This window comes from Coptis chinensis, chromosome 5 (assembly GCF_015680905.1).
Source record: "Coptis chinensis isolate HL-2020 chromosome 5, ASM1568090v1, whole genome shotgun sequence".
NCBI lineage: Eukaryota > Viridiplantae > Streptophyta > Magnoliopsida > Ranunculales > Ranunculaceae > Coptis > Coptis chinensis.
Window position 1 is genome coordinate 70,270,720 of NC_141460.1, and position 144,179 is coordinate 70,414,898.

At 37.8% G+C, this 144,179-nt stretch overlaps 7 protein-coding genes, 3 long non-coding RNA genes and 2 pseudogenes across 16 annotated transcripts; 7 read left to right on the plus strand and 5 right to left on the minus strand.

Moving 5' to 3' along the window:
* Positions 1-13,712: 13,712 nt before the first annotated feature.
* On the minus strand, positions 13,713-14,213 carry LOC147498636 (uncharacterized). Its single transcript, XM_086563297.1, has one exon. It carries the CDS (start codon positions 14,211-14,213, stop codon positions 13,713-13,715), a length of 501 nt encoding a protein of 166 aa, XP_086419423.1.
* A 929-nt stretch (positions 14,214-15,142) lies between these two features.
* Positions 15,143-16,662, plus strand: LOC147498637 (ADP/ATP translocase 1, mitochondrial pseudogene; annotated as a pseudogene).
* A 1,091-nt stretch (positions 16,663-17,753) lies between these two features.
* Positions 17,754-18,323, minus strand: LOC147498638 (uncharacterized). The gene has a single exon (XM_086563298.1). The coding sequence runs from the start codon at positions 18,321-18,323 to the stop codon at positions 17,754-17,756; it is 570 nt and encodes a 189-aa protein (XP_086419424.1).
* Positions 18,324-23,232: 4,909 nt separating this feature from the next.
* LOC147498639 (uncharacterized) lies at positions 23,233-49,452 on the plus strand. 3 transcript variants are annotated; one of them, XM_086560579.1, is made up of 4 exons: positions 23,233-24,369; positions 24,455-24,888; positions 24,993-25,379; positions 48,821-49,452. In XM_086560579.1, the coding sequence occupies exons 2-4, from the start codon at positions 24,498-24,500 to the stop codon at positions 49,180-49,182; spliced, it is 1,140 nt and encodes a 379-aa protein (XP_086416705.1). In that variant the 5' UTR covers positions 23,233-24,369; positions 24,455-24,497; the 3' UTR covers positions 49,183-49,452. The 3 variants fall into 3 exon arrangements, with proteins under 3 accessions (XP_086416705.1, XP_086416707.1, XP_086416706.1); XM_086560581.1 differs by having other exon boundaries at positions 24,458-24,888; XM_086560580.1 differs by having other exon boundaries at positions 24,471-24,888.
* Positions 49,453-49,527: 75 nt separating this feature from the next.
* LOC147498640 (GDSL esterase/lipase 7-like) lies at positions 49,528-56,297 on the minus strand. 2 transcript variants are annotated; one of them, XM_086560577.1, is made up of 9 exons: positions 55,914-56,297; positions 55,692-55,761; positions 54,641-54,720; positions 54,450-54,539; positions 51,521-51,695; positions 51,291-51,421; positions 50,525-50,773; positions 50,004-50,250; positions 49,528-49,904 (listed from the first exon to the last, which is right to left on the minus strand). In XM_086560577.1, the coding sequence occupies exons 1-9, from the start codon at positions 56,046-56,048 to the stop codon at positions 49,705-49,707; spliced, it is 1,377 nt and encodes a 458-aa protein (XP_086416703.1). In that variant the 5' UTR covers positions 56,049-56,297; the 3' UTR covers positions 49,528-49,704. The 2 variants fall into 2 exon arrangements, with proteins under 2 accessions (XP_086416703.1, XP_086416704.1); XM_086560578.1 differs by having other exon boundaries at positions 51,521-51,687; positions 55,914-56,060.
* A 1,627-nt stretch (positions 56,298-57,924) lies between these two features.
* Positions 57,925-59,121, plus strand: LOC147498641 (uncharacterized). Of its 2 annotated transcripts, XR_015194338.1 has the most exons (3): positions 57,925-58,197; positions 58,312-58,429; positions 58,631-59,121. It is a non-coding gene; the product is annotated as an uncharacterized LOC147498641 (long non-coding RNA). The 2 variants fall into 2 exon arrangements; XR_015194339.1 differs by lacking the exon at positions 58,631-59,121 and having other exon boundaries at positions 58,312-58,549.
* Positions 59,122-59,943: 822 nt separating this feature from the next.
* Positions 59,944-65,755, minus strand: LOC147498642 (GDSL esterase/lipase 7-like). 3 transcript variants are annotated; one of them, XR_015195533.1, is made up of 9 exons: positions 65,400-65,733; positions 65,214-65,283; positions 63,095-63,165; positions 62,917-63,005; positions 62,371-62,537; positions 62,150-62,280; positions 61,133-61,381; positions 60,323-60,596; positions 59,944-60,235 (listed from the first exon to the last, which is right to left on the minus strand). XR_015195533.1 is itself a non-coding variant. In XM_086560582.1 (9 exons), the coding sequence occupies exons 1-9, from the start codon at positions 65,526-65,528 to the stop codon at positions 60,036-60,038; spliced, it is 1,353 nt and encodes a 450-aa protein (XP_086416708.1). In that variant the 5' UTR covers positions 65,529-65,755; the 3' UTR covers positions 59,944-60,035. The 3 variants fall into 3 exon arrangements, 2 of the variants coding, with proteins under 2 accessions (XP_086416708.1, XP_086416709.1); XM_086560582.1 differs by having other exon boundaries at positions 60,323-60,569; positions 65,400-65,755; XM_086560583.1 differs by having other exon boundaries at positions 60,323-60,569; positions 62,371-62,495.
* Positions 65,756-68,741: 2,986 nt separating this feature from the next.
* Positions 68,742-82,628, plus strand: LOC147498643 (uncharacterized). Its single transcript, XR_015194346.1, has 3 exons — positions 68,742-68,777; positions 81,594-81,762; positions 82,466-82,628. It is a non-coding gene; the product is annotated as an uncharacterized LOC147498643 (long non-coding RNA).
* Positions 82,629-85,341: 2,713 nt separating this feature from the next.
* On the plus strand, positions 85,342-86,447 carry LOC147498644 (uncharacterized). The gene is made up of 3 exons (XR_015194340.1): positions 85,342-85,420; positions 85,725-85,863; positions 85,931-86,447. It is a non-coding gene; the product is annotated as an uncharacterized LOC147498644 (long non-coding RNA).
* Positions 86,448-96,135: 9,688 nt separating this feature from the next.
* Positions 96,136-97,612, minus strand: LOC147498645 (uncharacterized). The gene is made up of 3 exons (XM_086563299.1): positions 97,565-97,612; positions 97,356-97,479; positions 96,136-97,268 (listed from the first exon to the last, which is right to left on the minus strand). Exons 1-3 carry the CDS (start codon positions 97,610-97,612, stop codon positions 96,136-96,138), a joined length of 1,305 nt encoding a protein of 434 aa, XP_086419425.1.
* A 31,860-nt stretch (positions 97,613-129,472) lies between these two features.
* Positions 129,473-129,566, plus strand: LOC147498646 (small nucleolar RNA R71; annotated as a pseudogene).
* A 2,624-nt stretch (positions 129,567-132,190) lies between these two features.
* LOC147498647 (uncharacterized) lies at positions 132,191-135,513 on the plus strand. Its single transcript, XM_086563300.1, has 3 exons — positions 132,191-132,284; positions 133,693-133,840; positions 134,361-135,513. The coding sequence occupies exons 1-3, from the start codon at positions 132,191-132,193 to the stop codon at positions 135,511-135,513; spliced, it is 1,395 nt and encodes a 464-aa protein (XP_086419426.1).
* The last annotated feature ends 8,666 nt before the right edge of the window (positions 135,514-144,179 follow it).

Sequence of the window (144,179 nt, forward strand, 5' to 3'; positions counted from 1 at the left end):
AAATTTTATTGGTTTTTAATTATCCGCATATTTAAACTGTTTATGGGTTTTTGGGAGTTGAGAGTGCGTCTCACCTCGAAGATCGAAGAGTCGGGAACAAATATTGTTTTTCCGAATTCTGTCGAAATTCGGGGTGTGACAGTACTCTTGGTAGGCAGCGGTTTACTAGTGTTGGGAACGCGATTGCAGCGGAGTCTTGGATTCAAAGTTGTGAAAATGTATTTGAGCCGTATCGCAGCCTTTGAGGTTCGTAGCGAGTTGTTGGCCACCAACTTGATGACGCTGCTAGGTTTTGGTGGTGAGCTCTCATTTCTAGTCTGGACACTAGAACTTTGACTTGGGAAGACTTCAAGATTAGATTTGAGAGTAAGTTCATTCCTGGGGCAGTAAAAGAGTAGTTGGCTCAACAGTTCTCTGAGTTGACTCAAGGCAGGAAGTCTATGACGGGGTATGTGACCAAGTTTAATGAGTTATCGAGGTTTGCTCCCTATCTTGTGGATACTGACAAGAAGAAAAACCAAAAGTTCATACGTGGGTTAGAGAGTTACTTGTCCAGCAAGTTGATTCCTTTTGACGGGGACACCATTGATCGTGTGTTGGACTTGGCATTGAGATATGAGGAGCAGAATGCAACCCTAAGAAAGTCGAGGGGGAAGAGGAAGTTTGGTGAGATACCAGTTGTTGGCCCTAAGCCTTCTGAGAGCAGGCAGCCGAATAGGTTTAGGCCTTATGATATTGCTCAGAGGGGTCCGTTTCAGAGACCACCATCCCAGGGGTTTCAGGGAGGATTTCATCAGCAGGGTGTATTCCGACCCCAGGGAGGATTTGCACAGCAGGGTGGTTAAAGGCCAACGGGGCAGCATGGAGGCTATAGACCTTAGGGGAATCAGTGGCAGAGGCAGGGTCCCCAGTTTCAGGGTCGAGCTCCCGCTCTTCCGTATCGACCAGTAGCATTACTTTTACCTGCACCAGCACCCGCACCAGCACTTAGAGCCATAGTTCCTGTTGAAAGGGCTTGCTGGGAGTGTAAGCAGGTAGATCATTTATCTCGTTATTGCCCTACCAAGCAGGGTAATCAGCAGAACAGAGCACCAGCACTAGTTACTCGTGCGAGAGCCTATGCAGCTATGCCAGGACATGGGAATGTTGAAGGTACCTTTAGTTCATCTCAGTTTATATTCAGAATTTTGTTTGATTTGGGTGCTTCACATTCCTTTATATCTCGTCAGTATGTTGAGAAGGAACATTTTAAAACTACACTTTTATCTAAGCCTTTGTGTGTTGAGACACCACTAGGAGGTTCTGTTACCTTATATGACGAGTGCAAAGGTTTTAAGTTGTATTTCTTAGATCGTGTCTTTGTGGTAGACTTGATCGTTTTGGGGTTTGAGGGTTTCCATTTCATACTTGGTATGGACTGGTTGACACGTTATCATGTTACCTTGGATTGTGCGAGGAGGGAAGTTATAGTGAATACACCTGGCATGCCGAGGTTGATTCACACTTGTGTTAGTAAGGAGGACTCGGTGATGTCTAGTTTCTTGTGCTCTATAGAGATACCTACGAGGGATATCAGCGATGTGGAAGTAGTGAGAGACTTCGAAGATGTTTTTCAGGAGATTCCAGGGTTGCCACCCAAGAGGGAGGTGGAGTTTCGTATAGACTTGTTACCAGGGACTGCACCAGTTTCAAAGTCGGCTTACCGGTTGGCGCCTAAGCTTTTGGACAAAATGAAAGTGCAAGTCGAAGAATTACTCAAGAAGGGGTAAGAATTTAAGTTTTAGTGATTTTGTTTTTGTCTTAACCATATCTTTTGAGTATATGGGTTTGAATCTTTTAAGGTGTGTATGACCAGGTTCATACGACTGAGCAACTCACCATGGGGTGTGCCTGCTATTTTTGTTTCAAAGAAGGATGGTACTTTGAGGATGTGTATTGACTTCAGGGATTTGAACCAGGTGACTATAAAAAATAAGTATCCGCTTCCTAGGATTGGTGATTTGTTGGACCAGTTGAAAGGGGATAAGATTTTTTCAAAGTTTGATTTAAGGACTGGTTATTATCAGATGGGAGTTGAAGAGAAGAGTATTCCTTTGACGGCATTTAGAACTCGGTATGGTTTGTATGAGTTTTCTGTGATGCCTTTTGGGTTGATGAATGCACCTGCATTCTTTATGGACCTGATGAATCGTATTTTTAGGCCCTATTTGGATAAATTTGTGATTGTTTTCATTGATGACATTTTAGTGTATTCACAAAACACAGAAGAACATAAGATGCATTTGAAGATAGTGATGCAGACGTTTAGAGAACAGAAGTTGTATGCTAAGCTTAGCAAGTGCCATTTTTGGGAAGAAGAAATTCGTTTCTTGGGACATGTGGTATCTAGTGAGGGCATTGCTGTAGACCCTGAAAAGGTAGATGCAGTGAAAGAATGGAAACAACCAACCACTGTTACAGAGATTAGGAGTTTCCTAGGGTTAGCTGGATATTATCGGAGATTTATTGAAAAGTTCTCGCTTATTGCAGCTCCGCTCACGAAGTTAACTAGGAAGGATGTGAAGTTTATGTGGACTAATGATTGTGAGAAGGCTTTATTAGAATTGAAACAGAGGTTGACTACAGCTCCAATTCTAGTAATCCCGACTAGAGGCAGAAAACTAGTGGTTTTTACAAATGCTAGTGGAACTAGTTTGGGTTGTGTGTTAATGCAAGACCAGAAGGTGGTGCGTATGCTTCACGACAGTTGAAGATACACGAGAGACGTTATCCTACTCATAACCTGGAGTTAGCGGCAGTGGTTTTTGCTTTGAAGGTGTGGAGGCATTATTTATATGGTGAGAAGTTCGAGCTTTACACAGATCACAAGAGTTTGAAGTATCTTTATTCACAGAAAGAGTTGAACATGAGACAGTAGAGATGGATGGAATTCATAAGTAGTTATGACTTCGAGATTCAGTATCACCCAGGCAAGGGTAATGGTGACTTAGTCGATTGCCTGGTGTTTTGACCACTCTTATGGTGTAAGAGTGGAAGAGTTTAGAGACTATAGTAGCTTATGACGTCCGGACTATACCAGATACAGATGAGGGGTATATATGAAGTTTGGAGGTTAGGCCGATGATTTTCAGTAGAGTGATTGCCATGCAGCACAGAGACCGATTTCTTTTGAGTCGGTTAGATGATCTGGTCATTAATATTTTAGATGATTGTCCGTTTGATTTGGTAGTTGGTTCTGAGGGATGTTTGAGATTTCATGGGAGATTGTGTGTACCAGATGACGCAGAGTAAAAAATGAGATATTATATGAAGCTCATCGTTCTCGGTTTACAATTCATCCTGGAGGAACGAAGATGTACCAAGACTTGAAAAGGACCTTTTGGTGGGAAGGAATGAAAAGAGATGTCAGAGAATATATTTCTCAGTGTTTAACTTGTCAGCAGGTTAAGGCAGAACATCAGAGGCCTTCTGGATTGTTTCATCCATTAGAGATACCTATGTGGAAATGGGAGCACATTTCTATGGATTTTAATGATGGCTTGCCTAAGTCTCGGAGAGGTAATGGATCTATTTGGGTTATTGTTGATCGTTTAACGAAGTCTGCTCATTTAATTCCTATTGACGTGCGTAGAAATACATATAAGTTGGTTTCCTTGTACATTCGGGAAGTGGTCAGGTTACATGGGATTCCATTGAGTATTGTTTCAGATCGAGATCCTTTGTTCACTTCCGAGTTTTGGAAGAGTTTTCAGCGTGCAATGGGCACTAGTTTGGTAATGAGTACTGCTTATCATCCTCAGACAGATGGACAGACAGAGAGGGTGAATCAGATATTAGAAGATATGTTAGGGTCTTGTGTAATGGATTTTGGTGGAGGATGGGAGGAGCATTTGCCTTTGGTAGAGTTTGCATATAATAATAGTTTCCAGTCAAGCATCGGTATGGCACCCTTTGAGGCTTTGTATGGGCGTCCACGTCGATCACCTGCTTGTTGGGTAGACGTGGGAGATCGAGTATTACTTGGGCCTGAGATAGTGAGAGAGACATCTGAACAGATTAAAGTCATAAGAGAAAGGATTAAGACAGCACAAAGTAGGCAGAAAAGTTATGTAGATTTGAAGAGGAAACGGGTTGAGTTTTCTGTATGCGATTTTGTGTTTTTGAAGGTTTCCCCTATGAGAGGAGTTATGAGGTTTGGCATGAAAGGAAAATTTTAGTCCATGATATATTGGACCATATGAGATAGTAGCCTCCGTTGGTAGTTTGGCATACCGTCTTACTTTGCCGCCTAACTTAGCGATGATTCATGATGTCTTCCACGTGTCTATGCTACGGAAATGTGTGAAGGATCCTACCCAGGTTATTCAGCCAGCGGAGCTAGAGTTGAACGACGATGTAACTTTTACAATGAGGCCTATCACGATAGTAGATAGGGATGTGAAACACCTTAGGAGGAGGATTGTAAACTTGGTAAAAGTGCAATGGAGCGAAAGGGAAAATGACGTGACTAGGGAACTTGAAGATAAGATAAGGCAGATGCATCTTGAGCTTTTCTTTGACACTCTACCTTGAATCTCGGGATGACATTCTTTTAAGGTGTGTATATTATAACACCCCGTCTTTTTATTTTATTTTTCCTAGTATAATAATAATAATAATAATAATATGTAAAACAAAATATATGATAACTATTAGTTAAGGATAAAAGCCCCGTAGGTAAATAGATAACCTTTCATCCTTGTTTTTCGGTGGGGTTTTTAAAACTAAAAAGGAGATTCTCACGTAGAGTTTTTAGGGAAAAACACAGAGAGTTTTTATACAGAGAAAAAAAAAAGAGTTTTACTGACAGAAGAAAAGGAAGATTTTTCTGTTAGCTAGCTGATATTCAGAGCGCACTACAGGTAAGTAGATATTTTACTGTTTTTAGATTTCTCGTTTACTGTAGATTTTATGATACGAGGAAAAAGAAAATATATGATTTTTACTGTTCATACTGTTCACATGCTACTTTATTCAGTATTGTATGTCATTTAGTGCTAATTGAGTTTACATGTTGGATTTCGACTGAAGAACCAATCTGGTCTCCGGAAAGAAAAACTGGTCCAGATACCTTGATAAAAATCAAGTAATCAAGCGATTAAGAATTAATGTAAATTACTTTGTGTATCTAGGTATTAAATATGCATTTTCGCATTTTGGATTGATTGTGATTGTTGGATTATGGGTGATGTCGGGTTTTAGATTCGGTGGTTTACTGTTGGGTTGTATGGGTGAACTGTGGAGTTGGGTGGACTGTGTGTGGTGAATGTAGATGTGATTGTTTAAGAGTAGGAGTGCTGTGAAGCTTTGAACAGCCATTAATGGCATTCAAACAAGAACCAAACCGTCCTGATTTTTGTGTTGTTTGAATGATTGTTTTGTTTCACTTTTGTTGTGGGATTGTTGTTGGGTTGATGTTGATTGTTGGTGGTTGATTGGGTGCTGGAGAGGGGGCTATTGAAGCTTGAAAAAACGTTAATGGCCGTCAATATCGATATTTGGAAGAGTGGGAGAATCGCGATTTGTTGGTATAGTTATATAGGGGTTTTCGCAAGGAACCAAACTGCTGGAGTGAGGGTGGCGGACTAATGGAGGCTGGTGGTGGCTGATCGGTGGAAGTGGTAAGCTGGGGAGGAAGATGAACAGTGAGGTTTTGGGTTTTGTTGGGCTTGGGCCGAGCTTAGTATGTGGGCTTGTGGGTTTTTCTTTCTTTTTCATGTATGGGCTTAAGTTATGTTAGATTGGGCCTGGGAAAGACTAAACCCTTTGGGCCTTAGTCTTTGGGGTTTTGGCAGGTTGACTTTGACTGTTGACTAGAATTGACTTTGACTGTTGACCAGAGTTGACTGTGACTAGTTGACCAAGTTTGACTTTTAACTCGGATTATGATTTGGTCTATTAGGATAGGTTTAGGGCTACTAGTGTGCTTGACTTTAGGCTAAGACCTTTCTATATATACGTGTGTACGTGTATTAGCTACTATATGATATTTTAGCCTTTTATGATATACAACGCTATGACACTTAGACATTAATATAATTAATAACGCGTAAACAATAATACATGAAACAAGTTACTCCTCCGTTCTCTGAAATAACATATGCAATAAAGTTCAATAATGCGTAAACAAATTTACCGCACCCTTTTAGAACTCTCCATGCCTCAAGTTTTGGAAATGAGTTTTATGACCGATGATGTCATATGTTAGGTGGGTATTTATTGAATGTGCCATAAATGGCCTGTTAGCGTTATATATGGGTATTCATTGAATGTGTCATGAATGACCCGGGTATTCATTGAATGTGCCATGAATGACCAGATTGTTTGGACTGCCCTAGAGAGGAACTAAGGTATTCGCCTTGCAACTGGTTAGTTGTATTGCTTGACTGTACGGGAATGTAGGGTTGGGTATTCCTTGAATGTGGCGGGAATGACCCAGGGCATTCATTGAATGTGCCATGAATGGCTCGTTAATGATATGATAGGTATTCTTTGAATGTGGCGGGAATGACCTAAGGTATTCATTGAATGTGCCATGAATGACCTGAGTTTTTATGCCCTAAGAGGCTGTGAAATATGTGTATGAAAGCCCAGAGATGGCTATGATATTGTGGTATTCGGTGGGAGAGAGGCACACAGAAATGTGTGATTTGGCAAATGTGTGAAGTGCAAATCGTGGAGTAGGTACTAAAGGGTGAGTGTATAAGAAAAGAAATTGATTAATTGCTAAGAAAAATTAATTTGATTATGCGAGTATACTTAGGCTTACATTTGAATACTTATAGGATATCTACATATGTTATTTAGAATTTCTAACTTTCGTTGCAGGAGGGTAGGACTTAATAATATTTTGTGCAGGGACGCGGTCCGACCCTTATACAGAAGTGGATATCGGTAAGTTTTAATTCAATTACTTAGTTATTAAAACAAGTTATTATAATGAGTTAATAAAATGGAAGTCTTGCTTGGGAAGAAACTATGCCGGTTGAAATGGCGGAACTACCTGTCTTCCAAGCTAAGAATGATTAAGTTATGATATATTTAAAGTGTTAGTTTGATAAGTAAAGACTGGAAATGTTTATATGTGGTTAGTCTACTCATACCAACAAATTCCATTTTGCTAACTCATGTTTGATTTGTTTTGGCAACGTGGGTGTGTTCTTGGGAACATAGGTGGAAGGCAGTGGAACCGCGGCATGTGATTTGGATTCTTACCTGGAGCAGTCCGTTAGTTTCTTTTATTAGATCCGGTTCTTATTGGAAGTATGTAATAACGTAGTTTCATATTCATATGACATGAGAATAAGATATTAAAGACTTTTATTTTTAGAGTTTGTTTGATGTTTTGTTTGGACGGAAGATAGCTTAATAAAGTGATGGTGGAAAATTCTTGGGTTTATTATTTTATGATTTGGGTTTTAGGTTTTAGCATGTGTTGTATCCACCCCGTCATAGTTTGGGTTTTAGACAATTGAACATAGTAATGTTTAAGAAATTTATATTTCAAATATTGACTTTGTAATTGTTTAGAAATTTAGGCTGTGACACTATGAGGGGAAATTGAGAGTTTTCACATTTGTGGACCATAAAACATTTGCCCAATGCAAGAGTGATAATGACGGTGATTTGTAATTAAGTCACAACGAGGGTAGCAATTGCTACCGAGATTGTCAGTTGTGAGCTTTGGACGGAACTTTTTATTCCATCTCGTGTGTTTTTTTTATATTTTTTCGTTTTTTTTTTTTTCGGACTTCCGTCTCTCGATTTTTTCTTAACATTCTGTCCGAGATTTGAAGTCACCTATGCATTGGATAATCTTTTCTTGTTTTTCACGACAAAGATAGCAGAGAGGGGAAATAATCCTACGTGGATGTGAAAAAAAGTGACTTGCATGGGAATGTTCTTATGAGAATAATAAAACTTTTCTTTTTTATTTAATAATAGAAATTAGGAATTAAACATAAAATTAAATATGTGGTTGGATGCGTGTTTGGGTGCAACATGAACCAATAGGCATGTTGGTAGCTTCTACCAGCACTACGCTGGTGAAGAAATTCGGACTCATGGATGGCGCTCTTTCCTTAATTGACAAACTTTTGTATTTTCCTATTTACTCGATCATTTTATTTCTTATTAAAAATAACTCGTAAGGTAAAAGAAGGTCTTAATCTAGTTTCAATCTATTTGACATTTTATGCGAGAGCGCCTTTTTTTGGATCTACTGATTTGATTTCTTGGTTTGTGTGTTTTTTCTCTTATTGCTTAGCAATTTCGGGTACTTTCTTGGTTTGTGTGTTTTTTTCTCATTCTTTAGCAATTTCGGGTACTTTCTTGGTTTGTAAACTAGTTCTTGGTTTATTTCTATCATTTTGAAATGCAGTAGTCCTATGCCACCATTGTATAGCGTTTGGATTAATTCTTTCTCTCATTACTTCATTAGTGTGACGGTATGGACGAGTCACACATTTTTACGTGAAATTATTTTTGTTTTGGGAATCCACATAAAAAATGTCTCTCTGTTGGTAGAAGTGTAGAATTTATATTTTCTTCCGAGGAGTTGGACCTTCTTGTTGGATGCCACCCCCACGAGAAGTATGCAACTCAAAGGTTGTAGACTTGTATCCATTGGATTGCAATGCTAACTTTGGTGTGACATAAAAAAAAAACGTAGGCAGAAGTGAATTTACTTCCAATCAAGTGTATCGCTAACTGACACAAGTTACTCGTGGTAGTTATCTTATGTGTTGGCATTTCTATCTTAAGGAGAACTCCGAGTTTCCCTGTTTGGTTGCGGTGAATCTCTGTACATATGCCAACGACGCCAAGTCAATATGGATGTGACATAATGCAGAAAAGGGAAGTACACAAATGTACATTGCTATTTCTCAAACATACTGCGGGTAGGCAATTCAAAGTACTTTCCCTCGGCTCAAATTGGTATATTTCAGTTTAATCACTCCACATATAATATAACCAACAAGTTGTTGTATGCAGATAAAAGAAAACAATAGAAGACAAGGACAGAATAACAGGTAATAACCAAGGCGCGGATTAGGCTGTCCTTAAGGAAAGATTTTGCCCCTTCCAATGGTGCAGAAAGGCAACGGTGGCGTCTTCCTCACAGGATTCAATGGTTAACAGCAGTCTGACTTTGCACTAGAACGCACTACCCTCTAGAACAAAGAATATAACTCTCTCGGGCTGGCGGAAGAAGAGAAGAGAAGAAGATTGAAGCAATAAAAGACTTATCCGCTTCGTAGGGTGGAGAGAAGGGAGTATCCACGAAGTTCTCGTTTTTTGGTGTGGAGGCAAAGAAAGACGACTTCAACTTCTGTCTCTTACTCTCTGTAATCGGTTCTTACCTATAGACACACACTGCTGTGTTTATATAGAGGTTTCTGTAGGAATCCAAACATGAGAATGACTCCTCAATTCGGTCTCCCAAAACAGCTATGAGACAGAGTCCAACTCGCACTGCGACTCCAGCCAAAACTTGTTCAAAAAAGAAAAACAAGTTTAGGCAATTGGTAATCCACTACCCACTAGACAACCATCCCAAGTCCAAGCCCACGACACGACGCGACTCGACTCGGTTTGGTGCGGGGCGGGCGGGCGCGCGCGTGTGTGGCTTTGGGTGAGTCCTCCCTCCTAACACAAAAGCCTTTGTACCCTAAGGGCACGCCCTTATGTTAGAGGTTCACCTCATATACCTCACTACCTAGTGGTGGTTCACCAATGTGGGACTAAACAACACACAAGTATTTGAAATACACATGAAGATTCCAACACAAGTTTTGCACATGAACGAGCACAAGTGTATATCGCCCAGCTGGATAAGCACAGGCCAGAATCTCACATACCTTATACTGCGATTTGTAGTAGGCGCTGTCAGCATAGGAAACCAAGCAGTTTCACATCTTACGGGCACCACTTCGTCAGGCCATGCAAGTATATATGTGGGAGTTTATAGGTTATATGTCGTTGAAAGTTGTTAGGTTAATGGTAGAGACAAGGAGATAGGTTTTTCACTCTCAAAAGACTCTCTCGTATCTATTCACTCTCAAAATAGTCTCTTATATATTGGGTACAACTTACGAGTAGATATGACACTGTAACTGTCATACTTATACGTTATGTCACTTCTTATAACATACATCTGCAAACTACTCAAAACCTTCTGTTCAGAGACATAGAGCAGAGCAGTACTATTTCTGCATATGACAACTTAAGTTACATATCTCTAACACTAATATTACATTACTTAACATTCTCCCTCTTAATGGAATGTTAATGGACTCCTAAGAGTTCCCTTAGCTGCTGGAATTTATCCCTTGACAAAGCCTTTGTAAAGATGTCCGTAATTTGCTCTTCGGACTTGCAATACTCAAGATGGATTTTGCCTTTCTCCACGGCTTCCCTTATGAAGTAATACTTGATCGCTATATGCTTTGTCCTGCTGTGATAGACTGAGTTCTTTGCCATTGCTATGGCTGATTTGTTATCACAAAACAACTCCGTGCCTTCCTTTTGCTTCTCCTTGAGATCCTCCATTATTCTTCTCAACCAAGTGACTATAGAAGTCGTTATTGCTGCTGAAATGTACTCCGCTTCAGTTGATGATTGAGCCACTGTTTCTTGCTTCTTTGAACACTATGAAAATATACCCAAACCAAGAGAAAATGCATTACCGGAAGTACTCCTCATATCATCAATGCAACCTCCCTAATCACTATCACAATAGCCAATCAACTTGACATCTACATCTCTATCATATTTGATGCCAAAATTCAGACTTCCTTGTATGTATCGCAACACTCTCTTTGTTGCCCCAAGATGAAAGTGACTAGGAGAACTCATAAACCTTGACAACAAACTTGAAGCATATGCAATATTCGGCCTTGTCGCTACAAGGTACAACAAGTTTCCAACCAAACTTTTATAGAAAGTCTCATCTACCTTCTTCCCCCCGTCATCTTTCATGAGTTTCTCATTGATAACAAGTGGTGTTGGCTTGCAACTCGCCATACCAAACTTCTTCACAATATTTTCAGCATTCTTCTTTTGACAAATGAGCACACCATCATCTTCTTGGTATATCTCAATTCCAAGAAAGTGATGTAGCAAACTCATATCACTCATCTCATACTTCTTCATCATATCAATCTTAAATTCATCAATCATTCTAGCATCATTTCCAATAAAAATTAGGTCATCTACATACAATGCAACAACCAAAATAGACGTACCTTTGCATTTTACGTACAAGGTAAGCTCACTCTTGCTTTTCTTGAACCCCCTTTCAATGAAATAGCCATCAATTTGACTATACCATGTCCTTGGTGCTTGCTTCAGCCCATACAAAGATTTTTTCAACTTGTACACTTTGTCTTCTTCTCCTTTCACCATAAAGCCTTGAGGTTGTTCAACATACACATCTTCTTTCAATTCCCCATTTAAGAATGCTGATTTTACATCAAGTTAGTATAACAACCAACCTTTTTGTGTCGCCATAGCTATAATAGCTCTAATAGTGTCAAGATGTGAAATCAGAGCAAATGTTTCATCATAATCCACACTGGCCTCTTGAGAATAACCCTTGGCAACCAATCTTGCTTTGTTTCTTTACACAGTACCATTGGGATTATACTTCACCCTAAAAACCCATTTCACATAAATAATGTCTTTATGCATCGACCTTTCAACTAACACCCATGTCTTGTTCTTCTCAATAACTTAAACTTCTTCTTCCATAGTCTTTACCCATGCTTCATCTTTCACTGCTTCTTCAAAATTTTCTGGTTCCATGACACAAAAGTTACACCTCTCAATTCTCTTATTTACTTCTTTCAAACTTCCCATCTTTTTAGGAGTGGAGGGTGGAGATGACGATAATGAACTTGGAGAACTTGTGATGGTGTTGACGAACCTGACCTTGGTGAGGATTGAGGTGAGTCTTCATCACTTTCACCTTCATGTGCTGATTTTTCTGTTTCCTCCTCAACTAAGACAGATTTCCTTTCAACTTTGCCTTCATCCCAATTCCAACTAGCTTTCTCATCAAATATCACATCTCGGCTTGTAATCATCTTCTTGCTTTTGAGACTGTACAATCTATAGCCCTTTGATCGTGAGCTATAACCTATGAAGATGCACTTCTCACTATCTCATCTAGCTTGCTTCGTTTCTCCTTTGGAACTTGCGTATAACACACTTCCAAACACCTTAAGATGCATTACGGATGGTTTTCTACCACTCCAAGCTTCAACTGGAGTTTTTCCCCATACTGCCTTTGTAGGACATCTATTCAGCAAGTACACTATTGTATTTACAGCTTCGGCCCAAAAAACTTTAGCAAACCCTTCTCATATAGCATACTCCTTGCCATTTCCATCACAGTTTGCTTTTTTATTTCGGATACTCCATTTTGTTGCAGTGTATACCCAACTGTGAGCTGTCTTTCCATGCCTTCATCTTCACAAAACTTATCAAACTCATGAGAATTATACTCTTTCCCATTATCACTTCGCAACTTCTTGATTTAGCACCCACTTTGCTTCTCGACATAGCTTTTGAACTTCTTGAAAATAGAAAATACTTTGGATTTCTGCCTCATAAAATAAACCCATGTCATCCTTGTATAATTATCAATAAAGAGAATAAAATACCTATTGTTTGAGTGAGAAAGTGTCCTCATTGGACCACAAACATCGATATGAACAAAACCAAGCACTTCATTTGCTCGCCATGCTACACCTTTTGGAAAAGGTTTTCTGTGATGCTTTCCAAGTGCACACCCTTCATAAACTTCATTTTTTGTCTTCAATACTCTTCGACAATCCTTGTACCATGACTTTTTGACAAAGCAACTTGAGACCAACAAAATTCAAATGCCCAAATCTACGATGCCATAACCAAGACTCTTCAAAGCCACATTTCTTTCATACTTGAACACCAATGGAAAACTTATATTTTTCTCCATCTGGACATTCTTGATGAGTTACTGCTGCCCATGCTTTTTATCATAGATAACACACCCATCATTCTAGAAATGCACTCCATAACCATGTTCTACAAGCTGTCAAATACTTAGCAAATTCTTATCTAAGTCCGGAACAAGCAAAACATAATGAATACGCTTGGTGCCCTTATTGGTGTGAACACCAATTGTACCCTTGCCTTGCACAGTCACCAAAACACCATTTCCCATCTTCACTTGTGAATTGAAACTTGAATCCATGTCCAAAAATAGATTTTTGTCACCAGTCATATGGTTACTACAACCGCTATCAAGAAACCATACATCATTCTTATGCTCGGCAACACTTTGACAAACAAAAAACAAGTTACCTCCACCTTCTTTTTCTTCTGCAATACTTGCTTGTTGAGATTGACAATCTCTTTTCACATGCCTAAACTTCTTGCAATTGTAACATTGTGGTTGCCCCTTGAACCAACACTCTTTCTCAATATGGCCACTTCTATTGCAATGGTAATATTTCGGTAACGAAGAATCTTCACTTATGGGCCTTCTTTCATGATCAAATCTTCCTCGACCTCGACCTCGACTTCTTCCTCTCCCATGCCTACCACCACCGGCCTCTTGATGATTCTGGCTTGCTTTCACTTCTAAATGGTCTCTTTTCATCGTGTCTTGAACTGAAATTCAGCTTGGACTAAAATGCACTCTCAACTGATTTTTCGAAGTGTCTTATAAGTCTTTGTTCAAATAATTTCAAAGAGCCTAACAATTCTTGTAAACCTAACTCAGAAATGTCTTTTGTTTCCTCAATTACAGCTACAATAGGATCAAACTTTTGAGGTAAAGTCATCAAAATCTTTTGCACAATTTTTCTATCACTAACTTCTTCACCATAAGCTTTCATTTGGTTCACAAGTTCAGTGAATCTAGAGGAATACGCATGCAAGGATTCATTTTCTTTTACCTTTATATTTTCAAACTCTCTTCTTAAAGTTTGAAGTTTGATGGCTTTTACCTTGGTGTTTCCTTGAAACTCTTGTTGAAGAATACTCCATGCATCTTTGGATTTTGTTGCTCCCACGATCCTTGGAAAGGTGGTGTCTCCTACACCTTGTTGAATAAAGAGATGAGCTTTAGCATCCTTCTTCTTTACATCTTTCAATTGCTCCTTTTGAGTATTGGTTAACCCTTCCATTGTTGCTGGTTCTACATACCTATTTTCTACCAAATCTCAAATATCTTGAGAAATGAATAAAGTTATCATCTTTATACACCAAAAATCATAGTTATCACCTTCAAACAATGGAATAGAAGGTTGTTGGATGTTCAAACTTGAGGTACTTAAGCTCGCCATTAAGAATTTCTCACAAAGCTTTCACCTTTCTTCTTAAAATTTCCATATGTACTTTCTCCTTCCTGATTTTCAGAAATTTCAGCTTTCTCCTTTCTTTTCTTCACTAGCTCACTTTGATTTTTAATCTCTCTTTGATTTTAGCTCCCTTTGAGCTTAACTCTGATACCAATTGTTAGGTTAATGGTAGAGACAAGGAGATATGTTTTTCACTCTCAAAAGACTCTCTCTCGTATCTATTCACTCTCAAAATAGTCCCTTATATATTGGGTACAACTTACGAGTATATATGACACTATAACTGTCATACTTACATGTTATGTCACTTCTTATAACATACATCTACAGACTACTCAAAACCTTCTGTTTGGAGACATAGAGCCGAATAGTACCATTTCTGCATATGACAACTTAAGTTACATATCTCTAACACTAACATTACATTAGTTAACAAAAGTCAAAAGGTTGGAACATTAGACATAGAATTTCTATAAGCCGTGATCGAGCTATTTGATAATGCTTGTTTTCCGCAGATTAATTAGTTGATGCCTAGTACTAATCTTTTAAACTCTAACTTCAACTAGTATTGTTATTCAGCTGGTATTGATTGTATCACCACTTTTTGGAGTTCTGCTTTCTTCTATTTTAGTATAATCTAATTCTACTTTATGTTGCATTCATTCAATTATTATTGGAATTCCGCTTTCATCTCTTTCTGTATAATCTTACTCAGCTTTCGGTTGCATTTGCTTAGGTTCTTCATATAACAACTAATGGAACATCAGCCTCACTATATGTGTTTGATACAGAAACTAGGTGGTCAATTCAACCTTACTTTATGTTCCCAAGATGCGCAGGTTCGTAACAGCAGATGTCATAAGACTTATGTTCCTAAGGGGCATTCCAACTTTATGAATTATAGAAGTATAGCCCTCCAATATTTGTCATTGCAGTTACATCAGACGACTGACAGTATATGTAGGTTTAACTCAAGGTTACCTATCGTAGTCCAATCCCCTTCAGAAAAAGGTGGTGGCCATTTTATGGTTGATTTCCTTATGGGTGGAGTTTCAGCTGTTGTATCTAAAATCGTTGTTGCTCCCATTGAACGAGTAAAGCTCTTAATCAAGAATCAGGATGAGATGCTCAAGGTTGGAGCCTGGAAGGCTCTCAGAACCCTATATAGGAATTGGAGATTTCTTCGGTCGAACTATCAAGGATGAAGGATTTGTCGCATTATGGAGAGGGAGCACTGCAAATGTAATCCGTTACTTCCTTACACATGTCAGTCTTTATTCCTTTCTATCACATCAGATTCATAAGCTGGACTAGGATGTCGATTGATGTACCAAACTGAAATATTGCATGTATTCTGTAACAGGCTCTGAATTTTGCTTTTAAGGATTACTTTAAGCGTCTGTTTAGTATAAAAAAGGACAAAGATGGCTACTGGAAATGGTTTGCTGGAAACTTAGGATCTGGAGCTGCAGCTGGTGCTTCGTCTCTTCTATTTGTTTACTCTCTAGACTATGCTCGGACACATCTAGCCAATGATGCCAAGGCCGCAAAGAAAGGAGGAGAGAGACAATTTAATGGTTTGGTAGATGTATACAAAAAAGCTATGAAGACAGATGGTATTGCAGGATTGTACCATGGATTCAATATTTCTTGTGTTGGTATTATAGTCTACCAAGGTCTTTACTTTGGAATGTACAATTCTCTCAAGCTCGTAGTTTTAACTGGAAAAATCTAGGTTGGCATACTGTTTTAGTTCTTTCTGTCCAGTGAGTACTAGCGATATGACTATTAGCGAGAATTGTAGTTCTTGAGTTTCATGGTTAGTGAATGGACATAATGCATGTGTGTATGCAAAATAATTGAATGTAAAATCTATATTATGAGGAAGCGGATTTATTATTCTATATATATATAACATATTGCTGGTTCAGCAAAATGCTAACCTCTTATTCATTACTGTACTTTTCAATAATTCTAGGATAATTTCTTTGCAAGTTTTGCTAGCTGGGTTGGGTGATCACTAATGGAGCTGGTCTTGCCTCTTATCCAATTGACACTGTTCATAGAAGAATGATGATGACCTCGATCTGGTGAAGTTGTTAAGTACAAGAGCTCCAATGATGCATTTTTCCAAATCTTAAAGAATGAAGGAGCTAAATCTTTGTTCAAGGGGGCAAATATTCTTCGCACTGTTGCAGGTGCTGGTGTCCTTGCAGGGTACGACAAGCTACAGGTGATCATGTTTGGGAAGAAATATGGATCTGGTGGTGGTTAAATTGTTTTTTTCTGTCTTGGACACATTTCTCCAATTTTATAGAGATCGTTGAAGCTTTTCCATGTCTTCGATGATTTGAAGTAGCCCTCCTATTCGGAATAAGTTATCATAGTGAGATTCAAATTTTCTAAACATTGTCGTCAGATAATTTTCCTCTCTATTCCAATTTTTCTCAAAGTGAGTATTGCTTATTTATCCCCACATTACTCAAGTATTGAATTCTTAATAGTAATGGTTCTTTGCTTTTAACTTGAGTTTGTTTTCGCCTTCTACTTTACAATCAACTCTCTCATCTTTCATTCTTCAAATGAACGAGGATGATACCACCCTTCTAGTGTATCCTAAAATGTGAGTATCTAATGGTTATTGTAATGCTAAATTGAAACCATGTTAGGTGGGTGCAAAAGTGCTTGATTCAATCATAGGTTTTCCTCTGTGATGTGAAAATCTTAATTAATTGTTTGGAGTGATTTTTGTTTACTTTTATCTTTATGCCATAAGACTAGATTTTTAGGGATCAATATCACACAGAAACACTAGTGATGGCAGAATTGGTGCTTGAGTAGAAACACAGACGATAACGAAAAGTAACAAAGATTCCTATAATGCAGTACGAACCTGGTATTTTTTTTCTGCGCTATTGATGAGGCTCCCTAATGAACTGCTGATCTAGTCAGTGTAAACATTGCTACCTGCTATTCGCATTCCTACATATCCATTTATCCTTCATATATGAGTATCATTAGGTTCACCTTGACCTCCATTACTTGATCTAAACATGTAAACATTAAGCCCCAGACCTCTGGTATCATCACCCAAAGATTTTACCGACTTTGCTAGTCAGCACCTGTAATAATACTATTTCTCATCATTTCTTTAGGCATCAATTTTGAATTTGCAATAAGGGTCTTTTGCCCAATTCTATGATTTAGGGCACAGAGTTTAGGGAAAAGGATGATCAAAGGGCAAGGGGAGTAAGCGACAAATCTTAGTAGTTTTTTTTTGTTGGAAAAATGCTGGAATTTTTCAGATCCCCATATGTTTTTATTATCTTTCACGATCCTTAGTTACATCATCATGTACTATAGTACTCAAAGTCTTACATAAAGGATTTGAAAATACAAAAGGTTCCATATTATAGCACCTAAAGAGAGCTTTGCAAGGTAATATGCAGCTCTATTTTCTTCACGATAGACATGCAGGAAGGCAATCTTGTTTACACTAAGCATAAGTTTCTTGATTGATGCCACCAGATTCCAGCATGTCCATGGCGTTGTCTCAATTCCCCTAAGCATTTGGACTGCTTGTAAAGAGTCTAAAGAGACTATGATTCTCTTAAGCTCCAGAGATACACACAGTTTGATACCAACTTCAATTGCCTTTAGTTCCTGGAACAAGATAGAATGCACATAGCCACCACCAGTATAAGCAAAAATGACCTGCCCATGTTCATTTCGAGCAATACCACCATATCCAACATCTTCAGGATTCATAGACCCATCGCAGTTTAACTTTATGTAACCAGTAGGAGGTAGTAACCATATGACCTTTTTGAGTTCTGTCCTCCTATATTTAAACGATGGACCTATTCTATCAGCCAACACTCTCATTAGTACTGAGTCTTTGATCTCCTCAACCTGAACTTCCAGATAATGTTTCATATATCTAATAATCATGTTACTGAAGGTTCCTGGACTGTCCTGTTTTCCATTGAATCTTCTATTATTGCGTTCAGTCCATAGGTAGCACATATAGGAATGGTGGCACATATATAACTTCTGTTTATAACTTCTGCCCATAGGCATTTTCCACGACCCAAGTTTATAAGATTACACCACTCCTTGTTTGAGTCATGCACTTGATGTCCCAGCCCAATTACACTCTTTACAGCAGACCAAACTTCCTTAGAAAAGGAGCATTATATTCAAAGTACAAGTGCTTGGAATTTTCCTTACTGTTGTTGTAGAAACAACTAACATGAGGTAGTTTGTAAAACCTTTTCATACACTAGTAGATCTTGTGTTGGTAAGCTTCCAGAGAACAACTACCAAACATTAAAAGAGAATTTGGGGATGACCAGTCTACCCCAAACAAGATTAGTCCATTTCCTTTACTTATTTTCCTTCTTAATGCCAAGTACTCAGATTTGATAGAGAAAGCACCCCGAGGGTGTTTTAGTCTGGACAACTTGATCCTCTTCAACTTTAGAGCACACTTCAACCTTTAGGATGCTCTGTTTGATGTTTCCTTCAGGTAAGTCATGAATTATGGAACTCCACTTGCCATTTTCTATGATTACACTGACCTTTGCATCTTCTGGGAAATCAAAGTCTTGCTTCACTGTTGCAGATAAATGGTTGATTAAGGCACCAAATGTCATGCCAAAACAAAGTTTGAGTTCCTTTGGCAATGATGTATTTGGTATATAATTATTATGCATACTTCTTGCTTTTGAGAATCGATCTCCATGACCATGAGCAGTCACTAGGGATGCATATTTGCATAGTCCAAAAGAATTCATTTTTTATCTGTTCTTTCCAAACAGCTAGTCCATATATTCATTTCTTTCTTTTCAATCTTGAATACCAATCCACAAAGAGCACTTCTATTCCATATGATAGGGTCAGTGATGCCCAATCCTCCTTCTACTTGTTATACAAAAGGTTGTCTCGAGATGTTTGGTGCATCTTAGGCTCCATACCAGGTCCACTCCATAATAATTTAATACCTAGCTTTGAAATTGTAAGAAGAACATGTACCTTTAGGGAGCAGGAACGTTCTAGCCCAATATGATTGAAAGGATTGGATTGATTGAATCAATTGAAGACGACCGACATGGCTAAGATTGTTGCATTTCCAGTTAGTGATCCTGCAAGACACCTTTTCTAGAAAAGGGTGACAATCTCTAATGCTCACTAGTAGTTAGTAGAAAGCAGATGAATGTTTTCAACAAGCCTCTTTATGGGACCTAATTTAAATTTTCAACTGCAATTGTCATGTCCAACACTACTCTCCAGCTTTCCTGTGTTGTGGCTTGCTCATGTATTCTCCTTTCTAGTAAGAGATTCATTTATTATTCTGCGCACTTATTTGAGTCCAACTTAGAATATACAAAATAAGATGTCATCAACAAGATATCATATTGAAAGTAGCCAACATTTGCGTCTAACGCGGAAGCGATTAACAAAAAACTACCAACAAGACTATTCAACAACTCCCATGCAACACAATATCAACACAAGCATATAAAATAATTAGAGAAGATAAAAGTGTACTCACACAAGACCAAATTTTACGTGGTTCGGAAATTTGCCTACGTCCACACGACGAGCCTTTGATAGATTAGATGTACTAGATACAAGATTACAAAGAGGAGCACTCAACACTCACTTGGAATGATCACTCACACTCACAAAGAATGTTCACTATCTTTTCTTCTTGGTTTAGTTCTCTCACAATCTCTCTCACTTAGAAAAAGATTTCTCTCACAAAGAAAGGTTGAAGATTTATTCTTTTCACAAAAAAAAAAGATGAAGATTAGGTTAGGTCGTACGTGGGCCTTGGGTTTTTTCAGGCCCAAAACAGCATTCTCCACCTCGGTGAGGTTTTAACACATAAAACTGAGCCGAACACAAGATCCACCAAGAATCACAAGTCGTCAAACCATATCGTGAACTCGTCGTCAATTGTCCCAAAGAACCTTGCCCACAAAGAACCATACCCACAAAGAGTCTTGCCCACGAAGAGCCACCCACAAAGAGCTATCTTCATAGAGGGTCATGCTCACAAAGAGCAATCATGCCCACGAAGGGCCATGCCTACGAAAGGCATCAATCAACAATGCATGAGCCTCCACCATTTGTGGAGTACCTCCAACCAATGTTGGAACTCAACTCCATAGTGAACCTTCTACAACCCAAAGTCGTCTTGCCCTTAGGCAATGAAACAAATTCCCAAGTACAAAACTTGTCACGAGCCTCCACCATTTCGTGCATATCTTCGAAGTCGTTTGGCTCATCACCCTCGATATTCAGTGTGTAGGCAACCGAGTCTGGTCGACTATAATGCTTCACTAGCTTATCATGCCCATACCTCGTAACTTGTTTCACACATCTCTTTGGCTTTGATCTAGCCAAAGCTTGCTGCTCAGGTTGTTGTAGCTCTACTTCTTGTTGAATAGTTCTTTCATTAATAACCTCACTCTTTATAGCATCCTCTGACGCTTCCATCTCAATCACTGGAGATTCTATAGAATCACCACTATTTCCAGCCTTCTCCGGCCTGCTAAAATGTAGCACCGAAGTCTCATCAAAGGTAATCTCACTGCTGACCAGGAACTTGTGGTTCTCAAGACACCACAATCCGTATCCTTTTCCTCTATTTGCATAGCCCAAGAATATAGCTTTCTTAGCTTTAGAATCAAACTTACTATCCTTCATATGATAGTAAGCACTAGATCCAAACAAGCGCAAAGTATCATAATCAGCTGGTTTGCCTGTCCACACCTCATAAGGAGTCTTGCAATCTATTGTTGGAACTGGTGATATACTATACAAGTAACATGCCATGGCCACTGCATCTGCCCAGAACTCTTTGCCAAGATTGGCATTAGAGAGCAAACATCTCACTCTTTCAAGCAACGTTAATTCTATTCATCCGCTCTGCCATCCCATTCTGCTGCGGCGTGCCCCTCACTATCTAGTGTCTAGCAATACCTTGTTGCTCACAGAACTCCTTAAAAGGACCATAGGTATACTCAGTACCATTATTAGACTTCAAAGTCTTCACCTTTCTTTTTGTCTGTTTCTCAACCATTTCTTTCCACCTTTTAAATGTCTCGAAAACTTCATTCTTGAACTTCAAGATATATACCCACACATAGGGTGTATAATCATCGATGAAGGAGACATAATACCGGTTACCTCCCTTAGAAGTCACTCTAGAGGATCCCCACACATCCGAATGCACATAATCCAGGATATCTCTCGTCTTGTGCTTGCTTCTACCGAACTTGACTCTGCACTGCTTGCCATAGACACAATGCTCACAGAATTCCATACTTGGTTTCTCCAAGTCTGTTAGTAGCCCTCACTTGCACAACTAGACAATCCCTTTTGGCTCATATGCCCAAGGCGCATATGCCACAATTTTGTGCAGTTAGAATTATCACCACATGCACCCACTGCTACATCGCCTATCACTATACTACCCAACAAAGTATACAAGTTTCTATATCTTTAACCCTTCATAATGACTAAAGAGCCAGTAATGATCTTTAGGACTCCACCATTTCCCACAAACTTGTGGCCTTTGGAATCCAATGTACTAAGAGAAATGAGGTTCTTCTTTAATTTAGGAACATGCCTCACATTGGTTAAAGTCCTCACCACACAATCATGCATCTTAACCCGTATAGTTCCAATTCCTACCATCTTACAAGCAACGTCATTACCCATCAAAACGGAACCTCCACTCAAGTTCTCATAGGTAGCAAACCACTTCCTATTTGAACACATGTGGTAGGAACACCCGGAATCAAGAATCCACTTTTCAATCATGTGTTCATCTTGTGTAGACACCGAAAGACTTACATCATCCCCATCAAAGCCGGAAGCAAGGCTTGCTTCACTAACATCCTCATTCTCAAACTTACCACTCATCTTGTTACTCTTTTTCGGGCTAGGACAATCATATAGGTAATGCCTCTTTTCCTTGTAATTGTAGCACCGTACATGTTTTAAAGGCTTTTTAGAACTACCCTTCCACTTGCTTGTGGAAGTCATCTCATTCGACATCACCCTTGCCGTATTTTCTTGTGCATCTTTATCAAACTTCTCTTTTTCAAACTTTGCATTTGACATCTTAGGAGTCATTTCCACAAGTCACACAAAGTAACCCACAAGAAACTTCACTTGGGAATTTTATCAAACACCTTGCCTACACAAATTTTGAGTACTATGGTTTTTCACCAAAACTCAAAATCCTTTGTTGTATATCTCGCTCTGACACTAGTTGTTGCGTCTAACGCGGAAGCGATTAACAACAAACTACCAACAAAACTATTCAACAACTCTCAAGCAACACCCAATCAACACAATATCAACACAAACATATAAACTAAATAGAGAAGATAAAAGCATACTCACACAAGACCAAGTTTTACGTGGTTCGGCAATTTGCCTACGTCCACACGGCAAGCATTTGATAGATTAGATGTACTAGATACAAGATTACAAAGAGGAGCACTCAACACTCACTTGGAATGTATCACTCACACTCACAAAGAATGTTTACTGTCTTTTTTTCTTGGTTTAGTTCTCTCACAATCTTTTTCACTTAGAAAAAAATTTCTCTCACAAAGAAAGGTTAAAGATTTATTCTTTTCACACAAAAAAAAAAGATGAACATTAGGTTAGGTCGTATTTGGGCTTTGGGGGGAGACTTGGGCTTTGGGCTTTTTCAGGCCCAAAACAGCACCAACAGGGCAATCTCTTATCCAAATTTTAATTAAAGGATAACGTCGAAAACTTAATAAACTAACCAGAAATAAATGCTGAGAAGCAGCAACTCCTCAAACTTTCAGTTGATTTTTTAATTCCCAGGATAAAAATCTGGTCTATCAAGGGGTGGCATTTATGCAATTCTTTGTTGAATACTTTTTTTCGTTCATACAATCATACCACATTCCTATCTAGCTCGTATTCTGATTTTGCCAGTTGACTTTTTTATAATCCAACTATTCTATGAGCACACTTCATCTGAGTGCTTAAAATAAAGAGTGTGTACATCACTTATTTCTTTATTTGCACCTACTTGGCTACTTGTAATTCTCTTGCAGCATATAAGCACAGTTACATTTCGTTCAAATAATTCAGTCATTTTGTTGAAGAATTTTTAGTTGATTGTGAAATTATACTTTTATACAAGGAATATGTTTATGAACATATCTTACTCCAGGTCACCAGGAGTAGAAATTATTTAGATTCCCTTTGGTCTTTGTTAATAATCAGGCACATTTTGTATGTTACTCAGCTCGGATGTTAGATTTGCTGTCTTTTACGAGATATTGAGAATGAAGGTCCTAAGGCTGGAAGTTTTAGGGGGTCTTATTCCCAATTTTTCAGATAACGTACTGTGTAAATGAGCCAACGTGATTTTTACTTGCCACCGTTGGAGACGCTCTACATTACTATGTACGTGTAAGGATCGACCTGATCCGACATGGATATAACCCACTGGTTCAGTAACAAGCTACCAGTTTGGAGATGTATTTAAATTTTAAGAGCAGTTAACCAGGAGCATGTGTTTCGTACACAAGCGAGGCATGAAATCATATGGCTAACAAAATAATCTAAGGTGAAAGAGCAATTATCCAGTTGGTTATTATTGTTTTTAAGTTTTCAATGTTTCTATTCAAATTCTATATGAAACAAGTTGTACAAAAAATGAGATCCTAAAGGATATTACCTGGAAGTTTCGTGAACAAGACACTTCATCTAAAATATAATTGTGTCCATATATTTAGTTTGTGCTTTGTGGAATGAAGCAACATTTCCAAAAGATGTAAGCTTCAAATTTCTCCTCTATAGAAATCCTTTAATAAATGAGATTCAAAAGTTAGTATATCTTCTCTAGCAACAAGGATGCGAACAAAAAAGCAAATAAATACATTGTTTTGGTTCTGAAGTTTGAAACTGACATCCGAAGGTGAGCTGATCACATGCATCTACTAGTACACAACTGTGCTTTATCTACATTGTCCTTATTGCTCATCATACATATTTGATCTCAGAAGAATCCTTGTGCAGTCCAACCAGAAAAAACTGAAAAGAGATATGAGAAATCAACCCTCTCTCAGCCAAGAAGATGAAAATGAGTCTGTTTTCTGTTGGTGGAGATCAGCTGAGGAGTTCAGAGATGGTCATCTCGATGTCGACCTCTCTAAGCTTTCCAGCCTCACACCAAGACTCAAAGTCCTTAGAGAAATGGAAAGACTTGCATTGGTTGCTAATGAAGGCCTAGACGACCTTAGACATAAGCTTCTAAGCTACCGTTCTGGAGATTTCTGGTTACCCGTTGGAGGCTTTAAGAAGGAAGAGATGAACATTCCTCCTACTGTGACAATCCTCTTAGTGGGATTCTCTGGTTCTGGAAAAAGCTCACTTGTCAATCTCATGTATAGTGTTCTAGGCCGTTCTGGTCTCATTCCATTTGCTCAAACTTCAAGTAAGCTTAAAGTGATGAAGGGTGTTTTGAGCTCTGATATACGTTGAGCTTATTTTTATGATTTCTGATCATGGTCTTTGGGTCTGCTTTGGTTTTCTATGCAGGGAAGTCTTCGGGTTATACGACCATGTTTATGCAAGAGCATAACGTTTTGAGATCAATCAGGAGCGGGTTTTGCGTGTATGATTCAAGGGGTTTAGATTACAAAAATGTTGGTGAAAGTTTAGAAGAACTGACAAAATGGATGGTTGATGGAGTCTATCATCACCAACTCTGTTGTAGACCAGATGATGGAGAATTGATAAGAGAAGATTTCATGATACCTTCAATGGGATATCCATTATTGGCATCAAGGTTCAAGAGGAGAAGACTGAACTATGCATTGGTGGTTGCTAACTTCGCAGAAATCTACAAAGCACTAACACAAGGAGACTTGAAGGCATTGGAGTCAACCAAAGAGCTTTTTAACTGTCCTGCCATAAGGAAACGTAGTAAGTATCTTTTCATGCCTATGAGAATTTTGTCAAACTGTTAGCTTAACTTACATATTCTGTGTTAAAGGTTCTCTACTATCCAACTCAAATAAATCCAGTGACAAAGAACCATAGACAAGGCAATAATGGTTAGCAACCATCATCACTATAAAGGTTAATGTATCGGTACCGGTAGGTGGGTTAGGCACAGTTAGGGAAAAAAAAACTCTAGGAAAACTGAGGGGCGTATCTTGGTGTGTAGCTAAATATTGCAAAGCACACCTTGGCTTATTTTGTTGAGTTTTAAGTTTGGACTTTTGTGGGAGTTAGCATACAGTTGAAATACATGTTAGGAAAACGATGCCAATCGATCCTATCTAAGATAGTTTGTATTTGGACACTAAAGTCTAAACTCCACAACAAATCAACTTTCACTACCACCAAACAACTAACAACCCAATCTTCCAAGTATTCACCTTAGAGAAACAACAATCAATAACAAGTAATAATAATGAAGAAAGTAAAAACATAATACAATGAGCTGAGACACAAGATTTATCGTGGTTCGGCCAATGATGCTTATATCTACAAGAGCCAATTCTTTTATAAAAGTGGGAAGAAATATTACAATCACTCCTTTCAAGTATCTCCACACTTACTAGATCTCTTTTCACTAATCTCTCTCCTTACAAGTCTTTTCTCTTTGTAAGAGTTTTATCTCAATTTTGGTTGAATCTCAAAATTGGTTTCTCTCTCTTATTTTTTCAACCCTAAACAATATTCTATTTATAGTGCATATGTTTACATGGTTGAAATTTCGAGTGTGCTGAAATATCGGGGAAATTGGGTTTGTGTACAAAACCCATATTGCCTTCTAGTGAGACATCCAACTAACATCCAAGTTGTCTCACTGTATCATACTACCTTCTAGTGAGACACTCAACTCGTCTTACTACTTCCCAGACTTCTCATCTTCTTCTTCCTCACACTCTCATGGTGAGGGATATATAACTCCAACAATCTCCCCTTCCCAATCCATGAGGGGGTACTCCACACCATAGTACAAAATATCATGATATATCTATCGAGATTTCAGCAAGAGATGCATAAATATCACGATATGTTTATATATAAGACTATAAATATCGGTGATATTTCAACGATATTTACGATATTGGTGATATTTGGAGATATATGGTGATATTTGGGGATATTTTGTATAGGTAACAATTTTATTAAATATTTACCAATATATTTGAAATAAATATAAATGATATATCGTGATATATCAAAAAATATCTACGATATTTGTCGATATTTTGGATAACGATATTTATCGATATATCCACGATATTTGCATATGAAACAATGTAAAATATCCATAAAGCGAGGATATATCCACGATACATATCAAGAAATTGAGTATCGATGAATGCCCATATCCCAATATTTTATACTATGCTCCACACACTTCCATGTCAACAAGAGGAGTGTGCTACCAATACAGCGGTAGCACAACAAACATCAAATTTCTCCTTGGGCAAAACTTTGGTTATCATATCCGACCCATTCTTGTTGGTATGGATCTTCTCAATACACAATTGTTTTTCTTCGAGAACTTCTCTAATCCAATGATAACGCACATGTATGTGATTGGATCTAGAATGAAAACTCAGATTCTTGCTCAAATGGATGGCGCTCTGACTATCACAAAGAACCACAAACTATTTTCGCTTTAGTCCTAGTTCATTAAATAACCTCTTTATCCATAACATCTTTTTGCAATACTCAGTGGTTACAATATACTTGGCTTTTGTAGTTTAGAGGAAAACACATTTTTGCAATTTAGATTGCCAAGAAACTAAAATAGATAATCGGAAGTAAACTTCAATTCATCGAATCGACATCACCTGCCATGTCTGTATTTGTGTACTCTTCAAGCAAGGTCTTACTCCCACCAAAACACAAATACGCCTTGGAAGTGCCCTTGAGATATCTCAATATCCACTTAACACCTTCCTAATGCTCTTTACCCAATTTTAATAGAAATCGGCTTACAACACCCATGACGAAAGTAATATCTGGTCTTGTACTATACACACCATTCCATACATCAAACTATCAACTGCAGATACATAAAAAAACATTTTGCATTTCTTTCTTCTTATAGTCACCCTTTAGACACTTAGCTTTGGTCATGTGAAATTGACCACCAAGCGGACAACTCATTGGCTTTGCTTGATCAATGTTGAATCTCTTCAACATCTTCTCAATATAGCTTTTTTGAGAAAAGCAAAACTTCCCACTCTTTCTGTCACGAGTGATTCACATACCAAGTATTTGCTTTGTTTGACCCAAAACCTTCATCTATCTCAAAGAACTTACTCAAGTCTTTCTTCAACTTGGATATCTTGTTGATGTTTTGGCCAACAATCAACATGCCATCCACATACAACAAGAACACTATAAAATCTCTATATGGAAACTTCTAAACAAACACACAGTAATCAGAAGTAGACTTCTTATAGCAATGTTTCACCATAAAGGACTCAAACTTCATGTACCACTATCTTGGTGCCTGCTATAAACTATACAAACTTTTTCTCAGCTTGCATATAGCAAATTCTCCTTACCTTTAACCTCAAAACCCTCTAGTTGTTCCATGTAGACATGCATCTTCCTCAAGATCACAACTAGAAAAGCTATCTTGAAATCTAGTTGCTTAACCTCTAGATTCATACTTGTGGAAAAACCCAATACCACCTTGATAAAAGTCATCTTAACTACCGGAGAGAAAATTTCATCAAAGTTAATACCTTTTTTATGACCGAATCCTTTCACAACAAGGAGAGCTTTGAGCCTTGGATGTAGATTAATATCTTCAAGCTTAACTTTGAAAACCCACTTGTTCTTGATAACTTTTCTTCCTTTCGGTTTCTCAACTAAGTAGTAGGTGTGATTCTTATGCAAATAACCCATCTCATATTGCATGACTTTCAACCACTTCTCTTTGTCTATACCTTCAAGAGCCTCTTGATAGTCCATAGATTCTCCACCATTAGATAGCAATAAATACGTATGTGGTAGATACCTAGTTGAAACTTGTCTTTCTCTCTCGAATCTCCTCACATTAGCTTCTTGTTGCTCAAGAGAATGTACTTCTTCTTGTTCAGGTGGTAGTTCATGCACATCAACTGCATCTTCTATCTCAATAGGTCCAATCCCATCATAAATAATATGATCATCATCATGAGCCTCAGACCCATGTTTCCTTGCATTCTCAATGCCATCTGCCACTTGTTCCACTGTCAGAACTTTCAGTTCTAAATCAATAAGGTCATCAGCAAAAGCTTCTAGCTTTTCCCCATTCTCAAACTCCTCTACTATTTGGTCTTCCAAAAAGACCACATCTCGACTTCAGATTATCTTATTGTTAATTGGATCATAAAGCTTGTAACCAAACTTCTCATCCCCATAACCAAGAAACATACATTGCTTTGCTTTGTCATCAAGTTTGGACCTCTCATTCTTGGGAATATGAACAAATGCTCTACACCTAAATACCCTCAAATATCTATAATCAACATCTCTACCTGACCATACTCTTTTTGGATAATCACTATTCAAAGGTTTCGAATACGATAAGTTGATCATATGTACGGCTGTGCGCATTGCTTTTACCCAATAAGTCCTTGGTAACTTTGAATGAGACAATATGCATCTTATCATTTCTAAAATGGTACGGTTCATCCTCTCGGCTACACCATTATGTTTCGGTGTCTTTGACATCTGTTCATGACGAATCCTATGACTCTTGCAATACTCCTCAAACGACCTAATGAACTATCCCCCATTATCTGTACGAATATACTTCAAAGGCTTCCTGGTCTCTCTTTCCACCATACTATGCAAAATCTTAAACACAATAAGAACCTCATCATTGGTTTTCAAACCATATGCTCATACCTTTTTAGAAGCATCATTAATAAAAGTCAAGAAGTATAAAGCTCTCCCGTGGGACTTTACTTTTATGAGGACCACATAAATTCGAGTATACTAGTTCAAAGACATTCTTCTTTCGATAAGAGGGGGCTCTTTGGAAAGACACCCTATGTTGTTTTCTAACTAAACAATGAGTACATCTTTTTAAATGTGTATCTTTGATGTTTAGTAACACCTTTTGTTTGGCAAGAGCTTCCATGCCTTTCTCTCCCATATGACATAATCTTTTATGTAATAGTTCGGTAGAAATTTCTTCTTGTGCCGCATTTAACTCTGTTTTACACAAACTAGCTTGTGTCTTATAAAGTGAACACCACTTATTCCCTTTGGCTACCACAAAAGAACCTCTGCTTAGCTTCCATACCCCATTACCAAACGAGCACCGAAAACCATTAATATCTAACTTCCCAATGGAAATTAGGCTTAGTCGAAGATCATAAACATGTCTTACATCCTTGAGTGTCAAGGTGTAGCCGACACTAGTTTCCATATGAACATCACCAATCCCTGTAATACCCATCTTCACCTCACCAAAATCACCACATTTGTAAGTAGTGAAGAAACTCATGTGCAGTAAGTAGTGAAAAAACTCATGTGCGGTGTGACGTGATAGGATGTTTTGGTATCTACCACCCATTCTGTATTCTGACATGAGATATTAACATAGCACTCACCACAATCTGACACAATTCCCAATAGATCATCATTTGAAGCTATTGTGGTAGTATCTCGGCTTGTGTTTCCATTCCTCTTTACCAAGTCTTCACGTACACACCAATATATCATCATTTGAAGCTATTGTGGTAGTATCTCGGCTTGTGTTTCCATTCCTCTTTACCAAGTCTTCGCGTACACAATTATTTTTCTCATCTCTTTTTAGTGATCTACACTCATACTTGAAGTGACCTTATTTGGTAGCACAGTAGTAATATTAAATGTCTTTATTTTTTAGGAGTTCTAGATTCATCCCTAGATTTGCTTATGTCATCACCTCTAGAATGAGGTGATGTACTACTCTTGTCTCTCCCTCGCCTTTTTGTGCCAAAGATCTCTGAGTGAGAGGAGCTACTTTGTGAACCCCTTATTGTCTCCTTATTCAACAATGCACCGGTAACCATTTCAATTGAAATGATTCCATCCTTAACAACTCCACCAAGAGAAACTGTCAAAGTCTTTCAACTATCGGGTAGAGAGTTCAATAGTAACAAAGCCTCAACTTCGTCACCCATGTCTATCTTTATCAAATGTAACTGATTGATGGTATTTTGTACTTTATTAAGATGCTCAGCCATTGAATAACCTTCTTTATACTTTATATTTGCAAACTTTTTAATGAGTAACATTTTGTTTCCTGCAGACTTGCTCTCATAAAGGTTTTGCAACTTTTTCCACAAACCGTAGGTTGTGGTCTTTTGAGACACATGGTGGAATACACTATCGTCAATCCATTGTCGAATGTACCTAATAACTTTTCTATCAAACTTCTTCCAATTGGTTTCGATTACTCCATCTAGTCTCATTCCTTCATTCTCAATGGGTTGTGCCAAGTCATTGCAATAAAGCAAGTCTTCTATTTTGGTTTTTCATATTTTGTAGTTACTTCTATTTAGACTAGTCATGCAAGTGTTTATAGAATGATCTATCTCCACAAACTATTTCAACTCAAACCTCATTTTATGAATTTAATCAAACACCTTTCGAGCAAAGTTTGGAACAACAACCTTTGATATTGATCTAACCACGGCTCCGATACCACTTGTTGGGAAAAACGATATCAATAGATCCCTACTTAAGATAGTTTGTATTTGGACACTCTAAACTCCGCAACAAATCAACTTTCACTACCACCAAACAATAACCCAATCTTCCAAGTATTCAACTTAAAGAAACAACAATTACTAACAAGTAATAACAATGAAGAAAATAAAAACATAACATAATGAGACACAAGATATACTGTGGTTCGGCCAACGATGCCTACATCCACAAGAGTCATTCATTTTATAAAAGTGAGAAGGAAGATTACAATCACTCATTTCAAGTATCTCCACACTTACTAGATCTCTCTTCACTAATCTCTCTAGCTCCTTGCAAGCTTTTACTCTTTGCAAAGGATTTATTTCAATTTTGGTTGTCTCTCAAAATTAGTCTCTCTCTCTCTCTCTCTCTCTCTCTCTCTCTCTCTCTCTCTCTCTCTCTCTCTCTCTCTCTCTCTCTCTCTCTTTCATTTTTTCAACCCTAAACAATGTATTATTTATAGTGTACATGTTTACATGGTTGACATTTTGAGTGTGCCAAAATATCGGTGAAATTGGCTTTGTGTACAAAACCCATACTGCCTTCTAGTGAGACTGGAGTTGTCTCACTGAGTCACTGCACACCAGTACCATGCTGCCTTCTAGTGAGACACTCAACTCGCCTCACTGTTGCCTAGACTTTTCATCTTCTTCTTCCTCACTCTCATGGTGAGGTATAACTCCAACAATACATAATCCCCATTCGGAATTTAAAGCCTTGCAACATATTTTCTGGGTCCGCTTATTAGGGAGAACATATGAACATGTCAGTTCATCTAGGTAAAGCTATTTTAAGAATCGTGGTTCTTAATGGATTTTATTACAACTGGATTCCGTTGACACCAATTCTTAACTCCATTTACTTGGGAGGAACTTAAAACCCGATGTAGTAAAAAAAAAAAGGTCAGAAGATCAACTTGTCAGAATATAACTAGTTAATCATTCAAATCTTCAATAAATGGCTGCCATTGTACGTGGGGCATGCATATCAGTAGTTGCAAAATTCTCTCTGGATTTCCTTCATCATTGACAGTGCACACCCTGGAAATCCTTGTAGAAGAATTATTTGGTTTCAATGACCTTATGTCAAAAAATAAATATGGTGTCCATTGCACATTTGCACATACCATTACATGTTCATTTTTTTTTCTCTATTAATTAATAATTTGTCCCACTTTTATCTTTTCATTGGGTGAGTATTGATTAGCATATGGTACACTTCTTATCATTTGCATTGACCCATAAGGTTGTGTTGAAATCTGTTAGGTTAATGGTAGAGACAAAGAGATAGGTTTTTCACTCTCAAAAGACTCTCTCTCGTTTTTTATTCACTCTCAATAATCCCTTATATATTGGGTACAACTTACGAGTGGATATGACACTATAACTGTCATACTTACATGTTATCTCACTTCTTACAACATACATCTGTAGACTACTCAAAACTTTATATTCGGGACATAGAGCCGAACAGTACCATTTATGCATATGACAACTTAAGTTACATATCTCTAACAATAACAATACATTAGTTAACATTCTCCCCCTTAATGGAATGCTCATAGACTCCTAAGAGTTCCCTTAGTTGTTGGAATTTCTCCCTTGACAAAGCCTTTGTAAAGATGTCTGCAATTTGCTCTTTGGACTTGCAATACTTAAGTTGGATTTCACCTTTCTCCATGGCTTCCCTTATGAAGTGATACTTGATCGCTATATGCCTTGTTCTGCTGTGATAGACTGAGTTCTTTGTCATTGCTATGACTGATTTGTTATAACAAAACAACTTTGTGCCTTCCTCTTGCTTCTCCTTGAGATCCTTCATTATTCTTCTCAACCAAGTGATGATAGAAGTCACCATTGCTGTTGAAATGTACTCCACTTCAGCCGATGATTGAGCCACCATTTCTTGCTTCTTTGAACACCATGAAAATATACCCGAACCAAGAGAAAATGCATTATCGGAAGTACTCTTCATATCATCAATGAAACCACCCCAATCACTATCACAATAGCCATTCAACTTGACATCTACATCTCTATCATACTTGATGCCAAAATTCAGACTTCCTTGTATGTATCGCAACACTCTCTTTGTTGCCCCAAGATGAAAGTGACTAGAAGAACTCATAAACCTTGATAACAAACTTGAAGCATATGCAATATCAGGTCTTGTCGCTACAAGGTACAACAAATTTCCAACCAAACTTCTATCGAAAGTCTCATCTACCTTCTTCCCATCGTCTTCCTTCATGAGTTTCTCATTGACAACAAGTGGTGTTGGCGTTGGCTTGCAACCTTCCATACCAAACTTCTTCACAATATTTTCAGCATACTTCTTTTGACAAATGAACACACAATCATCTTCTTGGTATATCTCAATTCCAAGAAAGTGATGTAGCAAACCCATATCACTCATCTCAAACTTCTTCATCATATCAATCTTAAATTCATCAATCATTCTAGCATCATTTCCAGTAAAAATCAGGTTATCTACATATAATGCAACAATCAAAATAGATGTATCTTTGCATTTTACGTACAAAGTAGGCTCAGTCTTGCTTTTCTTGAACCCCCTTTCAATGAAATAGCTATCAATTTGACTATACCATGTCCTTGGTGGTTGCTTCAGCCCATACAAAACTTTCTTCAACTTGTACACTTTGTCTTCTTTTACTTTCACCATAAAGCCTTAAGGTTGTTCAACATACACCTTTTCTTTCAATTCCCCATTCAAGAATGCTGATTTTACATCAAGTTGGTACAACAACCAACTTTTTTGTGCCGCCATAACTATAACAGCTCTAATAGTGTCTCTAATAGTGTCAAGACGTGAAATCGGAGCAAATGTTTCATCATAATCCACACTGAGCTTTTGATAATAACCCTTGGCAACCAATCTTTCTTTGTTTCTTTGCACAGTACCATTGGGATTATACTTCACCATAAAAGCCCATTTCATATGAATAACGTCTTTATGCATCGGCCTTTCAACTAGCACCCATGTCTTGTTCTTCTCAATAACTTGAACTTCTTCTTCCATAGTCGCTACCCATGCTTCATCTTTCACTGCTTCTTTAAAATTTTCTGGTTCCATGACACAAAAGTTACACCTCTCAATTCTCTTAATTACTTCTTGTGGTGGTAGGATTTGGGATATATGAGATCAACGGTCGGATGCGCCTGCGGCAATGTAAGGTACAGCGCCGTTGTGTACAGGATAAAGATAAAGACACGAGGTCGCGATACGGAAACCCTACACGTGGGAAGAAGAAAGCCGCGAGATGACAGATGGAAGGCTAGGATGGAAGGAGGGAATGATATAAAGGAAAAGAGAGGGAGAGAAAAGAGGAGGGGGATTCATTCTTCAAAAGGGAGAAGACCTAAGAAAAAGAGGGAGCGACCAAGAGAGAGAAAAGGGAGTGAATAGGGCTGTGAGTTGTAATAGTGCTTGAGTAATAGTGAAAAGTGATTGTAATAGTGTTAGGGGTATAACATTTGGCGCCGTCTGTGGGGATAAAGAGCAAAGAAACGTAGAAATGGCAACAGGTGCAAAAAGAGGAGTAGGACGACCGAGGAAGGTAGTTGTATAGGAGATGGAAGCGGAAGTAGTGAGCAGTGAAGGGGAAGAACAAAGAGAGGAAGAAGCTATCGCCGAGTCAGATTCGGAGGAGACCAGACGTATGCAAGAGGAGATCCGGAGATTGAGAGAGGAGAATGAAAGGCTGAGGAAAGAGAAAGAAATTGCTGAAGAGGGAGGGAAAGCGGAAGAGAGTGAGGAGTCGGAGAACGGAGGAGAGGAGCCGGACCTCGTGGACAACCCGGTGGCTGGAATTACAATGGAGCAAGTCCAAGAAATGATAAATCAGGATCGGGAGGCGAATCTTCAACAGGCAAAGACTCACATGGGAGCGGCTAGTCAGGTGGTGGCCGGTTTGAATCGTAATCAGTTGGCGAACGCCATATGGATGTCAGAGGTGCCAAAACGATTCAACCAACCTAGATTCGAAAGGTATGACGGCAAGGGGGATCCAGCAGATCACATTCATCACTTTAGGCAACAGATGCCGCTCTAGCAAGAGGCGCGATATGGTGGACTGCGGTGCATGATGATCCTGGCAAGTTTGAAAGGAAGAGCTTCAGACTGGTACTATCGACTACCTTTGCAGAGTATAAATAACTTTCAGGAGTTAGAGCAGGCATTTATAGACCATTTTATACACCAGAAGAGGAGGGTGGTGGATATCGCGGCACTGTTTAACGTTAGGCAGCTATCATCTGAATCGGTGAGGGATTACCTGTGTAGGTTTAAGGTCGAGACCTTAAAGGTGGAGAATTTGGATGAAAGGATAGCGGTGATAGCATTTGAAAGGGGACTGCGGCCAGGTACTGGAGTACATTAGTTAATGGCTAAGAATGAGATCGCAACTTTGCACGAATTATATCCGCGAGTGGAAAAGTACATCAGATATGAGAATATGATGCAGAAGGAGTCCAGGAGGTCAAGAAAGGCAGTATTGTCGTTAGAAAAGAATGGAGACCATAGAAAGGTATAGTCGTCAGACAAAGGAGGGGGAGGGTACCGCGGATACTCATCGCGTCCGGAGAGGAGTAGGGAAAGGGTGAGAAGGGAGAACAGAGAAAGGAAGCCTTACCATGAACCTGAGTATATGCCGTTGAATAAGCCATTGAGTGAAATTCTGCCGGTGATAAAAGGTAGGTCGGGGTATGAGGGACCGCGAAGTATACCGATCGAGATGCCAAACAAACCATACTGTGCATACCATCAGGTACGAAACCACGAGACTAATGATTGCTATGTATTAAAATGGTTGGTTCAGAGGTTAGTTGAAAGGGGAATGATGAGAGAATTTGTAGCGGGTGCCCCGAATGAGGAGCAAACGCCGGTAGGGAAGAATATTAGGGACCATCAATGTTATTTACAGTGGAGAGGCTCTAAGTCATAACGCTCACCGGGAAAGGATAAGAAGAACTGCGAGTATTCAACAAATCAATGAAGCTACTGGGGTTCCGCGGCCGAAGTCATGGTCAGCGGAAGGAGTGGATCGGATCGTGTTCACTAGCGCGGACCTGAAAGCTATCGATTCACCCCATGAGGACGCGCTGGTAATCACAGTGGCGATGGGAAATTACATGGTCAAAAGGGTGTTAATCAATTGCGGGAGTGCAGTGAACTTGTTATTCAATGGAGCCTTGGAGGAGATGAGAATTGATCCCAGACAGCTCAAAGCACCGCGGACCAATTTATATGGGTTTAATGGAAGTGTGACGGAGCCGATGGGAGAACTTTTGCTGCCGGTAACTACGGGGCCGGTGCCAGTGTTTACCCGATTTATGGTGATGGATGTCAGCTCCCAATACAATGCAATTCTGGGGAGGCGATGGATCCACGAGATGAAGGCAGTACCATCCACCTACTACCAGGTAATATGATTCCCCATCCCAACAGGGATGTACAAGGTCCGCGGCGACCAGGTGGCAGCCAAGAGTAGCCACCATGGGACGGTGAAACGAATGGTGCCCGGATCCGAAGCAGAGTCTTCGAACCCAAGGAGGAGGCAAGCATAGCAATTACAGATCACGGCCATAGACGAGGAAGTGGAGCTCGTTGTGGGGCCGAAGACTCTGGATGAGATCGAGGTAGTAAACCTGGTGGTAGGGGAGGAAAAGAAGTTCACATCAGTGGGTCTGCCTTGTCGGATGAGTGGAAGGGAAACTTAATACAGTGTCTAACAGAGAATAAAGATGTGTTCGCCTGGGCAATTAAGGATATCATGGGTTTGGATCCAGACTTTGCATGGCATCGGCTGCACATGAAGGAGGATGCGAAGCCAGTGAGACAAAAAATGAGGAGCGTGAGACCGAGGTTTGCCGAAGGAATTTGGGAGGAGGTGGCGAAGCTGAAAGGGGCAGGAATAATCAGAGAGGTGGAATTCACGAACTGGCTGTCTAATGTAGTCGTGGTATCCAAAAAGAACGACAAGGTACGGATGTGTGTGGATTTTACAGACGTCAACGCGGAATGCCCTAAAGACAGTTATCCTATGCCACGCGTTGACGAGTTAGTGGACAAAACAGCGGGTTTCAAGGTATTCTCATTCATGGATGCATCTATGGGGTATAATCAAGTTGCGATGCATGGACCAGATCAGGAAAATACATCCTTTGTAGTAAAAGGTGGCACCTATTGTTATACGAGGATGCCATTTAGATTGAAGAATGCTGGGGCCACTTTCCAGCGGGTGGGAGAAAAGATGTTCGAGAACAAAATAAGAAAGGGAATTGAAATATACATAGACGATATGGTAGAAAAGAGCATGTCGAAGGAAGAACATTTGGAGGGACTGAGGGAAACATTCAGCATACTGCGAAAACATAATCTAAAGCTCAATCCAGATAAGTGTACATTTGGAGTGACTACCGGGAAATTCTTGGGGTATATTGTTACCCATCGGGGCATAGAGGTGGACCCCGAACAAATAAGGTCTCTTGTGGAAATGCCTTCTCCTCATAACGTTAAGGAGGTGCAGCGGTTAGCAGGTAGGGTCGCAACACTGAACAGATTCATTTCGAAGTCGTCTGATAAATGCAGGCCATTGTATCGATTATTGAGAAGCACCCCGAATTTTGTGTGGACACCGGAATGTAAAAAGGCCTTACGGGAATTGAAGAGTTATCTAGGAAAGGCCCCATTGTAGTCACGACCGGAACAGGGCGAGAAACTGTATCTTTATTTGGGGGTTACCGAGTATGTGATTAGCTCAGTCCTCGTCAGAGTAGTGGACAAGGTGGAAAAGCCGGTATATTTTCAAAGTAAAACATTGTTGGATGCCGAGACCTGATATAGTAAAGTGGAAAAGTATGCCTTAGCACTGATATTCTCGGCCCTGAAATTGAAACCTTACTTCGAGGCACATTCTGTAGTAGTGGTGACTAACCTGCCACTCAAGCAGGCGCTAAAGGTAGAAAAATCTAGAAGAATGCTTAAGTGGGCTATCATGTTGAGTTCTTATGAAATACAAGAACCGCAGAAAAGGCGCAAGCAGTGGTAGAGTTTTTAGCGGAATTTCCAGTGAAGGACCCCACTTGGGGGGAAGAAATGCTCATGGAGCCCAAACGAGAGGGAGTGGAGTGTGACCCTTTGGACCAATGGGACAAGCGTTATGGATGGAGAGTGTTCGCGGACGGGTCGGCCACAGATGTGTGCAGCGGAATAGGTATCGTATTGGTTACGCCGAACAATAACACAATAGAACAGACTATGAAGTTGGGGTTCGCGGCATCCAATAATGAAATGGAATACGAGGCTGTGATAGCAGGACTGAAAATGGCAGAGGATCTGGGGGTGAGGGAGTTGACAGTGTATTCGGATTCGAACTTGGTGGTGTGCCAAGCAAACGAAGGTTTTGCTGCGCGGTGTCCTCGAATGGTGAGATACTTGGAGGTGCTAAAACGAAGAGCAGCGAAGTTCACAAAGATCAGATTCGTGCATTTGGGCCGCGGAGAGAATATGCATGCGGATGCCCTAGCCTATGTAGCCGCGGCTATTCCAGGATCTGAGGAAAGGACTATCAAGGTGGGGAAGCTGACAAAACCGAGTACCGAAGAAACAGAAGAGGTGTTTCATGTCGCTGCCGAGGATAGGGGATGGATAGATCCCATCAAGCATTTTTTGTCTGGGGAAGAGATGAGCGACAAGAAAGAGAAGAGAAGACTGGAGCAGACATCACAGAGGTACACCTTGTTGGGGGGTGAGTTGTATCGAAAGAACTTTGATGGGCCGTTGTTGAAGTGCCTGGGTCCGCGATTGGCACAGGAAATATTGGCAGTGCTTCATGAGGGGGACTATGGGAGTCACTCAGTTGGGAGAACCACTGCACACCGGTTATTAACTCAGGGGTATTTTTTGCCTCACACGAAAATGGATGTCGTGGCGTTCGCTAAGAAATGTGAGAAATGTCAGAAGTTCGCTCAGCTGATATTCGCACCAGCAGAACCGTTGCATAATGTGTCCAGTCCTTGGCCATGGATATAGTGGGACCATTGCCCATGGCTAGCGGCAAGAGGTGGTACATGCTCGCTGCCACGGACTACTTCACTAAGTGGATAGAGGCAGTGCCGCTACAGCAGATAAAAGAGGAACAAGTGATCAAGTTTCTATGGGAGAACATCATTTGTCAGTTCGGGTTACCATACACTATCATCGCGGACAATGGAACTCAGTTCACTGGGTCAAAGGTGAAGAATTTTCTGCAAGCGTACCATGTGAAACAAGGTTTTTTGACCCCTTACAACCCAGAGGGAAACGGGCAAGCTGAGTCATCCAACAAGACTATAATGAACAGTCTCAAGAAGAAATTGGAGGATAAGAAAGGGGCTTGGGCTGATGAGTTTAATCATGTGCTGTGGGTGTATCGGACTACGCTGCGGACTACTACTAAGGAAACTCCATTCTCCTTAGCCTACGGCATAAAGGCAGTAATTCCTTCGGAAATGGTGCCGTCCACAACACAGACCACGGCTGTAGAGGAGGGTATGAATTGGGGCATACTATCTAGAGATTTAAATCTGGCAGAGGAGAGAAGGGACTCCGCGCACGTCAGGTTAGAAGAATATCATCGACGCTTGCATAGGTAGTATAGCAAGAGAGTGAGACCGCGGCGGTTCTAAGTGGGGGATTTGGTGCTTCGCCGAGTAACTCCCAGTACCAAGAAGATGAGCGAGGGAAACTTAGGGCCAAATTGGGAGGGACCTTATCTGGTGACGGATGCTAGTAGGGCGGGCACCTACAAGCTGCAGACCATGGAGGGAAAGGTGATCGAGAGGCCGTGGAATGTAAGGATGTTGAAGAAATTCCACACATGAATGTAAATGAAAATCCATCCTAGAGATTTAAGCTATTTGAAAATATATAATATAATGACACTTTTGAGAGAGCACTTGTACTAATAGTGAGTGGCCTAACAGCCGAACAGAGTAAAGGGGATGAGCCCTTCGCAGAGAAGAGGTCTAAATTAAACTGGGGCAAAAATGAGCTGCCCCATCACGGATACGAGGTCCGAACCGAACTTGGGGCAAGGTGAGTTACCCCTGTTCGCGGACATGAGATCCAAGGCAAGCGGAGGGCAAGGGAGTTGTCCCAGTCCACGGACGTGAAGTCCAACCTGAATTGTGGGCAAGGTGAGTTGCCCCTTTTCACAAACAAAGGGTCCAAATCAAATGAGTAAAGGCAAATTGAGTTGCCTTCATTAAGAGAGAGTTGGTGTGAACACATGAGATTTATTACCTCAAGATGTGGTTACCTCTATGTGGCCCATAGAGGGATAGGGCAGGGACAAATACAGATTTTGAAAAAGAAATGACGTAAAAGATTTATAGGGAGATTAAAAGAGAATAAAAGAGTAGAGTGCCGAGCATATCAGAACACCAAAAACATGCAGTAGCAAAACACATTGAGATAATACAAAATAGATAAAGAGCCCAGGGACAAATTACAACAGCATCTAAGCATCTTCACGAATCATTGCATCCGTAGCCTCCTCAATAGCGACATCTGCAGCCGCATCAATGCCCCAGACACCAGACCCGCTACCTCGGTAGGAGATGAGACTGCTGTAGAGGAGACAAGATCCGTGTGTACCACAGCGACCTCGGATTCAGGGGCCAACGCAAACGCTTCTGGCAGGAGTCGGCCCTCCTTGGTGAGACAATCATACTCCTTGATCTTCTTTGCCACCCGTTTGTCGGCCAGGGCCCTGAAATGCTCCTAGAGTTCATCCATGTCTAGTTCATGCTGCTTGAGGAGTGTCGCTGTGTCTTCCTGGTGCTTCTGGGAGAGAACCACGGTAGCTGTATTGTGCTGAGAGAGTAAGGTTTCGCGTTGATGACATAAGTGGTCACTGACCTTATCCATATAAGTTTGGTGTGCGTCCTCAGAAAACTTGAGCTCGCATTGGGCTTTGAGTTTAACCAGTTCTGTGGCCTCATTCAGTTGTTCGAGGCGGGTGACTTCTTTCTCCAGCAATTCCACCTTTGACTTCGCACCAAACAAATTGCGAATCATGTAGGAGATATCCAAGCTCATCTAAGAGAAAGGAGGGATCAGGATAAAAAATTTTAAAAAAAATAATAATAGTAAAGGGGGGGTACCTTCTCCCAGCCATTGTAGAACAAGGTTCTGTATTGATCAAACGAGCCCCCTTCCACATACACAAGGTCCTTGGGAAGGTGAGACCCATAGAACAGAGAAGAGGCCACAGCCGGGTTCTCCAGGGCTGAGTCATTGGTGTTAACAATGCGGCTGCAAACCTTGAAGGTGGGGCGGGCGGGGGTCGATGGACTCCTTGCGGATCTAGTTCTTGGCTCCTTACGACCTGGCGCTGACAAGCGGGGCAGCGGATAAGGCAGTGTTGTGAGTGGTGGGGAGCTCATCAGAGGTGGAGCTCCGCGAACGCTTGGAAGCCGGTCCAGGAGAAGAACGGAGGACAATGGAGGGAACAATCTCGGTCACGGCGTCCTCGTCTGAGTCGCTGTCAAACAGCTTCCTCTTGTTAGCACCCATGTCAGAATCTGCGGATGGGGAATGAGTGGGTATATATTGATCGTCCCAGGTGGTAAGGACTGGTAAGAAAGATGAGCTGCGGAATGTGAAGGGGAGTTAGAGGAATGAGGTGGGGATTTACGGGTAACTGCTGTGGAGTGGGTGGGTTTCTTCGTTTGGTGTCTTTTCAGGGGAGGGGGAGAATTCTGTAGCATTCATTCCTTGGGGGGAGGGGGATGAAAAAAGGGGGTACTAAATCCACTGATGGTCTTCAATTGGGGATCTGATAGTAACGGAGTGGCAGTGGTGGGGTTAATGCCAAGAACTACGGCTTGGGAGGATCCCAGATCACGGATCTTCTGGAATATGGTGGACGTGATATCAGCGTAAGTTCGCGACTTTGAGTCGGGCCTCCAACCTGTAGGAAAAAATTGCAAAATCAAAGGCATACCGTGGCACCTGCATTTCAAATGGAAAATAAAAGGGAAACTCACCACTGGGCAGAAAAGCCAGATGATTAAGGGTCAGTTCAGGAGGAAGATCTGCGGATAGGAAGTTTCCTGAGACGTACAATGGATAATGGTGTCATACCTTGTCTGAAGAGGTGACACGAAGAACAAAGGACTGTTTCCTAGGGCGGACGTAGAAAGAATGATAACCGACGCTGACATCTTTGGTGCTCTTTTTTATGTAATAATGGGCGATGATATCGCGGACGGTTATCTTAGGGACCCCGGACACATTATAGTGGTTTGCGGCGTACATCACCCGCCAAAAGTTGTCGATACCTTGGCAAGGAGGGATGTTGACGTGATTGCATACCTTAACGTCAAGGCGTGTGAGTGGGAAGCAGAGTCTTGCGATGATTTGGCCGACCGTGGCCATGAGACACCCCGGTTTGTAGGGGACTAAATGGGGAAAGTAGGTCAGGTTGGGCAATTAGTGCTCCAAAGTGATGTCAGTAAGGATGTCGTAAGCGGCCTTGACCGCCTCTAGATTAGGTCTACGGCTACGAGGGGGTGGCGGTGGAAGGGCGAAATGTTGCCCTGAATTAGAGGGAGTCTCAGTTGGCTCCATGGGTAGGGGAGAGGCCACACTGCAGGAATGAGAGGAGGAGGAGGCAGCGGATCTGGAATCCAACATAAGGGGCAAATTCAAAAGCGATAGGGAGGAGCACAGTGTATAAGGGGAATGCACAGTACAAAAAGAAAAACTAAGGAAATAAAGAGAGAAGAGGACCAACCTGAGGAAGGAAGAGACAATCTGGCACTAAATCTTGAGCAAGAGGAGAAGCAAAGGAGACAACCATGCGTTTGACCGGAGCAACCGGAAGGAGAAGATGAACAAAGGAAAACCAGAGAAGAACAAGAGACTAAATGAGAAAGAAAGAAGAATCGAGAGGGCTTTTATAAGGGGAAACGGTAAAATCGTAATTTGGGGCACTGAAATCGAGGGGACACCAAAAAAGACCAGCCAAAGGAGGATGCGTGGAGGCACAGAACTCGAAGGGGCGCAGGCAGTAGGCACATGGGGATCGCGTGAGTCCAGCGGGGCAAGGAAAATGGTAGGCCGCGACTAAGCAAGTAGCGTGAGCCGGGCTCTCGACCCCCCGATCTCATGTGGATCGCGGACTCGAGAGGGGGCATCTGTGGTGGTAGGATCTGGGACATATGAGATCAACGGTCGGATGCGCCCACGGTAATGTAAGGTACCACGCCACTATGCACAGGATAAGGATAAATAATCGAGGTCGCGGTATGGAAACCCTACATGTGGGAAGAAGAAAGCGCAAGATGAAGGGATAGATGAAAAGCTAGGATGGAAGGAGGGAATGATATAAAGGAAAAGATAGAGAGAGAAAAGAGGAGGGGGATTCATTCTTCAAAGGGGAGAAGACCTAAGAAAAAGAGGGAGCGACCAAGAGAGAGAAAATGGAGTGAATAGGGCTATGAGTTGTAATAGTGCTTGAGTAATAGTGAACAGTGATTGTAATAGTGTTAGGGGTATAACACTTCTTTCAAATTTCCCATCCTTTTAGGAGTGGAGGGTGGAGATGACGATGATGAACTTGGAGAACTCTGTGATGGTGTTGACGAACCTGACCTTGGTGAGGATTAAGGTGAGTCTTCATCACTGTCACCTTCATGTGTTAATTTTTATGCTTCCTCCTCAACTAAGACAAATTTCCTTTCAACTTTGCCTTCATCCCAATTCCAACTAGCTTTCTCATCAAATATCACATCTCGTCATGTAACCATCTTCTTGCTTTTGAGACTATATAATCTATAGCCCTTTGATTGTGACTTATAGCCCACGAAGATACACTTCTCACTTGTCTCATCTAGCTTGCTTCGTTTCTCCTTTGGAACTTGCGTATAACACACACTTCCAAACACCTTGAGATGCCTTACGGATGGTTTTCTACCACTCTAAGTTTCAACCGGAGTTTGTCCCCAAGTAGCCTTTGTAGGACATCTATTCAGCAAGTACACTACTGTATTTACAGCTTCGGCCCAAAAAACCTTAGGCAAACCCTTCTCATGTAGCTTACTCTTTGCCATTTCCATCACAATTTTGTTCTTTCTTTTTGATACTCCATTTTGCTGTGGTGTATACCCAACTGTGAGCTGTCTTTCGATGCCTTCATCTTCACAAAACTTATTAAACTCATGAGAATTATACTCCTTCCCATTTTCACTTCGCAACTTCTTGATATAGCACCCACTTTGCTTCTCAACATAGCTTTTAAACTTCTTGAAAATAGAAAATACTTCGGATTTCTGCCTCATAAAATAAACCCATGTCATCCTTGTATAATCATCAATAAAGAGAATAAAATACCTATTGTTTGAGTGAGAAAGTGTCCTCATTGGACCACAAACATCGGTATGAATAAGACCAAGCACTTCATTTGCTCGCCATGCTACACCTTTTGGAAAAGGTTTTATGTGATGCTTCCTAAGTGCACACCCTTCACAAACTTCACTTTTGTCTTCAATACTCTTCGGCAATCCTTGTACCATGACTTTTTGACAAAGCAACTTGAGACCAACAAAGTTCAAATGCCCAAATCTACGATGTCATAACCAAGACTAATCCGTACATTGCACTTTCAAAGTTACATTTCTTTCATACTTGAACACCAATGGAAAACTTCTATTTTTCTCCATCTGGACCTTCTTGATGAGTTGCTGCTACCCATGCTTCTTATCATAGATAACACACCCATCATTCTCAAAATGCACTCCATAACTATGTTCTACAAGTTGTCCAACAGTTAGCAAATTCTGGTTTAAGTCTGGAACAAGCAAAACATCATGAATACGCTTGGTGCCCTCATTTGTGTGAACACCAATTGTACCCTTGCTTTGCACAGTCACCAAAACACCATTTCCTATCTTCACTTGTGAATTGAAGCTTGAATCCATGTCCAAAAATAGATTTTTGTCACCGGTCATATGGTTACTACAACCGCTATCAACAAACCATACATCATTATTATGCTCGGCCACACTTTGACAAGCGAAAAACAAGTTACCTTCACCTTCTTTTTCTTCCACAATAGTTTCTTGTTGAGATTGACAATCTCTTTTCACATGCCCAAACTATGGTTGCCCCTTGAACTAACAATCTTTCTCAATATGGTCACTTCTATTGCAATGGTAACACTTCGGTAACGAAGAATCTTCACTTCTAGGCCTTCTTTCATGATCAAATCTTCCTCGACGTCGACCTCTACTTCTTCCTCTCCAATGCCTACCACCACCTCTTGATGATTCCAACTTGCTTTCACTTCTAAACGGTCTCTTTTCATCATGCCTTGAACTGAAATTCAGCTTGGACTGAAATGCACTCTCAACTGATTTTTCGGAGTGTCTCATAAGTCTTTGTTCAAAAGATTTCAAAGAGCCTAACAATTATTGTAAACCTAACTCAGAAATGTCTTTTGTTTCCTCAATTACAGCTACAATAGGATCAAACTTTTGAGGTAAAGTCATCAAAATCTTTTGCACAATTTTTCTATCACTAACTTCTTCACCTTAAGCTTTCATTTGGTTCACAAGTTCAGTGAATCTAGAGGAATACTCATGCAATGATTCATTTTCTTTCATTTTTATATTTTCAAACTCTTTTCTTAAAGTTTGAAGTTTGATGGCTTTCACCTTGGTGTTTCCTTGAAACTCTTGTTGAAGAATACTCCATGCATCTTTGGATTTTGGTTACCCCATGATCCTTAGAAAGATGGTGTCTCCTATACCTTGTTGAATAAAGAGAAAAGCTTTAGCATCCTTCTTCTTTGCATCTTTCAATTGCTCCTTTTGAGTATTGGTTAACCCTTCCATTGTTGCCGATTCTACATACCCATTTTCTACCAAATCCCAAATAGCTTGAGAAATGAATAAAGTTCTCATATTTATACACCAAAAATCATAGTTATCACCTTCGAATAATGGAATAGAAGGTTGTTGGATGTTTAAACTTGAGTTACTTGAGCTCACCATTAAGAATCTCTCACAAAGCTTTCACATTTCTTTTTAAAATTTCTAGATCTACTTTCTCCTTGCTGATTTTCAGAAATTTCAGCTTTCTTCTCTCTTTTCTTTACTATCTCACTTTGATCTTAGCTCTGATACCAATTGTTAGGTTAATGGTATAGACAAGGAGATAGATTTTTCACTCTCAAAAGACTCTCTCGTATTTCATTCACTCTCAATAATCCCTTATATATTGGGTACAACTTACAAGTAGATATGACACTATAACTGTCATACTTACATGTTATGTCACTTCTTACAACATTTATCTGCAGACTACTCAAAACCTTCTGTTCGGAGACATAGAGCCGAAGTACCATTTTTGCATATGACAACTTAAGTTACATATCTCTAACACTAACATTACATTAGTTAACAAAATCTACCAACATTAGAAAAAGAGCATTGAGACTGTTGGATGGGTGTAGGAGTTCAGTTGTACATTGACATAATAGCGAAGTTGGTCATATTTCTCTGTAGACTTTTTCCATTTTTACAGTTGTCTACTTCATAAGTCTCTATATGGTTACAATTCTTTTACTTTGTATTTTCTTATAATATTTTTTTTTTTTTCTTAAAGAGTAATTGTATTAGAGTATCTCCAATAGAGAGTGTAAACCATAATGAGTTGTAAATTTTACACTCTCTACGCAAAAATATTCTTACAATTGGGGATAATAAGAGAGTGTAAACCGTATCTAATAGAGTAAGAGCATCTCTAATGGAGAGTGTAAAAATCCACCTCCACATAGGCTCTACATAGGTGTCATTAGGATTATACACTCTTTCTACCTCCCAAGTAAATAAGGTCTATATTTACACCTTGTGGCTCTTCCAATGGTAGGTGGAAGAAAATGTGTAAAAACAGATAGCGACAGACTTAAATTGTTGTTCTTTATTTAAAAATAAAGAAGAGTAACAGACTTGGCCCGTCGCAATGCTATTAAATAAATGTTGAAACGTGTGTTCAAGTGGTCCGTGACTTCCATTTTTACTTAAACCCATAGCGACGGACCGGATCCGTGGCAAAGCCATTAAATAATCTTGAGACGTGAAGTGGATGTGTGAAGTGGATGTCTGAATTTTTTTTTTCTTTGGGACGTGTGTCCCCCCTATCAATTGATAAACCTACAGTTTAGCACCCCATTGGATAGAGTTTTTTGACACTTGTGGTGTAAACTTTCCACTCTATACGGTTTACACTCCGAGATGCTATAATAGCTATCAGTTAATAGGCGGGGGAGAGAAATTTTCACCGAGTTTACACACTGGTTTTAAGACACGCACGTTATTCAATCTAACGTATGTGCGTTAAAAGACCACAAATAAGCCGACGTCCCCTCTTCAAGTGTGTTTCTTTGCAGGAAAGAAAGACTTCATCTTTCTATGATTCAATGAAAACCAGTCACGTAAGAAGTGGTGTTAGATGGGTGGGAATCACTCCAAAGCCCAGAACCACTTTCATTCATCAACAATTTTTAATAGCAAGTGAATATGGGGTGTTTTGAAAAAAAATTAATTACTTGGCCATATAATTCAATCTTATGCGGAGAGATCCGGGATACAATCTGTTCGTTGATTTTCAACATTTTTTTTAGATTCCGGGCAATCAATTTCTACAGTTTTACTTTATCAAAGTTGAAATAATGAAACTCAATGCGATGCCTACAAGTTATTATTTAAATATTTAATGTATGAGTGTGTGTTGGTGGAATCATTTTCGAATCACAAACACAGTTGGTTACTAAATGTTTGAAATGGTGATTATCATTTGTTGATACGAACTAGAATTATCTTTGTTGAATGTTGATACGAACCAAAACTAGAGGGACGACCATTACAAATTAAATAACTTGGACGTGATTTCCATCTAACGTCCGTCTTCAAAATACAAATTTGGTTCGAATTTTTTTGCATTGGGAGAGCTCTAGTGTGTATATTCCCACCCTATACATTGAAGGCAGATGTGGAGGTGTAAAATCCTAGTGGCTCCCATGTGGAGGTGTAATTTTACACTCCATTGGAGATGCGCTTAGATAGCAAAGAAAAATATAGTTTACATTTTGTGAGGGTAGGTAGACAACTCCGACATGTTTTTAAGAAATAAATATGAAATAAATAGTGTTATTCTATTCTCCCACCATTGTTTTTGGCCTTTTACTAGAGTGCTCCTTTCTTTGCACACAAATCTGCATTGAAGTTTGCCTCCCTCTATGTAATTGTTAGGATCATATTCCCAATCTGCTCTAACTAGTTAGTGCACTGAGTTAGTTTGAAATGCTTTGATTGCTGCCGTGGAGTCTGACTCCACCCATACTTTTGTGACCCATCTAAATTTCCTTAGTTATTCCTTCGACAATAGCTTTTGTTTCAGCCACATAGTTTGTATTTGAGCCAATTCCCCCAATGTAAACTCCAACAATTTCGCCTGTGTGCTTTCTGAATGGTGTTCCCCAACCTGCTGGACAAATTGTATTGATCATCTATTTAGATTTCATATTAAAGAATCTGATCTTTTTGGTGAAAGTGACACTAATGAATGTATGATCTTACAACATTTAAATGCAGATGAGAACCCTATTCTGATTCTAACGCATGGCGACATGCTAACCGCTGAGGAGAGAATTGATGGAAGGATTAAGATTTGTGGATTCCTTGGTATATCAGAGACAACGGGCATGTATGACATAGCATGCCTGACTGAGCACGGGTTCCTTCCCGATGAATCTGATCCAGTTTCTGCTTATGCCTTAACAGAAGCCGTGTATCGAGCATTGATCTTCTCCGACGGGGATCACCCTCCAAAAACTAAATTCATGGAGTGGATAGTGGTTACCGTCTCATGGCTTATGTGTGTCATGTCAATGTTCTTCACTTACCTTGCTTATATATTCGCCAGATTGGGGGAGACGTCTAAACTGAAACAGTGAGGTCCGGAAAAGCCAGTGTCAATTACTTTCTGCACCATTTGTATGTATCTCGTAACTAGATCTAAGCATGTGCTAATAAGGATTATTTTCTCCTTTTCCTGTTTTTTGACATCCAAGTGTATGATAACTGCTAGGTTGATTCATTTGCTCGCTCATGCCTTAGTGTAGTTGAGCAAAACGGCTCGCAGAGTGATACTAGTATGATGTAATGAATTTGTATCTGATGTTACCTTTGTATCTATTAATAATTGGATTGTCATATTTTTTTTTCTTCTATTTCCCAATTCAATTGAATGGTTAGCTGTTAGCACTACGCAAACAGTAAAACTGATGTATAACTGCCAATAATTAAGGACGTGAAGAATCACATTCATTTTTGCATCTCACGTTTGACGCAATGGGCAAACATCATACAAGATTATCAATTCAAGCAACTGTATTGATGAATCGAAATTCCCCAACTTAGAACACAGACATCTCTGCCAGGTTCAAAAGCAATGAACTTAATATACAGCAACGAAGTTAATGCTTTTGCAAAAGCTGTAGTACATTTATCGGAACACATGAGAAGGAACCATTGAAACAGTCACTTGCCAATTGGTGGTTCACTACTTCAGTTGGGTGAAATCCGTCCCAATATTGATGTGCGTTCCTGTCTTGACATGGAGTTTGACCTGGAAGACACAGTCCATCGACACCAACAGCACAACACGGATTTTGTCCTGGAATATAACCAGTTAACCACGTATAAGTTAGCTAGTCTAAAGAATTTCATTACGGTTCAAGAAGTCTTACAGCGAATTAAGGTTAGTATACATTACCAGATTCAGAAGAAACTTGTTTCGTATTGTATGCATCTCCATGAACAAAGGTCGAGCCAATGAGGGCACTTTCCAGTTCTCTTAAAATGTTAGGAAGATTATTGTTGTATAACAATACCATATCGTTTACATCATCTACACATGGAGTGCTGAGTTTGGGAGTGACACTGTTTACTATCGTGGGAACACACCCAATTTTGCCAATATTGAACACCAAGAACTTCCTGGCTCCCAAAGTGTACAGCTTCTGCCAATATACAAATACAAGTAAAAGCTGTGAGAGAAGTAAAATTCAAACAACTGTTAAAAAGTACTTGCCCTCTAACCATGAAAAAATCTTTGTGAATTAAGCAGCAATGAAGTTGGTGGTTGGATGGTGCAATCTTTGTGTGTGGGTAAGATTGATTACAATCAAGTAACCACTGATCTTGTCGTGGACGTAGGCATGCATCAAAGCCGAACCACCTTAAATCTTGTCTGTCTATAAATCTTTGCTAAGTAAATTATCGAATAATTCTTACCTTTAAACCTTGCACGAGGCGATCTTGCAGATTATTTGCAAACTGTTGTGAAGTGTATATTTGGCTACTCGAGTAAACTGCTGGTTGAAGATAGTTGTTGATGTAGTCATTACTGCCAATTGAGACCATCAAAATGGACTTTGACAAGTACTTCAAGACTTTAGTTCGGGTTTTAAAGATCTTGAGCAAATCAGTTGTTACAGTTTCTTGGAAGTACTTGATCTGCATTTCGAAACACATGTTTTCGCCCTACAGAGGTAAACAAGAAAAGTTCGTTATATATCCATAGTCTGTTTAACTTCATTATACATATGTGCTCTGTTATTAAGATCCTAAACGTGCCTTGAGATTTTGGTATACTGGTATATCTACAATGTAATGCAACACTATACCAGATGCTTATCGATTGCTTGGATGACATTACACAGTACGAAGTTTATTTTATTTGCACATTTGGAAAATTTCGATGAAAGAAGACCTTAATATATGTAATGCAGCTGAAGACTATGGATCAATATAAACAAATGGTATTGAACAATGGTATTCAAAATTTGATGAGATTTCTTAATTTTCATGAATCATGACACATTATATATGAGATATCATTGGAGTTGGTTATCACAGAATATTTGGATCCGGAAATTTTGAAACGTATTTTAGAGATGGACTTCCAGATTATCTGTTGAACCTAGCTCGATGTGTTTTGAACATATCATAGATTCATAGAGATTATGTAGTATTACAGAATGTACGTAAACTCTCTTACTAATGCAATTCCACTTTCCGTGAGAATGCCCGCTGATCCAGATGCATAATTCACTCCTGTCTTCATCTTAATCTTGTCCTTGGTTGAAAGACCCATATATGGAGGTGGGGATGGTAGCCCCAAAGATTCAGCTATACATGAATAACATCAGATTGACAAAAACAGTTAATCAAACAATGTTTCATTATGCAGAACTCCCTAAAACAAGTAGATTTTGAATTTCGACATACCAATAAAATCTACAAAAGTTTTGCCATTAGTGAATCTTCCTGTGACTCCAAATGGAAAATCAATACCATAAGGCTCGTAATTTACTTTCACTTGAGTTTGGAGAAAGTTATTGTTCCCGCAATCATTGAGAGAGTCTCCAATAACATATAATGCTGGTGCGAGCGGACTTTGGTACTTAAACAAAAAAAATTAGAAGTTAAATATCGATCAAAGAGAAAAGCCATTATATTTAGGGTTCGTTTGGCAACCATTTATGAGAATCTATTTTAAAACTAATAATCGATTATAGGTTGTTTGTGTTTTCGGTTTTCAGCGTTCAGAGGCGCTGAAAAGTACGTTTCCAGCATTCAGTGGTTGTCCAGTTGTTTGTTTTTTAAGTTCACTTCAGCATTCAGCGAGACATTTGCTCTTCAGCGTTCCACGGTCTCACACCTCCTAAATGCTGAAAACAAAATTGTTGAAGACTTCATTCCTCTCTTGCCCCTCATTAGCCGCTCTCCCTTCTCTCCATCACTCTCCTTTCTCTCCATTAGGTATCCCAGTGGAGCATCAAAATAACCCTATTAAAGGTTTTTCAGGTCAGTAATCTTGTTTACTATACAAATTTATTATTTCTTTCTTGATATTAGGGTTTGTGTTTGACGATGGTACATGAGTAGATATGTAGAATCATCTAGTGTTTGACGATGGTACATGAGTAGATACGTAGAATCATCTAGTGATATAGACAGTAGTAACGTGATTTTGTTATGCCGCCATTTATACATTGACTTATTCCTTAGGGCTTAGGGGTCTGTTACACAATATAGGAGGAGCGTTTGGTTTCCCAATCTCGACCGACATTGTTGATCGTCTTGCTAGTATTAGGACTGAAAACAAATGAGCATAGTTTTAGAGTTTCTCAGTCCAATAGATTAGAAAAGTACTTATAACATATCTAATTTTCTCTGGTATACACTAAACACCTAAAAAACGAACTACTTCTAACATGACGGGTACGTTTTTTAATCAATAAAAAAGAAGAAGAAGTGCAGAGAAAAGATAATTTGGAAATTGCATGCAATAAGCCTATCAGTCTAATCTTGTAAGAAATCAAATCTTCAATTAGCAAAATAAAACAAATAAATGACTCCTTAGTGTTATGCATGTTCACAAAGTAAACATTAAGATTAATGACCAATATATTCTACTATTTATCTTGCTTGCGGAATTTTTCATAGATCTTCAACACCGAATGTGTTGGCAACTCCCTTGTGAATTGCATGCATTAATGCAGTAAGAGATATCATAGTCTGGATCAAAGTTTGATAAAAAGGATGCTGTAATGTGCTTTTCTTATGCCATTATTAAGTATTGTGTTGGAGTATGAAAAACTAATCTATGCGTAAAATAATTAAACTAGTTTCTCTTTAACAGTTTATGGTGTATGTGTGGATGAAACTTGAGTCCTAGTTGGTGTGGAGAAAAAGTTCGCGAGTGTTGATTCTGACTGAGTTATGTTAGAATAGATTGTGCTAGAGGGTTCACATCTTTAATTAATTGGAAGTATTTTTTTTTTTTCTATGCTATGTATGCTATGTGTTGATTAAATTTTCGTGGAATTATGTGGTTGAGTAACTTTAGGCATGGGTCCTCGGAAGGAGAAGTTAACTCCACGGGTTAAGAGAAAAAACAAGGCAACTCCGAATGTTGGTTGAGAAATCCGCTCCAACTCCTAGGATAAAGATCGATGATGCGTGGATAACAGGGGTAAAATTGTCCAAATAATTTATATTCAGCATTCAGATCCAGGTCATTCTGACAGAAAACAAACATGTTTTTCAGAGTTCAGCAATCATCATTCAGTATTCAAAGAGTGGGCCATTTAGCATTCAGCATTCAAAAGCTCAAAAAAACAAACAACCCCTAACTCTTCTCCACCTAGGCTCTACGTAGGTGCCATTAGGATTTTACACCTCTAATTGTATATTATTGTATAGCCTATAAGTATCCACACTCTATATGGAGGTGTAAAACTAGATAACTGCTAAGGCAGTGGGGACGTGAGCGGGAGGGTGGAGAAGAGAGAGAGAGATGGGTTTGTGGGTGGGGAGAGAGAGAGAGTTAGGGTTTGGTTAAGAGGGAGAGGGAGAGGAAGAGGGAAGGAAGAGCGAGAGAGAGATGGGGAGGGACAGACAGAAACCAACCAATTTGGTTTTTGTCTGCATACCCCCTTCTGCCAAGATCGTTCGCTCCGCTCACTCGATTACACCTTCACCTAGGCTCTACGTAGGTACCATTAGGATTTTACACCTCTAATTGTATAATATTGTATAGCCTATAAATATCCACACTCTATACTCTCCAATGGAGAAGTGTAAACAAAATTAGATTTTAAACTCCAACGTAACTTAAAGTGACGTTCCTCTTTAATTTAAACTGGAACGTCCGAGTTAAAAAATTACTTTAGAATTAGAAAGGGACGTCAATTAAAGTGACGTCCGAAATTTTTTTTGTTCGGACGTTGGTTAAAGTGTCGCCCGAGCTATTTATTAGCTGATAGTCCCCACCTCCTCTATCAACTAATACTCTATTATCTACGGTATACCACCCCCATTGGAAAGAGTTTTGTGATATTTGGAGTGTAAACTTTACACTCTATACGGTTTACGAGTAATACACTAATACTACACTGACACAGGATTTCGACACAGTCAACCAACACACTGAGGTGGCTGGTGATGTGTAGTATTACTCTACGGTTTACACCCTCCATTGGAGATGACCTAATGGAGTTTGGATATGAAAAAACTTGTTTGGTAAACATATTTAGAAACTATTATTTCATTCTCAAAATGAGATAATCTATTAAAACATAAAAATAATAATAATAATAACTTACATAATGAGAAACAAAAAGTGTGAAGCTTTCCTCTTGAAATGAGATACCTGATTTTTTTTGCTACTTGTGGTTGATGTGATCTCTGGAATATGTAAAATGACGTCCGGAAGCCCAGCATCCACAACAAAATCACAAATCTGAAAGTAAGAAAATTATATCATACTTCCTTCAATGCAATTTAAGTATTTAGATAATACCTAATCGAGAAACAAGTAGCATATTCATATGACATCCTTACTGAATTTGTGATATCGTTAAGTCCTTCCTGTATCCTGATGAAGATGTGGCCGTTTGTTTGCAAGCTCGTTGCTCTTGGGACTTAAAACAATTAAGGTGTGGAAGTATGTAAGCGTACATGATGTTGGTTTATCAAACATACATAGTTAGTTGTAACACTAGCACAGTTTAAAAATCAATTATTTGATGCCAAAAATCACTACACTGCTCTCATCAAGTCTCAAAAACATGAAAAGATCGAAGATATGTTTTCAAATCAACAAGAAGACACATCCCTTCAAGTGCCATTTACAGGTCTACTACATGTCTGCAATCAACAAATAAAAAGGGATTTTATACAGGATAAATGGCCCCTGTTCAAAAGAGTCATCAGAGCTGTTCAATGGTGTATCTTCCATTTTCTTTTCTTTTTTGATAATTTTATTCGGGATTATAGCTTCCCCAGCTTTTATTGATCAATCATTCTCAAGTACACTGTACACTCTCCCTTGTCCATCCTCTCCAACAAATGTATTTTAAGGTACTTCAGAAAAAACAATATATGGGGAGTGGATGATACAAAGACCGTAGTATAGTTGTAGGCTCAAAAAACGCTTTGAAAACAAGATGGTAAATAGCCTCAGTAGTCTTAAAAACTACTAATTAAGTTCTTTAATTTTCCACTAAATTATTTTATTCTACTATATTCTCGATACTAGATGTAAGTTAATCTCATTAGTATTGTTCTTCATCCAAACCAATCTGGTTCCTCTGAACAAATCAGCGCAGTTAAACAGAGAAACTACAGAAACAGAACAGACACAGAGATTAATGTGGTGATTCAACTACATGCCTACTTCATCACCTAGCTACTGAAAATCTAGCTTTTTCATCCATACAAGGATAATATCTACCAACGACGCAATAGGGTCACGACTAATAATAACCAAAAAGCATTCTAAATTTCAATTTGAACAGAAGTGATTTACATATTCCAGTACGTTAAAAGCAGAAGAAGTGCATGTAAGATGCATGCAAAGCACTATAATGCACGTTATAGATTTATAACTAACCTTCATACGTTCTACTAGGTTCATTATATGGACGTCTTTCAGGACCACATAATCTTGTATACAATGAACCCTACGAAACAAGAAACGGAAGAACAACTTCAAACCTAAATACAACAGGTGCAATGATAAAGAACAGACCCAAAAATGAAATATAACCCTCTAGCTTTTTCACAACTCTATGTAAATCATTACACACACAAACAACAAAGAAAAACAACATACTGTGATAAAAGTCTGATACACATCAATACTAATATCCTCACTAGTGTTATACATAAGGAAATGAGTACAGAGATAAACAGCTGGGAAAATAATCCCAACAAGGGCAACACATTTCAGTATAGATTTAGAAGACATTATTCTGTAATCCAAAATTTATGGGATTCCAATGTAAACATACCTCCTGTTATATAGAGGTAACAGAGTAACATGTCTCTACTATTCTACTAATAATTTCTATCTATCTTCACGGGTAGCATCAATTATTTGATGATCATCACTTTTAACTACGAACGTGCAGTGGTTCTAAAAATCAGAATAGACGCCTGACAAGTCTATACAACCTCACAATCACAATAATTGGCAAACGTACGTTTTTGTCACTTGCAAAAATTTTAGAGACATCCCTATTTTTAACAGGAGTGACTCTCAAGGAACTCTTAACACCACATTTTTTTTAATCACTTATAAAAACGGGATAGATAAAAAGTCAAATATACTCTTAATGCGAAATAATAAACGGTCCGATCCAACTGAAATGACCTAGTGTATATAGTATGATTGAACAATCATTATTCATATCTCAACATAATGTATGATCATTAAGAAGACCTATTGAAGTATAAACAATTATTGTTCATACCTATTTGGGGTATGAACAATCACTGTTTATATATCAACACTGTTTATACCTCAAACATGAGTTATGAACAATTAATATTAGTTATCTATTTCGGATATGAACAATCACTGTTCATACTTCAACATGAGTTATGCACAATCAATGTTCATGTCTCAACATTAGGTACAAATTATTGTTCACATCTCAACATAATGTATAATAAGTAAGAACACTTATTTGGGGTATGAATAATCATTGTTCATACCTCAAACATAAGTTATGAACAATCAATGTTCATATGAACATTATATTAAGAACAATCATTGTTCATATCTTACACATGAGCTATAAACAATCACTGCATTGTTCATATTTCAATATGAGCTATGCACAATCACTAATCATACTTCAACATAATGTATGATTAGAGAACACCTATTGGAGTATTAACAATCAATATTCATACATATCTAGGATATAAATAATCATTATTTATACAACAACACAGTGTATAAGGTATGTTCACCTATTTGGATACGAACAATCACCAAATTTCTCTATTTTATAAACATAACACAGATGGGTGAAACTGGTATTTAAAAAAAATAAAAATTTATATACTTTATATCTATAATAACACATAGGAGTAAAACTGATATTTCAAAAAAATAAAAAGGCCAGACAACTTATTTTGTCCTTGAGAGTTATTAAAATTGAAATTGTGGGTTCTTGGATTATTTAATGCTGGAACTTGTTCTTGTAAGTTACTAAAAAAAAAATAGTGTCTTCTAAAGGTAATTTGGTCGAAATTGGTCCTCTCGACTATTTTTTTTATTTTTAATGCACAACACAACTTGATTTTAGAGTTTAGACAAGTGTCCCAAGAGTTTAGGAAACCCTTAAAGCGTCTCAAATCACCTCCATTCAAAAATGTAGTTAGATTGGATTGGATATATATAACTTTCTGGAAGTGATTAGGGATATAACCAACCACTAGATGTCTAGATCATATGGCTCAAATTTGAAAACCGCCTAACTAACACGTCTAGACCGAGTCCTTCACATGTTATAACATTTTATCTATCTTCACTCGTATTACAAATGTAGCATCAATTATTTGAACAGTATAAGGTAGTTGAGTAGTTCACAACAAGTGTGGTTGTAGTAATGTTTTTGTTTGGTTTAATTGCAGAAAATGTTGTTGGTGTCGCAAAAGAAATGTTTGTTAGCAAAAAAAGAAAATTGCATATGCTATGGGCCATTTAACACTTTTTGTAACAATCGTGGGTCAATGTACTATAGTGTCGAGTTAACAATTTTAGCGATATGTTAAAATCCGTCAGTTAAGTGGCCAACATGGTATTTTATTTTAATTTTCTTATACAAAATGTTTGGGCCGTTGAGATATAATCTAATGTAACGGTCACTGTTCCTTGAGTTCTTCATCTTCTTCTTTTTCTAGAGAGCCCAACCTCCAATTCCAATTCGTTTCTGGATCTATTATCGGAAACCTCATATTGTCGCAACTGGTTTCGGTCATTTTCTTTGGCTGGCACTTCCTATCCATTTTATTATGTCTCTAGCAAACTTTAGAATGACTAGCAAGAAAAAAGTAAGATGATGCACTTTAATGGATGCTGAATATTTGAATGCTATTCTTAAAAGGTTGTAGTACACTAGTACTGTCTTTCTTTCTGCATTGATGCCATAAGAATGTGAACATATTGTACAGCACTAAGTGAACTCCTTAGAATTCATTCTGACATATATCCTGTACAGGTCTCTGTTTTTTGCATCATGGCCACGGGGCGGCTGTTCTCGCCGACCACACAAGCGTTTTTCTACAATTACAAGCAACTTCCCATCCAACGAATGCTTGATTTTGACTTCCTTTGTGGTATATTGATATATCTTCTATTGTCTATTAGTCAACTTGAAAGAGCTCATATTTTGTTCCTTTTGTTTTTTGTATTTTTTGGATTCATATTTTAAGGGAGAGAAACACCTTTCAACTAAATCTTTCTCCTGATTGCTGTGAACTTGGTCCAACACTCCACCCAAGACTTCTTACTTCTTAGTTATTTGGTTATACTTGTAGAGGCTCGCCGCTTTTTTGGATTGGAATTGGAGTTGGGCTCTGGGAAAAGAAGAAGATGAATAACTCAAGGAACAGTGGCAGTTACATTAGATTAGATTTTAACGGCCCAAACATTTTGTTTAAGAAAATGAAAATGAAAATACAAAAACAAGAAAATAAAATAAAAAAGCAACCTCAGCACTTAACGGATTTTAACAGATTGCTAAAATTGTTAACTCGACACTAGTACATTGACATGCATGTTTATGCAATTAAACCTTTTTGTTTCATGAAACTTGTAGGGAGCCCCATTGTAAAGGTGACTTTTGGTCACGACATTACAATCTTGTGGAAAGGGGTTGTGTGAGAGAAAGCGGGGGATTTGTATATGATTGACTGAGCTTGTCACTTGTGTGAACTGTCTACGTATCAAGTTATTTAGAGCAATTTGAATCAAGTCAGACATAGTTTTTCTTCTCTTTATATAGGTAAAGTGTCTGCGTCTCCTCTGCTCCCGCGTCTGATCAAGTTCGGGTCTTAAAGTCATCTAATAAGGTATGCATGTTTAATAAAGAGCGCAACTGAAGCTCCGGTCTTAATGGTGATAACTAGGTCATATGTTACTAGCCGTTGCAGTACTGGAGAGCGTGAGCGCTCTGGTTCGGATCGTTTAGGCGACTTGATCGTAGAGGTCATCTACTTGATCCGGATCATGTCGAAGCGATCTAGAGATATAGGTCATTGAGGTCGGTCGAATATCAAGTGTCTAATATTCACTGGATGTGTATTTTACTCCCTCACACACATGTTTTGACAGTGAGAGCAAATTTTGATGGAGCTAAACTGCCTAAACACACTATATTTTTTTTTCGATATAACTAAACACACTATACGACTTAAGCAAGCTGTCTTCTACTCGATAACATGAACGAAATATATCGATCATGACCAAAAACGTTTTTCTTTAATTAGTTCAGTGATTATAGTAAATTTGATTTTCTAAACTAATGCTCAAAAGTCTAACTAAATTGGACTAGTAATAAACATTCGCCAAGATCACAATGAATATGCTGTTAATCCTGTTATTACATGGTTTTTCAAATTACTTGGTGAACTATTTGTATTTGAATTAATGGGAAAGCATTTGTCAGTTACTTATGCATTATTTGTATTTCATCATAGAGTGATACTACTATGATGCGTGAATAGAGTGAGCAATCGGAGTTTCTCTTTTTCCTATTTCCTAATTCAACAATTAGCGTCATGCAAACAAACACATTAATTTCTTGCATCTCGTTTGTGGCACAATGGGAGAACGTACATCACACAAGATATGTCAAGCAATGATATCGCTAAATCAAAATTCTTTAGAACACAAACATCTGTGATATAAAATGAAAACAATGAGTTTATTATAGCAGTGAATTTAGTGCTTTTGCGCGAGTTGTTGTACATTTAATGGAACACATGAGAAGGAACCGTTGAAACAATCTTTTGCCAAATTACGATTCACCACTTCAGTTGGGTGAAAGCCATCCCAGAATGAATATTTATCCCTGTCTTGGCATGGAGTTTGATCTGGAAGACAAAGTCCATCGACACCAACTGCACAACACGGATTTTGTCCTGCATTATAACCACGTGCAATTATACATAAAAAGATTTGTGATGATTCAATTAGTCTTGCAGCGATTTGAAGTTATGATACATTACCAGATCCAGACGAAAGTTTTTTCAGATTGTAAGCATCTCCATGGACAAAGGTTGAGCCCACAAGGGTGCTTTCTAGTTTTCTTAATATGTTACGAAGCCTATTGTCGTATAACAAAACCATATCGTTTACATCCTCTACACACAGAGTGTTGAGTTCGGGAGTAACACTGTTTGCTATCATCGGAACACACCCAATTTGGCCAATATTGAAAACCAAGAACTTCCTGCCTCCCAAACTGTACAGCTTCTGTTAACATATAGGTGCAGTTATAAACTGTGAGAAATGTAGAAGTATAAAAACTGTCAGTAAGTAAAGAAAACTATTAGTTTCATTCTCTTACTCAAAATTTAATTAGTATATAAACCTAAGTAACATGGACACTTCATATTCTTAAGAAAATCCGTGTCGGACACACCGATATATGGACACTCATGTCGGACACACGGACACGTTGTGCATACGATTTCTAACTAGGGTTTCTTCTACACCATAAAATCTAAGAAAATAATCAATTAACATAGTTACATCTCCGTGATATGCCACTTTCATAGTTATTCACTTGTAAGGAAGCGCTTCGAAAGGTCTTGAGCCCAAGAATTAGTTGTGTAACTAAAGAATAGTAATATTTATCCTTTTTATTAACTGTGTGCCTGTGTCCTACTTATATAGATTGCCATGTCGGATACTCCATATCCGTTTTAGACACCGACGCGCTTATCCATGTCAAAGAGACTTAGATATAAGCAGTGAGTAAATGGACTTCAGAGCAATCTACAACATATCAAAACAAATTGAGGAATTATTCTTACCTTTAAACCTTGTACAAGGAGATTTAGCAGATAATCTGCAAATTGTGGTGGAGTGTATAGTTGGCTACTCTGGTAAACAGCTGGTTTGAGATAATTGTTGATGTAGTCATTACTGCCAATTGAAATCACCAAAATGGACTTTGACAAATACTTTAAGACTTCAGTTGGGGTTTTAAAGATGCTGAGCAAATCAGTTGTTACAGTGTCTTGGAAGTACTTGATCTGCTTTTCGAAGCACAAGTTTTCCCCCTACAACAAATCAACAAGCAAGTAATCAATAAAACTTCTGGCATTGCATCAACTTAATTGGTAGCAGCCATAGGCCATTACACAAGTCAATTGTTACATGTAACATTCTTGCACACAAAGCAGCTAGCTATTGGTCAAAGCTATGTCAGTCACAGGAAGATTGTGTAAACCCTTTTGTGCCTCCATTAGATGTTAGGCTGCAAAATTTTCCAATTGAGGACAAAAATGGAACTTTGCACTTTAGGAAATTTCTGAATGCAGGTTGAGGTCAGCTTTAACCTCTAATTATTCAAGAAAAAATAAAATAAAAATTAAAACACTACAAGATATGTCGATATTCCCATTAACACTTGCCCATACGTGCTCTGTTAAGATTCTAAATGTGTGCCTTCAGATTTTGGTGTAGTGGTATATCACTGAATGCTACAATGTAGTGCACCACTATAACAGATACCTATTGCTCCCATGCCACTACTCAGAATGAAGTTTTATTTGCACCTTTGAGAATTTCGATGGAGAAAGACCTTTATGCATGTAATGCAGCTGAAAACTATGGATAAATTCAAACAAATGGTATTCAAAATTTGACGAGAATTCTTAATTTCAATATCAAACTATTGGAGTCGGGTATCAGTGTATCACAGAGTTTATGAAAATTTCGAAACCTAGTTAGATCATTCATCAGTATTTTAAAGATGGAGTTCCTGGTTATTATCTGATGAACCTAGATCGATGAGTTTTGAAAATATCAAGATTATGTAGACTTACTTCTGCAGTTCCACTCTCCATAAGAATGCCAGCTGATCCAGACGCATAATTCACTCCCGTCGTGATGTTAATCTTGTCATTGGTTGAAAGACCCATATATGGAGGTGCAGATGGTAGCCCCAAAAATTGAGCTAAACAAGAATAACATCAGATTGTTAATAAATCCACGTTTAATTATACAGAATTCACTAACAAAAATATGATTTTAAATTTTCACTTACCAATCAAATCTACAAAAGTTTTGCCATTAGTGAATCTTCCTGTGACTCCAGATGGATAATCAATACCATAAGGTTTATAATTCACTTTCACTACAGTGTGGAGAAAATTGTTGTTCCCGCTATCACTGAGAGAGTCTCCAAAAACATATAAAGCTGGTGCAAGCAGACTTTGGTACTTAAACAGCAAAAGATGACGTTAATTACCGACAAAGAGAGGAGCCAACTTTCATTAGAGAAAAGCCAGGTAGTAGTTCTTAAGCAATTTTTCCCTTCGAAAATGATGCGACTTACATAAGATATTAAGATTGACAATGGTGCTATAACAGTTGCTCACTGACTAGATCATACACTAGTAACTACTATGGAGAACTACAGAAAAGATATGGATATTGAAGCTTTCAGGAACGCATGGAGGATTTTGCTCCGAAAAATAGAGCATTGAGATGGATAGGAATTGCAAACTATATGCAAAAGGAAAAAGAGCCAACTGTCTACATAATTTAATGGAATTGTGGTAATAACATTACAAACTGGGAAGAAAGTCACCTGATTCCTTTGCTACTTGTACATGATGTGATCTCTGGAATAACTAAGATGGCATTCAGAAGACCAGCATCCACAGCAAAATCACAAATCTGAAGGTAAGAAAATTGTACTTCCTTCAATTGATGCTCATAAATATGCCTAATTGCAAACAATTAGCATCCTGATATGACAGCCTTACCAAATTTGTCATCTCATGGATTCTTTCTTGTATCCTGACAAAGATGTAGCTGTTGTTTTGCAAGCCAGTAGCTGTTACAGAAGAATGTAAGCATAATACTCGTACATGAGATCACAATCTTGGACAGTTCATCAATGGGAACTTGCAGGTTGTCTTATTAAATTTACTTTATTTCTATTGATCTGGGATCGAAACTTGTATCTTGAGGTTGTTACAAGAGCGCAGAATCAACAAGGACTTAAGTGAGTTTAGCCTTACAAAAATGTTAGTGGACATGCATGGATGTGTTCTATTACTAATCTAATAATCAAATATTCAACACGAGAAAACAACTATAGTCAAGATCAAAGACATTCACAGGACAGCATGTGAAGACCATCTAGACATGCTACAAACATGAATAACTCTGTTCAAAGCGACAGAGCCAGGACACCGACACCATTGTTGGTTTTGACACAGATAGTAGGTGTGTACCATGAAGGCCTTAACAAGTTTGATTACGATATGTTCTGTTATCATATCATTAAATTGTTGTTATTGGTTACCAAATATCTATAGTTGAAATAATATTTCAGTATCATAGTTTTAATAAACTATTTGGTTCCAATATGATAAAAGGCATAACTAACGGATAAATTTCAAAAAATTAATAGTAAAACTATAACGGTATATGCTGATAACTTGAAAATCTGTAGTATGGGTATATTGGCACGTCTACCATTTCCACAAACTTGTATGTAAAGGAGTAGTATGGGCATAATGGCATTCTTGAAGTTACCATGTAGAAAGCCTACTAAAATGTAGGATCGCACTTGGAAAACTTAGTTGGGTTTCATAGAAAATGAAAACAGTGCCATGACTAGAGTCTAGAGGTACTAAAAGCAGAATAATAAAATCTTCAAAGAAACAATCAAAAGCAGAAGAATTAACTATTATAGAAAGAAAACATATCGGTTTTAGATTGAGACAAGTGGACATTTTACGGTCCTTAAAGCAGATCTTGCCTCTGCTATAGTACTTCAGTCTCTTGAGCATCTACTTCCCAGGATAAAAAGGAGTCACAAAGTTGGTACGTCAGGCATACTCTTCATTACAGTGCTCATGCCTCTCAAGCACTTGAAAATTTTGAAGATATCTTTTCAATTCAACAAAAAAATGCAGCCCTCAAGTGTCATAAGCTCATAAAGAGATGTATTACATGTCTACAATCAAATGCATAAGAGGGAATTTTATATAGGAAAAATGGCGTTTGTTAAAACAGTCAACACAATGACAGAACCCTTTAATGGTGTATCTTCCATTAAACACAGAAAATAAAAGAAGAAGCGGAATTCTGAGTTCAATCACATGAGATAAAACTCAATTCAATCTATGAGTTTAAGGAGAGACATATTAATCTTTGTTGAGCGTTTAAAAGGGTTTCAACGGCTTTTATGACTCTCTTCAGACATCACTTCCAAAATAGGTCCTTGGTAATCACCAGCGCCCCAAAACTAACACATTCCCCAGAACTCGTATAAGGCACTCCCCGGAATATCTTTTTTTCTTTGAATATTCGGTATATTATGCCTCCATTCTTGGATTCTCCTACACATCCAGATTTAAGCTTGTGAATTTTTTTTAAGACACAAGTGTTATGCATCACTGTTTTATGGGAAGAGACACCACTGATTCAGTGTTAATGACCATTTTTGAACAAGTGCTTTTCTTTCCATATGAACGCTCTATTAGTGTGAATTCTGCAATGGATTTAGACATAATTCGGAGCACTTATCCGGGACCAAATCTTCTGGTAGTTTCCACCTAGTATGGAGCATAAAGGGTCATGTTGTTCGTAAAAGGATACTAAGAAGATTTATTCAAGTTATCAACTATCAAGTATGAGAGATCAATATAATGGGGAGTTCACTGTACGCTTCGTGAACAAGATGTTAAACTATTGAAAATAAATCAAGTGCACACATGGTGCAAGATTCAACTACATGCCTACTTCATCAACTAGCTAGCTAAAACCACTTTGATTTATATATATTAAAAATAGCTATCCAACAAGCGACCTAATTATTAAGTGTCAAAATATCTAATTTTCAATCTGAAGAGGATGCACATTATAACTAACCTTCATACTCTCCTGTATGTTCGGCATATGGAAGTCTTTCAGGACTACAAAATCTTCTATATAACCAACCCTGCCAAACAAGAAAGAGGAGAACAATTTAAAACCAAAATATATAATAGGAGCAATCCTATAAAAAAAGACCCAACAATGAAATTTTATATAACCCAACAAAAAGAAGAAGCATACTGTGATAGAAGTCTGGTGTAAAGCAATACTCTCCCCTGTATCGAATAGAGGAAAATGAGCACAGAGGAAAACAGCAGAGAGAGAAAGTCCAACAAGAGCAGCCCATTTCATCATTGTCCAAGATGACATGATTTTGTTGTCCAAGATTCATGGAGTTGCATTGTTAAATAGTATCATCATTTATTTTGGATCATCATATCTGACCAGCCCGATTGTCCGAACGTGGTTTACTAGTTGACCAACTGACAACTGACAAGTCTAGTCCAAACACATACAACCTCACAATCACACAGTTTTTTAGTTTCTAGCGAATTTTTTTATACACCTACCCCACATCTTAATTTGACAAGAGCCCCACGAGTTTAGGGAACCCTCTCAAGTTAACAAGGTACAACGTTAAAGTCAACACGTAATATTTAAATTGTGATTGGCAATTCGATAATCACTAAGAGCATTCCCAATGAAAGTCAATTTTTCTCTCTATTATCACTTCCACGTAGTCAGTTTTTCTCTCTCTTATCAGTGTTTTGGTGAAAAATAAGGTGAAATTGTCAAATACAAAAGTGAAAAAAAAATCTCGGATGGGACGTTGGATTCCGTCTGTACACTTTTTGATCGAGACGGAATGTAACATCCCGTCTGGTGAGTCAAATATCACATACGCGAAATAGCCAATTTTCACTTTCTTCCAGCGCCTCCATTGCGATTTTATTGCCGCCATTGCCAATTTTTTTTTTCAATTTCTTCAATTCCTAATTACTTCTCCACCCCCCAATGATTCTCCACCAACCTCACCACATGAAGAACGTAGTAGATGGTTTGGAAGTTATAAAATATCCAAAATAAATGGGCAAAAAGGATCGTCGTCAAGAACGCAAAATGTGGCCGAGGAGGACGAAATTGAACTTGGGTTTAATTTTCCACCGCGTTGTGAAATCGAGGAACACCCACCATTAGCGTCAACATTGATCAAACACGTAGCAAATAGAGTGGCAGAGTCTCAAGTAAGTTTTAGATTTTTTTTTTATGTTAATTATTATTATTTCTGTTAGTTTATATCAAGTTTGTTGTTATGTAATTAGTTTGAATTTGTTGCATCGTGTTAAAAAAATTTGAATTGAAATTATATCGTATTGAATAGTTTGTTGTACTGCGTGTAATATGAATATAAGAAATACACCTATAGAAAGTGTGTTGTTCACTTTCAAATGCTGTGTCATGGTAACGTTTGAAATAAAAAACGGATCCTAATTTTATCACGGTTACCAACATTATAGCCGCCACACCATTTGAAAACTTTTTGAATTCAAATTTAGGACAAAATGATCAAGCATTGTTGTTTGAGATAGTTGAGCGGTGGTGGAAATCTATCCACACATTCCATTTCCCATGGGGTGAGCTTGGGATTACCCCTCTTGATTTCACAATGCTCACAGGTATCCCAATTGGTTGTGGAGATGTCGTTCCTTTTGATGAAAATTTGGAGGTTTTTACTACGGCAATGAGTTTCTTTGAAGGTTTTGATTTGGTAGAAAATGATAAAGAAAATGAGTTCTTGAGATTATTGGTTGAGCAGTTTAATAGAGGAACTATAAATATGAGTTGGTTTACTTCAAAATAGTTGAATAGGCTAAAGTAGAAGCCGAAAGATTATCATATTAGTGAGGAGTCGATCCAATAATATGTACGTGCCTTCCTCTTCTACTTTGTTACTGCGGTATTATTCGGATACTCTGATAGTTTTTTACGTATCGGGTGGATGGGCGCTGTCTCAAATGTAGAGAGGATGTGGGATTATGACTGGGGTCAATCCATCTTGGCATACCTTTACCGCTGGCTAAACCTTGCAGTTGAGACAAAAGTCGCTAAGTCTTATTTATTAAGTTATTATTTTATTTTATTTATTTATCTAATTATTAATGTTGACATGTTTATATATATATTGATATTGTATTATATCTATTGATTTAGTATTAGTGGTACGAACATTTTCGTGTGATGCATCCTGTGTTGAAGAGGTTGGAAGAGAATGAGACTCATGACCTGATTCCACGTATTCAAGCATGGGGGCTTCATCGTAGGCAGAAGGGGTATGAGGATCTATCACATAATATTCATAAAACTCGTCAACAGATTGAGCTTTTAGGAGCTACCCGAATTGAGTGGCAACCCTGGGCCGAGTCCTTCATATTTCATACCCCTTATGCGGATATTCCGGATATTCCAGATGTTCCAGAGAACACTGAGTACCGTAGACTATCCTATATGTGTCATAGAGCAAAGTTTCTTTTTTAGCGGCGAGTGATACTTGTAGGGTCCGGAACTGCATGGTACCTTGGGGACAGATGTTGGTGTTAAGTATCTGGAGAGATTGTTATACCTTACCCACCATCCATAGATATGACAGCCTCTGATATTCTTTCTGCAACTCTTGCACACTAGAGCAAACCCAAATGATTGGCCAGACGCAGCAACTTTCATTTTTACGGGAGACTATGACTTGTATTGGAAGAGGGTTGGTTGAGGTCTCTTGCTAGGTGCGTTATACCGGGGCACCAATTTTGAAGGAGTTACTTCCGAAGCATTGAGGTCTGATATTCATTTTCCAGAAGGAGTGGAGTTGCCACAGTCACAGCCCAAGGCGTTTCATGATATTGAGATGCCGCAAAGAACTCCACAAATATTTAATGAGTTTAACCTTTGGCATTGGAGCATGATTAATTCTCAGGGGCAAGAGATGAGCGTATTTCACCAGCAAATGCCGAATTGGTCACAGATTTGTCAGAACAGTTTGAGCAGTTAGTCGTGGTTAGTATAATTTAAATTTATTCATGATTTGTTAGTATTATTCACTATAACATGTAACATGCATTTGTTTTGTTAAACAAGAGAAAGTAAGGTCGGAGCTCCTTAACTATAGCTCTCTCAGTTATGCCATGCATGCGTCGTTCATGGAGTCATCTCGTCAAAGTTTTGAGTACTTACAACAAGAGCGAAATCGAACTTTACAGTTTCAGAGACGTGTGCAAGAGTTGGAGAATGTTGTCGTGTCGGTTTGTTGTGTCGGTTATTAAAAACCGATTGTAATGGTTCTACCCAAAAGTGACACAACAAAGTTTGTTGTGTCGGTTTTGTTTAGAGAAGGGTTTGTTGTGTCGGTTTTGAGATGGGTGACACAATATAATTTGTTGTTGTGTCGCTTTTTAGTTGGATGACACAAATAAATGAGTTGTTGGGTCACTTCTTTCTTTTTTTCTCGTCTGAAGTTTACAAATTTTCCGCAAACCGACACATAAAATAAAATGGATTATGGGCTAAGGCCCAAATAAACCGAAGGGCACCTTTTCTATTCTTCTTCTTCTTCTACTTATTCTCAAGGTATACTAGCCATTTGGCCGGACTTGCTACATAGATAGTTAATGACTCAAAAACCTAAAGTCCACTTGAATAAATAATATATGTATATTGATAGCTAATGATTCATTACTTATAATATATATATATATATATATATATATATATATATATATATATATATATATTTTTTTTTTTTTTAATTTTTTATTATTATTATTATTTTTTTTTGTTTGATGGGTTTATGTTTTTCTATTTTTTTTTTGAAGTATTATTGTCCTAAAAAACAAAGTAAATCTAAAATAAAGCAATAGATAAGAAGACATATAACAGAAAGTCGAAGCTTAAAGTATATAAGTGCTAAAACGTTATAAGTTAAGTATCCATGATAACAATCTCCTGAAAAATTGTTCCAAATTTGGGTGTAATGTTACCAACGCTCCTCAGTAGGCCAATAACGTCTATAATTGTTTTCACATAAATGTCAGGAGAAACCTAATCAACAAATAGCCGAGTTAACAAAGGAAAGTGGTTATTGAAATAAAATATTACCTATTAGGTGAGTTTTGTTTTCAACTTGGCTTGAAATAGTGTCGAACTGAGAGAAGGCAAATTTGTGCTTTGCAATGTTAATACCTTCTTCATTCATTGGTGTGACTAATGTGCCAGTTTTGAAAAAGATTTTGTGATCATTCTCAATTAGCCTATAACTTTTCGCAAACCACACGTCGAATTTCTCTAATGTATAGATATTGCCTTCCTTTAACACATTTCCTTAAAGTATATCTCCAAAATCCTTAAAGTTCAATAATAGATGAGCCTTTGTTAACCATTAATTCAATTGTTTACCATTAATTTATATAAAATGGGTATTGACCATTGATATAATTTTTTTAATTATTGGTAATGTTTGATTATAAAAGTTTATGAATTAGTATGTATCAAAAATCTTACTTCCAAAATATATTGAAACTCAGTAGCAACGCCAATAATTGATGAGGCTAAAAGGCTCTATTTTTGTATTAATGGGCCTTAGAGTGTATTATTATTAAGATGTCTAATTTTTTTATGGGTTTCATGATAGAAGTTGGCTTAATTTTTAAGCACATTAGTATACTTAACACGTTGTGTCACATTCACCATTTGTATCTCTAATTTCCACACATGTATTCTCACTCTGATTTTTTTAAGAAAGCAAATGGTTAACCTCTTTAGTCTCTTGAGTATCTATTTTCAGTTTACTTTAGCAAAAAAGTAAATTCAGGCGCTCTCAAAGGTACTTTTCTTTTTCGCAAAATTCCTTGAACTCGCTATCGTTATTTATAGTTTTGTAATTTGTTATATTCATTCTTATTAGAATTGAGTCAGAGTGCTTTTGGTTCCTTCCCTTTAAACGTTTAATTATCAGATTTGTTGAATTGCAACACTTTAAGAAACAATTAAAACATTTTTATAGAACCTACATTTAAATCATATCATATTATTAGTGTTTTTGATATATTGATTGTTTTTAGGTATTAAATATATCTTTACATTTGAAAAATGGTTTGTTTGATGGTCTTGTTGTCAAATTTTAGTAAAAAAAATTTCGTGACTTGTGAGATACATTACCCTTAATCCATTAAAAAGACCTACAAAGAAACACGATAAAACCTCACTGAAGTTGCCAAAATACACAATAGAAAGATTTAGATAAGCTGCATTCATTTCTTGTGTCTATGTGCATGGGTATCGTGGTGAACAAATATTAGAAATTCAAACAGAAGAAGCACTTGGCACTTGGAGAGGGTCTGAATCTGAGTATCCTAACAACTTCCACTGAAAAGCTTTCAAAATATCTCGGAAACAAAGACAGGAAAAGCAGAGAAAGCTTTAAAGCCCACCACTATTGCATATCAGTCTTTTAGTTTAGTTTTATTCTTTTTCTAATCATCAGCATTTGTCATACAAACTTATAGGTGTATGATGCATACAGTACTTCCTTATCTCTGCATCTTGACTTCTCTCTCTCTTATCTATAGAGATCTAACAGACCCAAAAGGAGAAAATCCTGAAGAACAAAAAGTAGATTGAGAGAGAAGAAATGGGTACATCATACTTCTCTTTATCTATCGTTCTAGTGTTAGTGATTACAGTTTCAGAGTTGTTCATAAAGGGAGATTCAAGAACTCATTGGGAGATATAGAAGTCTTAAAACAAATTTGAAAGGAGATTTGATCCTTCTTCGACTCCCCGGATCTTGTGTGAGCTCATAGGACTTCAAACCGATCCATGTGACCACATCTATAGTGAACACTTTGCTTGTGGATTCAGATGTGACATTGTTGTGTCTGAGAAAAGCCGAGTCACATAAATCATTCTAGACTGAGCTGGTTACACTGGTTCACTCTCTTTAGTATTTTGGAACTTACTTTATCTTGAAACTGTTGATCTCCCTGAGAACGAAAAAAAGAGAATAGATTTGGTGAAAACATACCGATAAATTTCATCAGATCAAATAATCCCAAGAAGAGGAGCGCACGATGCAATGAACTTCATTAGCCAATGCGAACATTCCAGATATTCAATATCCATCTGCACCAATACAAAATATTAGAGAAATTTGTTAATTAACACCAACAAAACAATGGGTTAAACTGTTAAAGGAGGTAGTAAAATCATCACTTGTCCTTACATCATGGATCTTCATAGTTACTTACAATCAAGGACGAAAGCTTCCTCACAATTCGTCGAACACTTGTCCTTCATACATTTTTCGTAAGTTCCTACATAAACAATAAAAAAAAAGTAACGAAAATATATACTTGATTTAAATCCACTTAACTGGCACAAAGCAAAAGGCAAAAGACATCTTAGCATTGAAACACATAATATATGTTGAAAATAAAAACCTTTTAGAAACAAATATTTAACGTGGTAACCTTTATGAAAAAAACTAAAATCTATTATCTTTAGTGTCAAAGATAATGAATTTGTCCGATCCATGCAATCAATCCCGTCCTATGGCCAGGCCTACTAATATATATATATCCAATTTACAATGTACATAAGGGGGAGTTTATTTGCAAATTGATCAACTATAATCTGCAATAGCTTTAACAAATCAACTAATCCATGTTCAAACCACATTCCATTTAATTCCTCAAAGTTCAAGCCATGTTCCGTTCACAGTCATCAAAATTAGGTTACCAATAAAATCCCTTGAAATCAAATGTTCTTCATGTTGTAGAACGCATAAATATTGTAGAAAATGTGTTCTGAAACAATATTCCCATGAATCATAAAATTAATTAGACTTATAGAACACAGGATCACTCAGGTAAAAAGGATTAAGTCATAACGTTGGTTTATATGAAATCAAACAATATATTTGGTGATGCAGCACCTATATAACTCGTGCACATACTTAAAGAGCATAACTCCAAGAGGGTAAGAGAATATATACACGCAAACGCTTTCAGTTTATTACATTAGCACGAGAATCGGTTTTCAATTTATTATATATACCACCTCCACAAAATCTCATTCACATACTTACGTATATGCATGTCTCATGCACATTCTTACACATATCTAGTACTTCAACGCACCTGCACAAACTTTTCTAAAAAGTGGCTTGAATGATCATTACCTAAATTTCGTGACAAATGAATGAGAATGACATACATTTGCAACTTTGCTAATTCTCGAGAATTCTGCTCCAGCACATAATCCCATTCCTCCACTGAAAGCAGTGAAACTCTTTTATGCGATATTTGATCGTTGGCCCTACAGTATGGTAGGAGACAATGATTAGAGAATTTAAAATTTTGTAGTATATATTCTTTTTGATAATTGAAAACTTTATTGCTAAATGAAACTCCAATACAACTGGGTTATGTTGGAAAATGATAGTAGCAGATGCGTGATACCAAGCCCATGTAGCCCCTTTGTGAGCACGTACAACTATAGTAGACTTCACCAAAAATTGGGTGTGTGTCAATTCTCATTCCCAAAAATCAAAGTAAGTGTGTCAGAATTTGGAATTGTTAGAATTTGGAGACGAAGGGTATCGAGACAGAGAAACAGTATCAAGGTTGCCTCTTTCAATTGAAACAAAGAAATCTAGAGTTCAATCGAGCGGTAATCGAAATCGAGCGGTTCTCGGGTTTTGAGTTTTGAGTTTTTGACCGAGCAAAAAAATTGAAATCGAGGGGTTTATTGGAGACGAAGGGTGATTGCCGTTTTATCAGTTTCTCGGGGTCTGCCCAACACAAATCGAGGTCTGGCAGTAACAGGACTCATAATAATTAATACCCTATGAACCATGATATTCTCAATCTCACAAAGAGTATCAGACTTTATTTGCTCTTCACTCATTTGTAGACTTTGGTTGTAGTTGGTTTTTCTGTAACGAAATAAAATATCTTCACCAAGGCTTTTTTGATGATTTTCAAAAAGTATTTATGGTGTAACCTCACACAGAAAGATTAAAGTAACAAAAAGTTCTCTTAAAGAAGCTGGATTTGCCCACTTGCTGGCTTGCTTCATAAAATCGTTATGAGTACAACTCACCTTTTCAATGAGAGAGAAATAACATGACTTCACATCTTCCAGATCAATTTACCTTGCGCTTTCTATAAGAGTTATACTTGTTGTTAAATAAATAACGTATTAGTAACAATTTATCGGACAACACATTGTAGTAGTAATGACTAATGAGAGACAAAGTTGGATGATAACTTTTACTCATATAAACTGGTCCCATCGACAATCACCATTTTGTTTCTAATCTATGTAGTTTAAACGTTAATCAGTAGCTATTTGGTCTAGGAGCACATAGTGATGAGTCCTAGTCATCGGAATTAATCGGGGAATAATGAGGATTTAATTGCAAAATAAGAAAAATATAATAACCGTATATAAGAATAACAATCGAACAGCAGGCGCTATTGTTGAGTTAATGAAATGCTTCATTAAAAAGTAAAAACGTATAAGCAAGTTCAGGAAATGTATAATTGTATAAATGCAGCTTGAGACAACCATGAATGAACATTATATCAACTCTATTTTGAATGCATGAGAATGAAATAGGCTAACACCACATCACATGAACATATACTAAGAGAAAAAAGGAAATGTATCTGGCTAGAGTTTGTTAACCATGATTTGATCTTTTGTCCAGCCCTCATCAAGTCTGGTGTACAAATTAAATATTAAGTTCCCCATATCCTTTGTAAGACCATTGTTGCATGTGTGATATGCCTCAAATGCTTCTAACTACTTTCAAGCTTGAAATAAGAAAATTTTGCTTAATATTAGTTTAAGCAAATATTAGTTTCAGGGCACATATATTTGCTTCGAAATAAGAAACACCATTGATTGAACCATTGTGTTTACCTTTCCCACTGTCCCAATCAACACCAACCCCAAATTACAGTATTAAGAGTGGGTTCTTTCTTTTTATTGTAAGTGAGATTTTCACATTGCAAGAAATTTGGATGAGTGGTCAATATAATATTCATATTTCATAGTTATGCATAGCTACTAATACTTTTATAATAGCACCCGTTCGTATGACGGATTCGAAAGCTAGTAATGATTCAAAAGACGAACTCTTTCACAATCATTAGTGACAGTCTGAAACTACAATTCTAATTCATGGACTAAATGTTTGTTTTTTGCCTTCTGATTGACCAACATTAATAGGTGTTTTGGTTTAGGGGGTTAAAACCCGCCCCTCTTCATCACTGGTTGGACTTTTTTTTTTTTTGCTAAAAGGTAATTGATTAACTTAAAAGAATAAAGGTTACAAGAAGAAAAAATAAGAACATTCTGATATGACTGGACTAAGAAGGATAAAACAACCATGTACCCTTCTCACTACAACAGTTCTTAGTGAGTAAATCTAAAGTACGTAGTATTCTGGTTCTCAAGATGTCTCACGAATGGAGGTCGAGACTGCCACCATACACTTTGCCATTTAGTTAGCCCTGCTCCATGTCTAGCACAGCAATCTGCTCCCAAATTAGTTTCCCCAGTTGAGGTGATATTAATCCATGTTGCTTGCGCTTTGCAATAGCTGCCATCGTGCCCTCGACTCTCCAAAGCATATTACCTTGTTGGAAAGCTTGACTATCATGCAGAAGAGTCTGATTCCACCCATATATGCCTCCATCCCATTTCTATAGCTTTTGTGACTCCTTCCACAATCGCATATGTCTCCGCCATGTAGTTGGTAGAAACTCCTAATCCCCCCGCTGCAGCCCCAAGGAAAGCCCCATTATGATCTCTATAAACAGCACCCCACCCTGAGATACCTGGATTACCCCTAGAACTTCCATCTACATTCATCTTTAATACTCCAGGCGGGGGAAGATTCCAGTAACATTCGAAGATTTTTGGAGATTTTTGAAGTTTGTGGCTGAGTTTGAAAGCTCGAAGCACCTTCAAATCTCTCATTGAGTTGTTCATGTGTCCCGAGGACTTATGATAAGCCCTTACTGTTGCCCTTCGAACCAAGAAGCAGATTTCTCTGAAGTTGGAACTCTTGCTGTCATACATTACCTTGTTGCGATTCTTCCATAGACTCACTAGGCTGGTCAGGGAGCATGCCTTCCACATATCCAGAATCAATGAGCTGTAGTGCTTACCTTGCTGCTGAATATTGTTAAGAGATTCCATGCTCTGGGTGAGATCGAAGCACTGCCCTGCATACTGCCACACCCGCTTTGCCAGTTCGCAATGGAATAGAAGGTGATCCAGTGTTTCCTCTTGTTCCCTACAGATGCTACATCGCGAGGCCAGCTGGAATTTTCTTCTTTTTTAGTCGCTCATCCGTTTCTTAAGCACCATGAGCCAACTTCCACGCTATTCCTTGCGTCCTTGGTAAGATATGTGCACTCCATATGAAGTTACACCATACGGGCTTGTGGGCCTTGGCTCTTATGTCCTCATGCGCTGCCGAGACAGTGAATTGTCCATTATGCGTTGATATCCATATTCTTTCATCTTCTCGGGTGCTATGTGGCTGTTGAATTTCTGCCTCTTCCATGCCAATGTGATTTAGCACTTGAGCCATGTTGTTAGAAAAATGCCAATTCTCTTCATGTATGCAATCAGCCAGAGTAGCTTGAAGCTTCATAATCTCCTTTCTGTCCTCCTGGAAGAAATCGCAGATAGGTTTCCTCAGTAGCCAGTTGTCCCTCCATATGTTTATATCCTTGCCATTGCCCACTATCCATCCATGAAAAGGAGCCATTTTCGTGAGGGCCCAACGTATTCCCAACCACACTGTTGATGACTTGTAGTTGGACCATCCCCCAACTCTGTTAGTGTACTTGCCCTTCATAAAAGATGACCACCACCGCCTTCTCGTAGTAGACACCAAACTTGTTTCATGAGCATTGCAAGATTGATGTCTTGCAATCGTCTTATCCCCAGCCCGCCTTCCTCCACCGGTTTGCATGTCTTATCCCAAGATACTGTTATTGTTTTTCTCTCGGCTGGATTGCCACTCCAGATGAAGTTTCTGATGATGCTCTCGCATTCCTTCAGAACTGATTTTGGCCATCTATAAATAGCCATGTTGTGGACAGGGATGTTGTTAAGCACATGTCTTGCTAGAACCACTCTGCCCTGACTGGTTGGACTTATTAGGCATACAGGAATCAAAAGAAAGAGGTAGATATGTCCCTATGTGATAGCTTTAACACACCCTCCCATCCCTTCTTGATCAGTTTAGGGGTTGGCAGTGGTGAAGGGACCCTTAAATACATTGTGGTGGCAAAGAGGTCTTTCGGGGGGGGTCTTTCATGGGAATGTCCTTTCTTTGAAACATACAGAAGAATCATTGTTGAGATTAGGGAGTCTAAAAAACATGAGTGGTACAACGTAGGATAGACAAAAGAGAAAAATGAAGATAAATTTGATTATCCATAATATCCAAAAATCAATTAAGAAACCCAGTAAGTGAGAGAGTCTAACTCGACCACCTCCCCAACCCTAAGCACTTTACTCCATCCCATGTTAAACAGAAATTCCTTATAACGCAAGTTTCTTTGGAGTCAGTTAACTTTACCCCACTACATCTCCTGCTAGTACTGAATTAGTTCCTCAATATTCTTTTCTTCAGAATTATCCAAAGTAAAGAATAAGAATAAGAAAACCTTTTCTCGATAACTAATGCAAGTAATCAACAAATGAAAACCTGAAGAACTAAAGTTTATTTTCCTAATTTACAGATAACTCCTAAGCAGTTTAGAGAACAGGGAATAAAAGCACCACCAACACACATAGTCACACACAAAATATTATCGAAAACACACACACACACACACACAAATATTATTTAATAATATCATGTCATTTGGGGCGAAACCAAAAGGAATAAAATAAAGAAATAAGACTCAGCAGTTCACAATGGAAGTAATACCAGCCATGACATGGCCACTTCAAAGGACCTATGGATAATTGCAATCAAACCCTGAAGTACAACCGGTAATAGATTTGGAGTTTTGAGGTATTCAAACACATGGCTGAAGGCACTTCTGGAAGCAGTCAATTCCATATCACAATTAAGGATGCCACCATTGCTGCTAAAACAAATTATCTCCAAAAAAGCTACCGCAACGAAGATAGGTTGCCTTAACGCCTGCAGAGACCGAACACAGGAAGGACAGCGAACAAAATAAATATCATGTCTTTTATCAAACCAATCAAAAGTTGTTCTTGAGTTACTCCCCTAATTCATGGCAAAGAAACATGGACTTTCCCAAACTGACGATTAAAGCCTCCTATTTATTTTCTTCAACTCAATTAATTCATTTAAACACTTTAAACATCATATTTTTGGATAAAAAACATAAGGTTAACCTAATCTTTAGTCCAACAGTCAGAACCTTCACTCGTGATTTTCCATAATTTTTTGAAACGAAGTCACCAGTGAGTCTATATATCAGAAGTAAAGAGAAAGACATTCATTCAATTACTAACCTGCAATTGTGCTCATTGCACCCACTTCAACTTGACCTCCTAAAGCTGCACAAAGAGCACTTCTTTGCACTAAAGCAGCTTTCTCATTACCACTACCTCGACGACTGCCAGGGTTGTGAAGAGCATTGAGCTTCAGCTCATCTTCAAGCACTTCACAGAACTAATAACCTGCAGGGGACATTTCAAATTACAAACTCAGATCTGGAACCAATCGAACATGACGAACTGCAAGATCATATAAAGTGGGGGGGGGGGGGGGGGAAGGGCTAGATTCTAGAGCTAAATGATCATATAAGAAGATAAAATCTAAATTAGTTTAAGTAAAACCATAGGTTGTTTCAAGACCAACCCAAAGGTTAGTTTGATTATAAGGGAGTTTGATCACCTAAGTTTCTTTTATTCGTTTTTCTACTTCTTTGGCATGTCATCATTCTTGGATTGTGTTACATATTTAGTTGTATGATGCATCCCCACCCTTGGTCATGAGTATGCAGACTCCAACGTGAAGCATGCAATCGTTAAATCAGCATCTTGTTCGGCAACAGCAGTGATTTCCATCAATGTCATTGCAGAATTGTATTGGACTTCATAACTACCTTTCTCGAAAGAAGAACAAAAAAACACAAAAGCCCTCGACTCAGTAATGCTTTTGCAAATTGTTGAATTCCCTTTAGCTAAATGCCATAAGGCTCTTGCTGCCATCGCCTTCATCATAGTTTTAGTTGCAGGGTCTTCGGATTCTCTCCCTTTAATACTATTCCCATACATAGAAGACATGCTTGACTGATGATTATGGGTATGCTGGTTATTCTGCTTCACACTCCCACCATTGCTCTTCGCATTGTTCACATTATTCTGCTACTACTGCTGTTGTTGTTGTTGTGGTGGTGGCCTCGAATTGGTCTTGGGCATGTTGGTTGCCATGGTAGTGCCAAATACTCGACTTCCACAAATGGAGGGAGGAACGAAGATTCGGTGTCGTTGTCACCGTGTTACATAGTTATCTTCAGCCATTGAATTGAGTTTTATACACAGTATTTTGAATGTCTTCGGTCGCTCTTCTAAAAATCAAAGGAGCAATGTTTCCTAACCCAAGTATTTCATCAATAACATGTAACATTAAAGAATCAGATCGAATGTGTTAGACCATGTCACATTGGAAAAGTTGAATATGAAACTACACAAATGCTTCCTAGCTAGACTTACATGAGATGTGAAGGCCATAGATTTGTACTCATTCCAAGTTAGTGGAGAATCCACATTTTCTCTGTTTCTAAGAATCTCTTCATGTTCGTCCTATTGAAAATAGTAATGAAACAAAGTCAGTATTAATCCAAAAGCAAGATACGACAAAATGAGTAGGGAAATGGGAGGTGAAAAATGGAGCTCGACGAACCCTAAATCCTTTCTTCGTGTTTTTGTCCACCACATCTATATAGGTGTGTTCCTCTGCAGATACCATACCATATACTCTTAGCAGATGACTAACTCTCATTTTAATTACTACACAAATCCAAATATATATGCTCGTTTACCTGATGGATATCTGGCGAAGCTTCTCCATTTGGACTTGCAAATGGCACTATTGTAACCGGCTTTACAAAAACTGTCAGAAATGACGCTCATCAAACATTTGCGGCATCCTTGTGCCATCGGTCTCTCACAAATGCAGATTATTCCAGCTAATTTTGTTGTCTTGAGTGCTTCTTAGGTGGCTTTCCTGATCATGGACTCCAGAGAATTAGTCCTACTTAAGGTCTCTTGTAAGAATTATCACCAAGTAGAATAGGAGTCAGTCATGTCGCCTTATTAACCTTCTCAATCTCATAATTCACAGGTGGAGTGATAATGAACTACCATAATTCACAGGTGCAAGGGCAAACTAATAGGTTTACTTCAAACTCCAGGATCAAATGAACTTCATAAAATCAAGATACAACAGGGACTGGGACAAACACTGTTCACCAAAAGGATTTCCTCTAGTCCATTGTCTATGATACATTATGTACAGCATCGGAAGATCAAACATGGTTTATGTTGCTAATTAACATTGTTTCACATAAATGAGCTACTTCTCTTGCTCTGTATTCCAACAAAAATAGACATATGTGAGCAATATCCCCACCCTCCACACACACAATAGGAGAGGGGGGGGGGGGGGGACAGTAGCTTCATGCCTTTAGATGCCTTCATGTTACCGACGTGGAACTCGTCATTCAACCTTTCCCTTCACTGGTGATTGTACTCCTGAACAAAAGAACTTGAATTTAGTTCCTTCAGCATATTGGTCATGCATTTAGCAAATTGGTAAACATAACCATTATCGATTGGAAATTTCAATTAGGCTAATTTTTTATGACAGTATACTCATGTGCCAAATTTTCAATATTTGGATAAGTACAACATTGATCATCGTGGTTGGCAACTTGGCATTCTATATTTTAGTATCTTTGTTTACAGAAATTCATTTTGCATTTCATCGATTAAAAAACAGCATCAAATGAAAGTAAGCTTACTTGATATCAAGGCCTTGGGTTGGGTCTTGAACAATATCCGATGACGTATAATTCCAGTTACTTCCAATTATACCCTTGATGAGGTAGGTTCATCAAGCTTGCTTGGGTCCCCATCTTTTTTTTTCTTCAATACCAACAATGGTTTTTTCAAGGACATTCTTGATCCAGACAGTTCATGGTACCCAACAAAGAAAGTATAATTCCCACGAAAAGAAAAAAAATTGAATCGGGTTAATTCAACGAATCAATTTGGATCCCCCCATTTTCAATCAAACACCTTTAACATACCCAACCCCAATTCGGGATGGACCAGATGTTGTTAATTAATATATTGTAAAGAGATGTTTTCAAGAAAAATGAAAAATTAAGACTTTACCTGAAACGAAGAGCGGCAGAGGCGACCGATTTCGAGGTTTTGAAGACGATCTTGAAAAGAAGGTTGAACTTCAACTACGCCTTGCATTTTTACGATTGCCCATTCTGCACACCCTTCTTCCCCACAGCCGCACTTCAATTTAATCTGCATTTCATCTGTTGTCCTTTTTGGAAGTTTTTAGGAAGATTTAATTGAACATTTGAACCTAACAATAAAGAGTTTTATGAGGATTTGCCATAAAAATGAGGCGGGAGATCTCAACTTTCCCGCCAAATCTTGGGAAAGGGATGGGCACCTGATGAGCAAAGCGAGAGTTCTGATAAGCAGTCTTCATTAGTTGTCCCCAAACCTTGTGAACATGAAAAGGCAAAGTAGAAATTGTAGAATGTCATCTCCTGTGAGCTACACTCGTTTAACTTTGGAAAAAGAGAAGAATAAGAGAAAGGGTTTAAATAGATAATTTTTTTTTTTTTTTTTAGAGTTGGGAGTGTTTTGTAGAATTGAAAAAAGAGTACACAAAGAAAAATAGGTTTTTAACTATTTTGGGCTACCAACAATTGAAATCGGCAAAAAAAAGACGTAGAATTCATTTTTTTATGTAAAATTTGATGTGTCAGTCTGAGAGAAAAAAGGTTGGCTAAAGTGGATTACTGGGAGTATTCTCAACTACTCAGTATTAATGGTTTTTTATTTTTATTTTTTCTTTATTTTACTCATTTTCTTACTGTTTTGTTATTGATTTGTATACATACAATCTATAAGATTATGTACATGTGAATTGCTTCAAAGCCATCATCTTTATATTGATCAGTGATGCTTTTACTTCCTATGTGCTTTGCTGGACTAAAGATTTTGATCTTGTTCATTCTTATTTGAAATCTGTCTTTTTATCTTCTGTATTATTGAAATGTTTTGTCGCCCAGTGCTTTATTTCACTGCTCCATGCTAAGATTTATTATTATGTCTTTTTTACAGTATCTATAATAAGTTTTAGTTATGGCCCAGTTTCAAAACGACGATCTTGAGTATGCTGATGAATATTACGCCACTGAATAAGTTTGAAGATCATGCCTTTGAAGAAAACCAACAACAACAGTTACAGAACCCTGACGATTCAGATGTTGAAGATGACTTATTAGACATGGTACATTTCTTCTTTTGTGCCCGATTTTATCCAAGGGCGAATGATGTTGGAATCTCTTGTGTATTTCTAAATACTAGTGTGTGTGTGCAAAGTGGAGGAGATGAACAAATGGTATTCTCGCCACTTTAGTGCATAGTAGATAGTCCCACATTGGTTATCCACCACATCGGGTAGGGTTCGGGCCTGGGCTTGGGCTTACTGTTGTGGGTAGTGGTTTGACCAATAGCCTAAACTTGTTTTGCCTTTTTCTTGAGCAGCAAGTTTCAGTGTTCTATTAAGAGTTGGTCTCTCTTTCTCCTAACCTCTATAAATAGGACTGTGAGTCCATAGAGAAAGAGACTTGATCGAAACTCAACTCGAGAAACAAAAACTCAAACCAGGTCCTTTTCTTCTTCTCTTCTTCCCCGCCCCGCCGAGAGAGTTATATTGCTGTTTTAGAGGGTAGTCGTTCTAGTGCAAAGTCGGGCTACCGTTAACCATTGAATCCTGTGGAGGAAGACGCCATCGTTGCCTTTCGCACCATTGGAAGGGGCTTAAATCTTTCCTTAAGGACGCCTAATCCGTGCCTTGGTTATTCCCAGTTACTGCTGTCCTTGTTTCTTCATTGCTACTGTTCCTTCTGTTCTACTTTAGTTGCTGTGTTCATACAACTATTCTAACAAATGATGCTACTGATAAATTTGATATTGAATTGCCTTTTTAGGACCAGCCAAACACTGCTACTTCGGCACTTGAGGCTAGGAATGGGAAAGATATCCAGGGTATACCATGGGAGAGAATGAATTATACTAGGGATAAGTACCATGAAAGGAGGTTGAACCAATATAAAAACTTCTAGAATCTCTCGCGTTCTCATGAAGAACTTGATAAGGTTAGCTGCCATCGTATTTCATTAGAGTGTCTCCTCCATCCTCAGTACTTTTGCTTCATTACTTTTGACAAAATAATACCGATCTTGCCGCGAAATGTTGGCGCTCGAACACACACATCAAAGTATCCATCCAATAACGTGGGAGGATATTCAGCTTTTAAGGTGAAATGATTCTTCTGGCGGTCTACCTCTGATTATTTTGATGGAACCCGGTGGTAGTTCAACCGTCGAGGTTTGCTTCTTTCTTATTATCTATATTTATTTAATTGGAATGTTTTGGTTTTATCTTTGTTTGGATTTATTGATTAATTATACTGGTCATTAAAAGAATTCTCAATCTTTCACATATATAGTGATACGGATACCATTGTTGCAGGTGCTCCTGTATGGTGGCCAAGTCATATCCTGGAAAAATGAACGTAGGGAAGAACTACTTTTTCTGAGTAGCAAGGTAAATTTATCCTGCACGCATACATCTCGCCACGTTATTGGATGGATATTTTGTTATGTGTTTGGTTCTTAAAAACCGATCTTGATTTCTCTTTCTCTCCTCTCTTCGATTCTTCCGTTTGTTTCTCCTTCAATTTTCTTTTGAGAATTGTAGTAGCCAACACTGTCTCGCCCATTGATCTAGACATTCGGGTGTGTTAAGTGCAAACAATTCCATTTTTGCAAACTTGGTAGTGGATTATAGGAAGAAAAATGGTGTTGGGGTGTCGAGTTTTTTGGGATTGAAGTTGTTGAAGTTAAGAATTGAATGTGTTTCACGAGACTATTGAGCTGATGTTATGAGATGGGTGACGAAAAAAAGGGTTTTACGTTGCATTGAAGTGCTCGAGGTGAGGGTTTTGTTTTGTTTTGTATGATTTGTATGCATGTTTAAGTTGCTGAATTTGAGCTTGTTTAAAATCATATTGATTTTGTTGTTTTAATGTGAATTCAAATTGAATGAGAGTTATGATGGCTTGGTGTTAAAATATGAATGATACAAAAACTGTAAATTTTATGTTTCTATCTTTGTCTTTGATATTACTTATAAAATCGAAATTTTGTTATTTTTGATTGAATTCAACTCTGAATGAAATTTCTGTTAGTCATCTATCTAATGCAGTAAGCCCCAACCTATTTGGATATGTTTATATAAAGTTATTGTCTCCATAATTTAGGTCGTCAGAGTTTTCTGATAGCAGAAATCAGGTTCTGCCCTAGTTTTGGAACTATGTTTTCGTATAGTTAGGTTATGATTCAAACGCTTGTCAAAACATGAAAAAATAAGGGTTATAAGTCTTCTTTCCATCCCAATTGGCCTCGTTGTATTCCGTGGTCTATGGAGATGGTTCCGGTATCTAAAAGTTTGGATGGAAGAAAACAGTGTCAGAAATAAGTGAGATAAACTTACCCTTATGGGTTCTAAATTCACGAGACCACAGGCTCGAGCTACTAGCCTATGACAATTATGGAAAACAACAATGATTCCAATATAATCCAGACCAGGCTACAAAAGAAACAACAGAGATTTTAAGATCTAAGAATGCTGCTAAATTAGAGTAGACTAAATTTAGTCGCCAAAGTACTAAAAGGCGACTAAGCAAGGTCTATAAGTATTGTCTTTGTACCTCTTTTGTTTCTCTTTCATAAAGTTTTATAGTAAATATCATTTGTTAAGAGTATAAACCTTTCGATAGCTATGGGACTCAGATGTATGTATTTTACTTGTGTTTTTGGTAATGACTTTGTACGAGTTGCTTAGATGATCTTATATTAGTCAAGACATTCAAGTACTTTGGTGTACCAAGTGTCCAAGTCCTAATGTTGAAGTTATCTCATTTTTGTAAGCCAGTTATTTGCCTGCTCTGGCATCGGTCGAGACGGTTAAGTAACTGGGTTAACCAATGAGAAATATATGATTGTGATTTTCAGGTTATGACAGGTTTATATTTATGAAATGTCAAAAATAGAGATACTGTTGAAATTTTATTATAAAAACCACGTGTCATAGGTTTGTAATTGTTTGAGTTTTGGGGCGTTATATATTTGCTTGTTCCAAATCCAAAATTAGAAAAGAGTTTTGTACTGTGGTAAATGACTATAAGCCACTGTTATTAGGGGAACAATGGTATATACCAGATGACCAAACTAGTAGTGCTTGTTATGTTATTGTTAGAGGTGACAAGGCTATGCAGCTATTGGAAAGTGGGTTGAAGGTGAAAGAATATAAGCTTTAGATCACCTGTACGTACTTATCAATGGATGGTGTGTTTTTTTAGATTTTGTTGGTTTTAATTATATTGTTTTTTTGCTTACCCTGACTTAAAAAACACATATTTGAGGTTATGCCATGTGAACATGTAGCGTATTTGCATTTTGTACTATAATGAATTTTGTCGCTTTACGATATATTGACCGTAACTACTTCTTTTGTTTTTTTTGTTTTTTTTTGTTTGTAGATTAAACTTAATAGAACGCGGCTATGATGGCTAGATGGATGGATAAAAGCTAGACATAAAATCATTTTCTTGTATGGTGTTAGACCGGGCTGATTAGGTTTTATTTTGCAGGTTTTGTGAACGTTTTGTATTTTGGATAGTTGGTTGGTTGTAGGGGTGTAAAACGGTGTGGGTCAGGTCAACCGCGGGTCAAACAATAACAGGGCGGGGCGGGTTTGGGGGTTGAAGGTCCGTCAGTCTCCGGGGGGGACGGGTCAAAGTCTCAAGGTCCATACTATCACCCAACCTGTTGGGGCAGTTCTTGGGGCAGGGCGGATAACAGGTCGGATTTCGAAAATGGGTAAACAACACCTTCTCCACCCATCTTTCTTAAAAAATAAGAGAAAAAGCACCCATCTACATCAAAACAATTGTACCATCATCTCATTTCAAATTTGTTATGTATCTATGATTGCTTTCCTCTGGTGATTAAACAAATTGTTATGTTATCATCTCATTTTAAATTTGTTGTGTCATCTACAATTTGTTTTGAAATCAACTGTATTGTCATCTAAATCAAAACAAATTGTTTAAATCCAAGTCAGAATTGGTATTCCAAGACTCTAACGCATAATGGCATTGATATATTTTTTATTTGTTTGCAGAATGGAGTCAATTTTTCAAAATTTGTTGCATCAGCAAAGTCTTGTTGAAGCCGAGTCTACTACAGATGAAAAGCTCTTTACTTCACTAGATTATCATAGGAGAGATCTTGCAACTACTCTTGGAACGACCAAATGGCAGGTAATAATAACCCTTTCTTTTCTTATATCTCTAATACAACACTTTTAACACGTATTTTTCCAACTAGTTGGAGGACTTTGAAAGGGCAGTCAGTTTTTCAGCTTCAAACGTCAGGGAAGATGTTATTTCCAGACACAGACACTTTATTAGAGCCATTCAAGATCAAGTTTTTCAAGTGGGAAAATGAATTATCTGCGACTCTTGGTGACAAAATGAATGAATAATACCACTTCATTAATTTCCACCATCCAGTTTTGGTTTACAGTTCGTCAGTTCAGAAACTCTGGTCGGATTACAAAAGTGATAAGCAAAATTACAAAAGGGAAAGCAAAATTACATAGTGATGACTTCTAATCTAGATTTAAAAATTCCATTTCCTTTTCGATAATCTCTCCATCGTCATCTTCTTCTACGATTGTGGCATCTTCCGCTCTAAACCAATCTTCAAGGCTTACAAGTGACTCCACTAATGGTGGCACCATTCGGCTTCGATAATCACTAAGAACTTGTCCCCCGGTAGAAAATGCCGATTTCGATGCAACTGTACTCATTGGATCTGTTAATACATCACGTGCCATTCTTGAGAGTATTGGAAACCTTTGTTTGTTCATTTTCCACCAATCCAAAACATTAAAATCATCTCCAAATTCCTCAGAATAAAGGCTCGATAGATATCGTACTAGTTCGGATCCAGTTGAACTAGTAGATTTCATACGACCTTGTAGAAGAGCCCATGTACCTCCTTGGCCAAAATTAGAACTACTAGGCCTACTACTATTTGTACTAGTAGTACTAATATTTGCATTATTAGCATCAATATGGTATTGAACATATTCTTCATAGAGTTTAACAATTTCATCTTTAATAACAGTACTAGTATCAAAACATTTAGCAATTTCAGTAGAATTTTGAAAATTACTTAGAATAATTGATTGCATTATATCTATAGTCCATCATATTTTGCCCTAGAGTCTAAAATATAAGCAATTCCATATAATGTCGGAGTTTTCCCCCAATATTTCACAAATTTCTTTTCCATTGTTCCAATAATGGTTTCAAACCCACTAATACCTCTATAAGTATCAAAAACCATGCTAATACTAGCCAAATGATGTATTGCCATGTTAACAGTTGTATAATAAATACCGGAAAAGAAAACAGTAGCATTATTAAACAAATTTAAAAAATCTCTAATCATTTCAGCTATATTCCAATCCTCATCATATACAGGTTGTGGACATCTTTTATCATTCAAAAAAAAAATTAATTGTGCCATAATAAGGAATAGCCTCTTTTAACATTTTATGAGTAGAATTCCATCTATGTTGGACATCAATAGGAAGTCTTCTAGGAGTTAGATTTGCAACACTACATGCTTCACGAAATGCTTGATATCTTGATGGAGCATTGAAAATAAATTGCAAATTATCCTTAATACGAGTTATTACTCCATGAATTTCGGGAATTTTTAAAGCATCTTGAACAATTAAATTTAAAATATGACAACTACAACGGACATGGAAAAGTGAACCATCTAAAGGCAATTTCAATGAATGTTTCAAAATATTAACGACACTATTATTTGAACTTGCATTATCTAAAGAAATGGAAAATATTTTATCATGAATACCCAATCTATGAAGTTTCTCAACAATATAAGTAACAACTTCTTCACCCGTATGTGGATAATCTATTTGAGCAAAACAAACAATTCTTTTGTTCAATTTCCACTCAAAATCAATATAGTGAGCCGTAATTGTACAATAACCCATATTTTGGTTTGATGTCCACAAATCCGAAGTCAAACAAATTTTTTCATTCAAATTTCTTAAAGTAGACTTTAATTTATCTTTTTCCTCTATAAAAGTTTTGATAATATCCGTTCTAACCATATTACGTGAAAATTTTACAAATTGAGGACATAAAGATTTACATACCATCTTTTCAAATTCGAGGCATTCGGCGGTTGTAAATGAAATTTCTTTTTTCACAATCCATCCCACAATTTCTCTTCTAGCCACATCTTGAGCAAAATTAAAAGCAATAAGTTGATCATTAGGGCTCCTAGTTAAACTTGGTTGACTAAGATCAAGTTTTCTTTTTTTAGCACAAGCTAATGTATGATCTCTAAGACTACTAGTACCATCATTTGCATTTGCACCCAATAATTTTGCACACATATGACATCTACCTTTTTTGTTCCATACTTTATTTTTATGATCATAAATTTCTAAAAGATCATAATTTTGCCAAACCGGTGATTTTTTTTTTTTTTTTTTTTTTTTTTTTTTTTTTTTTTTTTTTTTTTTTTTTTTTTGTTTTTCTACTAACTCTCTAGGTTGGAAAGGATCCGCCGACATTTCAAGACTATTAGGAGTTGGTAATGTAGCCGTTTCACCAATTGAGGGATCAAGATTTGGGAAATACCCCGATTGGTAAGTTGGATCACTCTCATGAATATTATCATTAAAATATGGATTATCACTAACACTATCTCCACCTTCCATATTAAAAATTTAGTGAGATAAAGAAAACTTGACTATGAAAATTAAATATTATTACTAATACACATGCATAATATATATTGTAAATAATAAGAAGGGGGTTTTTGGAAGAGATATATAATAAATGACAATAGTTATAAAAAAAAAAAAAGTGAAGAAATAACTAACCGGAATATAATTGTAACTTATGAAGTCCAAAATAACTTAAGAATATATCTTGAAAGAGTAACTTGATTGGTTAAAACTTGAGTGTTGAGTACTTGAGTGTGAGAGCTTGAGAATAATATTTAAAATTGAGAGAGTTAGAGAGTTTGTGAATTTGTGAGATAAAAATACAAACAAGTGAGTATTTATAGTTTTTTTTTTATTGGAAATTGATAATTTTAACATCAAAATATAGTTGTTGGGGTTCCAACTACCATATATTAAGGCCAAGAGAGTCATTTGCTCAAAATATAGTTGTTATAGTTTTGAATGTTGAGTAATTTACAATTGTCACGTCAAAATATAGTTGTTGAAGGGTCTAACTGCCATATATTAAATCCAAAATAGTCATTCGTGATTTGTGATATCCATTTAGCTAAAACTCTAAAAGTCAAATTAGGAGCGAAACGTGTAGTAACCAATTACCAATGTGTCATATGTTCTGGTGTGCCTCTCCTCATTTAGTTTTCAATTTTTCATATAGGTGTTGACTTTTCAGTTTGGGTAATTTCCCAATTAGTAACCCATAATGTCAATGTGTTCTCAAGTAGTAACCACTCTCCAATTTTGACTTTTCAACCTCACTTTTGACACTTTTGCCTTCTCCTTATTTTCAAACAATGCCCACGTGGACCTGCAACACTCTCTCTCTACTGCAACACTCTCTCTCCTTATTTGAAGTGATTTGAAGTGATTTGATGGGTGTGTGGATAGATACCACAGATTATCTTAGAGATGAAGAGATGCAAATGAACGGTCACGAACGCATCTGTGGTTTAAAAGCCTCGAGATTCGTAAACATTAAGATGGACAATTATTTACATTAACACTGTTCATATACTATTTTTATTATAAAAAAATTATTTTTAATAAGAAAAATGTAGAGATATTACAAGAACCAACAAAAACATGAATAATGGTAAAAAATAATAAGATTCTTGTAAAAATAACAAGATAAAAATCATGAATTAAACCAACCCATGTATTAAACCCTTAAACCATCAACAAAGGATTAAAACTAAGCAAAATCTACACAACATTCACAGGACATGTTATGGTTCTACAACTATCATCAACAAAAATTGCAAAAGCACCAGAAACTAAGACAAAACATAAACCCCAACATAAATACAGCCTTAATCTTCATCGTTTTCATCGTCTTCATCTTCCTCCTCGTCTTCATCTTCCTCATCTTCGTCATCGCCATCATCCCCAGAACTGGAACTATCATCATCATGTTGGTCTTCCCACATGTAATCAGTAGGGTCTTCAACAAAATAAGGATCATACATCTCTTCATCGTCTTCTTCTTCATCAGTGTAGTCATCAGTAGAATAACTATCCCACATTTTCTCGTACTCGTCACTTGAGTAATCAGTGGTTTTACCGCTTGAACATCCAGGAAGAGGCATGTTGATAAAAAACGATGGAGAGAAAAGTTTTAACTTTGGTAGATTGTTGCTAACAGAAAGAATATTAGAATGTGAGAGAGATCAAATTTTAGATGACTATTTCCATTTGTATTTTTCAAAGTGATTTCAAAGATAAATGTTTATGGAAACGAGGCGTTGTAATTATGTGGGGTGGTTAGTTTTCTTTTCACCCTTCTTAATGTACCGTAAAATGTCATCATGACACACAAACAATGAAGGGACAGGCAAGACCAAAATTAATTTAGAAAATGAAGTGAATTTTGACCCTTTGTCAAACCCAATGTAATTCGCTTGTTGCCATATTAGAGGACATGCAAGTATGCAACTCGACCAAATTACCCCCGAAATTAACCCATAAATGGACCCTAAATGGATTGAATGAATAATTTGGGTACCCATAAATAATTATCAATGTACAAGAAAGTTACTGATAGTCTTAAGGCCACAATATAGTTATTAATTGGATAGATCTAATATGAATATCATTATTTTGGCAGAAATTTGAGGATCCACATGTGTCCCCAATTTGTAGAAGACCTTTTATTTATTTAAAGGCAATCAAACCATTTTTTTTTTTTTTCAATACCCATGTTTATTTCATGATATCTAGTGGCAAGCATGCTTCGGCATGTTAAAAAAGCTTCATGTAGAATGTTAATCTTTATAATGAATTTACTGAATTTTTTTTAACCTTATTAGAATTAATTATTTAGACAATGTATAGTAAAGTTGCTGATAGTTCTAGGGTAGGAATATGTTTATTCATTTGATAGAGGAATCAACATGGACATCAAGATTTTTGGCGGAAATGAAGTTGGGTACCCAATGAAGTCCGACACGTGGAGGGAAATGACCTTGGAACGCGACGCGTGTCACAAGAACTAAAACTTAAAGAAATCAATTGGGAATTAGGGGAAAAACTGTCCTAGTGAACCTCAATTAAATTTGGAAACCCTAATTTTTAGTTTCACTTCAATCTCCAGATTATAACCCTCATTTTATCTTTACGGTTCGAATTATTGGTGGAGAAATAAGGAAGCTTAACCTGACATGTAGAATGTCATTAGATAAAATGCAGAAATTATTTGGTGGATTTAGTAAGGAAGAAAGGGAGGATTTTGAGAATTCCTGTTTTGAAGCTTTTGCAAATCCAAAAATATATGCACGCAACAACTACACTAGTTTGTGCCATAGTTAGCCATAAAGTTGGTAGACTTTGCTATCAGATTGGTAACAAAGATTTGGTATTCAAGAAGAGTGATGTTGCATTGATTATGGGTCTTAGTGTAAACTCTGTTGCTAACTCATTCTACACCACTGACGTGAAGAACAACATATCAGAATTTCGTGCTAGGTTTTTTAAAGGAAGCACTGTTAGTGAGACAGAAATATTAGATGCTTTAGTGGTGGCAAAATCTAGTGGTAGTGAAGATAAAAGTGATATATTTAGGCTCAATAGGTTGTATGTGCTGCTCCAAGTTGTGCTTCCTAGATCTTCTAGGACTGTAGATGGAAAGTATGTTGATCTTGCAGAGGACCTAGCTGCTTTTGATCAATTTCCATGGGGCACACCTTGCTTTGAGATGTTGGAATACTGTTTGGATGATATTTACAAAAATGTGTTAGCTGAGAAGGACTCCTTTGCAGTTTATGGTTGTGTTATTTGTTTTGATATTTGGGCATACCTTCACATCCCCTCTCTTGGGGCTCGTAGGGCATTGACTGATAAATTCCCAAGAATACTAGATTGGGTTCAGTTGTCTCCCAAGAACTTACATCTCCAGACCTGGAAGAAGAAGCTCGAGCCTCTTAAGGGTAAGGTTGTTGCCTTTGACACTTTGGATATTGAAGAAGAAGAAATGAATGAATATGTAATGAAGGTGGCTTTCAACCAACAGGCCACACAAAGCGCTGCTTCGGTTTCAGAGGAGATGCTTCAGAGACAGGCACACCTACTGAAAGGCCTTGTAAGCATATTATTGAAACTCTGCATTGTTGATTATAAGCTCTACATTGTTGATTATAAACTCTGCATTGCATTGTTGATTATAAACTCTACATTGTTAATTATATTCTGCAACTGGATACATCAGCATTGCATTTTTAATTATTTGACATCTATTGCATTTATAAGAAAGGTTCTTAAACTGAAAATATCAGGAAGTATATATTACATTTGTGTTGACTCACATGATAGGTTCTTAAACTTGATATATCAGAAACTCTATGGTAGTTTTATGTTAACTGATAAGATAGGTTCGTAAACTGGATATATCAGGAACTTTATGTTAGTGCTCATAAGGTAGGTAGGACTCATAAGATAGGACTCTATGATACACCGGCAATGCTTACTTCAACTAACTTTTGAATACGTTAGGGGTGGCTCGAAATGACATCAAGTCTGAAATTAGGGCGTATGGAGACAATACTACAAGGGGTTTTACAGGGTGGGAAGAAAAGTGGATTGGGTGAACCATCATCATCCCAGGGGGTTGTGAAGGGACCAAGAACAAAGAAAACAAGGGGAAGAAGCTGTGTCTACACCAATGCTGATGTTGTTGTCAAAAAACCTACTACACGGTTTGTTAAAAATAAGGTTAAAGCTGTTGTGGAAGAAGCTGTGTCTACCCCACCTTCTAAGAGGAAGTCATCATCCCCACCTCCTAAGAGGAAGTCGTCATCCCCACCTTCTAAGAGGAAGTCTCCTAAGAGGAAGTCATCATCCCCACCTTCTAAAAGGAAGTCATCATCCTCTAAGAAAGTTACATTTGATCTTTCACATGAAGTTGAAGAAAATAGAAAAAGAGGAGTGAATGCGGGGTTTAAAATGGTAAGGAGGAGGGGTGAAGAGAAACATAGTATGCATCAAGTGAGAGTCCAGTCCACCAAGGTTAAGTAAAGTAGAGGTCAAAAGAAAGGCTAGCAAAAGGCAAACAATTTTGAAAAGAAGTCAAGTCAGTGAGAAAAGAAAAGACATGGAAGCTAAGAGCAAGGAAGCTAACAAACCAAAAAGAAGAAGAAATTTGATTGGTTTAGGTGAGGAAGAAGAAGATGGAGAGGGAGAGGGTAGTGAAACTGATCTTGTTGCAGCAGCTGATGTTTTGAGAGATATTAGTGAAGAGTTACCCAAGACTCCTCATGATGACCAGGTGATGGGGGAAGACCATGTACATGGTTTTTTCCAAGAACTTGAACATGAACATGAAGGCCCTTATGATAATGATGAGGGTGCTCCAGAGTTTTTTGTTGAGGAGGTTGAAGAGAGGGTTGTAAATACCTACAAATGTCAAGAGAATGTGGTTCAGGAGTCTTTGAACAATGAAGTGCAGGAAGAGGGTGTGAAAGAGTCTGTTGATGAGAATGTGGTTGGCCAAAGTCCCCTAGTGGAAGTCTATAATATGGATGTTGTTGAGCATGTGCCATTTATTAGTCCCTTGGACATTGCTCCTGGTGATGGTCCCTTGCCTACACCTAATGTTGATGTTCCCTCCAATGATGATGTTGATATTGATGGGGAAGAAGTCCTGAACTCAGAAATGGAGAAGGTCACATTTTCTGCTTTACTTTCTTGCAGTACTGACATAACTGACTTGCCTGTATTGTCACCCACAACCGCTCAAACCTTTGAGGTAGATAGTCAGCTCAAATCTATTGTTGTTATGAAATCTAAAAATGATAATGTGATGTTGGGAGAACGTGATAATGATGTAGATGATGATGATGCTGTGGAGGGGGAAATGGTGGTCCCTGATGTGGTGCGCATACAGAGTCAAATGGCAAGTGAAATGGAAAAGAAAACTGAAGAAACACACCAAAGAAGAAAGAAGAGAAGGGAAGGGATGCAAGGTCAGTCATGGGAAGAAAACATTGGACAGGAATGTGATGAACTGATCAAGTCTGCTCTGGCCAAAACATTTATCAAGAAAACCACCACCAAAGGTGACCTCCTCGTACTACAGTACTATTGGAAGATGTTCACAAGGTTGTACAGTCCACAAAACTGTTTAGATGCTAGAGTGTTTGGATACAACCAAATTATTTCAAAGGCACGCGGTTTCCATTTATTGCATGGAAGAGAGTGGGTAAATGGGGAGGTCAAGATTACAACTAACATATTATCTTACATATTAACCAAAGAAGAACTAACATATTAACCATCGGCAACTAACATATTAACCATCAGCAACTTCTGCATAATAATGTTTAAAATTCTATGACTCAGGTGATCACCATATATGTGAAGTTGTTGATCAGGTGGTACATCCAACATTGTAAGGAAAATGACATTCCAGAAGAAGAAACATATATTATCATTGAGGATGTATACTTTTCTGTAAGTTGTATCTCATTGGTTGATGGAATTTGTTTTGTACAGTTCACCTTACTGATTAAGTACTTTATGATTTTGTTGATGTAGAAATTCATGAACAGAGAGTATACAAACTTTAAGAAGAAGATGGAAGACCAAACCTTCAGTGGTGCAACTCCTGATGACAGAGTAGATAGTGGTGCGTATCATCCACATGAAGTTGTTAAAGAGTACTTAGACCCTTATGAAGGAAGAATTAGAGATCAAGCACACCCATCCAGGGCAATGGGTCTTATCATTCCTCTTCAAGTTGAAGGTAGCCACTGGGTTCTTGAAGTCTACAATTTTGGAAAGAGAAAAATCTTCAACTATGATTCTCTTGGTCCAAGAAAGTTTCGATGAGCAACTTGCTATAGAGACTTTGTCTTACTTATGTCATGAGGTGTGCTGATCCATCATCACCTCATGATTTGGGAGCCCCTTTGGGCTCATGAGTTTGTGCCTGTTACTCAACAACCGTGATACAAATAGTTGTGGCCTATTTTGCCTAGCCTATCTAGGATCGCCTTCCGAGGGGTGTACGAGGAAGTAAACAAAATAGATATGCAACCCCATCGAATGAGGAAGAGGATTGGAATGGATATAATTAATTGTGGGTTGAATCCAGATACTGTTTCAAAAAGCAGACAAGAGCAATTGGAGAAGAGTTTGGAGGATGCTAAATAAGTCGGTACGTGAGCAAGGGAATCACTATGAAACAGCTTGGTGGATGCTACTTCTTTTATTTTGTGTTTAGTGAAACAAATAACTTCTTCTATTTTGTGTTTAGTTGTCTAATTTTAGTATGGTAATATCATTTTGTGGTGCCGTTAATATTATCAGCTACGAATTTGTGAGGATGGAATTTGTCATTCATTGCTTCATGCTTTCATGGAGTGATGAGTTAAGTTTTTAGTGAAGCATTTTTTATGGAATTAGTTGCTGATAGGTCCTGTAATGCAATATGGTTATTGGAATATTTTGTTTCATCAAACATTTGTGTATAGTTTAGGCGGGAAATGTTTTGGGCGGGAATAGTTTGGCGCCAACACCACTTGGGCGGGAAAATAGTGTGTTTCCTTTATAAGTACAAACTGGGTTGCCTTTCTTGGTCCATCCCATTTCTCTTTCTCTTTTTTTCTCTTCAAAATGGGTGGGGGTGAGGATTCTACCAAGAATAATACAAATGTTGGTTCATCATCAACCAACTATAGCAAATGTTTTGAGTGTGGGGAAACTGGGCCCTGGAAGATCAACTGTCCATGGGCAACTACGCATTGTCCGCTATGCTCAAGCAATGAATATGAGGTATGGTGTAAGTACAAAGCCACATAGTCCGGGAAGAAGGTTTCTCTCATGCAGGGCCGATCCATGCAAGGGTTTTAAATGGATAGATCTAGAAGGTGAAGGGACACATAAGGCTAAAGCACCGCTAGTGAAAGCAAAGGTGACAAAGGAAAACCGGTTTGCAAATCACCATTAATGGTCCTATTAAAATGAAAATAGAGGGCGTGTTGATGATGTTAGCCTACTTGTAAAGAAACTATCCATTAGAGATCGACCATGTCATTGTTATAGTTACTGATATTAATAGTACAAGAAGATGTCCGTTCAAACCAAATTAATTATGAAACCAAAATTGCCAACCAAAACTATCCAAAATATCAACCCCGAAGTAAAGCCACATGGTAACAATTTACCACTAACATATATGCAACTGCAAGTGCCAATTTCAAACAAACAAACCAAAGCTGCCACTATTGGTGATTGGTTAAAAGAAAGATCATATGTACTCTTCATATTCAAAATCTGGTGGAATCCCAGCTGAAAAATCAATCCACTCAGCATCATCACTGGCAACCGTGCAAGTTGCCTTATTGTGTCCAAGACCACCACAACGCGTACACCTTCTTCTTTGCACTTGGACTCCCTCTCCTTTAGAGCGCTTTCTCTTTTTCTGTGGTCTTACGGGCATCACCTCATCAACGGGTGGACGGACGATGATGCCATCATAAACCCAAACCCACTGTTCTTTTCCTCTTAATGGTGTCCAGTTCTCTCTATATGTATCCATCATCGTTTCTTTTGTGTACCAATGCAAGCAAAAGTCATATGCACATAGCTTATAGTAATCGATTGCCTTCATAGCATGGCTACAAGGAAGACCAACCTGTTGAAAGAAACCGCATGTGCAAGTCCTCTCCAAAAGGTCTACGGTGTCAGTACGGTCTAGTGATTGCACAAAGTAAACGTGCTCACTTGCCTTTGTTGTTGTAAAACGTCTACTCGAATATCTCGACGAGATGAGCACTTCCTCAGCTGATTTGGTCAGTTTTGTCTTCAGCTTTGACGCCATCACCCGGTAGTCATAAAAATGTTTCATTATGTTCAACCTGATACCATTGACAAGAGATGTCACTGGCATAGCTCTCTCTGGAAGTATCATCTTGTTCCAGCTCTCTATGTGATTTATGTAGCAAATGCCATACCTTCTCATTGGAGCAAAAGCACAACACCACGACTCTTTCGGAATCTTTACAATCTTTGCATAACCTTTTCTGTCGGCACAATAAATTTGGCTCATAAGTCTTACAAATTCTGCATGTTCATAAGTTTCAGCAGCTCTCTTCACCTTCCCTTTTGTCTCTTGCTTAGTCATACAATTTGAAATGTGTTGTGCACAAAAGCAATGGACCGCATTAGGAAGTATTTTAGGCACGGCTTGAAGAATGCTTACATGCCTATCAGAGAGAAGAACAAAGTTTTGCTTCGTCCCAACAACAAGGTCTCTTAACTTTTCCAGAAACCAATCCCAGTGGTCATTATTTTCCTTTGGGACTATGGCAAATGCAATTGGAAACACGTGGCTATCGCCATTAGCTGCGATAGCAGTTAGTATGGTTGACTTGTACCTACCTGTCATGAAAGTGCCATCAATCATAATTAATGGACGAAGACATCTTTTGTAAGCTTGGACAGTGACGCCGTAGCTCACAAACAAACGTTCAAACTTGTGCTCAGGGGCCGATGACGTTTGCAGCTCGGTGAAACAATCTGAATCCACTCTTTTAAGTTCTTTACAATAATTTGGCAACATTTGGTACGACTGACTAGAGCTTCCCCTTATCTGCAAGCAAAAAAGCCAAACAAACATAAGTTAGTTGTTGCTACTATTGCGTTCATTAGTTGCTGATATAACCAAAGGCGCTTACCTTTTGCATTGCAATTTCTTTTGCTTTCCAAGCAACTTTATACAACATATTTGTGCGGTGTTAACCTCCAACCTCAATCAAATCTTTTTTGAGCCATATCAATATTGTCCCTAAGTTTCGATTTCACAACTTCAAACCCATTTTGCATCAAATGTTGTTTATTAGTTGCAATTGCTTTATCTTGTGAATATGTATGTGCTTCTCTCAAAGGTTATAATAACCCATATATCGTAACCGATGGTGGTCTTTTGCAAACAAATGAAATGTGCAACCGTGAGACTTACACTTCATATAAATCCTCTCGGAAGAAGTGCTTTCGACGACGAAATCAAACATGTTTGCTATTGCGTATGACTTCATGTCTTTTATAAGATCATCCCGAGTAGGATAGTGTTGTCCTACTTTAGGAGGAACAAACTTCGTGTTCACATGAGGAGGAGTTACATCCACTTTAGCCGGTGTTTACGGACTATGGGGAGAGCGAAGAGGATCATATCCTTGATGTAAGTCTTCTCAATTGAGATCTTCGCACCGAATAAGCGTGGCATCAACCATTCCATTTGTTTCAATATCGGGTTCACTTTGGCCTTCCTCATCATTAACAATCATATCGGGTTTCACTTTGGCCTTCCTCATCATTAATAAATCATAGGCGTGCCTCCCCAAAAAATCTTGACTACGGTTAGGAGTAGACCATACATCACAATCATCATCCAATAATTGAACTTCATCATCATCATCTTGATTACCACCATTTACTACTCTAACTTCATCATCATCGACTCCATCCTTTACTTGTACTACTTCTTCTTCTTCAAAATTAACTTCATGTAGTATTTCAACTTCATCATCATCACCCTCATTATTGTCAATATTTTGATTCATGGAAATTCTATATTCCTCGGGGCCCCCTCAGATCACCATATGGATTTTGGGGAATCAAAGTCATCATAATCGGTTGATCAAGATCTGGTACACCATCTTGCTCATCACCATCATTGACCGTCCCTCAGTTATTATATCGATAATTAGCTCCCCACTATCGAACTGAAACTATATGTTACCTTGCAAGGCTATAGTGTGTACCTTCCACAAACAGAAGGCGCGTGACCGTTTCTCTTTTACATCTTGAAGGTTCAGTGTAACTTCGAGGAAACACCCTCGGCCAAATATCTATATTTCAATGAACACTTTCGGAAGTTCCACACCACTATCAGTGACGGGTAAGCTATCATCTATCAACATATCCCATTGATATCGAAGACTTACCTGCTATCACCTTTTCGAATGTTGACAAGCTGTGAGGTTGAATGTGTTCTTCGACGTCGTGAATCTCCACATCTTCCCATTGATGAGTCCCCACTCTCCCACTCCAGGGTTGGTCAAGGGGACTTTCTGGAAAAACCAAAGATTCATAACTATCAGGAAATAAAGCATGTACCCACCCTCACTAATAATAACCTAACCAAATGGAACTGCATTACTTACCAATTGCTTCATCGACAAGTTTAAATTGGTTAATAGGACGCTTCTGACGAGCTAGCTCCTTCTGTTTCAGAAAAGAGTGTTTCATAGGAGAAACAATGCTTGGAGTTGCGTCTTTCTTAAACAACTTCGATGAGCAACTTCTTTCTTCTTAACATTAGGCACATCCATTGCTTACCACTTCTACTTCGTTGATAACCCAAACCATCATTGTTTTTCTTGGAGACTTTCTTTGTTTCATAATCATGTTCAAATAATCTGTTTCTTCATCAATTCGACACGGGGACTTCTTCGTCAAGTATCTTATAGAAAAAGTAGATCTCTTTCTCGACAACACACCTTCCACGGTACTCATAAAATCCTTCAAATGAAATACCCCCATCACAAACTCTCAATTTCACCTCGCCACCAACATACTTCATCCGCCATACTTGTCCGCTTTCATCTCCCCATTGTAGTGAATAAGAACATCCAAATAAGTACCTAACCAGTAAGTATAAAAAAAACACCAAAAGCGATGGTTACAAAGAAGTACCTAACCATAAACCACAAAAACTGAAAAGTAAATTCAAACATTTAAGCACAAACTAGTTAAACTAACACTTTTAGGACATTTATGACAGAATCTATCTTAAATGCCTTAATATTAAACCCAACATTAAATATAGAATCAACATGGAAACCACCAACATTCTACCACAACTATATAATCAACATGCATTTATGCATGGAGACGTCATAACTGTCTTCAAAACCCTCTTCCTTGAAAGATGAAACATCAAACAAACAAAACACTAAACTACGTGGAACAAAACTGTAGACCCAAGGCCCTAGATAGCTTAAAAAACAACAAACTATACCTTTATCATGTGAATGTGTCATGTTTTCCATGTCAAACCTTAAAAAATACAAAAAGCAGAGGGACAATGATGATGAAGAAGAAGAAACAACCAAGAAAAAAAAAATAGAAACTTTGAGCTTTTGTCCTTATTTTTTAGGTTGGCTCAAAATATGAGGTAAAAGTTGTAAAGGTACTGACAACCAAAATCACTGAGAGTTGCTGATAGTTTATTAGTCAGTTGCTTCTTCATTATAGCAACCACAGATACTACAACATGTTTTGATTAACGTGTTTTCTTGATCAAGATCCAACGGTTGTCCATCACTGCAAAGTCAAACTCATCAGGTACAATATGATAAAGTTATGCGCAGTAGGTAAAGAGGGGAAAGAGAGTGTTGCAAGTCCACGTGGGCATTGTTTGAAAATAAGGAGAAGGGCAAAAGTGTCAAAAGTGAGGTTGAAAAGTCAAAATTGAAGAGTGGTTACTACTTGGGAATAGATTGACATTATGGGTTACTAATTGGGAAATTACCCTTTCAGTTTTTAGACAGACACTTCCACAGTATCGTTGGAAAGTTAATCACTTAATTGTAGTACAGTACACTCATAGTCCGGATTTCAAAATCGTCCAAGATCGTTTTGGACACAATTCAAAAAAATGCCGAGTTGGGTCGGGTTAGGTCCTATTTGACTATTAGGGCGGAGTCAACGGGTGGAGTAAACGGTTTTTAGAACGGTGCGGGTCGGGCGGTTGGATGGGTCGGGTTGGAAGACAATACCTATACCCATACCCAGGCCGTATAGAAATGGGGGCGGGGCGGGTTAACTTTTGGGTCGGTCCGGATTTGGGTGATGGGTCAAAAACGATTTACCTACTGGGTGATGGGTCAACGGTTTTTTTTTACACCCCTAGTTGGTTGGTTGTAAATTGATGTTGGATAATGAAATTATTTAGTAATGAAATGAAATTGTTTTTGAGATTGTTAGTTATGTTATATTGATGTGGATGGCAATGCTTTTATACGTTTTTTTTTTTTTCAAAATAGGTGATCTACCAAAACTGACACAAGAAGGGATCCAATTTTGTGTGGTTTAAAGAAGAACCGACACAACAGAGTTATTTCTTGTGTCAGTTTGTGCTTTCCCCAGAGCAAATTTACAGTTGTGAAATGCTAAAACCGACACAAGTAGTATACTTGTTGTGTCACCACTATTTGTGTTGCTTTGTAAATCTGAAAAAACTGACACATCAGACTTGTTGTGTCACTTAAAAACCGACACAACAAGCCTTTCTTTTAGTAGTGCGCTGAGAAAGAAACCTTGCTCTATGACACATATAGGATAGTCTACGGTACTCAGTGTTCTCTAGAACATTTGGAATATCCGCATAAGGGGTCTGAAATATAAAGGAAGAGGCCCAGGGTTGCCACAAAATTCGGGTAGCTCATAAAAACTTAATCTGTTGACGAGTGTTATGAATATTATGCGATAGATCCCCATACCCCCTCTGCCTACGATGAAGCCCCCATGCTTAAATACGTGGAATTAGGTCATGAGTCTCATTCTCTTCTAACGTCTTCAACACAGGATGCATTACACGAAAATATTCGTACCACCAATACTAAATCAATAGATAAAATACAATATCAATCAATATATATATATATATATATATATAAACATGTCAACATTAATAACTAGATAAATAAATGAGATGAAACAATAACTTAATAAATAAGACTTAACGGCCAAACAAAGCCGCATAAATTGCCTTTAACAGCTTTCGTCTTAATTGCGAGGTCTAGCCAATGGTAAAGGTTCGCCAAAATGGATTGACCCCAGTCATAATCCCACATCCTCTCTACGTCTGAGATAGCAGCCATCCACCCGATACGTAAGAAACTATTAGAGTATCCGAATAATACCGCAGCAACAAAGTAGAAGAGGAAGGCACGCATATATTCTTGGATTGACTCCTCACCAATATGATAGTCTTTCGGCTTTTCCTTTAGCCTATTCAAGTATCTCGAAGTAAACCAACTCATATTTATAGCTCCTCCCTTAAACTACTCAGCCGATAATCTCAAGAACCCGTCTTCCTCATCATCTTCTACCAAATCAAAACCTTCAAAGAAACTCATTGCCGTAGTAAAAACTTCCAAATTTTCATCAAAAGGAACGACATCTCCATAACCAATTGGGATAACCATGAGCATTGAGAAATCAAAAGGGGTAATCCCAAGTTCACCCCATGGAAAATGGAATGTGTGGGTAGATTTCCACCACCGCTCAACTATCCCAAACAACAATACTTGATCATTTTGTCCCAAATTTGAATTTAAAAAATTCCCAAATGGTGTGGCGGCTATAATGTTGGTAACCGTGACAAAATTAGGACCCGTTTTTTATTTCAAACAACACCACCATGACATAACATTTGAAAGTGCACAACACACTTTCCATAGGCGTATTGCCTATATTATATGCAATACAACAAACTATTCAACACGATATAATTTCAACTCAAATTTTTTAACACAATGCAACAAATTTAAACTAATTACACAACAATAAACTTGATATAAACTAACATAAATAATAATAATTAACATAAAAAAAAAAATCTAAAACTTACTTGAGACGCCGCCATTCTATTTGCTATGTGTTGGAACGATGTTGACGCTAATGGTGGGTGTTCCTCGATTTCACAACGCGGTGGAAAATTAAACCCAAGTTCAATTTCGTCCTCCTCGCCCACATTTTGAGTTCTTGACGACGATCCTTTTTGTCCATTTTTTTTGATATTTTGAAATTTCCAAACCATCTACCACGCTCTTCAGGTGGTGAGGCAGGTGGGGAATCATTGGGGGATGGAGAGGTCATTGGGAATTGAAGAAATCGATTTTTTTTTGGCAATGGAGGTTTCTAAAATCGCAATGGAGGCGCTGGAAGAAGGTGAAAGTGGGTTGTTTTGTGTCTGTTGATATTAGACTTACCAGACGTGATGTTTCATTTCGTCTTGTTATAAAATACCAGACGGGATGTTACATTCTGTCTCGATCAAAAATCCTCCAGACGGAATCCAACATCCTGTCCGATATTATTTTTCACCTTTGCATTGGGCATCCTCACCTTGCTTTTCACCAAAACGGTGGAAAAAAGGGGAAATATTGCCTACGTGGTGGTGAATATTTGTGACTTGCATTGGGAATGCTCTAAGGGCATCAATGCCATCACCAATTGGGGCCTGGATACGGGCAGTTTTCTTAAAATTTAACGGACCTAAAAAGAAAACAGCTTCCAGCGCAGCCCCTAAATGGGCCTCTATATTTATCACCCTTGATAATTGTCCTCATTCTTACAGATGTTTTAAATGACCTGAAGCCCAAGCCTTTAATGAAAATTGTGCACCTGATTTTACTTAAGTGGGCATGTGATTTCACTTGCGTTTTATTTATTGTTCATAGATTCTACGCATTGACACTGTACGCCCCGATACTGTTAGCTCAATACTATTTATCATCATTGTTCATTTGATGCTGTACATCGATACACTATTCATCCGGTAATGCGCATCGACACTGTTCATTTGATAATGTTTATCAATACATTATTCATCCGATACTGCGTATCGACACTATATATCCGATACTGTTCATCGATACTGTTCATCCAAGATGAGATTTTTTGTAAGTAATTTTTCAAAATTTGAGTGGCATTTTTGTAAATAATTTTTCGAAATCCGATATTGCAATTTTTGCAATTAATTTTTTGAAATTTGAAATGACATTTTTTTTTTTTTTTTTTTTTTTAAGCGTAGGATTTTGTCTTTAGCCGTACATCGTTCTTGAATAACATAAGAGATGATGCGTAGAGCATTCACAAGGATTCTCTACAACTAAAAAAAATGAACTTTAGTAGGATTTTGCCTTTGGCCATACATCGTTCTTGAATAACATAAGAGACGATGCGTAGAGCACTCACAAGGATTCTCCACAACTTGAAAATTTAGAATTTGAAGTAAAATTTTGATATAAAGAATTTTTTAACAATTAAATTTTTTGAATTTAGAATAAAATTTGATAAAAGAAATTATTGAACTCAAAATAAGATTTGATTGTGATAAAATAAATTATTGAATCCAAAATAAGATTTTGACATTTAAAATTTTTGAATTCGAAATAGGATTTGATAAATGAAATTTTTTAAATTCGAAATAGAATTTGTTAAATGAAACTTTTGGAATTCGAAACAGGATTTGATTTTCATAAAATGAATTTTTGAGCTCTTCATTCAATCTCAAGTGATCGATTCATATTGTCACTAAAAAGTTGCCCCCAAGCGATAATTTCATATCGGTATTTGATTTGTCGCCCCCAAGTGATTTTTCTATATCAGCTCCAAATTACTGACCTATATCAGCCTCGAAATATTGACCCCAAGAGTTTGGTCGAGATTGGCTATAAGTTATTGATTCATTTTGTCCTCACGTGATCACCTCTAAATCGGTAATGAAAAATTAGCCCATGCGGGGACCTTAGGCCTCGGCTATGAAAAATTGATTTTTTGACTCCAAGTGATCAATTTCGATTCCAAGTATCGAAATCTCAAAATTATATTGGATATCAAATTTCTTTCTCACGTGAGTGGTATATCGGCCCCACATTGAATCTACTCCAAGTCTCTAAGAGCATTCCTAATGCAGGTGAAAAAGAGGGGGATGTGAAAATTTTCACCTCCTTTTGGTGCAAAACCAGTGCCTAATGCAGAGGTGAAAAAGATGTGACTATTTTCCCAAGTCATTGCCAGGGTGAAACCTTCAACCGAGATAGTGGCTGACTTGTGAACTTCGGATGGGATGTTGGATTCCGTCTGGATTACAAAACTCAGCAAACAGAATCCAACATCCCATCTCGCTATATATTTTTTTTTCTAGACGGAATCTAACATCCCGTCCGGAGTCCTAACGGCTAGTTCACCAACGGTCAGAAAGTCAGAATGGTAAAAAACGGTCAAAAATAAAAACTTTGGTATATATACAACATTTGTTCCATTACAACTCACACTCACTTCCAACAATCATATTTCTTCTTCTTCAAAATCAGTTCTTCAAAAAAAATTATATCAAATGGCATCTCAAGCATCTTAAACAACTCAAGCAAGTGGTATCACTCAAGCAAAAACAAAGACTCACTTTAGCATGTCCGAAGATCAAGCTCTATGTCTTGTTTGGATAAAAATTAGTGAAGACTCTATTGTTGGTGCTTTCTAAAATGCAAAAGGATTTTGAAATCGTATAACAAATGAGTTCAATCAAACATGTGGGTCAGATAGGTCTTCCGATTCAATTAGCGGTAGATGGAAATATATTTTGAAAATGATGAACAAGTTTGTTGCAATTGTGAATGCGGTGGAGACTCAACATGCAAGTGGTACAACAATATAAAGCCGAGTAATTACAACTTCATCAATTTGTCAATTATTGATTATCTTAGTCTTAGTCTAATTATTTCCGTCTTACTCTAATTATTATTTCCATTTTAGTCTTAGTCTTAGTCTAATTATTATTTTAGTTTAATTATCTTAGTCTTAGTGATTATTTTAGTCTAATTACCACCATTTTATTTTTTAGTTGTCTGAGGCAAGGATGACGTACCAACAACAAGAAAAATCGTCTTTTTCACTTGATCATTGTTATGTTATACTTAAGGATAATCCAAAGTGGAGTAGCGTTTTTGAGACAAGATCAAGCCGCCCCACAAAGGGAAAAGGTCGCAAAAGTGATGGTGAAGATTCAACTTCTAATTCACCAAGTGTTGGTGGAGTTGAATTGGAGGGTTCTCAAGAAATTGAGCGTCCTCTTGGATCGAAGAAAGCCAAGTCCAAGAGAAACCAAGAAAAATTAGTTGGTATGTTGGATGGTTACTTTACACGTTTGGAGGATATATTTGTAAATGATGCAAATGAAACACAAAAGTTGTCACACCCCGAATTTCGACAGAATTCGAAAATACAGTATTTGTTCCCGACTCTTTGATCTTCAAGGTGTGACGCACTCTCAACTCCCAAAAACCCATAAACAGTTTAAATATGCGGATAATTAAAAACCAATAAAAATTTTAAACTTAAACAAAAGACCTTTTCATTACAAAAATTTACAAATGAAAATGCAAATAACCTTATCTCAACTGAAAATCTATATCACCTCAAAGGAAAATAAAGCCTATCTTGAAATGCGACGCTAACGCAAACCACAAGCAACAACCAATCTTCTTCAACACTAAACCTATCAAGACTTATCAACTATGTTCATTTAATGAACACACCCGATAAGCAAACATGCAAATCGGGTCAGCATTATAAAAATGCTGGTGTGAGTAGCTCTAAAACACAACGTATTCTTATACAAATATATACACAATCCATAAGGCCGTTACTTCCTCCACCGAGGCGCCTTAACTTTCAACGACTAATACAACATCCTTAAGTATAATAACTAAGACAGGTAGTTCCTCCACTGAGGCGCCTTAACTTCCCACTAACCACACAACAAACTATACGCATAATAAATAAGGCATGTAGTTCCTCCATCGAGGCGCCTTAGGTTCGAACTAAACAAATAACCAACCAAGCATATTCTATACTTACCTTATTTCATGCTCAATTACAAAGTGGGTCGTCTCTGCCCAAGTAATTAGTTGGACCCACCCTTCTGCAAAGCCATATACAATCATATATTTAAAGGTATATCATTAACCAACATATTACCATAATTATATTAATTAAGGCTTTCTTTGCGTGTCCCTAAAATCACGTCGTATCTATGTCTTACCTAGTTTCCATGGCTACCACAATTGCTTCCCAACGCCAAACATGTACATCCACATGCCTCCCCTTACATAATGTACCACTCTGTGCGTAACTACCCTGAGCGGGATGCCGCACACCAGTAACCCTCACACGAAAGCCATATATGTAAGTACTGCCACTATTCGGCATAAAATATCGCGCATCTCGTTCTAATTTTGCAAACAGAATAATCAAGCCACTATTCGGCTACGCCAGAAAAGTCATTCAGATTCACTGAAATGCCAGAAGGGCCAATCAAATTACTTTACCCGCCGGGGCCATTCAGATTCACTTGAACGCCCGGAAGGGCCAATCAAATTACACACGCCCACACAGGGCAAATCACATGAGTTGTGGTAGCTAGGTTCTAGGATTTTCGTTACGTAATTTATTCAAGTGTCATACATTAATATCTCAGAAATAATTCCACTATATCACGTGCAGGTCAAATACTTTATTGCACTAAGCCACAATATTTAGAAATATCTCAATATATCTTATAACCATTTTCATTCTTTCCCGTGCCAATATATTATTGCACTAAGCCATAATCCCGTGGGAAAATATCCACACATACTATATTACCTCATAGTAGCATCTCACATATAAAATAATGGAGCGTTTATACATTTATGTCTCCAAAACTATTGCATTCAATATATATATCCCAACATATTATATAATGTCACAATTGCTTCAAACATAACGCATACATTTTTATAGCGTTTTTGAAATATTATATCTCCTAAAGTTTCTATCTCGTCACGTGTCAAAATATATACAATATCAACGTCAAATCTTTCTTAGATAATGACAAACAAGATTATACCCTTTTCGACAATATTTTATTACTACATTTTTCCATATACTTAAATATGTGAAAAAACTGGAAAAAGTCAACATTCCACAGTCAACGGTCAACGGTCAAAGTCAAAGTTAACACATTATTGTCAAAGTCAACACATCATGGTCAAAGTCAAACTGTCATTTCCATGTTCAACAGGTTCAGGGTCATAGCCATGGTTCATGGCTAAGGGCAAAGGTGCATGGTTCATGGGCTCAAGGCTAAGGTCATGGTTCAGACCCACTAGCCAATCCCAAACCCCAAATCTTAGAACCTAAAAAGTCTAAATGTTGAAAGACCCATTTGGATCTCTATTTCAAGTTATATGGACTAGCCCAAAAACCAAAAATTTGAAATTGGCTCAAAACACAAATGGGTTCGGCCCGGAGAATTAAACTGAAATCGGCCCAACACTTAAACTAAAACTGGTCCACAACTTAAACTAAACTGGTCCGAAACAAAGGATTTAATCCGGCCCAATAACTAACTAGTGTTTAGGCCCAAAAACTTAAATTGAACTGGCCCACAACTTAATCTGGAACTGGCCTAACACACTAACAGATTTCGGCCCAAAACAAAACAAAATAGACCGGCCCAAAGAAACCAACCAAGGCCCAAGCCCGAGGCCCAAACCGGTCATCTCCTTCCTCTAGCAGCCTCCACCACCAGCTCAAATTTCCAGCCACCACCCCTCACTTCATCAACCCATCGGTTTCACTCCTTGCAAAAACCCCTACAACTTTGTCAAACACAAAAAATCTCACATCATTTAATCCCTCATCTTCATCAAAACTATATCTAAAACTTCTTGCCGCCATTAACGACTTCCATAAGCTTCGACAGCGACTACTGCCAAGCCCCCACTCAACCCTTAACAACCCATAACCACCCGATAACCAACATCACAACCATACCTTAAACAATTCAATCAGATTTCGTTCATGGCTGGGCGATTCTCTGGCCGCCATTAACGCACTTACAAGCTCCAACAGCCCACCCAATCATCAAATCAACAATCCACATTCAATACAACAAGAGAAATTTAAAACCACACCAAAAAGTAAAAACTATGCAGGACGATTTCTGCAGGACAATCTCTGTCTAGGCTTGCGCCACCATTAACAAAGCTCCCGAGTTTTGTAACCATTCCAACAGTTCACTAAAGTGTATCGACACCCCCCCCCCCACAGTGTCACAGTATTTCAATACCCAGGAAAGAGGAGGGAGGTTCGTGCCTCCATTGACGCTCTTTCGAGCTTCGCTAACACAATAACTTTTTGTTTTCAAAACTCTAATAACAACTAACCATATATACAGAACTCAGTTTAACACTAACGACACACGACGAGGAAGAACGAACAGTAAAAATGAGTGAAAAACATTAGACCGTAGAATTGTTTCGGTATATCGGTGAAGTAGAAAAACTAACTACTCACCTGTATTAACAGCTCCTACGAATCCCTCATCGTCCGAATTGTCGTGCTCCAACGCTCGAGCAAACAAGCCGCCTCCATTTTTATTTTTTTTATTCTCTAAAAACCCTATTCTCTAAAACAATGTGATTATATACTTGGGTTTGAAACCCAAGCCCAACACAGACTTGGGCCCAGAAACCAGGCCCACATATCCCAAATCCAATCCAATCAAATATTAAATAAATAATTAAAATAATTAATTAATTAATTAATACGTATTTTAAATACGGGCGTTACAAAAGTGCTTAGAACTTAGGGAAAGGGAGCTTGCATATGGTCAAAGAACTGTAATGGCAAGAGAAGAAAAAAATTGGATTCAAATAGAAAAAAATAAAGTTCAATTGGAAAAAAAAATCTGCTTCAAAAGATGTAATATGAAGTTAAGATTTTAGCAACCGATACAAGTGTCCTCCATCCCGATACCGCTTTTATAATCGAGCAACAACAAGCTGAAATACGTACTGAATAGGTAAGGGCTAGAGGTGGTTCTAGCTCTAACTAAGCTTATGTAATATCGATTATTTTATTTTAATTAATGCACTATGTATTTTAATTTCACTATCTTTTTAATTAATGCACTATGTATTTTTAATTTAACTGTATTTTTAATTAATGAACTATGTATTTTAATTTCACTATTTTTTTTAATTAATGCACTATGTATGTTCTTTCCAATATAATTATTTTCATAGAAATACAATTACCAATAAAAGTAAAATACATTGTAATATAGTTCATTAAAACACAACTCATAAAACACATAAGAACTTCTTGGAATTACATAGGAAATACATTAGGAAATACATTGGAAATACTTTGGAACTTCATAGTTCACATTAGGAAATACATAGGAAATACTTTGGAACTTCATAGTTCACATTAGGAAATACACTTTCATTTCCATTTTAATTTCCCCCTCCTTCTCCCTCCTCTGGATCCGACCAATTTGGATCATAAATTGGTACTGTTGTTTCTTCAATACCAGTCCAATTAAAAACATGATCAACTAAGTCCTTTTGAAGATTAGTATGTGTAACTTCATTTTTTATTTTATTTCTTGCTTGAATCATCTGATATACAAAATGATAACCATCATCTTCCTGAAAGAGCGCAGGTATTGTTTATTTCATCTGACCTTTCCAATTCCACACTCCATTTGCACGTTCATTCTCAACAATCATATTATGTATTATAATGCATGCCTTCATTATGTCTCCAAGAACAACAACACTATGACAACACGCAAACGCCTTATAATATGCCATTGTGCTTGCAAAACTCCAAACGTCCTTTCAATATCTTTTCTTTCAGCTTCTTGAATTTGAGTAAAGATTTTTTCATGCTTATTTCTTGGATAACGAATGGCTTGAACAAATGTGCCCCATTTTGGGTAAATACCATCAGCAAGATACTATCCCATATCGTAGTCATTATCATTACCATTCACATTAAATGCAACAGCAGGAGCCTCACCTTGCTCTAATGATTCAAAAACATGAGAACAATGAAGCACGTTAATGTCATTATGCGAACCTGGTAAGCTGAAGAAGCAATGCCAGATTCAACAGTGTTTGTCTACAACGGCTTCAAGTACTAAAGTTAGTTCCTTCTTATACCCTACATGTGTTCCAGCCTATCTAGTTGGACAATTCTTCCACACCCAGTGCATACAGTCGATTGATCCAAGCATTCCTGGAAAACCCCTTGCCGCATTTTCAGCTAATATCCTAGCAGTGTCTGCCTCAGTTGGTCGTCTTAAGTACTCTTCCTCAAATGTTGTGATTATTGCCTTGCACCAACGCTTCATAGATACAGATGTTGTGGAATCTCCAATTTGAAAATACTGATATGTTGAATCAGATGAACAACCAGTTGCTAATTGTTCAATTGCAGCTAATCCCTTCTGCAACCTAGAAGTTGCTTGCCAACCTAATCCATCCACCTTGTCTTTGAAGTAGTCGTCGAATCCAGCAACAGTTTTCAATATATACGTAAAAAGCTCTCGACTCATCTTGTACCTTCGCCTAAACTTATGAGGAGGCCACCTAGAAGGTGTTGTGAAATAATCCCTCAGTATCTTTTGTTTACTAAAATCACTACCATCTCTAAACATATATTCTCTGCCCATCACAGATCCACCGCGTTTGTCTGTATCCACATTTTCAATGGCTGCTTGAGTCATTAATGCCCCAGCAATGGATAATAACTGTAACCTCCTCCTCCTCCTTCGCCTAATCAGATCATTATGCTCATCTCTTACTTTTTCCATGTAGTCATTTTCAGTGGAAGTACCAAAAGACGACCTGGTAAAACCAGAAGATGAACTATTACTACTAGATCCTCCCCATAAACGTTGGTTGAATGCAATTCTATTTTCTCTAGACATTTTTTCAATATTTAGCTTGGTTGTGGAGAAGAAGATGGTTGTTTGTTTGTTTGATCTAAAAGAAAGAAGAGTAAAACGAAATATGAAAGGTAAGGTCACATGTGATAGTTAGATTTTGGTCCACTCTCCAATTGACAACACATTTTATCAGATTTTTGTTCACTCTCCAAGTGACAACACAATCTATCCAAATGTACCCTAAATAATTCCAATCTATGGGCCACCATTAATAATTCCAATGTATTGAATGAGGAAAAGGCGCAGTGGCATGCACCTATTAACCAGATGGGATGTTACATTCTGCCTCAGTTTAAAAAGCCCAGACGGGATGTTACATTCCATCTCGGTCTACACCATACAGTATTCCTGTCAGAACCAAACTTGAAAAATGAGTGATATTCCTGAAAAATTTCCTATAAGAACCAAGACATTGGAAATGAGTGAAATGCAACTTATATTTACTGAATTAATTTTTGTCAGAACCAAGCCTGAAAAATGAGTGAAATGCAACTTATAATTCCTTCCTGAAAAAATTATACAATATTCTTTGGAAACATACTAACTTATAATTCCTGAAATTTTTTTGTCATAACCTCATTTGTTTTATTGACATATTCATATCCAAAATCTGCTAATATACTTTGGAAATAATAAATAAGACAAACAACAATCCTGAAAAACACCCAAGTCTAACACAGAAACTAGGTAAAAAAACTAACTTATAATTCCTGAAATTTTTTTGCCATAACCTCCTTTGTTTTATTGACATATTCATATCCAAAACTTATCAATACAAACCTGCTAATAAAGAAGTCGTTACAAACAACAATCCCAAACGTCATATTACAAGTAATGGCGCACAATTATTACAAACTAGAAGAAAATATCTACTTAGACATCCTCCCGCTACGAGAAGGCTTGGACAAAAAGCTCTCCCCCCTATGTCGTTGCCGCCTCTCTGGTTGAGGTTGAGCTTGAGGTGTGGCACTTCTAGAATTCTCCAACTCTTGCACACGTCTCTAAAACTGTAAAGTTTGATTTTGCTCTCGTTGTAAGTACTCAAAAACTTTGACGAGATGACTCCATGAACGACGGACGCATGACATAACAGAGAGAGCTGTAGTTAAGGAGCTCCGGCCTTACTTCATCCTGTTTAACAAAACAAATGCATGTTACAAGTTATAGTGAATAATAATAACAAATCATAAATAAATTTAAATCATACTAACCACAGCTAACTGCTCAAACTATTTTGACAAATCTATGACCAATGCGGCATTTGTTGGTGGAATAGGTATGCTCATCTCTTGCCCCTGAGAATTAATCATGCTCTAGTGCCAAAGGTTAGACTCATCAAATATCTGTGGAGTTCTTTGCGGCATCTCAATATCATGAAACACCCTGGGCTGTGATTGTGGCAACTCCACTCCTTCTGGGAAATGAATGTCAGACCTCAATTCTTCGGAAGTAACCCTTTCAAAATTGGTGCCCCGGCATAACGCACCTAGTAAGAGACCTTGACCAACCCTTTTCCAATACAAGTCATAGTCTCCCGTAAAAATGAAAGCTACTGCATCTGGCCAATCATTTGGGTTGCTCTATAGTGTGCAAGAGTTGCAGGAAGAATATCAGAGGATGTCATATTTATGGGTGGTGGGTAAGGTATAAAAATCTCTCCAGAAACATGGCCTTGACACCCTACAACTATCCCGCTGTACCTTGCTCTATGACATATATAGAATAGTCTACTGACCGGTGTTCTACAACATATCATATCCGCATAAAGTTCGAAATATGAAGGACTTCGACCCAAAGTTGCCACTTCGGTCGAAAAGCTCAAAAGTGTTATGAATATTATGTGATAGATCCCCATACCCCTCTACCTACGATGAAGCCCCCATGCTTGAATATAGGATGTCATATATAGTTGGATACATGTGACCAAACCCTACCCCTAACCCTATATTTCGGTAAATCCGTCGGGTTCGGGTTCGGGTTTTGGTATGGTAAAACCGAAATATATGAAATAAAAGAATATTAAATCTCTTCATCGAGGAACGTCATTTTCGGTTATTAGATCTCAAGATCTCAAGAAAAACCTCTTTTTCATCTAATTAATCAAAAGCTATCTTCTTTTATTGGATTTGATCTGCTTTAACTTTAACATCGAAAGCCACCCAATGATCGTCAAAGATTCAAAACACATGTAGGATTGCATTTTTTGAAAAGCAAAAGAAAAGAAAAGTAGACCAAAAAAAGTTCCAAAGACCATAACTTAATAAGATTGATGGTTTTGGGGTTTTCGACTTCTTGTGGTGGTGTGAATCGACTGTTGATTTGAAAATAAGATTGATGGCTTTTTGGGAGTTTCGGTTTCTTGTGGTGGTGTGAATCCGACTTCGCTGATTTTGCTCGGCCTTGGTGACCACATTTAGAAAGAATATTTGAGGAGGTGTATTTGATAGTGAATGCAAACTTAGTGAATGCAAACTTAGCGGCCCCAAAACCCACCAATCTCTTCATCATGAGCGTGTGATTGGGTTGTCTTGTTTTGGGGAGTTGTTGGAGGGAAGAGAGAAAGAGTAGTAAAGTGCAGTCGAAAGGTAATTTGTCTTGAAGACCAAAAGTAAATAGTAATGAGAAAAAAGACTAAAAGTTTGTTGAAGATAAATAGATAATAAATGAAAAAATATAGTTGTTGGGAATTATGGTGGGTTTTGGGTTCGGTTCACCGATCTGGATTAGGCTTTTTAACCCTTTTAACGGGTTTAGCCATTTAGATAGTGTGACCAAACCCCCATATGTATTTCCTGGGTTCGGGTTCGGGTTTTGTCGGGCTCGGGCGGGGGGGTTGGTCTCCAATGGACATCCCTACTTGAATACATGGAATTAGGCCATGAGTCTCATTCTCTTCCAACCTCTTCAACACAGGATGCATCACATGAAAATGTTCATACCACCAATACTAAATCAATAGATAAAATACAATATCAATATATATATAAGACTTACTGAATTATGAAACATGTCAACACTAATAATTAGATAAATAAATGAAATGAAATAACTTAATAAATAAGACTTACTGGTATAATCCAAACAAAGCTGCACAAATTGCCTTTAGCGGCTTTCGTCTCAACTGCGAGGTCTAGCCAGTGGTAAAGGTATGCCAAGATAGATTGACCCCAGTCATAATCCCACATTCTCTCTACGTTTGAGACAGCGGCCATCCACCTGATACGTAAAAAACTATCAGCGTATCCGAATAATACCGCAGCAACAAAGTAGAAGAGGAAGCCACGTACATATTCTTGGATCGACTCCTCACCAATATGATAGTCTTTCGGCTTCTCTTTTAGCCTATTCAAGTATCTCAAAGTAAACCAACTCATATTTATAGCTCCTCCCTTAAACTGCCCAGCCGATAATCTCAAGAATCCATCTTCCTTTTCATCTTCAACCAAATCAAAACCTTCAAAAAAACTCATTGCCGTAGTAAAAACCTCCAAATTTTAATCAAAAGGAACGACATCTCCATAACCAATTGGGATACCCGTGAGCATTGAGAAATCAAGAGGGGTAATCCCAAGCTCACCCCATAGGAAATGGAATGTGTGGGTAGATTTCCACCACCGCTCAACTATCCCAAACAACAATGCTTGATCATTTTGTCCCAAATTTGAATTCAAAAAGTTTCCAAATGTTGGGGCGGCTATAATGTTGGTAACCGTGACAAAATTAGGATCCATTTTTTATTTCAAACAACGCCACCATGACACAACATTTGAAAGTGAACAACACACTTTCCATAGGTGTATTTCCTACATTCATATTACACGCAATACAACAAACTATTCAATACGATATAATTTCAACTCAAATTTTTTTAACACAATACAACAAATTCAAACTAATTACACAATAACAAACTTGATATAAACTAACATAAATAATAATAATAATTAACATAAAAAAAATCTAAAACTTACTTGAGACTCTGCCACTCTATTTGCTACGTGTTGGACCGATGTTGACGCTAATGGTGGGTGTTCCTCGATTTTACAATGCGGTGGAAAATTAAACCCAAGTTCAATTTCGTCCTCCTCGCCCACATTTTGCGTTCTTGACGACGATCCTTTTTGCCCCTTTTTTTTGGATATTTTATAACTTCCAAACCATCTACTACGCTGTTCATGTGGTGAGGTTGGTGGGGAATCATTGGGGGGCTGGAGAAGTCATTAGGAATTGAAGAAATTGAAAAATATTTGGCAATGGCGGCAAGAAAATCGCAATGGAGGTGCTAGTGAAAATGGGCTTGTTTCGCGTCTGTGATATTTGACTCACCAGACGGGATGTTACATTCCGTCTCGTTAGCCCAGACGAGATGTTATATTCCATCTCGATCAAAAAGTCTCTAGACAGAATCCAACATCCCGTCCGAGATTTTTTTTCACCTTTGCGTTGCGCAGCTTCACTTTGCTTTTCACCAAAACGGTGATAAGAGGGGGGAAAACTGCCTATGTGGAGGTGGTAAGAGGGGGAAAAAATTCACTTGCATTGGGAATGCTCTAACTGATTATATGGTTCACCCCATGTGATCACCTCTATATCGTCATCTGACTTCATATCCACCCCAAATAATTATCTCTAATTCAGCAATGAAATGTCAGCCTCTTATATCTCGACCTCGAAATGATATATCTCAAAGTATTATTTTGTATTGGCTATCCAACTGTTACAACTCTATATCTGCAACAAGACCAAATAGTTCTAGAAACCAATGCCCATCTCTTACTTTTCGCCATTAAACAGAACTTAACGTTCATTCTATACCAGCTAAGAGGATGTCGCCCCAATATCGATTATTAATCTTTTAAACTTCACCTTTGCTTTCTTCTTCCCAAAAAACAGATACCCCAGATACAAAAAACTCCACCTCTTCTTTCAACTCAATCTTAAATCTACCAATCTCATAAGATTCTTCCCCAGAAACATTAATTGCTATCGCATGACACCCCCAAATGATTAATTTCGATATTGGTAAGAGGATGTCACCCCCAGGTGTAATTTTTATCTCGATATCGGTTCTTTATATTGGTTTCTGAAATTGTAATGAAAGATGATCAATCGCCAACATATCGGTTCAATTCTCCATATCGAAAATTTTCAAGTGACCATCTCTTCGTGATAGCATTCCCAATGTAAACCACTCTTATTCACCTCCACGTCAGCTCTATTTCCCCTATTTTCCACCATTTTGGTGAAAAACAAGGTGAGGTTGCCCAATGCAAAGGTGACTATTATTCTCGGACGGGATGTTTGATTCCGTATGAATGTAAAAATCGAAAAAATACGCCAAACGAAATGAAACATCCCATCTGAAGTTTAAAAAAAAAAAAACCCCCAAAAAAAAGTCGAAAAAATATGCGAGGCGGAATGAAACATTCCGTCCGGAAAAAAAAAATTGAAAAAATTGAAAAAAACACACGAGACGGAATAAAACATCCCGTCCGAAGTTCCCAACTCAGCTACTATCTCGGTTGATGGTTTCACTCTCGTTTTGACTTGGTAAACTAGTCACCTTGATATTCACCTTTGCATTGGGCAAACGTTTTTAACCATTTGGAGGTGGATATTGTCACATCCCCTTGATATTCATCTGTATTGGGAATGCTATGAGAGGAAATATATATCCTTTTGCCCATTCCTTGAATTTAATATCATTGTACTTTTTGAAAAAATATCCGAAGCTTGAGAAACAGACACGACACAAACAAAAATCCCCTTTCTCTTTCACCTTAATCTTTATATCGGATTTCGTTCAACTATTTCTTGTTTCGACTTTAAGTGAATTCCGACATGCACTTATTGAAAACCCAGTATCAGTATCGGGGTTGAAGTGTGGGTATCGAAATTGGGTTGTTGGATATCGGATTCGGTTGAGTTGGGTTGGTTGGTCTCTGTTGTCACACTCAACCTCAGTATTGAAACTGGTCTTAATATCTAATATCAATCAAATGACAACCATAAATATCATGCATCCAGCACCAACAACACATGGAGTTTAGCTACTAATATCACAATCATATAGCCCTCTTCACCACCAAGAATCATCATCACAATATTAACGAATTAAACTCAATAACGAATTAAAGAATGAGTTCAAGAAGCTTACAGTAATTAGAGAAGTAATTTCTCTTTCATAAATAGAAATAACAAGAAATCAATAATAAAAGCAAGAAACTTATCTTGATAGTTCTGTGGATGTTAGTATCGGCATCCTCAATCTTGACTTCAGCATCGGTTCTCCATATTGAGCTTCTTTAAGAAGCCATCCAAGAAAAAACTATCTCTACAATTCGGTTATTTAGAAGATGGATTACATCTTCTAAACTATCTCTACAATTCGGTTAAGATGAATTCGGTTATTTAGGAGCCGGGCTGTATATATTCTAAAAGGACCTTAAATAAGTACCAAATCTAAAACACCCACAACTTCACCTACAAAATGATTTAAACCCTAATCTTTTGTGCATATGATCTGCTAACTATAAAGAACATCTCTACAAAAATTCAACTCGTTTGACAATTTTTAACACTGGCAAAAGATGAATGCAAAAACTAGACATTTCTGGACCTTTATATATATATATATATTCAAAAGTGGAAAACAATTTTATCTAAGTTAGATAATATCAAACGAGTTGAATTTTTGTAGAGATGTTCTTTATGGTTAGCAGATCATATGCACAAAAGATTAGGGTTTAAATCATTTTGTAGGTGAAGTTGTGGGTGTTTTAGATTTGGTACTTATTTAAGGTCCTTTAAGTATATATATATATATATATATATATATATATATATATATATATATATATATATATTTTTTTTTTTATTTTTTTTTTTTGTTTTCAAAAAACTTGGTTTGTTTCGGATGGCGGATGATGAAGAATCTAGGTTAACATTACATAGAGGATTCTGAAGCAATATATCCAAAATAAACCATGCCATTTCATTAATCAGTTTCATGCGTTCTTTCTAACCACTCATGCATACTAACATAGAGAATCAACCATGTTCACATAGTAGCATTTCTTTATTACATGTCATATTTAAGGTAAAGCGCCTACCTAATTTGCATGTCGAGTGGTTTAGTTATCCAGGGACTACTTGTTGCTATACAGCCATCTCCGGTATTCTCGAGAAGTCACTGGCTCATTGTATAAGCGAGGGACATGGAGAGTCTCGCAATTCTCCCATGCATTCTGAATCTCAACAGCTTGGCAAACACTGAACCTTACCCGTGATGGGTATATGGTTAACATTGGCGGCTCTTGCTCAAATCTGAACTATCTCATGGCCCTATCAGTAGGGTAGAAGGTGGTTTCAAATAAACCGAGCAGTATCATGCAATTGGCAAATCGGCTTCGTATCCTGATATGACCTGTAATCTTCCACCAGTGAATTCTCCAATTAATGTTATACAATTGGACCATGTGAAATCTGTTGGCTATATGAGTTTCTGACGGATAACCCGGGAAAGAGATGCGGTGAGGATACATGGCCAAAACGTTCCTGGGCCTCCCCATTGGTTGAGTTTGCAAGAAGTCTGTATGGGTGCATAACCAAACCTGTAAATAGTACATGGTGGTTAAAAAAAAAAAAAAAAAAAAACTTACCCAAAGGAGTTGAGGACTCCCGGTGAAGGGTTGATCGATCGTGGTGTTATTGAGACCAATGATAGTTTCAGCAAGAACGAGTGCGGCTATATTGGAATTTATGCCTAAAGAATGGGTGGTAACCAACGGGATGAGAGACACCGTTTCTCATGCCCGATTACAGAGAACGGCCTTGTCCAAGACATAGACACATAAGGCTATAACTTTGTTTGGTTCTCGTATGACTGCAGATGGAGACGAGTAACGGTGTGGTTTCGAGGAACGAGGGTATGATCGCATTTCATCCCAGGGTGCCCGCACTAATTCACCTTGATCTATAACGCCAAGCAAGGTTGCAAATTCCTCCACGGTTGGGACGACTTCGGAGAGGACGAATTCCAATACTTTAAAGTTAGCTTCTGATAAATGATAAAATTGAATAGCTTACCTACGAAATGAACGATGAAACTCAAAACGTAAGTAAACTAAAACTAATCTTAGCTGTCTAATTTATCAAAGTATTCTACTCTCGAATCTTATGAGATATAGTGGAGTAGAGTGATTCGTTCCACTCCTAGTCCTTCCGCATGTTAATGTTCTCTAAGTATAAGTATTCTAACTCTAAAGTCTAATGAGAGATTTATGAAAAGGCAACTAGACTACGATGCAACTACCCACAAGATGCAACTAGTCGGTTATCAAAATAACTAAGGGAATGCTACGTTGATTCAATGATAAGGAGTTAGAGGGGGATTGATTCCACCTTAACTCGACTTAATCCTATTAACGACGAATCGTCGTAATCCGAATTGAACTACTTCGCAGAACAATTGGTTCTTCCTAATCCCTAATTACACATGGCATTCTTACCAATTCATAACTAGCATGTGAACGATTAAACCCATTCTCATGGTGAACTATTCGTTTATAGAGTGGAAAGGAAATTACGACAATTCTACGATAGTCGGAATCAAGCTTTCATCAAGGCTTTTCAACCCCCTCTAATGGAGGTTTAGCCGAGAATCATTACGCAATCATTTCCGATTAAAGTTAAACTAAACATGATATAAAGAATTGAAATTTACTAATCTAAATTAAACAATAATTAAAATCTAATTAATAAGTAAGAATTGAATAACAAGTAGTAAATGAATAAGATCTAACACAAATGTAAATGACAAGAATCGAAATTTAACAACTAGCTATTTTATTAATCAAACTAATTAAGAGTAATGATTCTAATAGTTTAATCTAAAACAAGAATTGGATTTGAAATTAAACTTAATTAAAACAATTAAATAAAAACTAGATCTAGAAGCTATTTTAATGGCTACTTTTTACTCTAACCTATCTACCATTAACTATCTACCTTTAACAAAGAGCTAAGCTTTTGTTTTTATACTTTCAGATCCAAAAATCGTGCATGGGCTTGGAGCCATGTTTTGGGCCAGAGAATCAGGCCCAAAACCCAATTCTTTCAGTCCAAAAAGGCCTCTTCAGCTGCAGTTGGCTTCAACAGACTTTTCGTCCACTTCTGCTCCTTTGATTGGATCACGGATTAGACCATTGGAAATCTCTTTCCGAGCCGGTCGTTTTGACATAAGGTAGGCCCCATTCTGAGGTCTGAGTCCAAAGATATGGCCTTCGGAAGTTCTGCTGACTTTGTGTGTTGTTTCTGCCCGCGTCGACTTTTCAGCTTTTGACCGGGCTTTAGAAAGGCTTTGTCTTCTTGAATCTTAGCCTTTAATCACGGAACTCCTTAGTAACTGACCTTTGCTCCTTTATCTCGCTAAAGTGGCACATTTCTGCACATAATGGACTTTGAAGCCTGAAATACATAAAAACACGTAATCATTGTTAATTCTTAATTATTACTCACATAATTGGTCTAAAAGTATGTCTGTTACAGGGTTAAAACTACAATTTTGGGCTCTTATCAAACCACCCCCAAACAGCATTTTGTTTGTCCTCAAGCAAAGATGAGAAATTAGAATAAGTGACCAAAAATGGAGTTCTAACTACTCTCATTTCGCTGAGTGCAATTGCATTGACCATATGCAACAATGCCTTAAACCACTAGGAATTCCCTAGTGGACGAGTTATAGCCTCGTGAGAGTTTTCCAGTGAAGGTACTCATAAACTTCATCTATACTACAACGACTAAGAAATAAAACTATTGTTTCCTTATTCATGCTCTAAATTATCTATACCTCTCATTAGCAATGCATATAGAGTAATCAAGTCGAAACCTAAGCTAATATATGCATAATAATCAATCATCTACAATAAACATATATACAATGAGTAATACTATGAAATGCCTAGCAGGTTCGTTTCTGAAACTTCGGAATAGCATCCTTAAGTAGGTTCTCACAATAATAGTCAAGATACAACACTCTCGATTTTTCCACTCAAGTTTATTTACTCTAGTGCTTGTGATGGGCACACTTTACCTTACAATCTCAATGACAACAAGGAAACCGGAGTCGATCAAACACATCTGCCACTTACTATCACACTAACCTATTCCTAATTGAGCTAGAGGTCTTTATTAGGTGTTGCGGGGATTAGGAGATGGTTTAAGAAGGAAGGAAATGAATATTCAAAAAGGACAAGTCTGAAATAATAGAGTTTTCATATTATGTAACTTAGAGAAAACCTTGTTATTTTCTTTTGCTTCTATACTTTGTTTCCATCCCTAGCCATATTTTTCTTTTTCTTTTCTTTGGCTTTTGACTCCCTTTTATTCTATTTTTTTTTTTTTTTTTTTTTTTTTTTTTTTTTTTTTTTTCCTTTTCCTTGGATGGAAACTTCTTTTCTTTATTTTCTGAAGCAATTAACTAACTTTTGTTTACACAAGTTTTTCTCTTCTTCTTTCTTCCTCATTCTATTCTCAAACTTATTCTAAATTGGGTAGGTTGATTTATTTTTTTATTTTGTTTTTGTTTTTGTAACAGGGTAAAGGGATTGTGATTTATGAAAGGCTAAAGAAAGGCTCAGAGGGACGACTAGCGGGAAATAATTCATAGGTTTGAATTTTTGGCTATATCGATCCAAAGAGGGCCTAAATTCTCGCTTAGGATATGGCATAGTGATCAAGCAAGTGGACGTGTGATATCTCTATCCGGATTTTACTTCTCCCTTGTGTCATTTCTCAAATGTTTCACTCATATAAGGCTTTAGGCTATATTCTCACAGGATTTGTAGAATAAGTACTCTAGCCTAGATTTCAGAAACTTACTGCTAACAATCATAGATACTCATGTAATATATTTATAGATAGATGCAAAGATTATTACTTACATATTAACCTAAGTTTCTAACAATTATTACTCGATGCAAAAAGCTAATTGAGATTTCTAGATTGTTAAGAGCATAGAGAAGGAAAACAATACCACTATTCCTAAGTGTATAGCATGAACTTATTTATTTATATTTTTGAATTTTTAAAATTTTAACTAGAAAACAAATGCATATTAACTCTATCTATATACTAACAGATGCCTTAATTACACGTGTTTCTATGCCCCCAAACAAGAAGCATGCGTTGTCCTCAAAGCATTTAAATAAAGAGGGTAGGAAAAATACCATTGAAACGCGTGAAATTCAGGGATATCTGCAAAACAAAGTTAGAACGTACTAATATAGGTAATAAAAACTGACACAACTCTATACGAGTTCTACCCATTATGGGGTTAAGAAGAATGAAATTGCTTAGGACATAAGCAGACACTAACTAGAATGAAAACTTACCTTATCTCCCGCATTACTCATCATCTTACTCATCCTCTTCTTCCATAAAGAAGTGAGGTTCCTTTGCGTCCTGCCATGCCATGATAATTTGCCAGGCTTCCCGCCATTTATCATCTATTATTGCTAACCTATTAAGAGCCACTTGGTCTGATGGGGTGTAGGGTGCAACCTGATGAGGTTGTATCCTCCACCCTTGCCAAGTCATTGCACGGAAGGATCGAATAATACTATTGGTGGGTCGTGCGATTAATGGAAGCCGTAATCCAATCCGCGAAACGTGTACAAAAACAGGAAAGAAACATAGCATAATACGGGGAAACTAGAACAGGCATAAGAAGGAACTTATGCTTCATGCTATAGGATCGAGCTAAACTAGACATCAAGGTTCGGGAAGGTCATGACACATCGTCCCGTGGCTAAAGCAAGGAAAACGCGCAAGTGGCATCATTCACGTAAGAAAAACGCCATTCCCTAAAATGTTTAGCATGATCCAAAACATAACAGTTCCTATGTTCATGGACAAAGCTACCAAAAGCGATGTTATAGTCCCCTTGGTCCTCGATCACGGAAAATGCCCGCCCATAATGACTCATGCAAAACTCATAAGTGTAGACATACATATTATCTACCCAATAGCACCATGGGTCTTGTATTTCATGGGCATAGCAAGTCCAAGAACAAATGCTAGCAAGAACACGGTAATTTTCATTGGTTCATTATCAATGTTGATGGAGAACACTTGTTCTCCATCCGGTCTTTCAAAGAAAATGCAGTTATCGTAAAAATAAGATGCTAGTGTTGGAGAATAAAGTGCATCCGTCTTACCATAAAAGCGGCTCCCAACCAACGTATGTGATCGCCTCGCAAAACCAAGCACCATAAGTAGTGCTTTGGAACAAATCTTGAAAAGACCGTTCGGTATCGGTGTTGGAGATGTCATCTCAAAATTACGCTCTGGAATAGCCTGCGAATGATCCGGATACTACCCGCGAAAACTGGAAATTTTCTGGTCCTTGAAGTCGGTAGCCGAGCGCTCGATAGAATGCGCCGAGTCGCCCCGAGTATTTGGAATTTCCAATGTTTGAGCGCGGGTCGCGCTCAGCTTGGGCACGAGTGCGCTCTGACAAAAATTCAAAAAAAAATATGCAGAGCGTGAGTGCGCTCTGTAGAAGCCTGAAAAGCGCTTCGGAGTTCTTGAAACTTCGGAAAATGAGCCGAAACGTGGGAATCGTGGGAGTGAAAGGTAAGTGATGGAGTTTAGGTATAGTGTGAGTTGTGAGTGTAGAATGTATGAAGTTTATATAGGTTTTAAGTTGCTAAAACGGATCAGGAAGTTGCCAAAACTAATTACGGCAGTTTCCGGAAATCCTAAAATTTCCAAACCCGAAAAACGGAAACAACTCATTATCTTGATTCTAATTCAAACCTAGTATCTTTTAGGTTGAATTTATGACAGAATCTACCTATTTAATCTAGATTTCATCCTACCCTTATACTTATTCCTGGATATTCCTAAACGGCCATATTTTCACCTTGACTCCGCAATAAATTCTAACACGAGGGTTATATAAAAATCATGCTTGAATAGATAAAACCACCCCCAAACAATTTGGGAAGGTGGGATCAATATGAGACAACCAGGCATAATAAAAATAACCGCATTATATTAAAATAACCGCATTAATGAAACTACAAATAAACATAAAAACATCAAACGATGCTATCCCTAACTACTCCGGTACTGGTAGCGGAGGGCACATGGTCCGGAGATCTGCTCACGGGCTCCCTCGATGGGCCGGCACCATTATTCGGATCGCTTCGGCGACGGCGCTTCGTGCCTCGATGGTGTGTCCTCGAAGGAGAGTCCCGTGAGGTGGGAATCGTGTAAGCATCTCTTCCGGAATCTGGCGCCGAGCTTCTAGCTCGGCCTCATCATCTGTTCCCACCTCTCGCCTCTCTCGGGGTAACGGACCTCGGTTATGATGCATCGTTGCTGTCGAGTCCGGAGGTCTTCGCAGATAGTGTTGTTTAACAGCGTGCCACGATGAATCACAGCCATGCGTTACGCATCGACCGGCACCTCTCCAAGGCATCCGCATCAAAACACGTCAAATCCTCCTCATCCTCCGAGGCATTCTGATTTCCCCGAGCCTCCTCGGCATTCTCCTCTCCACCAGCCTCTTCTTCTTCTTCTCTATCCTCAACCAACCTCCACACTCGTTGGACACACTCCCTATAGATCGCGGGTTTACGGTGTAGGGTGATGTAAGTCCTATCGGTCGCTGAAAGCTCTCAACTTCAACATGATCTTGGTTATCAGCATAGGGAGAGGGGCAATAGTCTTCCATACTCCCCTAATCATGCTAAGTAAAAACTCCAAGATGCAGAACTCATACTTCTGCTCCTGGAGTATCCATAAGATGTGGAGGTAGTTCAGGCCGATGTCGCTGACCTTCTCCTTCCCGGGGCGTTCCGACCAATCCATCGAAGCGGCCCGGGTTGGTCCTAAGGGAAGCTTGTCGAACACAATCGCGATCTCGCATTGTAGTCCCCCAATAACCTGTCTTGTTCATCAATGGCTCTACCCCATTATGTTGGGACTCCTGTAGGGTGACATCCAGATGGATTCTAGGCGGGATGCCTAGAATCTCAGCCAACAACCCAGTCGTCACTTCCTTCCTCCTCTTCGCCACCACAACAAAAATCCTAGTCCCTTCCAACTCCCTCGTATTGTAGAACCATCTAACTAAGTCCTCGTGGTAATAGGCTTCAGTCGAGTACCACAAGCTATTCCAGTCTCGACTGATCATTTCGTCACCGTAAAACGGCGCGAAGTGGTCGCCGGTAAAAGCTTGCTCCGGCAAAATTCGACGTTGTTGAGCCATTTGAGTGTTTGGAATGCAGTGGGGGTTTAAATGGGATGTGGTGGTGGAATTGTATCGACCAGTGTAGCAAACCGTGGTGGTGGCGCGACGGTGGCGCGACAGCACCAAAATTTGAAATTTTCGGTGGTTTTTGTTAATGGAAATTCGTGGAGGTTGTGGGGCGGTGCGGTTGGAGTCGATTTGGGTTGGGTCTTGATTGTGGGCGTGGGTAAATTTCATTTCCTTTTTTAATTTTATTTGTTTAGGTTTTTGGAGCTTGAAGCTTTGTTAATGGCGGTTTGTAAAAAAAACGATGAACTGATGGTGAAGGTAAGGGCGCGGTCGCGCTGTCGGTGGGCGCGGGTTGGGCCCAAGCCCAAATCGAAATTTGTGATTTTTTTTTCGATTTTTCGCGAAACTTCAAATCAAAATTGCCGCTTCGTTAGCGGTCCGATTTTTTCAAATGAGTTATGGAAATGATCAGGAGAGAATTTCCAATCCAATGATCCATAAAACACTCTATTCCGACCGTGGATGACATATAAGATAGTGGAAAATGCCTCGAAGTGCGTGCATGACGTACGTTATGCGAACAATTAGACTCTAAAATCATGGATTATGTCAACCCGAATCGTAATATAAATGGCCTAAGCAACTGTAATGGGACATAAACATTCTAGGACGGAAACACGAACACCCCACCCCCAAACAAATTTTTTACAACGGAGCTTAGAAAATTTGTTTTAGCAGTGGGTCTTTTAAAGTCAGATTCCCGAGACTTCCTAGATTACTATGTTTATTCTTTAATATATATATATATATATATATTTACTTTTAAAAAGAAAAACAATAAATAAGAAAGACATAATTCTCCCCATAGAGAAACATGACTCAAAAATCCGAGAAAACATGCAAGAGTGGAAAATATGAATTATGTCAAACGTGGACTTAGGATCCGGTACTTACAGCCACACACTCCATAGGGAGGGCCCGGTTACCTTAACGGTGCACTCACCAATATATGGAAATGAAAGGAAATGCACCAAAAACAAAAGTTGAGTCGTTTATAGTCAGATACTCGAGACTTTATCTAAACATATGTATGAACATGCAGTTTATCATATATCAACAACCGAAATAGTTGTGGATCATTCCATAAATAAATATCATAGAAAACATATCCAAACACAATTAAGCACCAATATTTCCTATGACGCAACCTAGTGAAATGAAAGCGAAGTCGGATAACCCTATTACGTAACCTAGCATGCACCTTCTTTTTCATTTTTGAATGAGTGGGTGTTCTAGTAAATAAGTGTGGAAAAGTGAATGGTTGTGGAGAATATGGTGGATATGGATAAGTTGTAGAAAGACAGCCTGTAAACAATGAGGATGTGGTTTTAGCACAAAACTCATTCATTGTGTGTGTAGGGACTGTCTCAAGTCTGAACATGAAGGTGTCAAATGATTTTGTCTTCTGAAGTATTTGTTTACTAGGTGAATTTAAAAAATTATGAAGCACCTGAAGAAAACAACAGGGATCGAAAAGTAAACTTCGAGATTCCTTTCAAAGGGTGGAAGGAGGGAGTCGAGGTGGATGTTGTGCAAAGTAGTTCTTGATAGGGTGAATCATCACCGCTCTAAGAAACTCATCGAATTGCTCATCTAGATTGGTCATATCCTCGTTACTATGATAGTCCTCTCACGCCTTTGTGAAAGTCATCTATCTCATCCTCATCCGTAATATGTGTATCGACTAGTGTAGGGATGGAAATGTTGGAGTCCGAACTTCCAAAGGAAAGAAATTTGGGCATATGATTATCCGGGAACGTGTTGTTGAAATAATCTCGAGCAAAGCTCTCGATCATGCTAACCTCTCCATCCATAGACGAATCGGGTAATCGTGTCTTTGTTTTAAAAACATTGACTTCAACGAAAGATGGTGGTCAAAAGACATGGACATTGAACCATCGCGGCAATTAATGAGCGCATTGGCGTTGCCGGAAAGGACGCCCTAAGATGATCGGGACAGAGTCGTTAACGACTTCTGTGTCGAGGATGACAAAATCAGCCGGATAGTAAAAATCATGAATTTTTACCAGAACATTTTCGACAACACCCTTAGGATACTTAATAGACCGATCAGCTAATTGCAACGTCATTTTAGTGGGTTGCATCTTGTCTAGACCTATTTGTCTATACAAATAAAACGGGAGTAAGTTAACACTAGCCCCCAAGTCTAATAACGCGGTCGTCGTATAAGAATCTCCTAAGGTGCATTGTCTGCGATGGGGCGACCGAGGTCCTTGTAACAACAATTTCATTATGTTCAGATAAAGTTGGGAATTGTTCTCATAAAAAGCGCCTTTTGGTATATTGGTCTTACGCCTAGTAGTACACAATTCCTTAAGAAACTTAGCATGGTGTGGTAGCTTTTTTATAGCTTCGAGGAAGGGAAGGTTTATAGTTAGATTCTTAAAAACATCCCTAATCTCCTCATAATTTGTATCCCTAGTTAACACGGCTAATTTTTGTGGAAACGGCGGTTTCTGTTTATATTTAGCAATGGTATTACTTGGATGTTTAACCGTGGCTTCCTGTTTCTTAGGTTGTGTTGTAACTGGTACCTCTACAGTGGTAGGCTCTTGGTTTCTATTTCGGTATCTAGTAATATAGCAAGTGTAGGGAGCTCTTGGTGGGGTAACTATAGGCATAGTTACTTTGTTATCAACCACTCTGCCCGCCGTAATCGGAGAGTGGTGATGGCATTTAGCTCACCTACATTTTCATGTTCCTTACTAGTATTATCGGTTACCTCAAAGGCTGTATTTGTTGTTTTAGGATTAGGTATTTCGTGACTTGGAAATACACCTTTTGGGTTAGGCTTTATTTTGAGCCAACCGTTGGGTTAAATTATTAACGGATTGTAGAAGCTGTTGGTTAGATTGAGCCATGGTTTGGAAAAGTTTTTAGCTCACTTGTATGAAGGTGTCAAGACGATCCGGTTGTGTGGGTATAGTAGTCACGGGTGGTATGACTGAAACTATTTCACGTGAATTATTTATGGGTGGATTTGATAGTTATTATTTACCGGAACGATACCTCTATTAGCATTATAATTATTATAACTACCTTGACCTTATGCTTGACCTTATCGAGGTTGCACTTGGTTGTTATAATTATTAAAATTACCCTGACCCTGTCCTTGTCGTAGTGGGGCTTGGTTAAAGCCGCATGCGTAGGGCCTAACATATTGATTATTGTACCGCTTGAGGTGTGACGTTTTGGTTATTTCTCCAACCGAAGTTGGGATTTTGTCTCAAAGGCGCGTTAGGTTCACTATTAATGGAACAAGCCTGTTCATAGGCAATAGGACGATGTGAGTCGGGATGCTCGGGGCTCCAACAAAACTACATGGATTTGAATTTACATTCATGACGGGGATTGGCTTTTGTTGTACATAAATGGCCTCTACCTTTTTTGTGAGGGATTCAATTAGAGTTTTAAGCTCAGGATCTGATTTAACCTCAAACATACTAGTAGCCTTAACTGTTGAAGAAGAACTAGCGGAGTGGGAGTAATCATCACTACCCCCCCCCCTAATTAGTATTACGCTTAGTCTGATCTTCCAAAAATTTATATGCCTTTGAGGCTCCTTTACTTAAGAAACTACCCCCATTCATTATGTCTAGGACTTCTTTATGGTGGTGTAGAAGTCCTTTGAAAAAGGCACGGACTAACGTGTCTTTCGCTAAATTATGATGTGGACACTCTATAAGGAGATCGGTGAAACGATTCCAAGCCTCTGAAAATGATTCATGAGGATTTTGTCGAAAAAAATGAATCTTGGAAAGCATCTCATCCGTCTTTAGGGGTGGGTAAAAATATTCCATAAACAGCTGAACAAGTTTAGCCCACGAGTCCACAGAATTAGGCGTTTGGGCAGTTAACCAAGCCGCCGCCTTATCGGCTAAGGTGAAAGGGAATACCTTGAGTTTAATTTGTTCCGCACCAACCGTAGGATGGTGGAATGTTGTTAGGACTCGTTCAATCCTACGCGTAGTCGATAATAAGTTTTTCATGGTCTAATCCATGAAAACGGGTAACAAATTAAAATATTTGGGGATTCGAAATCCCCAATCGGTCTACTAGAACGATGCAAGATTTGGGGCTATCGCCAAGGCTTTGTAGAAGTCGAGAGAGGAGTCTCTTCTTCGCCGGGGCATTGTGTCGTGATGTGTGTGAAATAGTAGCTAGAGGTGTAGTGGGTGGTATACTAGATAGACTTGTTTGTTGGCGTTGTTGTGTAATTACGCTTACGTGTTTTTGTTCGGCGGACCTTAATCTCATACAAGGCTAAAACCAAACTTAGCTAAACACATCAACACTCCAAACAATTCGATATACTAGTATAAACCTCTAACGAGGAGATCACGAGGTGTGGAAGAAAGGAATACCTGATTGCGGCCCCTGCTTCTCTTATGAATAATAGTCTTGTTTACGCGTGTTCGTTTAATATATAACAAGTTAGAACATTGAAAAATATGAAAAATCAAAGTTCGAATCAAACCGCCGAAATCCGGAAAAATTTGCTAAAGGCGTCGGCCGCATAGAAGCGTTGAAGCGGTAACTTGGTATTCCATTCGAGTTTAAGGATGGTCGCGCCCACATGGGGCGGGTCGTCGCTCTTGCTCCAGCTATAGAAGCAGTGCGCTCTGCTAGAAGCGGTCGCTTCAGTGTTATTTTGTCGGAACTTTCCAACGTTGAATCGGATAACCACAGTATGAATCAAACACGGGTGGGTGGGTGAAATGGGACTTTAAGAAAAGTACTAACACTACGAAAACAATACAAAAGTGAAACTAAGATGGCAGCGGCGCCATTTGATAAATGATAAAATTGAATAGCTTACCTACGAAATGAACGATGAAACTCAAAACGTAAGTAAACTAAAACTAATCTTAGCTGTCTAATTTATCAAAGTATTCTACTCTCGAATCTTATGAGATATAGTGGATTAGAGTGATTCGTTCCACTCCTAGTCCTTCCACATGTTAATGTTCTCTAAGTATAAGTATTCTAACTCTAAAGTCTAATGAGATATTTACGAAAAGGCAACTAGACTACGATGCAACTACCCACAAGATGCAACTAATCGGTTATCAAAATAACTAAGGGAATGCTACATTGATTCAATGATAAGGAGTTAGAGGGGGATTGATTCCACCTTAACTCGACTTAATCCTATTAACGACGAATCGTCGTAATCCGAATTGAACTGCTTCGGAGAACAATTGGTTCTTCCTAATCCCTAATTATACATGGCATTCCTACCAATTCATAACTAGCATGTGAACGATTAAACCCATTCTCATGGTGAACTAATCGTTTCTAGAGTGGAAAGAAAATTACGACGATTCTACGATAGTCGGAATCAAGCTTTCATCAAGGCTTCTCAACCCCCTAATGGAGGTTTAGCCGAGAATCATTACGCTAATCATTTCGATTAAAGTTAAACTAAACATGATATAAAGAATTGAAATTTACTAATCTAAATTAAACAATAATTAAAATCTAATTAATAACTAAGAATTGAATAACAAGTAGTAAATGAATAAGATCTAACACAAATGTAAATGACAAGAATCGAAATTTAACAACTAGCTATTTTATTAATCAAACTAATTAAGAGTAATGATTCTAATAGTTTAATCTAAAACAAGAATTGGATTTGAAATTAAACTTAATTAAAACAATTAAATAAAAACTAGATCTAAAAGTTATTTTAATGGCTACTTTTTACTCTAACCTATCTACCATTAACTATCTACCTTTAACAAAGAGCTAAGCTTTTGTTTTTATACTTTCAGATCCAAAAATCGTGCATGGGCTTGGAGCCATGTTTTGGGCCAGAGAATCAGGCCCAAAACCCAATTCTTTCAGTCCAAAAAGGCCTCTTCAGCTGTAGTTGGCTTCAACAGACTTTTCGTCCACTTTTGCTCCTCTGATTGGATCATGGGTTAGACCATTGGAAAGCTCTTTCCGAGACGGTCGTTTTGACATAAGGTAGGCCCCATTCCGAGGTATGAGTCCAAAGATATGGCCTTCGGAAGTTCTGCTGACTTTGTGTGCTATTTCTGCCCGCGTCGACTTTTCCAGCTTTTGACCGGCTTTAGAAAGGCTTTGTCTTCTTGAATCTTGGCCTTTAATCACGGAACTCCTTAGTAACCGACCTTTGCTCCTTTATCTCGCTAAAGTGGCACATTTCGCACATAATGGACTTTGAAGCCCGAAATGCATAAAACACATGTCGGTGTTAACTCTTAATTATTACTCACATAATTGGTCTAAAAGTATGTCTGTTACAGGGTTAAAACTACAGTTTTGGGCTCTTATCAGCTTCATTGTGACCCAGTCAAGTTCAAAGGGCAGTAATCCGATGGAATTTCCTAAGTTATACCCGGCAAAAGCATGCATTTCGGTGTCATTAAAGTTCTCCACTATCCAACAAGGTATGTCTACCTCTCCGAGAATAAGGTGTCCTACGACAAAGGGAAAGGAAAAGGTAAGATTTCTCTACTCGAAATAGATGTATCAGTAATATAGACTAATTTGCATGATATAGTTGAGTCCTCATTACGTAGGCCTGCATATTGTACAGATCGTTTGCATATGTAAGAATGTTCATAGTCAGCATGCTGTCAATACGTGTGAGCCTAGCCCCCACGCATCCTGAGTTCACCATCCTTAGTCATGTGTACAATAATAATGGTTAATTATCATGCATATTTCGTTCACTTGTTAGGGTGTAAGGGATAGTAATTCGGGGCATGTAAAGAAATCAAATGTTAAAGAATGGTTTGTTTACATCTAGTTTTGATTGTCCTTAAGTGTAGTCTGTCATCTAGCGTGGTTTAAGGTTTTCTAACATTTCATATCATATCATCAGTAGGCCTAACAATAGCATGCATGTGTATACTATGCGTTTTGTTTGGCTGACGTAAAAAAAAAAGAGAAAAAAAGATGAGAGAAGAACTTGACATGAACCAAAGGAAGAAAAGCAAGCTTACCATGGCTTGAAGAGGATGACCATGAGGAGGCTGACATATTGACTCTCTTTACTGGTTGTGAGAAAAGTTGTTGAGAGGTAATGTGACGATGCACATCCTCGCCCTATATATAGTGTTCCTTTGCTCCGTGTTTTAGAAGTTGCAGATCCTTGCTTAAACCACAAATGGAAAGTGCCGATAGACACAGCATAAGCAAAGGGCGAGCGGGGGCCCGTGGTGCGCCCTGCTCACTCTCAATTTTTGACCAAAAAAAAAAGTAGTTTTACTATTTATAGAAACTGAAAAACACAGCTAACTAAATGACAAAAGTACAACAGTCCTTAACGACTCAGCAGTGTCTTTTAGAATTTAGACTATGGCACTTTAGACTATTACCGACTTACCGTGACTCAATAGTATTCAAACTTGAATTAGAATTTAGACATGACTCAACAATATTGAACTTGAACTAAAAACCGACAAAAATCAAAATAAAAGCACAACACACACACTGAAACCAAACAAAAAAAAAACCCCAATACCTTACTCAAGTTTGACTCTTTGACTAATCAAAAAGTTAAACAAAATTACAAAACCCACGCCCACTTACCCACTTACCCACTTTTCCATAATTCCACCTTTCTCTCTGTTATTTTAATTAGCTATCCATAATTTGATTAATTTCTAAAGTTTGCTAGGTAAGCCTAATATTATTAAATTTCTTGTCTTATTTTTTATCTTTTCATGTTAAGTTGATTCCTAAACCATGTTTTTTAGTTTTTTTGTATTCTTTTTGTGAATTCATTAAACCACATATTTTTATTTAATTTTATTTTGTGAATATCATAATAATATTGGTGGTTTATTTTAGTTAGTGCAATTTCAATTAAGTTGATTAATGGTTTATTTTAATTATTTAAACAGATATGTTAAAGTATTTGATCAAAGGAAAGTCGTTGCCCGCTCAACCTACCCAATCACCTAATAACACAAATAATGTTGAAGTAGGATCCTCCTCAAAGCGAAGTCACCAAGAAACTGAGGATGGTGGTGTTGAACAACCCACGTCAAAGTGGGTTCAACGTGAAAATCGTGAAGAACTTGACTTGTCTAGTCTTCAGGGACCCTGCACTGAGGAAAAAGATTTTAGATTATCATCCTAATGATCAAGACTCGGTGAGAAGAACATATTTGCTTAGGGGTCCTTGCCAGCCTAATCATGTTTTTCCTCCATGAACAAGAGGTAAGAGAATCCGACGCTTTCAGAAAGAGTGGTATGAGGAGTTTAGTTGGTTGGAATATAGTATTCATGAGGATGCCGCGTTTTGTCTATATTGTTATCTCTTTAAACCTAATAAGGGGGCACAAGGAGGTGGAGATGTTTTTTCTCACAGGGGGTTTACTAATTGGGAAAGAAAAACCAAATTAAAAGAGCATGTTGGAGGACAAAATAGTGCTCATAATATTGCTTACAGGGCAGCACAAGCTTTATTAAATCAAGAGTAGCATATCGAGACATTTCTTCACAGTCAATCTGACCAAGTTTGAAGGGATTATCGAATACACCTAACTGCAATAACTGATTGCATTAGGTTTCTTTTGAGACAAGGTTTAGCTTTCCATGGTCATGATGAATCAGATGAGTCGATCAATAAAGGTAATTTTCTTGAACTTATACGATTTCTGAAAGATCATAACGAAGTCATTAAGAAAGTTATTGATAATGCTTCTAAAAATCGAAAATTGACCTCGCTTGATATCCAAAGAGATATTGTGAATTCGGCTGCTATGGAAACTATAAATGATATTCTAAAAGATTATGGGAATTCATTGTTTGCTATTTTAGTTGATGAAGCTCGTGATATATCAATTAAGGAGCAAATGGCAGTTGTTTTGCGTTATGTCAACAAGAAAGGTTGCGTTATTGAGAGATTGTTTGGAGTTGTGCATGTTAAGGAAACTAGTGTAGTAACACTTAAAAAGGCAATCGATGAGTTGTTCTCCAAGCATGGGTTGAGCATATCTAGACTGCGTGGGCAAGGGTATGATGAGGCCAGCAATATGCAAGGTGATTTGAATGGCCTAAAAGCACTTGTAATGAAAGAGAATGAGTCTGCATTTTATATTCATTGTTTTGCCCATCAGCTTCAGTTAGCCCTTATAGCAGTTGCAAAGAACCATGAGTCAATCGCTAACCTTTTTAGTATTCTCTCTAATGTGATAAATACTGTTGGAGCATCATGTAAGCGACGGGATATGTTGCGAGATGCAATGAAGGCTAAAGTTGTTGCAGCGTTACAAAGCGGAGAAATTTCAAGTGGCAAAGGGTTGAATCAAGAGGCTAGTCTTAAACGATCTGGTGACACTCAATGGGGCTCACACTATTATACACTTCTTGGCATGATAACCACTTATGGTTCAGTAGTTGATGTGCTTGATAATGTAGCAGAAAATAGTTCAAGCTCAGAACAAAGAGGTGAGGCTTACGGATTATTGGATTCAGTGCAGTCTTTTGAATTTATCTTCAATTTGCATTTGATGAAAGCGATACTAGTAATTAGCAATAATTTGTCAAAGGCTTTGCAGCGTGAGGACCAAGACATTGTCAATGCCATGACTCTTGTTAAAATAACAAAGGTACGCTTAGAGGCGATGAGAGATGATGGGTGGGATAGTCTCCTGACTGAAGTTTCTTCACTATGTGCCAAACATGATGTGGTTGTTCCAAATATGGAAGAGAGGTAGATGGCTCGAGGGAGGTCTCGACGAAGAGCAGAAGGAAACACCAATTTACATTACTATTGTGTTGGATTATTCTATCACTGTATTGATTTGCAAATTCAAGAGTTAAATGACCAGTTTAATGAAGCAAACACAGAATTACTTCTTTGTATGACATGTCTTGATCCTAGTGAATCGTTTGTTGCTTTCGATAAGCAAAACTTGATCCGTTTTGCTCGACTTTATCCCGATGATTTTTCAGAGATAGATCAGATGGAATTAGCAGATCAGCTTAAGAATTATATCATTGATGTACGTTCCGATACTAAGTTTGGTGAAATAAATGGAATTAGCGGCCTAGCCAAAAAAATGATTGAGACGAAGAAAGACATTGTGTACCCACTTGTTTATTTGTTGATTAAGTTGGCGTTGATTTTACATTTACTCTACCCAATCGTGGAGAGAGCATTTTTGCTATGAATATCATAAAGAATCGTCTGCGCAATCGGATGGCGGATGAATGGTTGAATGATTGTTTAATAACATACATTGAAAAAGAAGTTTTTGATAGCATTGATACCGAGTTGATCTTACAACGCTTCCAGAAGATGAAAAAGAATGACGAAAAAGAAGGCCGCCGAGGACAACTATGAACAAGTACTTATTTAGATTTGATTATTTTTTCTAATACATTAATATATATATATTTATTATTATTATTATTATTTTGTATGCTTAGTTTTTGTCTGGCTGGCTCACCCTCATTTACTTTCCTGGCTCCGCCACTGTGTACAAGGAAAGGGAATAAAGCCGATATAGAACGGTAGGTACACAAGGATGCCCTTGTGTGTGTGTGGACGTCACAGTACGTGGTCATTTGTTTTGGGAAGGTACGTGGATTTAGTAAAAAAAAAAAAAAATGAAGAGGATTTGGTTTCAAAAACAGAGGGTTTCAATTTGGATAAAAGACAAAATGGTTTGACCGTTCAAAGTTTCTTTCCTGTTTAAAAAGCTGTTCTAATTCAATTATTCGGTGCAAGCACCAGATAAGGAAGGTCGGGTACCCCTTACCTATTTTGGCATAAGGTTCGGTACTGTTCAACCAGGTTTGGACCCGTTTGATCTGGTTTTGACCTGTTTGACTGTTGACCAAGTTTGAAAAAAAAAACTTTCAAAAATATAAAAATAAAAAAAATGATGAATATTAGTACCATGGGGTTCTTACCCTCCAGTATGAGAAAATATTCATCAAATTTTGTTTTCACCACACTATTGGCAACCACTTGATTATTAATATCATTTCGGTAACTCAATTTGTGCAACATAAAAATTGTTCGCGAGAACAATGCCAGTTTTATTGATAGCCTCACGGATGGATCAGCCTGAACTCATAGTGACAGTCTTTTCCAATCCGAGTACTTAAACGTAATTGATTGATTGATTGATTGAACTTGAATATCATCATCCCCAGCATCCATCTTTCATCTCCAGCACATCTTTTAAACTTCTCCAGCAGTGTTCGGCTGTGTCTTCTTCCTTCAACTTTAGAATCTTCCATCTCCAGTGGATCTTCTTGCTTTCCCCCGGTGAGTTTTTCCTTTCGTCATTGTTTGGTTATCACCATTATATGAGAATCTTTAATCTAAGTCAAAATCATGAATGAATTGATCTATCCATTTAATTTCACCAGTTTTCTAAAATGAATTTGAAAAATATTAGATTTCAAAAAAAAAAAATTGTCCCTTGATTTCAAAAAAAAGTTGTTCATCATTTTCAGAATTTTTTTCCCAATCAACCAATATCAGATTACGCAGTGTAAGTCCGTCCGATGCTTCCGCTAGCATTGATATTTTGTCTTGTGGTATAAGTCCGTCCGATGCTTCCACAGATAATCCAGTCACCATGTTGCATGGTATAAGTCCGTTCGATGTATCCACCAACATTCAACCATTTTTAAGCCCTCACAAACAACTTGAAAAAATTGAGGATTTCAAATATCCAGGGAAATGCCCTCTTTCAAAAATATTTTTCAAAGGAATTTTCATAAATTGCATGAGATCTTTTGGTTAGAGCTTGGCAAAAATGGTTTGTCTCCATGGCTTTGCTGTTCAGTTGCAAGCAACCTCCACCAAAGAGGGGCAACAAAAAACCTGTACGCACAAAAATGTGTACCTAGGTCTATGCAATTGATTTTAGAGTCACCACTAACTTTATTAAGGAAAAATTGAGTAAAACCTATGTGAAGGACTAGCTCTCGAAACTAGATGATTATTGGGTTCGGGAGTCAAGGTACGATGTAGGAAGGTGTTAGGCACCCACGCTTGCCTGGTAAAAACCAGCCTTACTTCTATTGAGGTGTAATGTATTAAGATAGGCGAACGAAGAAAGCTAGCTTGAAACATTAATCTACCAAGTTGGATGATCTTCACTAAATTATATAAAAAAACTAATAACTATATGCTATAATAAAAGTAAAAAATAATCCTAATATCCAATACTAATTAAAATAAAAGAGAAAAGAAAGATGTCACCTTGTTTGGAATGTTGCCTCATACTTGATTGTAGATTGATTGATTGATTGATGATCTTGATTGATTGTTGATGAATGATGATGATAAACTTGATTTGGAATTGACAACTGTGAATTTTGGATTGAAACAGGTGATTTGAGAAAAAAAAACAACTTTTGGTGAAAAGAAGCTTCTACTCAAGATTGAAAGAGGGGAAAAGAAGACTAAAGACGAAGAACTTCATTAGAAAAATCTCGAAGTCGAAATTTTACCTTAAACTCCAGATTAAACTATAGAAATTCTACTGTAGAATGATGAACTAGAAAAAAAAAAAAAAAAAAAAAAAAAAAAAAAAAAAACACTACTAGGGTCAAGCTCTGAATAGCTAGATCCAGATTATTAACTCCGAATTCCTAGCTCCAGATGTTTTTTGTGGGTGAATGAGACCCATATTTATAGATTTTAGGCCTGGATTCAAATATGGTAATGAGTTTGATCCAATGGCTGAGTATTGATGAAGAAAAATCCAATGACTTGATCTCTTTCTAGTTGCACCTCCTAAATCTGGCCCTTGATTCAAGAGGTGGGATAAGGGGTGCAATCTTGTCCCTTGATCTTTGGATATTTTATATGGATTAGGGCAAAAAATCAAGCCCTACACGTCCTCAATGAGCCCATAATCCAGGGTTTCCAAACATGGCATGGCTTCAAAATGGCATATTCTCTAGAATATTCTTGATTTTAGGGATCAAATCAAATCAAACAAAAAAGGAAGGTTCTCTAGGTTTTTGGAGGCTTGAAAATGGGCTAGAAACACTAATCAAAAGGTCCAACTCGAGCTGGATCCACAGCCCACGAGAATATGTCCAAATCCAACAAAAAAAGCCCGTTCTGACCATTTTTTCAATGCTGCAAATTCCCTTTGACCGGGTCAAAATTAGGCAAGCTCTTCTTCACAAAAAATGTTAATTAATTCATTATGAAGATCCATGAACTCTTAAAAATATCCTTGGGTCGAAATCTTACTCCAAAAAATCGTTGCACTCAACAGTGCGCACAACGGGCTGAAACGGGATAAGGCAAGATTAGGGTTTCTGAAATCCAAAAGGAACCTAGGCAAGCTTGCACTCATTTTTAAGGATTTTTCAAGGGAAATTCAAATATGAAATAATATCATCCAAAGAAAGAGTGGAAAAAACGAGATTTGGGCTCCAAAGGGTTACAGGGGCATTTTGGTCATTTTCAGCTCAAAACTCAGAAAGCAACGAAAACTTCAGCCATAGCTAGAACATGACGAGGAGAGTCTAAAGACACTAAAAGAAGCTAAAAAGAAAGAAGTTTGATATAAAAATGAAGACTCTAGAAAGGTAAATCACCTTATATAATCAAATTTAATTCAAAGTAAAATCATGAATAAATTATGCCTGAGGTGCAAAAATGGGGTGTCTACACATTACCTATTTGATAGTATGTTGTCTGATAAATTGTGATTTCTCTTTGTATACTGGTTTGATTTTTATCAATGACATGTAGGCAAAAAGTGCGAAAAATAAAATTAATCGCGCGAAGCAAACATAACCCAATTGCTCAGGAAGGACACCGGTGCAACTTGTTCGCCATGAGATTGCAAAGGAAATAGGTGTGCCAGATGTAGAAATTTTCCGTGGTGACCTATACCTAGGCATGCATAGCCATGGGAAAAACAAAATTCCGCAAAGATAAGATTTGGCAGTAAGTCTTTATATGGTACCTTTGGAAATTTTTCGATTTGCATACATATATGGTATTGATACCCGGAGTTGGTATGTTTATCTATCAATAGGATAAGATTGGTGCACATTCTGCCTCCAATCCTCAATCAGACCCAACTTGTGATGCTGTGGTAGAGGTTTGAAATTTAATTTTTTTTTTTTTTTTCAAAAGGTAAATTAGTCTAGAATATTAGTTATAAGCATAAATTAAAAATTTCCAATTAAATAGGTTTTTAGCAAGGATGGTAGAGGACGCATGCGGTTGATGGGATCGGGTTGCTCCAAATCAAAATTGAAGAACTCGTCTCCTTATGTCAAGAGGAATAAAAAACAAATGAAGACGACTTCGGACTTAGCCGCCTTGTTTGAAAAGAAACTTGATAAGGTGACTAACACATTTCAAGGGCAAGTAGATCAGCTAACTCAAACAGTGCAGATTCTCTCCCGTATGATACCAATCACGCCTAGTACCCCTAATGGACCATCTTCTGATCTGGATTCTCTTCACATAACGCAGTTTCCAATATATGTAATATATTTAATCTTTTTTATGTTCTTAATGAAACAACCAAACTCGACTAGTAATGTTTCTTGCACTATTTTTCAGGAAAGCAATTACATTGATGTTGAAGTGGATGTTAGAGCTCATTGGCCTTTGAGAAAAGTTGTATCTGGGAGGGTGATAAATGTTGATCTAGGACATAAAATTAGTAGAAGAACTGTAGGGGAAGGCAATTTCCTAGTCTGCATTAAAGCGATTATCGACAGCTCAATCCCATAATTTTTTTTGATTAAATAATTAATTAATATACTAATATAATTAAACACACAACAGAAAAGGAAATCCTAACGTTTATTTTGAAAACTATCGGACCTTAAAGCATGGTTTCCTAATCAAAATTTTGAGATATTTCGAAAAAAAATTGACACTTAGTGACAACAATTTTTGAAATAGGTGAGACACGAAATGAAGTGATTGGAATAATGGAAACGAATTTTTTTCAAAAGAATGATCAGAAGGTAGGTCTTTTTATGTCAGATCCCCAAGACGTAATGTGAGTCTTTTAAAGTCAGATCCTCAAGACTTTTGAGTCCTTTATAGTCAGATCCTCAAGACTAGTATTCCCACTCACTAGGTTTCACTTTGTAGAAATTCTTCCGATCTCTCTTAGCAGGTGATTGACAAAAGTATACCTTATACCAACAATTTTCTCTTAATGGATGTAACCCAGGACAAGTTTCAAAATGGCAATTCTTACACCAACCTAACTTACGCACTCTCCTCTTACACGCAAATGAACTTTTATCTAACCCTACACGAGCGATAGAAATAATCTTCCTTTGAAGGTCAACGGGGAGTAAATCCCACAAACTAGCAGGTGGTGAACACTTAGGTTTCCATCTAAAAACTGATCTCTCAACAACACGCTTACTTCCGGTAGACATTTTATACTCGGTCTACTAGAGTTATGAGACTTTGACTCTGGCGCTTGCAACTCCTCTCAATAAAGGATACAGTTATGAAAATCTGAGGGACCGGCTATCGGTGGCAGTTATACTAATGAGATCCTAAGGAGTCAAGCTTACGACGCTTGGCTTCCTCATGCAAAAAACTTAAACTAGACAGACTAACAGGTTCAACAAGACATAAAATGTAATCTTTAAGGTGTGTAGGTAACTTACCCCAATTTTCCGCTTCAACAGGAGTATGACAAACCAGATCCTTAAGAAAAATGGCCTCCACGTCTCTAGTAGGAAACTCCAGAAAAGGCTTCAGTCGATGAGCGTTGACTTTGAAACGAGTCATTCTCTTTATGTCTTCTACTTCAATAACTTTGAAAGGTGTCACATGTCTTACTACAAATGGTCCCGTCCATCTAGATCTCAACTTTCTAGGTTCTAAACAACCATCATCCATCATCTATTTACACATTCCATTCATTTCTACACACAAAATGAACGCATATCAAATGGCGCTGCTGCCGGGGTTCTCAAATGTCGAGGTACAATGTATTTGACTTGCATTCATTTTGTGTGTAGAAATGAATGGAATATGGAATGTGTAGATGGATGATGGATGATGGTCGTTGAACAAAACAAAAGCGGATTAAAACTTAATTATCATTCAATGAGTAAAGGATGAGTAGGATTTCGTTCCACTTTTAAGTGTATGTTATATGAAGGACATGACTGGAAAGGGGGGGGGGTGAGGGATTAAAAACTATAATTGTAGAAATTGTGAATTGCTTAATTAAACTAAACTAAACTATTAAGAATTTATAAGAGAGAGAATTTAAGATATTAGAATCCACCACTACCTTTGATCTGTGACCTTCTGCTTCATAGTTGTTCTCATGAGTAGACTATAATTAGGGAATCGAGCGAGTGTTGATACCCTCTTGGACGAAATATCATTAATAATTAACTCTACTCAAGGTCGTTCCTATATTTATATTACTAGTATCTTCTCTCCTTTAATGTAAGCTCGAGCAGCAATTTAATGTATTACCGAGAGCAACATCAAATAAGAGTACTTACTAATAGAGTGGTCATTCAATGAATCACCATTTAAAGCAAACACAAAAAAATACTTCCCCTAGGCATCCACTCCCTGAGCTATCCCTACTAGGGCAACACAAAAAATACTTCCCTAACTCTAAATAACTACATTACTAGAAGAAAAGTAATGAACACTAGCATGATATTAATATTGCAAAACATAAACTCTATTTTATACTTCCATCCCCTGGTGTGGGCAATGGAACTTATAACTAAAAACATAAAGAACTAACCTGATTGGAGAACACCATGAACCAGAAGATTCATCAAACCTTAAGCACCGGCTTCATCTTCTCCCTTGAAGGAGAAGATTAGCCTTCCATGAAGAAGAAAGAACATGAAGAACGAGAAGAAGAAGAGTCAAAGAACATAAGACTAGAAAGACTAATTTATCAAGACTCGACTAGTTAAAACCGAATCTTTTATTATTAATCTCTCTCTGCCTCAAGTTCTGGAGACAAGAATGTAAGTGAATTGGCGAGTTTCATGAGGCACTTAGGTCATCTATTTATAATGGTTACAATGAGCTCTAAAAACATCTCAAACTGTGGCTTGTTTCCTATTACAAATCAACCTCCTTTCCATAAGGGTTTGGTTTCCAAAACTGGAAAAGAGGTGGCCGAGAACAGTGTCGGCTCCATGCATCTGGACACACGGGTTAGTGCAATTCCATGTGTCTCAAACGCAAGAGTCTGTATTCCCATTTTTACTCTATCATTCTTTCCTCTTTTGCCGGTTTTGGTCCAAGTAACGAATTCTTTTGCCATGGGCTTCCAAATAAGCTTTAAAATAGGTCCAAGTCGCATCTTTCATGGTTTCAAATCCTTGGCCTTCTCCATGATTATCCACGGGCTTCCCATATGGTCATTAATGCTCCGAATTGCTCCGTTTTTCCCCTTTTTCTCTAATATTCTACAAAACTCTCTTTTTTACCTGTAGAATCATAAAACATGACTTACAAACAATATTAGTCCACTAAGGTGGCTAAACAAGATGTATAATTGAGGGTTAAAATGCACTTTTTGAGCACTTATCACAACCCCCAACTAGCCTTTTGCTAGTCTCTTAGCAAATAAGATAAAAAGAGATAAGTGATGAAAATCACATCCTAATCACAAAAATAAAATCCTAACTCAATATTGCAGGCATCGTGATTGCATTTACCATATGCAACAAGGCTTTAAATCTTTAAATTCCCCAAAAAGGACGAGTTATAGTCTCGTGAGGATTTTCAGGTGATATACCCACAAAATCAATCAATATCATGTTCAATAATGATAACATTTTTTAGAGAGAAAAATTTCCTCACCAACTTAGTGCTCACTCCAATAGATGGGTTTATATTACCAACTATATTGTTGCAAAAACTCATAGATTATGATAGGAGATAGTAAAAATTGACAAAATTCTCAATCAAGGCTTATGTGTGTACTCAGTCAATCTCCTATACTCTCCAATCCAAGAAACGGAATCCCTAGTCTACCTTTAGACAGATAATCTCGACTTTTAATCCTCACCAGTCATACTCTCAGAAAAGAATCTCTCAGAAGATGGTTTACTATTTTAACTCATGTATCTCGACTTTTCTATTATTATATATTTTTTTCTCTAGCTTAGTGGTATATCCTTGATTAGTACTGGATATGCTTGTTTTCCACTAGCTTCTTTCACTTAGAACAGAATGATGGTGTTCATTGTATCTCTTTGATATTTCCTTGTAATATTCTTTTGTGCTCTTTTTTCCTCCTTGTGCCCCTCATATTCTCATAAACATATGGGTATGGCTGATAAAGATTTTGGGTTGTACTCCTTGTCTGGAGTTGGGTAAAAGATAAAGGGTTTTGAAAGAAAAGGCTTGATGTAAGGCTCA

Bases quoted from the DNA above. Each gene is read 5' to 3' on its own strand.
- LOC147498636 (XM_086563297.1), bottom strand. From the start codon at position 14,213: ATGGAAGGGTTAACCAATACTCAAAAGGAGCAATTGAAAGATGTAAAG.
- LOC147498638 (XM_086563298.1), bottom strand. From the start codon at position 18,323: ATGAAACATTATCTGGAAGTTCAGGTTGAGGAGATCAAAGACTCAGTA.
- LOC147498639 (XM_086560579.1), top strand. From the start codon at position 24,498: ATGAGAAATCAACCCTCTCTCAGCCAAGAAGATGAAAATGAGTCTGTT. The intron at 24,889-24,992 runs GTAAGCTTAAAG...TTTTCTATGCAG, and splicing joins TCCATTTGCTCAAACTTCAA to GGAAGTCTTCGGGTTATACG. The intron at 25,380-48,820 runs GTAAGTATCTTT...ATTTAAATGCAG, and splicing joins TCCTGCCATAAGGAAACGTA to ATGAGAACCCTATTCTGATT.
- LOC147498640 (XM_086560577.1), bottom strand. From the start codon at position 56,048: ATGTCTTCTAAATCTATACTGAAATGTGTTGCCCTTGTTGGGATTATT. The intron at 54,721-55,691 runs GTTAGTTATAAA...AATTGTTTTAAG, and splicing joins ACCTAGTAGAACGTATGAAG to TCCCAAGAGCAACGAGCTTG. The intron at 54,540-54,640 runs GTAAGGATGTCA...TCTTACTTTCAG, and splicing joins TTAACGATATCACAAATTCA to ATTTGTGATTTTGTTGTGGA.
- LOC147498642 (XM_086560582.1), bottom strand. From the start codon at position 65,528: ATGTCATCTTGGACAATGATGAAATGGGCTGCTCTTGTTGGACTTTCT. The intron at 61,382-62,149 runs GTAAGTCTACAT...GATTTGTTGTAG, and splicing joins TGGAGAGTGGAACTGCAGAA to GGGGAAAACTTGTGCTTCGA. The intron at 60,570-61,132 runs GTAAGAATAATT...ATATGTTAACAG, and splicing joins TCCTTGTACAAGGTTTAAAG to AAGCTGTACAGTTTGGGAGG.
- LOC147498645 (XM_086563299.1), bottom strand. From the start codon at position 97,612: ATGTTGTATAAAGTTGCTTGGAAAGCAAAAGAAATTGCAATGCAAAAG. The intron at 97,480-97,564 runs GTAAGCGCCTTT...TTTTGCTTGCAG, and splicing joins AAGAAATTGCAATGCAAAAG to ATAAGGGGAAGCTCTAGTCA. The intron at 97,269-97,355 runs GTTTGTTTGTGA...CTTTCATGACAG, and splicing joins CCCTGAGCACAAGTTTGAAC to GTAGGTACAAGTCAACCATA.
- LOC147498647 (XM_086563300.1), top strand. From the start codon at position 132,191: ATGCATTTCGGTGTCATTAAAGTTCTCCACTATCCAACAAGGTATGTC. The intron at 132,285-133,692 runs GTAAGATTTCTC...TTATTTAAACAG, and splicing joins CGACAAAGGGAAAGGAAAAG to ATATGTTAAAGTATTTGATC. The intron at 133,841-134,360 runs GTGGGTTCAACG...TGATTGCATTAG, and splicing joins GTTGAACAACCCACGTCAAA to GTTTCTTTTGAGACAAGGTT.